At 40.7% G+C, this 144,179-nt stretch overlaps 1 protein-coding gene and 1 pseudogene across 11 annotated transcripts; both read right to left on the bottom strand.

Moving 5' to 3' along the window:
* Window positions 1-28,940: 28,940 nt before the first annotated feature.
* On the bottom strand, window positions 28,941-29,495 carry LOC123847100 (cytochrome c oxidase subunit 4 isoform 1, mitochondrial-like; annotated as a pseudogene).
* Window positions 29,496-73,503: 44,008 nt separating this feature from the next.
* On the bottom strand, window positions 73,504-143,879 carry HECTD2 (HECT domain E3 ubiquitin protein ligase 2). Of its 11 annotated transcripts, none has more exons than XM_045878404.3 (21): window positions 143,626-143,875; window positions 123,416-123,545; window positions 107,227-107,365; window positions 106,421-106,523; window positions 105,868-105,957; window positions 103,881-103,945; window positions 99,937-99,982; window positions 98,119-98,228; window positions 96,278-96,426; window positions 95,390-95,513; window positions 92,909-93,005; window positions 89,704-89,811; window positions 88,731-88,863; window positions 87,499-87,587; window positions 83,935-84,093; window positions 80,660-80,734; window positions 79,949-80,036; window positions 79,757-79,863; window positions 78,345-78,460; window positions 77,051-77,194; window positions 73,504-74,117 (listed from the first exon to the last, which is right to left on the bottom strand). In XM_045878404.3, exons 1-21 carry the CDS (start codon window positions 143,761-143,763, stop codon window positions 73,997-73,999), a joined length of 2,331 nt encoding a protein of 776 aa, XP_045734360.1. In that variant the 5' UTR covers window positions 143,764-143,875; the 3' UTR covers window positions 73,504-73,996. The 11 variants fall into 11 exon arrangements, 8 of the variants coding, with proteins under 8 accessions (XP_045734360.1, XP_064451080.1, XP_064451082.1 ...); XM_064595010.1 differs by having other exon boundaries at window positions 89,725-89,811; XM_064595011.1 differs by lacking the exon at window positions 73,504-74,117 and adding an exon at window positions 74,127-74,522 and having other exon boundaries at window positions 143,626-143,876.
* Window positions 143,880-144,179: the final 300 nt, after the last annotated feature.

Raw genomic sequence — 144,179 nt, 5'->3', positions numbered from 1 at the left:
AGAGGGAGGAAGGTCAGAGGGAGAAGCAGACTCCCTGCCGAGCAGGGAGCCTGATATGGGACTCGATCCCAGGACTCCAGGATCATGACCTGAGCCGAAGGCAGTCGCTTAACCAGCTGAGCCACCCAGGCGCCCCCTATTATATAATTCTGAAGAATTTGCCCCTTTAGGTCAATGTTACTGGTGTTTGAATTAATCTCACAGTGCCTTAAATACAGACGGATTCAACTTAGTTTCATGCCTTTTTGATCCGGATTTTTTGAGAAGCCACAGTATTGTTGAAACATGTGCTACATTTTCAACTTAAATACATGATTTATCTTCTGTGCTTTGGAGGTAACAGTACCACTTTGTACAAGTAACAGTCCTTAGGATCATAAATAACTACTTGTGCTCATTGTGGCCCCAAAGTAGAATGAGTCAAGATGGGTAAACCCAAAGTATGCGGTTTGACAGCCTTTTTGTCATTTATTAATCAAGGGGAGGTTGGCTTCTTCCTGTGGGCTGCAGCTCATTCTCCAGCTTCTGTGGGGGAGGGGATGGGTGGTGATGACCGAGAGCTGCAGATGATCATCACATCTAACTGCTACTGCGTGCTGTGTTTTAGGCACTGGAGGCCCTAGGGATTCACAAGTGAGCAGGACCAGGTACATTTCAGTAGAGGTCCCAGAAATAAATCCACACATATATGGCTAAATGATCTCTGACAATGAAACCAAGAATACATAATGGAGAGAGGATAGTCACTTTAATAAATGGTGCTGGAAACCTGGATATCCACACGCATAAGAATGAAATTGCACCCTTATCTTACACTGTACACAAAAGTTAATTCTAAATGGATTAAGGACTTAAATGTAAGACCTGAAACCATAAAACTCCCAGAATAACATAGGAAAAAAGCTCCTTAACGTTGGTTTTAGCGATTTTTTGGATATGGCACCAAAAACACAGGTAACAAAAGCAAAAATAAACAGGTGGGACTACATCGAACTAAAAAGCTTCTGCAAAGCAAAGGAAACAAAATGAAAAGGCAATCTATGGAATGGGATAAAATACCATTGCAAACCATTTATCTGACAAGAAGTTAATATCCAAAAAATATAAGGAATTCATACAACTCAATAGCAAAATGGAAAAAACCCAAAAAACACCCCCAAAAACCTGATTTTAAAATGGGTAGAAATTTTTTCCAAAGAAGACCTACAAACTGCCAACAGTGCTATGAAAAGATGTTTAACATCATTAATCATTAGGGAAATGCAAATCAAAAACACAATGTGATATCATCTCATACCTGTCAGGATGGCTGTCATCAAAAAGATAAGAAACAAGTGTCGGCAAGGGTGCTGAGAAAAGGGAACGCTTGCACACTGTTGGTGAGAATGTAAATTGGCATAGCCACTACGGAAAACAATACAGGGATTCCTCAAAAAATTAAAAATAGAACTATCATACGATTCAGCAATTCTACTTCTGGGTATATAGCTAAAGGAAATGAAATCCTGTCTTGAATAGATTTCTGCACACCCAGAAATGTTTATTGCATGTTTACTGCAACATTATTCACAATAGTCAAACACAGAAAAAACCTGTTGGTGGATGAATGGATAAAGGAAGTGTGGCATATATACACAATGGAATATTATTCAGCCATAGAAAAGAAGAACATCCTCCATTCATGACAATGTGGATGAATCCAGAGGATATCTTACTTTAAGATTCCACAGATTCTTAAAAAGCTGATCTCATAGAACCAGAGAGCGGAACGGTGGTTGCCTGGGGTTGGGGGGGAGGGCAAGGGAAATGGGGAGATGTTGGTCAAAAGATACAAACTTTCAGTTATAAGATGAGTAAGTTCTGGGGATCTTATGTACAGTAGAGTGACTATAGTTAATAACACTGATTTTACTGTATACTTGAAATTTTCTAAGAGAATAGGTCTTAAGTATTTTTGCCACACACAAAAACATGGTAACTCTGTAAGGTGAAAGATGTATTAATTAACTTGACTGTGGTAATTATTTCACAATGTATACATATGTCAAATCATCATGTTGCACATTCTAAAAAAAAAAAAGAACTATGTACAGTTCTTGCCTTCAAAAGTCTCACAGAATCGCACATTGATCGGACATGCTCTCGTGGTTAACTGTTTAATTATAAGCTGGCATTAAATGTCGTGAGGGAAAGCAATTGGAGAGTTCCGATGGAACTCAGTCTGGGAGTTCTGGAAAGCTGATGACACTCATCAAGTGAAACCAGGTGACCGGGTAAAAGGGGGGAGTGATAGTGTTGGAATGCTCCGAGCAGAGGGAACAGCATGGATACAAGAGTATACTTGGCTACATGGAAACTCCAACATGGTTACAGAACAACCTTCTTATGCATGGAAGGCACCCAATTTATAATTCCCATCAAACTCTTACTGTATCATTCAAAGACCATTTTAAAAGTTGCCTCTTTATGAAGCTTTTTTCAAAGCCTATAGTCAGATTGAATTAGTCCATGCTTGAGCTTCTATTATACGTGTGATATAACACTATGAAGACTCTACTTTGAATCCGAGAGGCAGTACACGGCTATGGACTCAGGCTTTCTGAATTCAAATCCTGACTCATCTATTTATTTTCTGTGTGACCTTAGAAAAGTTGTTTAACATCTCTGCATTTCAGTTTTGCCATTTGAGAAATGGAAACAGTAATAGTACCTTGCTCACAGTTTGATGGGAGGATTGGGAGAGTTAAGACAAGCAAAGTGCCTAGTTCAGTGCCTGGCACACAAGGAAACCTCATCAATGAAACCTATTCTTGTTTGTTAGTTCTGAGCATGTCTGTTTCCTTATTAGTTTTGCCCAAGGGCTCAGAGCTGCCTAGAATCTAATCAGGAACTCTACCCATTTCTCCTAACACCTAACATATCTCTTAACATTCCACTGTTCATCCTGGAATTTCAGGCTGCCTTCAATCACAGTGCCTCTTGAACTTTATGTATATTTGGGTAACTGAGGAATGTAGTTAAAATGCAGATTCTGATTCATGGGTCAGTGGTGGGGCGTGACCATCTGCATTTCTAATAAGTTCCTGGTGATGCCCATACAGCTAGTCTGTGGACCACACCTGAGTAGTGGGGCTCTATACCAACTTCAGTGAGCTCTCTGAGGCTACCTGAGTCTGGGGGAGAGACAGAGCCCATGGAAGGAGAAGGGACTCAGTCTACAACACCTGCACCTGGCCACTGAACATCATTATCTGCTTCCCTTAGTCAGGCCTGCTGCCTGACCTGCTGCAGTGACCCTTGCTGTGGCTATGACCCATTCTGGCCTCAGAGCAGCAGTGAATAAAGGCTCTGCAGTCCTCAGGGAAACATCCAGTAAGCCAATACCACCACACTGTGGGACACTGAAAACAGGCACGTTCAAGACTTCACATTTATCTTTGTACTGCTTTCTCAATGCACTTTTCAGTTGGTGCTTTCATTTTATTATCAATATCATCACACATATAGGCAGGTAGAGATGGTTAACCTCTATTTTTCTCCTGAGATGATGAAATGGTACCATCTCCTGGCCCAACGCTCTAGGCTAGATGACAAAAAGGAATATGCCCTGCTATGGAAGCTGGTGGACTTGAGTTGAAGTTCCTGTTCAACCCTGTACTAGCTGAGTGACCTTAGGTAAGTAACCTCAGCTCTGTGAGCCTCAGTTTCTGTATCTGTAATAACTACCTTGAATGTCTGACGTAAGGATTATATGTATTAACGTGGCTCAGTGTCTGTCATCTAGCAGGTACTTAAAATGTGGTGGTGACTTTTTGGTATTACTGTAGTAGCCATGCCTTGGGGTGCTACCCATTCATAGCACCTTGCTCTGGTGCTGCTTCTATCTACAGCCCTTAGTGAGGTGCCTGGGTTTGTGCTATGTGGTCCACCACCCAGTTGTAGCTAACTGGGTGAAGGAAGGTTGCTTGACCCAGAATGGGCTCACATTCCTCCAGGAATTTGAAACTGGAACATTGAGGAACTCAGCCATTGAGCCATGGGGAACTGAGTTGAAAGGCCATGTAGTCTTGGGGACTGAGGCAACCAGGATGACTACTGTGTACGCTGAGGTAGTGGCAGAGGAAGCCCTTTAATGGAGAGAAAGGAGGAAGTACGCACAGGCACAGGGTAGTAGAGACAGATCACACAGCCCTTGAAGACAGACCTACAGTTCTGAATATCTTCCTGGTTCCTATGGAGGCAGGTAGATTCTTTTCTGCCTTTGGATTCCATGGGATCTATATCCTTATAAGTCCTCCTCTCTTCTCCTGAGCTGGCTTGAGTGTGCATCTGTTCCTTATCACAAGATGAATGATGAGAACTAAATGGATAAGAAATGGAAGTTCTGAGAGGTACAATAAGTAGGTGAGTCCAGACACCCAGTCCAGGGCTCATTCTACTGCTTTCTGCTGCCTTATAATCCTCCCTATCTAGCAAGGACTGTTATTACAGCCATGATTCCCTTGTCTCGCCTGTTAACTGGGAGCCTGAGGTGGGCTGGGGAAGGATGATGTGGCCTGTCACAGAAGATGTGGTGTTAACCCTGCCCTGACACTTTCCCTTGCTGACTTCTGCTTCTCCTCCATGTTCCATGCAGCTGCTTTCCCAGGCTCAGCTCAGAGTACTGAAAGTGCCTCTGGTGTCTTCCTCCTTGAGGTGGGCACCAGCTCTCAGTGGCCTCCCTGTCTCTATTTCTCTAAAGGAGAGAAGTTACTGGGTTAGTGGAGCTGGATCCCAGGGGATCTGGTTCAACTTGACTCTTACTCAATGAAATCATCTGTAGTAGAAGTCAGGTTTCTCTGACCTTTCAGTGCTGTGGACCAAAGCAGATAACCTGGGACCTGAATGTAAAGAAAAATCTAGAGAAGTCCTAGGGTATCTCTCTCTCTCAAGTGTTCCAGAGATGGCTGGTCTGAACTTAAAACTCACTGTGAGCATCACAGGGGCTGGAGTGTCGAGGGAGTCCGGTAGCACCTCAGAGGTGCTTGACTGTCACGTGGGCCAGAATGTTGAACACCCCATGTGGATTGGCTAGAACTGTGCTTCCCAAGTTTGAGTACATTGAAGGCTGCCTACATCAAAATCACAGAGGTGCTTGTTAACACACAAATCACTGAATTTCTTTCTAATTCAGGATGTCTAGGATGAGGCTTGGGAAGCTGTAATTTCAACAAGTACCAGACGGTTCTGATCATCAGCCACGATGGAAATTACCCTCAGGTAGAGGGCCTTGTTGATGTCAGCCTGAATCTTTGAAAAGGTCCTGCAGCAAACACCACACATGAAAACTTCTGTAGTCCAATCTCTCACCATCATAAATAGATGTTGTGGTTGAATTATGTTCCTCCCAAATTCATGAAGTTCTAACCCCCAGGACCTCAGAATGTGACCTCACTTGGAAATAGGACTGTTGTAATTAGTTAAGATGAGGTCATAGCGGAGAAGGGCAAGTCCCTAATCCAATATGACCGGTGTCCTTACTAAGAGGTGAAATATGGATACAGACACATATAGAGGGAAGATGATGTGAAGACATACAGGGAGAAAGCCATGTGAATTATGCTGTCATGAGCCAAAGAACACCTGGGGCTACCAGAAGCTGGAAGAGGCAGGGAAAGATCTTTTTTCTACTGGCTTAAGAGGGAGCTTGGCCCTGACAACATCTTGGTTTCAGACTTCTAGCCCCAGAACTGTGTAACAATAGATTTTCATGGTTCTAAGCCCCGCCCCCAGTTTGTGATACGTTATTACGGTAGCCCTTGGAAATTAATACAGAATGCTTTTAACTTTTTAGTTTTTAAGGTCAGTTGCTCTCCATTCCTCTAAGTTGCTCTATCTTGGGTGTGAAATGAAGATTCAATAAGGTCAGGGTGTAGCCTATGTGGCTAGGGTGGGGTGAGGTGTTTAGAGGGCAGAAAATCTTCATTCCTGTGAGGAATGTGATAGTGCCCCATGAAGTCAGAGAGAAGGCTTAATGTAGAGAAGGCAGGTTGCCTCTCTTCTTTTATTCCCCTGATGAATCTGACCAGACATTTCAGCAGCCAAGCAGCTATTCACAATTGCCAATTCTGTGAATGTGGAGTTTGTGATTGTAGGTAGGAGAGGTGTGCTGACATTTGGATCCTACTGGCTGTGTGGGTTTAGATAAGTTGTCCAATCCCAGAGTCCTCACATGTTAGAGTGCACCAGAATCACCTGCAGTTGAAATTCACTGCTGGTTGCCCCCAGTTTCTGATTCAGTAGGTCAGGGATGGAGCCTTCGAGAATGCTCATTTCTAACAAGTTCCCAGGTGATATCAATGTTGCTGGTCCAGGGACCACACTGAGAGCTGCTAATCTAGTTTCTCTAAGCCTCTGTTTTCCCATCAGTAAAATGGGGTTCATGATGTTCCTAAATTATAGAGTTCTTATGAAGATTAGGTGAGGTAATGGCCATAAAGTGTGTAGCACATTGCTATGTGGAGAGCTCAGTACATTTTAGTGATCATCTGCTCTTACTAACACAAACTGAAGCCCTCTTCTGTGCTTAGCTTGCTAAGTCACTCCAAGATGTTTCAGAGGCAGGAAACACTCAAAGGCAATTCTGGGTGGGATGCAGAGTAACATCATGTCCTCTTGGGAGTTTTCAGAGAAGGAAACTATCCTCTTGAAACTAAGGGACACTTATTGCTACGCTGAGGTTGCAGCTTCCACCTGTGCGAGCAGATGAGCCCTAGATGAGGCCTTTGGTAGAGGTGGGATTAGGAGAGGAGAAGGGCTGGGTCTCACCCTCAGGCTCATCGAGCACAGAGCCCTGTGTTGAGGAGGTTGCGAGCACTACACTGCCCAGGCCTGCAGCTAGGGAGCCTCTGCTATTCTATGCAGGGCACTGGCCATCCATTCGGAAAACATTCCATGGTCTGTGCCCTTTCCCACACTCCCAGCTAAGCAGTGATTGTCTTGGTGTTCAAGCGTCAAGTGTTGGAGCTTTTCAGAAGCCACTGTATATGTTTGCCCTGCGTCTCCTCCAGTTTGGGGCCAAGCACAGAGAAATGGACTGTTAATGGGTTGGCCTTCCTAACTCAATATGACATCCTGGCACTGAGTCTTCTCATTAGCTTGGTTCTTGGGATTCTAGCTTCAGGAGCAAGACAGTTTATGTCGATATAAATAATGCTTTGTCTCTGGGATTCTGGCCCCATCAGAGGCCTGGGGGCTCTCGTTAGAAGCTGCTGGCTTATTGCTAAGGTGCTTGGAGCTTATCCAAATTCACATTTCCTAGGATGGTGGAGAATAGTTAATGATTACAAAGCTCTGAAAATGTATATGCTGGTTTCGTTCCAACACCATTTAAAAGCACTTCATTACCAAAAGCGGGATATTTCTGGTTTTGTTTGACTTTTGCAGTAGTCAGACTTTGAGGGTAAAATTGGAGTCCTTTTTTCATGTGTGTATTGGTGAAAACTTCCCCTTTCAGTATAGTAGTGAGCTCTTCTTGAGTACCTACTATGTGCAAAGTGGCAATATGAGGAACATTAGGAAAAGTAAGACTTGTCCAATAGTTGAAGTGGAGGTACCAGGTGAAGAGGTTGTGATGTAAAGGTACAGAGAAAGGTGGCTGACATCAGAGAAGTATTTCTTTGAAGCTAAATTGTCTCTGAATTACTGTCCCCTTCTCCCCCCAAATCCTAGTTTGGCTGCACATGCAGATTCACCATGTAAGTTAATGGAAAAACTCATTTCTTTTCTTGTCTGCATATGTGTGGTCTTTTCCTATCCAGTATTTCCACCTGAACAGGTTTTAGCTGAATATTTATTTATTGTCTCTTTCACTAGAATGTTTAATTCTCGTGGGTAGGGATCTTCTCGAACTAGTCTATCTTGGCAGCCAAACTGAAAAGGCCAAAATGAAATCACGAGGGCAGTTATATAACATATTATTCACCAAATCCAAGCATACTAGAACTTAAGTATACACTTTGAAGCTAAACAATTGGTTTAGTATACATAAAATCAGGGCCATTTTATAGTTCTATACCTTGAAGTCAACTCATAATTTACCACCCTCTTCCCTATTTTATAAGATAATGCTAGCTAGAAACAGCTTTTTAAAAACCAGGCTTAATAAAGCTAAACATGGTATTTACCATACAATCCAACAATTGTGCTCCTAGGAACTTACCCAAATGACCTGAAAACTTATGTCCACATAAAAAGCTGCACACAAATATCTATAGCAGCTTTACTTATTAGATCCCCAAATTGGAAGCAACCATGATGTCCTTCAATAAATGAATAGATAAACAAACTGTGGCATATCCATACAATGGAAAATTATTCAGGATTAAAAAGAAATGCATTATCAAGGCATAAAAAGACATAAAGGAAACTTAAATACATATTACTAGTGAAAGAAGCCATATGAAAAGGCTACCCAGTGTATAATTTCAACTATATGACATTCTGGAAAAGGCAAAACAGTAAAAGATCACTGGCTGCCAGGAGTTATGGGGGAAGGAAAGAAGGGTGAAAAGGCAGAGCACAGGGGCTTTTTAGGGTGGTGTACTATTCTGTATAACACTGTAATAGTGGATACAAAACATGCTATTTGTCAAAACCCATAGAACCATCTATATAACACACACTATTGTAAACTATGGACTTTAATTAATAATTAATAATCATGCATCAATATTGTATGACAAATTGTAACAGATGTGCCACACAATGCAAAATGTTAAAAATAGGGGAAAGTGTGTATGTGGTGGGGGAGGGGAGGGACTGTATAGGAACTCTGGACTTTCTATTCAGTTTTTCTGTAAACCCAAAACTACTCAATGAAATAGTCTATTAAAAAAACCCAGCTAATGAAATTAATCAAATAATTTATTCACCTATTTTTTTGACATTTACTGAGCACCTAGTATATGTCAATTACCTTGGTCATCACATGGCCACAGGTGTGAGGTTGTCTAGTGGTACTTCTTCAGAGAGGGAGTTTCAATTATAGTATTTAAAGAAACTCAGTTCTCTAAAAGGTTGAGATAGATAATGGCAAGTGTCAGTAAAGCACCGAAGGGTGTTATGAAAGAGGTCCCTACTTCTGAGGATGAAATCAAAGACCATGAGTCCTTTTTATAATCCACACCCCAAAGGATAATAATATCCAGAGCTCAGGAACTTTTGCATGTGAAAAGTGTAAATGGAAAAACTCTCTGCTAATGTTAGGTATTATTATTATAGTAATAATAATATTCAGGAAGAAATTATGGAGTGGAACTCAGGCTCAAGAAACAATACATTCATTCATATTTTTTTTTTAAATTAATTTATTTGACACAGAGAGAGAGACAGCATGAGAGGGGACACAAGCAGGGGGAGTGGGAGAGGGAGAAGCAGGCTTCCGGCTGAGCAGGGAGCCCAATGTGGGGCTCAATCCCAGGACCCTGGGATCATGACCTGAGCTGAAGGCAGTCGCTTAACCAACTGAGCCACCCAGGCACCCCCATTCATTTTTTTAAATTAAAAATAAGACAGCTTGAGCACCCTTTCCCCCACTCCTCAGGCAGAGGAGAAATTCAACATCAGTCATTAGTGGGGCTCCTCCCCTCCCCTCCATTGGATTGTGTAAGATCCCTGGCTCCAGGAAAATGTGAGAGGCTCTGGGCTGTAACTCCTGGTAGCTCCATTGTTGCATGGCACTTTTGCTTCCCTGTGCTGGTGTGTGGTGCTATGATCTTCTGCTATTTACCCAAGACTGCCTCTTGGAAGGCTTCCAACTGTCCTGGCCTTGCTCTCCCTTGCAAACGTTAAGCCTTCCATTGACTACAGGCTTGGCCACAGGGGCCGTCCTCACAGCTCAAGGCCACTGTGCTTAGTGTCCAACCTCCAGAGGCCTCTGGCAGTCATCCCCCATCCGAGGTCAAGCTTCTGTGGGACACTACATGGGAGCAGGGTCCATGTCCCTGCCTCTCAGATACTCCTCACCCCTCTGCCCAAAGTTCTCCTCCCTCCAGGAACTCTACCTGCCTTTGTACCCTGAATCAGCATTTTCTATATCTCAACAGGGCTAAGCTTTCTTTTCTTTTTTTTTTTTTTAAAGATTTTATTTATTTATTCATGAGAGACAGAGACACAGAGAGAGAGGCAGAGGGAGAAGCAGGCTCCCAAGGAGCAGGAAGCCCGATGCGGGACTCGATCCCAGGACCCTGAGATCATGACCTGAGCCGAAGGCAGACGCTTAACCATCTGAGCCACCCAGGCGCCCAGGGCTAAGCTTTCAAAAACAAAGGCTGCTAAATTCTCCCTTGGTGCAAGAAAACCTCAGATCTCCTGGAGAACAGGGATGTGGCCAGGGGTTGGGGGGCTGATGGGTGGGGGAGACAATAAGGAAAAAAAAGCTTTTCTTTCCTTCCTGAAGAGCCTCCATCATACACTTCCCAGTAGGGCTCTCCTGCTATGCGATAATTGCTAGTGGTAAGGAATTTATTTTAAAAACAAAACCACTCACTGAATTCTACTCCTGAAGCCAATATTGCACTGTATGTTAATTAACTAAAATTTAAATAAAAAATTTAAAAACAAAGCAAAGCAAAACCAAAAAACCACTTTCCATGAGCCCAATATTAGGTCACGTCAGACCTCAGGCTCTGGGTCCTGGGCTTCAGAAGATGTCTCACCATATCAGGCATCCATCAATAGTGAAGTCTCATCAACCTGGGGATAATTCCAGTCAGCACAAAAGGTTAAAGGCTTATCCAGTCAAAATTCCCCATGACTCTGCATTAGGGAAGTAATCCATTGCAGGATTTTCAAGTAGTCTGTCACAGAGCTTTTACTCTCCAGTACTTGGACATATAACTCATTCTTTGGACAAACACCAGATGAATTGGTTAGAGTACATCTAGAGGTGAGAATGTATAAGGAATACTTACCTTTAAACACAACAATCACCTTAGTGTCATTTGATGCTCTTGCTAAGAGAGGCTTGAGGGGATCTACTCTTCTGCAGGATAGCGGATCTCCCACCTCACATTCACTCAGGGTAGTGATTATGGAGTACAATGACTGGTGCAGACGTCACTGTTTTGATTGCTCTCTTTCTTCTTCCCTCTCTCCTCTCTCTGTCTCCACCTCCACTCTCCCAAATGCATTTAGTTGGCTTTGGATGTGAAGGGACTCTACTGTGCTATAAATACCTGCTGGCTCTGTGCCAGGCCCTGGGCAGTCAAACAATCCTCACCCTGTCAGTCTGCTTCCTGGTCTCTCTAAATTTTCCATTGGTTCTCTTTGTAGCCTGCCATCTTGGATTGTTCCTTGGTGGCTCTTGCTGTGTTTTGATCCCTAAACTTAACTATATACCTTTTATTCAATCTAGATTGGGTCTGTGATCAGTTATGCCTTTGGGTAACCTGACTTTGGCCCAGGCCCTGTCTGGAGCCAGGCTGTTTCCAGGCTGGTAATGGTAGCTGGAAGGCTCCCACTCTGCAGTAATGTAACAGGAATTCTGTCTATTCCAGTCTCCTGGGCCCATTCTCACTGGTCTTTTTAGAGGCTGAAACTTCCATATACTTCCTGCAAGTTCCTGCCTCAGCCCTTCATTGCTGAGCACAGTTCCTGCAGTCCTTTCTCAGTGATCTTCCTAGAGTCACAAGCAGTAAACCCTATGGTGTGATGCTTATTGCCTCTTCTAAGCTGGGAGCAGTGTGAAAAAAAACAACAACTTTGCATCAAGACAGTTAGAATATTGGCTCTGCCTCTATGTGACCTAGCACAAATTCTTTAGCCTCTCTGAGCATCTCTTAAGCCCCACTGTAAGATGGAGTTGCATTCTGAACCCTGCTGCTATGGGATTGCATTACTTCGCTGAAGTAAAACCCACAGTTTTCTCCCTTACAAAATGAAGGTAATAATAGCTATCCCTTAGGATTACTGGGAGAGGAAGAAGGAAAGGATATAAGGTGGTCAGCACAGTGCCTGGCTCAAATCTCTCATCTGATACTGGTACACATCTCTTTCCTCTCAGATCATAAAGACCTTGTAGGCAGGCCCACATCAGTCACTCCTGGCCCTGTGCTGGCATGAAGAGGAGCCTCATCAACTAGTGACAGAAAAACAAATAATTCTTCTTTCCTGGGTTCTCAGGAGACCTGGTTTGAAGGCTGTACCATTAAGGTTCCACAGCAATTTAAAAGATAAACAACTCCAGAACAGGTTCCTACAGTATTAAATAGGGCAAACTTTCAAATCGGTCGTGATGGAAAAAAAAAAAAAACCTCAACTGTGTTATATAAAGGCAGGCTCATAGAACTTGATTCACATAGGAAAAAAATCTGGAAAATTATACCAGGGATTTCAAACTGAAGGCAAATAAATTTGTAGTAAAAATATTACACATGATTTGTTAAAAACAATTTTTAAACAAAAGAGTTTTATTTTATTTTACACATTTATTTATTTTAGAGAGAGAGAGAGAGAGAGCACTGGGGGGAAGGGCAGAGGGAAAGGGAGAGAGAGTTTTAAGCAGACTCCACGCTGAGCAAGGAGCCCAGTGCCGGGCTTGATCTCATGACCCTGAGATGGTGACCTGAGCCAAAACGAAGAGTCCGATGCTTAAGCAACTGCGCCACCGAGGCGCCCCTAAACAAAAGTGTTTTAAATAAAAACACCGTGATCATAGAATCCCTATAAATGTCACTCTGGGTCTCAGTTTCCCTTTGAGACCTGGATTAGATTCATGGGGCCTCACAGCTTTTGATAAGACATTTAGATTTTTCCCAAAATACAGGAAGAAGCTATTGGTATTTTAAGTAGGAGTAGGCCATGATCTGATTTACATTTTTTAAAGCCCAGACTTTTTCTCACTTTTCTCATTACCCTCTGGTCATTCTCCATCCGGCCTTTTGTGCTTTATCTCTTGTCAACTTCTCTTTCTACAGTTACCTCCCCTCCGGCTCCATCCCACAGCAATCACTCCTTCTTCTGAGCTCATGGCATTTGCTGGGATCTTAATCACACTCTGTCCCATGACATGGCATGCTATTATTATCTTCTGCATGTTAATTAATTCAACAAGCATGTATTGAACAGCTGCTGCATGTCAGGCACTGTGGTAAGTCTTAGAGACACAGAGATGATTAGAACAGGTTCTCTGCTCCCAAGTAGCCTGGAGTCGGGATGGGGGGCGGGGAGAGCTATATAAACAAATCACTAGAGGCCTTGTGGTAAGCCTAGTGATAAGTACAGCAGGGTTTTTATGAGATCCAAGATAAGGGGTCCCTAACCAATGGGGAGGGGAGACTAGTTGGAGTTAGGGGAAACTTTCTGGATGGGCGGAGGTTGGGTCAGACTCTCCAAGGCTGACTGGGAGTGAGGGGAAAAGGGGTGGGGTGCAGAGGGGTCAGGGTCAGTAAAGGCATGGGGGCAGAAACAGAATGGTGAGATACTGCAAACAGTTCATTCTTGATAACATTTAGTGGGAGACTGAGAAGAACAGGAGATGAGGCTAGAAAAACAGGAACAAAATACAGCACAAAACAAACAATACAACACCCAGGATGCCTATATTCTACTGGAAGGAATTCTTGGAGCTGAATTGGGAAAAAGTCCCAGAGTGGGACATAGGAAGCCAGAGGTGGTCTTCATTTCTTTGTTCATTAAAATACCACACGGGGGATACTGCAGTGAGCAAAACTGACCAGGTCTCTGCTGTCAAGGAGTCTATGGAAGACTAGCTGGTGGTCAGCTCAACAATACAGTGTGATAAATACTAGGTGCTGTGGGAGCCCTTAGGGAAGAGCTGTGACCCAGCCTCAGGGCCCAAGGAAGGCTTCCTAGAGGCAGTGTCCTCTGGTCAGTTGGGCTTCATGGGGCTGAAGGGGTATGGTGTGAGACAGGTATGTGCAGAAAGGGATCGCCGTGGCCCACCTTTCCTCTGAACCCCCCTAGCCTCCTAGGCTCAAGAAACCAAGGCACAGGCCCAGATTGGAGCAAGGGGATGGAAAGTGGGCTTAGGAAACCTGCAGAGAAATCCCGGCTGTTCTGTGGTCTTCCAGCCGTCTCCTGGAACATGGGCCTGTTTTGCAAACACAGCAAGCTAGGCCAAATATGTGGGGTTTAGCCCTGGCTTGGCCAACCCAGCCCATTACACAAATAGCAGGAGATTTTTTTTCCCTTTTTCTTTCTAAACGAAATCTTCTCTGGGTGCATAATTTATACAACTCCAACAAACTGAAGTTTGGCTTTCTTCCCAAGAAAGAAAAACATCTCCTTAGATTTTCCACACACCCTCCCCATCCTACTGGCCACATGCCAAGACTTCCCAGCAAGGCTGGGGCAGGCCTGCTGCCTCCCTGGAGAAGGGCAGGGATGTACCACCGCTGTGCGGGCCACAGGGGCAGTACTTTCAGGGGTAGCTGCAGTGGTGGTGCAGGCGGGTGTTCTGTACAGGAGTGGGAGGCTGGGAAGCAGGTGTGTGGTCACGGGTGGGCAGGAAGCTGCACAGACAGCAGCACCATTGGGAATTGCACTGGGACCAGTGGACCTAGGAGTAGCTCGTCCGTGTTTACAAAGCACCTTCTCATCTCGTCTGAGTCTCCCAGCAAGTACATGAGGACAGTAGGACACACGTAATTACTATTCCCATGTAACTGATGAATTGCTAAGAGAATCGAACAGGCAACTTAAAATTAGCCTGACCCAAGTTAGAATCCCACCTCTGCCACTGAGTGTCTTCAGGCAGGTTGCAAAACTTCTTGCAGCCTTGTCTATGAGAGATAATGCTAGCACTTTCCCCAAGGGGTTGTGCGGAGGGTTAAATGAGATCCCATATGTGAGGAGCCCACTCCATGCCTGGCCCCTAGCAGATGCTCCCTGGTTCCCGTATAATGGCTGGAGAGATTTCCTGATGTGGGCACTGCTGGGCCTGGACCCAGGTGTTTGGACTCCCAGCCAGCCCTTCATGTAGCCTCAGTCCCCCATGTGCCCACCAGGCCAGTCTGTCCCCACGTAGAGGCTGCACGCTCTGTGAGGCTGCCCGTACATTGCTGGCTCTGAGATCTTGGCTGATAGCTGTGCGCTCCTTAAGTCCAAGTGCCTGCCATGCTCTGTGGGAGCAAGCAGCTCTAGAAACTGCATAGCTGGTGAAACTTAAGCTTCGGAACATGAACCCTAGCCCACAATCTGCCTGTTTCCTCTTATAGTCAAGGGCAAGCATCCAAATCCCCTGTCATTTATCATTGTCACTGCTGCTCAGAAAGGTCAGTGTGCATTCTTCTCGGTTGCCTCCAGCCCCTTGGCTTGGAGCAGTGATTCCGACTTAGAGGCACTGAGCCTCGCATGCAGTAGGCACTTATGTTTGCAGAGGAGTCATCAGGTCATGCCCCCTATGTAGACTGGCTGGAGGTCCATGCCTTCACAGCCTACATGAAAAGAGCATTTCCTCATCTGGGCTAGCTCAGTGGCTCCTGTGTATACACCCAGATTGTTTTCCCAGTGCATACTTCACAACTATTATAACCATTCCCTCTTCTTGGCAGCCTCTTCCTCCATGGCTGGTTCCTTCTCACTCAATTCTTAGCCTAAGTGTGGCTTCCTCAGGGGCCTTGTCTGACTATCCCAGTGGAAGTGGTCCCCCTCTACCCCACCCAAGGCACTGTCTATCTCATCACTGTTCATTATTTTTTTCATGGTACTCTTCACTGTCTGAAGTTATTTATTGATTGTTTTTGTGACTAGAACAGAAGGTCCATGAGAGCAGGACTTAGTCTGTCTTGGTCTTGTGGTATCCCAAGTGCTTGGCAATAGAGCAGGAGTTCAATAGTTACTTGTTTTGTTTTTAAAGATTTTATTTATTTGGGAGAGAGAGAGTGTGTGCATGAGCAGTGGGGGGAGCAGAGGAGAGGGAGACGCAGACTCCCCGCTGAGCAGGGAGCCCAATGTGGGATTCGATCCCAGGACTCTGAGATCATGACCTGAGCGGAAGGCAGACACTTAACCAACTGAGCCACCCAGGTGCCCCTCAACAGTGCTTGTCTAATGGGTAAATGAAGCAAGCTTAAGATCACGGGGTCCGATGTCTTCATTTTGCAGAGGAGAAAACCGAAGCCCAGAAGGGTTAAGATGCCCAGTGTCAATTCACTTGTGCCAGACACCCCTGCCAGAGCTTTTTCTCCAGTAGCTTCTTCCTCAATTCTCAAGGGTCTTTGGAACTAACATGTGTTAATGGTCTGCCTTTCTATTTAGGAAGAAGGACTATTTCCTCTCTCTGATGAGTTATAGCACCAAAAATATCTGATGTGCACTCTCATGAGCTAAAGGACAGTTTGCTCCCTTGGGCTGAAAATGGAAAACACACAGATGCACATATAAACACTCTGAAAATAAATTAAAATGGGCTAACACGTGGGTAAGGAATGATCATATAAAATGATGTCATCTTGTTAGGTGTCAGCTATCCAGGGAAACACCATAACTGGGTCATATCTATGGATGGCAGAGGAGAAATTTTCCCCTTTAGATTCTGAAGGAAGAATACGGGGGCCCAGGAAGAGTCAGTGTGGAGTCGTGGGCTGGGCAGCCTCCTCATAGAATAATCTGAGGGTTAAGCCTGAAGAGGTGTGTGAAGGATCCAGCAGAATACCTGCTCAGTCAGGGGTAGTTCTGTCACCATCCCCAAAGATGGATCATTCTAGCTGAGCACTCACTCACTTCCGTGTTTCACTGACTCCCACTGGTTTTCTCATATTTATCCCATGGGAGATGACTCATACCAAGTAGCAAAACGAACCAGCATGCTAGCTCTGGTAAAAGGTTATGTAGAGCGGTAAGGAGCTAATAATAATTGTTATAACAGCCACTGCCTCACTTATTTTACATGTTCCATGTCCCAGGCCATGTGCTAAGGGCTCAGATGTAATTACCTCATTCAACTGTATAAGGTTGGAACTATTTTTGTCCTGCTTAACACACAGGGAAGCAACCACTCGATCCTATTTTTATTCCTATTTTACAAGTGACAAAATGAAATTTGGAGAGGTCAAGAGGTTTGCCCAAGGTTCCTCAGCTGGTGAGGGAACACAGCCAGAATTTCAGCTGTGGCTTATGGTCTGAATGCAAATGTGGTATAAAGTAAAGCACCAAAAGTGACAGAATGATCCAGGAGGCTGGAACTGATGGCTAAAGTAAATTAGAGCGGGTAGGTTTTTGGTGGCTGGCAGTTGCCCACATTGTCTCTAGCTCTTTGCTTTTGATAACTGACTGTAACAAATATGTACTCATAATTAACAGGGTGTATTGGTATAAATTAAAGGGAGTGGGCCTTAAGAGAAGACACTTGGGAAAGTATAAATTACTGTCAGGGCCATGATGATCCTATGAAGTAAAGTTCCAAGCACTGAGTATTCTGTGCTCTCAGCACACTGCCTTGCATCTAAAAGACAGGGACTGCATTGTTTTTATCTTTCATCAAATGAAAAAGTGTATATAAAAGATCCCGGTTTAGACCACGCCCAGGACCTGGCACAAAGTAGGCACTTAATTACAAAATACTCACGTCTGTACCTTTATTTCCCAATACCTCCCACAATGCTTGGCATATAGTAGATGCTAAACATATATTAGCAGTTTGTTATTTTTTGACTAGTAAGCACTTATTATTTAATAAAAGCTAATATTTATTGGGGTTCCATGCTAAGCATTTTCAGGCAATATCACTTCTGCCCATTACACTTACTTAGTGAAGTATAGTTAACATCTCTGTTTAACAATGGGAATTCCTTTAACTGAAGAGAAAACAGACTTCCAGAGATTAAATACCTCCCCCAAGGACACTAAGCTATCAAGCAGGGAAGTGGCAGAGCCAGGGGTTTGAATAAATGGGTTCTCAGAATCTCTTCCCCAGATTCCTATCCAACCAAGGAGGATGGTGTCTGTCACTCTCTAAGTGATCTGTGGGCCATGGCTTGAAGCTTGACACTTGTTAGAAATATTATTTCTTTAAAAAAATTCATACCATTTTTGCTTTCTAACATGTCCACAGTTAATTTAATCTAAGAGAATGTTTTAAATCACTGACCAGTTTCATTACCTAACTCACCCTCTCCCCCAATCTTCACATTACCTGGTGCTTCAGAAAGATGCATCATGATTTGTTTTGTGACTTCGCATTCACCTGGCAGACCATAGCATGCCTCTGAGAGTATACATGCTCCAGGTTGAGCAGGAAGCTAGAGGAATCTGGTAAGCTTCCTGGGAGAAGTGTTGTGCAGTAGAATTTAACTGACTGGCAGAGGGAAAACTAGGACCTGGGTTTTACAGCTCTTCTTCCATCTGTCCCCAACCCCCTACCCCTAAATCCTTTCTCATTTTATCCCCTAGCAGAGCAGAGTGGAGATCAAACACAGAGTTGAGAATATAGCAGATCCTCAGTGGCAAATAAATGAATGAATGACTGGGCGGATGGGTGAGGTCTGGTTAGTGATGGGCATCAGCATCCCCTTGGAAAGGCCAATGGCCTGAGAGAGACTAAGGAGGGCTTTTATATTATAAAGGGGCTCCCTGGAGAAGGAGGCTGCAGCCAAGGACACCACAGCCTTAACACTTCCATGAGTCCTTTCTAGACCTTCTTAGGCTATTATTGATACTGCTGTGATCCCTAAATGTCAGTCAGTTTGGGAGCATCTTCTACCACCAGCAACAGGCACTCACAATCAACTGGGTGGATAACTGGGAGGCCCTAGAGATCTTCTAGTCATTCTTCCCATTTTACAGGTAAGAACTCTGAGGCACAGAGAGGGAAAATGAATGACCCACGGTCACATGGTTTGACAGAACAGTTATTCACTGCATATCCAACATATCCATTTCCTGCTCCTTGTTCCTTCAGAGCAGAACTCCAGTTTTGTTTGATATTGGGCAGTCATGGTGGTAGGGAAGACCTTATCTACCCCTCTCCGTTCCCAGAGAATGATTCTTGATTAGTTTGAGCCAACCACAACAATTCTACCCTTTCTGCCAGTGTCTGGTTTGGGGATGAGCCCTGATACAACACTAACCAATATAACATGAAGGGAAACTTGTTGGTAGGGGCTTTTGGGAAAGTTTTCCTTCATCTTAAGGAGCCATGACAGTGAAGGCTACAATCTTAGTCTCTATGGCTTTGGAGTTTGTTGGATGAAGACAGAATGCCTGGAGTAATTGCAGCCAAGAAGGGTCATGCTGAAGACAAATGCCAATACACTGTGGATGGCAAAGTGGATGGTATAAAGAGCCCAAGCTCTTCAATTATGGCATTGCTGAGTCAATGGATTAGCCAGCCCTAAAACTCCTCTACCTCTGGACTTCTCGTCAATTGAGGTAACAAAATGTCCTTATTGTTTAAAATAGTTGACTTGGGTTTTCTGTTATCTGTTTCCCAAAGCATCTACATGGCCAGGTAAGATCAGATTCCCAATGCAGTGTTTAGATGGCTTCTTGGAATGGCTGGAGTGATCCCTGTGACTACCAGGAGGTAATAGCAGAGTAAAGAAGTGTTTGGGATTGTCAGTGGAGTAGCAGCTGGACTGAGCTCCTACAGAAAACTGGGGGCTCCAAGGAAGATCTCACAGGCAGGCCTTGAATCCTGTAATCAGTAGGATTAAGGTTGGATTCATAAAACAAAATAATAGCTTCCACCCCCAAGGTGTTATTCTCTCCATAATACTTGTGGTGGCACTTCCATGAAGTCATCAGGGACTCAAACTCCCTCCGCATCTCTGATCGATCATTCTTAGGGTGTAGCTCTCACCCATATGTCAAAGATGGATGTTAGAGACCCACCATCTAAATCCCAGACAGACAAACAGAGCAGGAAAAAGTGTTATTCTCCTCCTTTTAAAGGATGAAACAGAATTTTATTGTTCTTTGTACTGCTCTTCCTCATTTCTTCTCTCTTCTTCTCTCTCTCTCTCTTTCCAAATACCAACACTCAGGCTCAAAGTAGATTTTAGGCCCAATTATATTTCAAATTTAGTCTTCTGATATACAAATGCTCAAAAAATATTTGTTTCTGATGATAATGGGAACATGTGACCCCCTTTGCAGCTTAGCTTTTAGGGCAGGGGTCACCATCCCTAATGAACTACAGGACCAGGGAGGAAATAATGGGAATGGAAAAAGTACTTTAGTGTAAAGAAAATGAATGGTAACAACTGTCATGAAATGGAGAACACAACCCCCTTGAAAGGAGCATTGTTATCCAGTTCCAGTAGATTGTTGTCAGGTAGGAATACAAGTTTCATGTTGCCAACTCTTTCATTATTCACTAGAGCTGGAAAAAAATCTGTATTTTAATCTTAAATATGATTTTAAAATATTAGGTCAATATTGTGTCTTTGTTGGGTTTAAGAGCACCTTGAGGTCAAATTTTGTAGACAATTAATTCTGCAGAATATGGAATATAATGGGAACTCAATATTTGTTGAATGGATCAGTTCAAAATTTTCCAATTACTTCCTCCTAGAAGACCGAATGGAACATCTAGTCAACTGGTTAAAGACAAAGGCATGTATGTCTTTGTCATGTATATGTCAATTGTTGCAGTGTTTTATTTCTCTCTCTCAAAACAGAATCTAATCACCTCTAAGGCAGAGACTGTCTCCATCACACCAGACTCTTCCTCTTAAAGGAGAGTTCCCCAAAACTCTACATAACACTTCCACTTATATCTCATTAGATAGAACATAGTTATCTTGCTGGGAATGTAGGAAATTAAATCTTTTAGCTAAGTGAAATTGTTTGGTTAAAAACTGGAGTTCTTTTACTAATGAAGAACGGGGAAAGGATACTGGGAAGTTACTAGCAGTCCCTTCCATGCAACCCTGAAGAGAAAACTAAGGGCCAATGCAGTTAACTGAATTCCATAAATAATATTTATTTATTATAGGATTACAGGATGTATTATATTATATGTATTATAGGATGTCCAAGCTAGAAGTCATCATAAAAGCTTCTTGTCCAACTCACTCATTTTATAGTTAGGACATGTGAGGACCAGACTAAGGAAGGAATATACCTGGGGTCATATGATAAAAGATGCAGTCCTTATACTGTCTTATACCCAAGGTCTCCACCAACTCTTATTAATGTCCAAATCCCAGTATTCAGCCCTCATTGATTCCTCCTTGCCAGTAATGCACCCAGGCTCCTTCACCTTACCACCATCCTCAGAACTCAGTATAACCTCATCATCTTTCCTAGTCAAGTTTCCTCTACTGTTTTTCTCAGTACCTCCAGCAAAGGATGGCTCCTAGTTTTCATCATAGGGAGGAATAATACTGGTTGGTAGAGGCTTCCAGAGATGGTCTCCCAGGGACAATTTTGAGGGCTCAGTGAGAAAGATTACTGGGATTGATTAATAAGGTCACAGTGGTTGCTGCTCACGAAATGGAGACTCTTGGCGCAAAAGTTTGTTATGAGGCCTGGTTTCTTTTCCTTTAGGGGTGAGGAAAAAGCCTTCTTCATGGACATATTAATAAGGTGTCTGGCACTCATAGGTGACATCCATGTTCCTACAAGCTGGGTGAACCTCCTGCCACATTGTAGCCATCTGGGAGGAGAGTGGGCAGTGGTGTGACTTCTCACATATCAGAAGCTCAAGGCCATCCATCACCCCATGCAGACTGCAACAGGCCACCGGGGCAGGCCCGTCTGATTCTGTCTTGCATCAGAAAGATAACTCTTATCATCACTCCACAAAGTGAGCATGTAAAAATAGACAGGATTAGGTTGTAATCAGTGCCCTGGAATTACCAAGGCAGTGAGGTTCTAGTAACAGTTCTGTCACAGGTCAGATCCTAAATATATCTTCCCCACAGTGACAGGAGTGTCAGGGAGCACACCCAGCCGCATGATCCTTCCCAATCACAAGGGAGGAACCCCAGCCACTCTCCTCTCAGCATCTATTCCTGAACCAGTCCATGGTCCAGACTAAAAATAGATTCCCTGTGTCCTGGCCAAATGTCCTACTTGTGGTCTCCCGATAGGACACCACGTGTCAAGCATGTGAGCAGCTGTGGAGCAAGTGGCAGGACTCCTGGGTATTCGTGTAAGAATTCTTTGGATCAGGGAGGGAGCACATCTTCTACCTGTCTCATGGATGGTAGGAAAGGGAGGAAGCCCAAGGCTGGAGGGGAAAAGCGGGGGAGTGCTCCCTCCCTCCCCACAAATCCACCACATGTGCCAATCTGATTCACTCCTAAGCAAATCCATGGCTAATGACTTGTATTTGGTCAGATGTGCCCATTCTTTCCCTAACACTTCATTTCTTTGAATAGTGTACATCTATTAGCCAGCTCAGTTAAATTTTTAATTATGCAAATATTACATTAATATACTCCTGTTGTAAAAACCTTTAAATACAGAAGTTGGTTGAGAAAAAAATGAAAATTTCCCTTTTCCCTTATCTATTTCTTTTTATTTAAAAAAATTAAAAAAAATTTTAGTTTTTAAGATTTTATTTATTTATCAGAGAGAGAGAGACAGAGGCAGGCAGAGGGAGAAGCAGGCTCCTTGCTGAGCAAGAAGCCCGATGTGGGACTCGATCCCAGGGTCCTGGGATCTTGACCTGCTAAGCCACCCAGGTGTCCCTTCCCTTATCTCTTTCTAATTCTATCTCTGTCCCCAGAAGTAGCTGTGATCAACAATTTGATATGTATCTTCCATACTCTATGTACACAAATCACACCAAAACACCTGCAACGCGCATGCATGCGTGCATGCACGCGCACACACACACACACACAAAATATAGTATAGTATAAGAGGTTACAAGTAATCACTCTAAGATTGTTTGGGTTCCAATAGCTATATGTCCCTGGGCAAATTACTTTGCTTCTCTGTGCCTTGGTTTCTTCCTCTGTAAAATAAGGATAATATTGGTCTCTACTTCATAGGGTTGTTGTGAAGATTAAATGTTGGTACTTATAAAACAGTGACTAATGCAGAGTAAGAGCCTGAGTCTTACTACATATGCAAATAAGGAGGTCATATTAGTTATCCATTGTTGCATAACAACTCACACCAAAATTTAGTGGCTTACGTAGCAAGCATTTATTATCTGTGGGTCAGGAATTCAGGAGCAGCTTAACTGGGTGGTTCTAACTCAGGGTCTCTCATATGGTTGGATGTTGGCAGGGGCTGCAACCATCTGAAGACTTGACTGGATGTGTAGAACCTTATTCCAAGATGGCTCACTCATATGGCTGTCAGCAGGAGGCTTAATTTCTTGCCACATGGATACTGCCACACACTGCTTAAGTGTCCTTGCGACATAGCAGCTAACTTCCACCAGAGTGAGCAATCTAAGAGAGAGTGCGTGAGGAGGAAATCACAGCATTTTTATAACTTTGTTCTGAAATTGCATACTACTACTTCTGCTTCATTCTATTTATTAGAAGTGAATCACTATATATAGCCCACACTCCAGGGGAGAGGGATCGAAAGCAGTTGTGACAATTTATGGACATATTTTACAACCACCACAAAGCTTATTCTAGACATACATGGTATTATGCTCTATGTGTTGTCTTGCAATTTGCTTTTTTTTTTTTTTTTTTATTCATTTGAGACAGAGATACAGAGAGAGAGCATGAGCAGGGGGAGAGGCAGAGGGAGAGGGAGAAGCGGGCTTCCTGCTGAGCCAGGAGCCCGATGTGGGGCTCGATCCCAGGACCCTGGGATCATGACCTGAGCCGAAGGCAGACGCTTAACCATCTGAACCACCCAGGCACCCCATGCAATTTGCTTTTTATCATTTAACAAACACCTTAGAGCTCTTTCCCTGTTAGCACATGCAGAATTACATCAATCTCTTTAATTGCCAAATGGTATTTCATACTTTCTTTAGCCATTCTCAGTTTGGTGGGCATTTAGGCATATTTTTCTTTCTTTGCAGAAAGCAAGAGCCTAAGTAAGGAAGGGGCACTTCTTAGAGATCCACAGTCCAAAGAAAAGTTTAGGGGTGCCTGGGTGGCTCAGTCGTTTAAGTGGCCAACTCGATTTCAGCTCAGGTCATGATCTCAGGGTTGTCTCATGGAGATAGAACCCCACCTTAGGCTTCGAGTTGGGCTTGGAGCCTGCTTAAGATTCTCTCTCCCTCTGTGCCCACCCCACCCACCCTCCCCAAAAAAACAAAGAAAAGTTTATAAGTATCTAATTCCAAGAAGTTAGCAGTGGTAGAGGGAGCAAAGAGACCTCTAGATTCCAAATGACCAGACAGATTATAATCTCAGGACGTATCAACAATTGTTCACATAAGAACACTAACATACAACATTGTCACCACTGAGTCCAGAGCAGCTGCTGCTGCCTCTGGCGCTGGCTCTACATTCCCTCCTAAGTGAGGCATGCCTGGAATCACAGGGTATGTCTTCAGCCTGATGTGTAGCTGGGATAGCCAAGTGTTCATAGCACTAGACATTAAACTCCAACGGGGTCTCTTCATACTGGTTTGAATCTTACTCATTGTGACAGACAGTTTTAGCCAGCTATCTGCCATTCCTCCCTTCTCCCCACAATACCATGATTTTGTTTAGCTCTTCTGATTACCCTGGTTTTGTTGAGGATGGCAATGGCCTAGTTTCAGAGGTTGAATCTGATTAGTCAAAGTCATTCACTGTAATTCCATTCACCAGATACTTATATTTCCAGCCTCCCTTACAGTGAGGGCTGGTTCATTTAACCATTTTGAGCAATGGAATCTAAGTAAAAAATCAGTTGAGGAACTTCTTGGAAAGACTTTGCATTTTGAATGAAATCATCAGCCATGGCTAGCAATACTCTCTTTTGCCTTAAACATAGATACAATATCTGGAGCTCTGGCAACCACTTTGAGACATGTGACAGACAAAATTAAAAAGCCACCATGCTGAAGATTTGGGGTAGAAAACAGGAAATATACAGAGAATTTGATGATATTGTTGAGCTGCTGAAACAACTATGGATTATCTACCCACAGACTTTTTGTTATGGAGAAAAATAACTCTACTTTTTAAAAAGGTCCTCCTTGTTGGTTTTCTGTTACTTGCAGCTGAAAACATTCCTGATGCATTTCCTGCTTCTCTCTAATCTATAAGTTCAGGGACTCTGTCTAATATGCTTCCATGGACTCACCAGTGCCTTTGGGAGACACCTCTTTCCTGATACCCACACAGTCCCCGCATTTCTGGCTCAGGAGAAGGCTAGGGGTTCCCTAGACAGGCAGATGGGTTCATGATACCTAGGCGACTGCAGAAATGTCCCTCTGCTATATAATGTCCTTCAGTTCAGTTTCATCACTGGCAAAAATAAGACACCAAATCACTCTATAAAAGCTGAGAAATAAAATTTCTTTTCATCTTTTTCTAACTAAATACTCTTGGGTAGGGCCAGAGTGCACGTCTTATATTAAATTCTGCTCATCAGCAAACAGTGTTCTAGCAGGGGAGAGACCAGGGAAAGCCTCCCACTAGTGATAGCCAAATCAGGGAATGCTGGCTGGTACATTATCCAGGCGGAAGAGAACTCTCTCCTAGAATGTGAAGTGGTTCTTTAGTAAAGTGGAGAGGAAAGTATTTTAAGAGTTTCAAAACTGTTGACATAAGAAGAGACTGAATTTAAAAAAAGGCATCTTGAGTTTGTTGAATGTAATCTGACTCCTGTAGACAATTCTAGAACCAACTTCAGGCCATGTATGGGGGGTAAAACAAGGGCTGAATTAGCCTATAGTCATCAAGCTTTTGATAAATATAACTGGGACTGGTAGTAGCTTAATTTTCTAGTGTGTTATAGTAGAGTTCACAAACCTAAATAGAATCCAGCTTCCAGCTCCTACTCTGTGACTCTGGGCCAGTTACTTTCCCCAAGCTTTGGTTTCCTCCTTCATAATACTCCCGACCTCAAAGGGTTTTTATGAAGATTTAAATAAAATTCTTATGGGCAAATAGCTGGCACATATTATTACTACTGCTACTTCCTCTATTATCACTACCAGTATTACCACTAATTACCATCACCGTCACCATCACTACTATTTGCAAAAGAAAAGACAAAGCAGGCTTTGCATCACTGTTAGTTCTGTTCTAGATGGAAGTGTTTATTTTTTTTAAGATTCTATTTATTTGAGAGAGAGAGAAAAAAAAAACACGAGTGGGGGAGGGGCAGAGGGCTCTCCCTACTGAGCGCAGAGTCCTATGCTGGTGTGGGAAGCGCACCCAGGGCCAGATGCAGGGCCCCACCCTGGGGCTTGATCACAAGACCCTGAGATCATGACTTGAGCCAAAGTCAGACACTGAACCAACTGAGCCACCCAGGCACCCCTAGGCCGAGGTATTTAAAATAAAGAAGACAAACCTACCTTTCAATGAATGAAGAGGGAAGATCACAGAATCAAATTCCTCTACCCTGTTGAAACAAATCACCTTCCTTTGGGTTTTAGAAGGACCATCTGGCAGGTGAATTGTCCTTGCTGCTTTTAGTCAAAGAGACAGGAGAACTGCCATCTGCATGCCCCCAGCCTAGCTTTGAAATAGTGTTTTGGCAGCCTTTCAGGAAGCAAGCCACCAACTTCTGCCTTTTTGTTTGCGGGGCTGTGAGTTTCCATTTCAGTCCTCGGGGAAGAAGTTATGATTTCCTCCCTAGGACCCCCTCTCCCTGAGTCCCTGAATGCAAAAGATAGCTCTCCTTACCCCCTGCAGACACTGCGGGGGTGGGGGGGCAGGGTAATTATTTAAAGTCTGCTCTCCCTCAGCCAGAGGGAGCTTTCTCCACTGATGAATACAATGATGATAAAAACAGTGCTTCTATTTTGTTAGGAATGGTATATCTTTCTTTCAAAAAAACAAAACAAAACTTTTTCCTTTTGAAAATTGTAATGCACTTGCACTATGGAAAATGCAGATAAGCAAAATGAGGAACCATAAAACTGCCCATAATCAGAGTGTATCAGTATTGACAAACAACATGCATGCTTTCAGTCTTTTACCTGTGCATATTTATACACTTTATTTTCAAATTGGAATCTAATCATATGTTTTCATTAATCAGTGAGAAATCAACAGCGTTCCACATCTTGCAATACCTGTTTTTAGCACTGTTTGTTTCCATGGAATTCGATTATGTGGGTACCATAATTTACTATTTATTTTTGGTTTATTATTTAACCAATTCCCTGTTGCTGGGCATTTAAGTTGTTTACAATTTTTCACTATTATTAACAATGCTATAGTTATTAACAGCCTTCTTACTCATTCATAATTTTCTCCCTGGGGTCTATGCCTAGCAGATGATTTGCTGGGAGGGCTTTGCACATTTTCAAGGTTTTAAAAATTCATATTACCAAATGGCATTCCCCAAAAGGCCCTGTCAGTCTGCAGTGGGTGTGGCAGCACCTCATACTTTCCAAGGTGCTTTCTCAGCAGATCCTCATACAGCCCTGTATGATAGGGCAGATGTGACTGTACACATTTTGGAAGCTGAGAGAGCTCAAGTGCAAAGAGGTTACAAAAAAGTACCCCCAGGTAAATGAATGAAGTGAGCTGCCACAGAGAGATCTGTGTTTGATAAAACAAATTCTGAAGGACACTTAACAAAGTGACTATGATAACTGCTCTGAAGCTCTTTTTGAAAGTAATTAGAGGGACAACTGGGGACAATTGTCTAAGTGTTTGGCCATAAAACCATGTCACCAGCATATAGGAGAGCGCTTACCTTTCTGTTTTCTGTCCTCAGAGCAGGCACTTGGAGAGTCAGGAGTTCAGCTCAATCCAAGATTCCAGAACGGTTAAGTGACTTGGCAAAGACCACTCAGTGAGTTAGTGGCCAAGTCAGGACTGGAAGCCAGGTCTCCCCACTCCTGGATGACTGCTTTTTGTGACAATGTCCTTCTCTGAGACAGCTGGGCTGTCACCATTGACAATGTCGCTCAAGCTTTTACAGTTTTATAGACTAGAGCAAAGACCTGGGGATCTTGTTGAAAAGGCAAATTCTGATCCAGTGGTCTGAGACAGGGCCTAAGGTTCTGCTTTTCTACCAAATTCCCAGCTGATGTCTAGGGTCCAGACCACTCTGAGTCATAAGCAGCTAGAGAACGGCTCAGATAAAGACAAAGCAAATGACCCAGATAAAGACCGGGCTGATTGACAAATAGCAGATCATTTAAATGTCAGTGACCGGTAAGGGAGTTTCTGGTATTTATGAGTCTTAAAATAAAGGTCTTGTCCTTTTTCCATCAGAAACACTATGACAGGAGACCAAGTCAACACGCCAAAGAAAGGCCTGGGGCTGTGATGGCCCAGTGATGTTCAGACACACCCATCAAGAGCACAGTAAGTCCCTTTGTTGTGAGGAAGCAGCAGCGGCAAACCAGCCAGAATAAAAGCCACTTTGTTTAACATTCCAGAGGCCTTCCCAGTGTCTCCCAGAGTCCTCATTAACTACCTGGAGAATTACCAACTTCTCGAATTCTCGGATGGGATGAGTGCCTCCTTCCATTGCCTTTCACCAAACCTTATGACACCTGGATGACGGAAAGGCTGCACTTGATGAGGAGAGAAGAGGAAACACAGACTGGGCACAGAAACAGAAGAGCTTTGGCTTGTGAGATTTCAAAATCACGCAGGCATGGCTTACCCTCTTGCAAGTAGAGGCAAAAGATGTCAGCGTTATTGGCAGTCCTAGGCACAGAGCTTTGGGATTGCAATAATAACGGGTTTCAAGGCACGGGGCGTAGGCGAGGGAGGGCCTTTTGGTTGCGTGGAGGGGTGAGGGGCTGTGTCCAGCCTGGGCCAACCACGGGGCCAGAGAAGGAGGACTGTGAATGCTGGCTGTTTCTCTATTTTTTCTTCCACAGAAACTGCTCACATATTAACATTGCTACTGCAACACAACCGTTTCCAGTAAATACGCTGAGCTCACGGAGGTGGCAGAACAAGGCGAGGCTCAGATGCGGGAGGGTTCTTATTTCTTCTATTTGTTCTGTCGTGGTCCCACTTGGCTGAGAAGCCCTGGATCGGCCTGACCTTCTTGTCGAGCATCCCCTGGGCCCTGCCTGGCCACCCACTCCTCTTCAAAGGTGTGCGGGAAGGGGCCCGGACACACAGTGCTTCTCCCGCCCTCAGCACCGTCGCGGGACACCCCGGAAGAACATGGCGGCGCCCACCACCGTCTTGCACTTGCGCGCGCTCCTGTTCATGTCAGCAAAGCTCTCGCTGAACTTAATGCGGCACAAATCAACGTTTTTCAGCAGTGGAGAGGCTGCTCCCGGGGGCCTCCTCCTTTTCTTTCAAGGCCTTGCGGCTGGCAGAGAAAATCCTGACGTGGGTCGCATCAGGCAAGCGCTCGTCGCACCGGTCGACATAACCGGGCAGAGCACTGTCTCCACTCTTCACATTTCCATGTGCTCGCACACACACGGAGGTGGAAAGGGCTCGCTCGCCAGTTAGGCTAAAGACCCTGGTCACCAACATCCCGGCCGCTGCGCCGGGAGCGGCCACCCAAGCCGCCTTCTTCGTCCCCTGTGCGCAGCCGCAACCGGAAGAGCGCTGTTTCTTTAGACTTGGAACCAGGAAGTGCTGGCATTAAAACTAGAGTAACAGGATCACGGGGAAGCATCTCGGAGATGACAAACTAATAGCACTTAAGTCATGTTCCCTGGAGTTCTAAAGATTCTATGTGAACATGTTTCAAGGACTGATGTTTCCTGTGAGGTATAATGGGATGTGGGGCTGGTCCTTCCCCCTCATTTTAGCATCACTTTGTATCTGTTTTATACACTGGGATTCTGAATATTATTTATTTTGTAGAGGGTTGTGTACTTAAAAATTGTTCTTATTTAACTTCCTCATTTGACAGGAAAGGAAGGTGACTCTCTGAGACTTAAAGCCAGTTCATGACATAACACTATGGTCTTCACCCCCACCCCACTCCCTCACTGTGGTGGTGCCCTGTTACTGTAAATCAAACGGGACTCAGAAAACCTGGCTGGATTCTTTTCTCTCTGAGAGGCGCATTTATTTTTCTCCAGTTCCCAAAACCCAAACTAGGACCCAGATTTATGATATTTCATGTACACCATGGTCTGGAAATAGGACTGACCTAAGTTGTGGTGGACAGGGTTGTCTGTGTGGTGTGATACCTTCCCATCTAACTGGAATTCCCACCATGGGTTGGGCCAGCAGTTTTCAAATGAACTCAGGTGTCAGTGCACCTGTGGAACATCAGAAATTATTGACTTACTTAATTCCATCAGACAAACGAGAAGCCACTCTGCCAGCAGAAAAGCCAGCTGGTAAAGCACACATAATAACTTTGTAATCACACACACTGCGTTAGTCATTAAGACTAGTCACACATATTTTGGTTCTCCTGGGCACATGGTGAGCTTGCACTTCCCGCATTTTCTTTCATAGGCATTGCCATATAACATGGTGTGGTGAGAGAAATGTGAATGGAAGCTTTTAAAGTCAGTGCATGATGCTTCTAATGCCCTTCCCTATAGTACAGTCTTCGTGGAAGTCTATGTTGAGATGGAGCCCTTGTTCATCAGTCACAAGAGTTGCTATGATAAGTTGAGCTCTTTTGCAACATACATCAAATGTGGTATGAACAAGAAATACATCTTTGTCTGTTTAAGCCATTAATAGTTTGGAGTTTTGTTACCATAGCAAAACCTAGCCAATTCTAACGGACACATTCATTAAAAATAAAGTAATAAGCTGTTAAATGGAGCACTGCTGATTTCCTCCTAACTTGTCTGTTAATTCACTTGTTCATCTCCAACTTTAGAGATCCACTACCTAATAGCCACGTGATTGAAAAATTCATATTAAAAAGATTTAAAACTATGGGAAAAATTATACTAAATGAATAATAACTATGTGATCTGATGAAAGCTTATGAATTACCTTACGTGCATTAAAAAAGACCACAAAGGCAGCAAACAAATAATGACAAAATCATGATATTTAATGCATCTTAAATTAGTATCAATGGCATCTGAACCATTAATTTCCATTTCTCATCCCTTATTCAAGAGGACTTCTTCAGGATTACTCTTCTTAACATGCTAAGAGATTTTTTTTCCTGAATCTGGATCTCTATTTCAGGCTCTATGCCTTTCTGATTTAATGACAAAAAGTAGTTGCCATTCATTTCCCCTTGTCCTGCTATGGTACCAGATAACTAAAATAATTTGGATTTCTGAGACTGAAATTATTTTGTGCAATCCATATTTAATTTTGCTCTCAAGCTCTCTTATAGGTATATACTCCTAAGCTCTGCTCATGCCAATGTCACATCAGCTTTTATGTGGCTTTCAAATGATTTGGTACCCATTTTGGTTCCAATTTCACATAACTGTGTGGCTCTAAATAACTTACTCAGCCTTTAAGTCCTAATTCCTAATTGCTGAAAGAGAGAGGATCTCATTGGATCAACTTGAGCCAGGTGTTTACTCTCAAAACAATCAGTTGTAGGCAGAAGAGGATCATGTGGTACATAGGGCTCCCTTTTCCTAGCTATAAGGAAGAAGGAATCCCAGAGAGGAGAATGAAGGACATTAAGGGCCTCTTTAGCACAGAGAAACGGGTATGCTTAGCAGGAAATGCTTGTGGTTACAACAACAACAAAACATTTATAGAAACAAATTGCATATTCTAGAATTCCATGTGAGGGTCTGGAAGAGGTTATTGTTTCATTTCTTACCTGTTTATTTTGTTGACTACTAGCATTCACTAGTGGAAAGCAACAGTGAGTGCCAAAAATATAAAATTTCCCAGAGAACTTTAAGTAAAATTTTTATCCACCAATTTATATTTTGTATAAATTAGGAAAATCTCCTTAAACATTTTTATTTTAGTGGTCTAACACTTTGAGTTGGCTTGTAGGATATTGTAGAAGCACTGAGTCAGACAATAAAAGCAAGAGCATTATTTTCATAAGCCTCAAGTGGTCATGAGGGTAGGGACAAAGCAGAAGTTCCGATCCTTTTCTGTCCATAGAGTCATTAGGGGACCTTAAAAACAATGTAATATCCTCACATACACACCCCAGAATGACAACCCAAGAAAACTGATGATACCAAGTTTGGGTGAAGATGTGGAATAACTGAAACTCTCACACAGTTCAGGTAGGAGATATAAATTGCTATAGTCACTTGAAGTAATTGTTTCACAGTGTCTATTAAAGCTGAACATAGGTATACCCAAATGACCCAGCAATTCCATTCCTAAGTATACACTCAAAAGAAATGCTTGCATATGTTCACTAAAAGATACATGCTAGAACATACACGATTTATAATATACTTAAACTGGAAACTACCCAAATGTCCATCAGTAGTAGAATGGATCACAAATTGTGGTATATATACACAATGAAATACTGTTCTGCAATGGGAATGAATAAACTATAACCATAGCAAACAATATGGATGAATCTTAAAAGCATAATTCTGAGCAAAAGAAGTGAGACATAAAAGAGGACGTTCTATGTTTTCATTTACATAAAATACAAAAACAGGCAAAAGCAACCTATGTTTTGGAAATCAGGAAAGCAGTTATCTTTGGTGGGAGCTTTAGGTGCTGGAGATCTTCTGTTTCTTGGTCTGGGCTCATGGGTGTCTGTGAAAATTCATTAATATCTACATTTATAATCTATTCACTTTTACGTATATATGTTACATTTGGATAAAAAGTCTTTTTAAAAAATCAGTGATGCTTGGACCCCACTCTAGACTGATTCTGACTTTCTGGAGGTGGAGACTGAGTACAGCATTTTACAAAGCCCTCCGGGCAATCTTCATTTATAGTCAGGGGTGTGAGCTACTTATTGGTCTGAGAACTGGGAAACCTGGAGTTTGATTCTGGCCTTGGGTAAATCATTCTCCTGCTCTGGGCCTTGGTTACCAAGTGACTTAGCAGGTGACTGTAGGTCCCTTCCAGACCTGTTGATCCTAAGGTATTAGCATGACTCTGTTAATCCAATAGATTAGTTGACATAATAGGTTCTGAGGGGGATATAATGGAAAATAGATTTGGTGTGGAGGCACATGCCAGGATTGTGCTCCAGCTATTTATTGGCCCAGCACAATAGTGTGTACAAGGGTGGGTGGTATCCAGATGAAGACGTATAGAGGACATGGGAACCTACCTTAGTCTCTTTCACAACTTTACCTGTAGATGGAACCAAGTAGAATTTAAAATTTTTTTTTTTAATTTCAGTATAGTTAACATAGTGTTATATTAGTTTCAGGTGTACAATCCCAAGTGGAAATTGAATTTACTTTTTTCAGTTTGATCTCATCATCTCTTTGGAATAGGCTATGAATAGTCTGGGAAATAAAGTTGCAAAAAATATCAACACTTGATGGAATCCTATAAGTCATTTGGTTTAGTAGTTTGCAACCATTTAAATATAAACTGTCCCCCCGACCCAAAAAATAAGCTCTCCCCCACTGTTTTTCAAATTAAATTTATGCAGAATCCAAAATTATACCCAAATAACAAAAATGAATGGGTTCCTAGGGAGTTAAAATGTTCATTTTTTTTTTAGTGAACAATATTTCATTTCTTGAGGAACAACTTACATGATCCAACTTTCTAATTTTATAATTGGGTGAACGGTATCCAAACAAGAGAAATGACTTGTCCTAAGTCACACATTAATTAGGGACAGAGCCAGAGCCAATCCTGTCTCCTGATGTAGTGATTCTTTTGCGCATTCAGCAAGCATCTGCTGAGCATCTACATGTGCCAAGTACTGTGCCGGGCTTGTGAGATCTGATGGTGAACAAGCATGGGATTGCCAGTCCTCCATCTGGGCATTGTTGCTGAGGTCTAAGCTGGTGTCTGTCACCTTCATCTCTGATTATTCCAGGAGTAGGGTCTGGCTCTTCACAGTCACCCTTGGGATGGCACTCATGGCACTTGGAAAAACAGGACTCTAAAGAGGCTCTCCTCTCTGAGGATGCTTTGGGGGTGGTTCAAGATGGGCTTGTCTGCAGGTGTTAATGTGTGGGAGTGGTGCCACTCCAGTTTGCCCATCACTGACAGGTGTTGCGTAGGCTGGGAACTGATGCCAAGAAATGGCTGTGCCTTGGAAGACTGACCATCAGCTGACTGTCCAAGGAATGCCTACAGTAGACTAGTGACCCATTACTTTAGTTGGGCCACTGATCTTGGCTGAGGACAGGACCCTCTCTGTTCTAGAAGGAGCTCTGGTTCAAGAACCTGTGTTACAAGTAAAGATTCATGAGAAATGAGGGACTATGACTTAGGGTCTGTATTGCCAGATCTCCCACCATAGCATTTTTTATACCGTATGTTACAAAGCCCCTGGTACTTCTAGCAGGCCTCCCAGGGCCACTGGAGCAGGGGCAGGGGGATACATGGAAGGTCTTGGTATCCATGGCTCAGTGGATCTTTGCCACCGGTTCCCTCCAAACTGCTCATATTTCTCTAGTTTAAACATTGAGATTCTGTATGAGATTTTATTCTAATAAAGATTTCTGTGACTAAAAATGTTTGACAACCACTGCCCTACCCAAAAGCTTTCCTGATGACCAGTGAGAATCAGTCTATTATTATTGTTTTATCTTCATGAATACAATCTCACAACCTTTCTAGATTATGTGTTGGGAGAGTCTGCCTTACATAAAAAATTAAGTCTTTGTGTGGCAGTTTAAGTCTGTTCTAAACATCTCTATAATCTTGGAAGTGGAAGGTGGGGACTAGCTGATGGCCAGAGCAGCCGTAGACATGGCCATAGTATGTCTTCCCTGGCAGCAGCCTGCCTTCCCACCCTTTACTGCTACCCTGTCGTAGCTCCTTATCCTGGGCTCTCAGGCTCCTCCCTCTTCCTACCATATCTTGACTAACCAGTCACCTGCCTTATTGCTGCAGGGTGTTGCTGAGAGATGTCTTTGCTTATTTCTGGGAAACTGTAACCACATCAACAGGTTGAAATACAAATATGGTCACATTTCAATCTCTTTTTTTTCCCAGTTTGTTGCTATAGCTCCTCTTCTCTTAGGAGCAAAAAGACTGATATCCGCGTTTGAAGCTTATCTCCTTCAGAATTAGCCAAAAATCACAAGTGGCTATCAATACTATTTCCAAATCTAGACAGAGTACTGGAATGCTCTATCATTCCAATAGTGTCACTATTTTGATTATGGCATTCCATCCCTCACTGTCTGAGGACATTTGTCTAACGATGCAGAGAGCTGTGAGTGATCACAGCATGGTTGTGACCCAGGATTGTGGTTTTCAGCTCTCTCATGTGCTCAGTGGGTGCTTCCAAGGCATGATACTGGTCAGGGTGATTGGGGTCCAAGGACCCTGTGCCCTGTGTCCTCACCCTGGGCCACACCAGTTGCCTTAACTTTGTGTTAAACTCAGGACCCCAGTCTAGGGCTTTTACCTTGGGGCAAGTTCCTTCTGGGCCATTAGTGTCCTTTCCTGTGAGCTGGGCCACAGTCAGGGCTAATTGCTTCTACCCTTCTGCTCTGGGAAGAGAAGTGTGGTTGTGGTCCCTTCCCTTCCAGAAGGGCTCCTTTGCAAATAGCTTCTCATCTTCTCCTGGCTCCACTGCTCTGGGGATCTACATACAGAGGTGCAGGGAGGGGGCAGCCTTGACCAGACCACAGGAAAGATTCCCCCTTCCTCCCCTTTCCCGGACAAGGGGTCACTCAAGTGATTTTTCCCATTAAGACAAAAGTCTGCTCCAAGGTGACTAACCATCTCCACCTCTGGACACAGAAAGGCTGGCATTGCATAATTTCCTTCAGCAGTCACCCCTTTATAAATAATGCATTAACAGCGACTCAGTATGTCACACCCCGGGGCATTCATATGTTAGACAATTTGCGTTTTCTTAAACAGGTTCAGAGCTTTCCTGTTTTTAGGCCTGTGCTCTACTTCTTCCTTCTCTCTCTTCCAGAAATGTTTTCTCCTCAATCTCTCTCTCTTTTTTTAAAAGATTTTATTTATTTATTTGACAGAGAGTGTGACAGCACAAACAGGGGGAGCAGCAGAGGGAGAAGCAGGCTCCCTCCCAGGACCCTGGGATCATGACCTGAGCTGAAGGCAGACACTTAACTGATTGAGCCACCCAGGCGCCCCTCTCCTCAATCTCTATGCATAAATGCTGCCCATCCTTCAGACCCACTCAGAAACCCTGTCCAGACCCACTCAGCTTTTCCTGGATACCTAAATTGAAGGCCACAAAACAACCAATTCTTCCTCTTCCTGCCCTTTGCTTTTGCCTCATTGACTGCACTCCCGTGGCCTCCCTGACTTTCAAGCCAGGTGGCTCCATAAGGGTGGAGCCTTGTGGCCTGAATCCTGGCTCACCACGTTTTGGCTATGTGGTCTTAGGAAATGTACTTAATCTTTCTGATTCTTATCTGTAAAATGAGGATGATGATAGTTCTTTCTTCATGGAGTTATTGTGATAACCATGGATAAACCATGCCTGGTACATAGAAAGTTATTCATTCAGTAAATATTTATTGTGGGGCTACTACGTGCTGGGTCCTGAGAATGTCATGGTGCACAGACCACATTCCTGCCTTCCTGGAGCTTACCTTTTAGTGGGAAAGAAACACAAGAAACAAACCAATTAATAACAGCAAGACCTGTCCTATATTAAGCAGTTTCTATATGCCAGTCATTGCTCTAGGTATTTTCATTAATTATTCTCTTTTGTCCTCACAAAAACACTCTGCACTCCATACAATTATTATCTACCAACAGACAGGAAATGGAAGCTCGGGGAGTTTCTAATTTGCCCAAATTTGCCCCGAATCATACAGCTAGAAAGTGGTGAAGCTAGGACTGGAGCCCAGAGAGTAAGACTTCAAAGCCTGTCCTTGTTAGGAAAAAAATAAAGCCAGGAGGGAGGAAAGAGAGTGAAGGTGTGTGTATAGGGGGCAAGGGAGGTGCGTAAGGACTCTTGAGAAAGGGACACTGAGCTGGGGAAGGTCAGGAGAGGTAGGGGGAAGGGCAAATACAGAAACTCTGAGGCAGGAACAAGCTAGTCTTGTGTGGACTGGCAAGATGGCCAGTCTAGTCAGACCTAGTGACTGAGGGGGGGGGTGCGCAAGGTGAGGTTGAGGAGCTATTAATATTGATGATTTTATCTGCTATCAGTTTCCAGCCTTTGTAATTACAGTTCTTGTGTCTCCTGGTAGCCTGTGAGGCAGAGACAGTGTGTCTTGTTCATATTTGTATATGCCCACAGGGCCCAGCTCTATGCCTTATTAAATGATACACATTTAATATTTTGTTGTTATTGAATTAGATTTTCAGTCTAATTGGGAAAACATAGGCTCTGCCAAAAATGTGAACTGGCTTTGCATCCTGACCCAGCCACTTCCTAGCATCCATGGGCAGCTCACTCTCTCTCTGAATCTGTTTTCTCATTTGCCACATGCAGAGAGGTCACATTTCCTTTATGGAATTTTTTGCAGGATTAAGAGATAGAATGTAAGTAAATCAGCTGGTGCATGGTAGATATTCAATAATTCCTACTTCTTAACCCTTTCCCTTCTCCTAATACTCTGTTCTCTTATCCTTAGAAACATCTCCCAATCACCCTCTAAGAAAAAAAATTTTTTAATTCCTTGAATGCCTTAGAAAACTGGCCTATTCTATACCCCAGATGATGTCCATGGGCAAAATGGCCCCTTCCTATTGTCTGAGCTCTATGGAAGCTTGAGGCATAACCCTGGATCGACTTGTCCTGGCCAATCCTTGCTCCAAATGTTCCTGGGGGGGGATCGCCTTGACAACAAGCTAAGATTTCAGAACCGTGCATTGCCTTGAAGCTCACCCAAGTGGGGTCTAACTCTCAGCCCACTGATGCCATCCAATCGGGGATCGCACGGGCATCGATGGGACCTACCACTTAGTGGAGAGCCAGACTGCAGCTGGGACTGGGGCCAAGTGTGCAGTGTGACTACCTTCTCTTTGCCAGCAAGGCCTTTTAGGAGGCCTTGTGGTCCTTCCTGTAGATGAATGATTCTTATCTTAGCTTGTGGTTAGTTCCTGGATGACACCCTCAAATGGGAGGCTACCTTTTTATTGTTGGTCACATCCAGCCCCCCAAGGAACTGGAGCCTTTTCCTTCTCTTGCCTGTGACCTAGGACCCAAAACTTGATTCCTTGTTCCTCCTTCTGCCTTAAACTTGTTTTGTGAATCATCTGAAGCATATGACCCTTCCAGAGCTAAATTTGACTCCCCTGCTAGGAATTTCAGGGCATATGTGATATGTAAGAAAGCAATTTACTTGGGGCGCCTGGGTGGCTCAGTCATTAAGCTTCGTCCTAGATCATGATCTCAGGGTCCTGGGATTGAGCCCTGCATCGGGCTCCCTGCTCTGCGGGAAGCCTGCTTCTTCCTCTCCCACTCCCCCTGCTTGTGTTCCCTCTCTCGCTGTGTCTCCCTCTGTCAGATAAATAAAATCTTTAGAAAGAAAAAAAAAGAAAGAAAGCAATTTACAGGTGGGCTCTAAAGTCTCGGAGTCCAGTGTAGCCTGGCTATATGCGTTCCAATGATTGCCTGGGCTGTTCAGTAAGTTTGCTCAGCCCCAGCTTTTAGTGCAATCTCCTCCTTTCTGGCTGGACCTCAAGTCCCGCTCTTCTGCAGCCACTAGCTGCTATTAGTTCCTTCTCTTGGATTCCACACTCACTCAGAAACCTGTAATGTTTCCTTGACCTGGGCCCCCGAGCCTGGGGAAGGTTTTATCAATGTCCATCACCTCCCTCAACTTCAAATGGTTATCTTTTTTGTAGGCAGGTAGGCACTTAGTCTGAGGCCTTCCTTTTCCTTTCCCTTTTCCTTCCCCTTCACTGATTCTTATCTTATCAATATAAAGAAGAATTTATATTTACAAAACAACTCTATGTACATTAGGATTATTGTTAGTCTCAACTAAAACAAAGAAGGTCCAAAAAGTTGATTGAAACTGACTACTCATCAGGCCATATGGCAGTTGCCCTATAAACATTTGTATATTTGTTTTCAAATATATTGAATTCATTTGAATCGAATTAGTTTTTGATGAATCTACCAGGTTGTATGCTTTTCAGAAACCCAACCGAATGCTAAGATGCTTTCTGCCTTATCACTCACAAATACTTCTGTAGGAGGGTAGGAGATCCTTTTTCACAGTCCTTTCAAATGGGGCAGGTGCTGATGGGCTGGGGGGTAGAAGAGGTAATAGTCATGATCATGGGAAGGCAGAAGCTGGGCGGCAATCTTATTGAAGCTGCAACCTTATAATCCATCAGATTAACTGTAACAGAGTGAGGAGGCCTTCTGGTATTACAGCTTTGGCAACCATCACAATGACCAACATAGCCCAATATAGAATCCACGTGCTCAGTAGGTTCTGGAGGCAGAGGCTGTGGCCCATTTAATTTTGCAACACCAGTGCCTGGGCCTGGTACATCATTGGTACTCAGTCAATATTTGTTCAATAAATGAATAAATCAAGATATGGACTATATATAAGCACTATAAGAATTTTAGAAGAAAGATATTTTACCCTTTCTCAGGGCTTTGAAGGATGAGACATGAGATGGTTGTATAATACATTACGAGGTAGAGAGCAACCTAGAAAAACAACTGAGAAACTACAAGCATACCTCTGAAAAGATGGACAGAGCTGTTCAGCTTAGGGCCTGAAGAGTCACAAATGGTGTCTCTTTGTTAAGCAAATATAAGCAGACACCTCTTGGCCTGGGAGAAAGGTATACTGGAGACTTGTTTAGTGGCTTTTCCCTCTTGTTTGTAGCACTCTGAAGAAGGTTGGGTCAATTTGCATACAAGGCCCTTCTGAGAAGGGAAAGGACAGGAGCAGAGTTTGGAAGTGAGAGGAATCTGATGGGCATGGACCAGGATGGTCAGGACTTTGAACTGACTAGCAGAATATCACTCCAGAGAGTGACTTACCCTGAGGAAAAGAGGAGTCTGGCTTTGTGACTTGGGCTTTACATGGCTTAATGATGGCTGTGGAAGTCACTGGAATAAAGCCCTGAGGGCATGGCTCAGCAGATAGCTGTGATTTTAAGAGCTATAACCAGCAACCTGGATTAGGACCTGAAGCAGGGCATAACCACAGGGCAGACAAGTATCCCAAGATGGTGCAGGGCAATCCTTAACTGCTTGAGGCAACAAGAAGTGAACAGATTTCTTTTCTTTTCTTTTTTCCTCTCCTTTCCTTTTCTTTCCCCCTTTCTCTTCTCTTCTCTTCTCCCCTCCCCTCTTCTTTCCCTTTCTTTCCTTTCCTTTCCTTTCCTTTTTAAAAATATTTATTTATTTGAGTGGGGGGTAGAGAAGAGGCAGAGGGAGGGAGAGAGAGAATCTTAAGCAGACTCTGTGCTGAGCCCAGAGCCCAATGCGGGGCTCAATCTCATGACCTTGAGATTATGACCTGAACCAAAACCAAAAGTCGGAGGCTTAACTGACTGCGCACTACCCAGGCACCCCCAGATTAGATTTTCTAGTTGGTGTTTTATTTGTACTTAAAAAGCCCCTGGTATGCTTGTACAAATTTTAGGAGAACATAGAGAGGGAAATACAATTCTAATAGGAGGTCTAATAAGACCTCCAGGGGATTCATTGGAAAAAAAAAAAGAGTGACTATGTATATATTCCAAGCTAATAAAGTAGGTCACACCATTTACAGGTTGAGAAGCAGAGGATGTTTGTTAGGTGGGAGGCACCAAATGAGCAAAGGTGTGGAAATGGAAACAAGGCCCGGAGTGTGAACATTGTTCCTAGGAGGTCATGGCATGTAGATCCAGGAAGTCATTCTGATGATACCATGAGGGATAGGTGGGAGCGGGGGCAGAAGGCTGGATGCAGGGATGCTAGCTGGAGGCTTGCGTCCAGGGGAAGGCTATCTGATGCCTTGAGGACAGACTGTGTCTTCTTCATCATGGATCCCTAGCAGAGTGTCTGACACATAATAGATGTTCAAAAAGGTTTGTTGAATTCAATAACAGGAATGTTGTCACATGGTGGGAAGCAATCTCTAGGTGTCATGCAGAGTTCCTGAAGTTAGGAGACCCAGATTCCAAGTTCTGGTACTACTGTGCAGCTCACTTCACCTTGTTGGAATTTGAGTTTCCTTAGGTATGAAGATAATTTGTTGAGCATTAGTCAAGTACCGCATATGGTGCTAAGTCTCAAAGAAGAACAACAAGGAGCTCCTGTCTTTGAAGAGCTCATGATTTAATTGGGAAGATAAATGTGGAAGCAAATAACTTATTACTGTGTGGAGTGTGCTTTCATTGAGGGATGAACGAAGTGTGGTTCCAGAACGATCGTTAGGGATTCCAGAATGAACCCTAACATTTAATGAGCACTTACTGTGTGTCAGGCACGGTTAAGAACACTTTCAGGTATTGGCTTATCTAATTCTAAAAACAACCCTGTGAGGTAGGTACTTACGTGACCCCCATTTTCTGGAAAGGGAATTGAGGCACAGGGTTTGAGCAACTTGCCCAAGTTTCCAATAGTTAGTAAGAAGCAGAGCCAGGACTCAGTCTGATTGCTCTTAAACCAGTCTGAGGATGGATTGTGAGAATGGAGGTTGAGGTTCACTGAAGGATGTGATGTTGGAATAGTGCTTGAGAACTAAGTGGGCACTTGATGGATGGGAAAGGGGCTACTAACAGAGGGAATGGAACCTACAAAAGCACAGGAGTCCGAAAGAGCACCTTGTTTGCTGGAAGAGGAGAATGGTGGGCTCAGAATGCTACATGAGAGAATTTGAACTCTCTCTAGGAAAGCTTTCTAGCATTTCCCAAAGTATGGAGGAGCCCAAGTTCTGAGGACATTATAGGTGTATATTAGTAAGAGTCCCTGGGTAGCTCAGTCAGTTAAGCATCTGCCTTCGGCTCAGGTCATGATCCCGGGGTCCTGGGATTCAGCCCCGCATCCAGCCCCATGTCCAGCCCCGAGTCGAGCCCTGTGTGGAGCTCCCTGCTCAGTGGGGAGCCTGGTTTTCCCTCTCCCTCTGCCCCCTGCTCCTGCTCTCTCTCAAATAAATAAAATCTTTTTTAAAAAATAGGCATATATCAGTTAAGATTCTCCAGAGAAACAGAACCAACAGGAGATGTGTGTGTGTGTGTGTATCTGTATAAAGATATTCATTAAAAGGAATTGGAGGTAACATAAGAATAAAAAAAAAAAAAGGAATTGGTGGCTGAGAAGTTCCGAGACGTGCGGTCAGCTAGCTAGAGAACCAGAAGAGTGGCTGAAAGACCCAAGAAGAGTTGATGTTTCAGTACGAGTCTTCACTTTTACTCGGCCTTTTCATGCTACTCAGGTCTTCAGTGAATTGGATGAGTTTACCCACGTCGGGTGGGGCAATCTGCCTTACTCAGTCTCCCAATTCAGAGGTTAATCTCATCTAGGAACGCCCTCACAGACACACCCAGAATAATGTTTCACCAAATTTCTGGGGACCCTGTGGACCAGTCAAGTTGACACTTCAAATTAACCAACACAGGTTGTTAAGTGTAAAGGAGTCTGTGGTTGTAGTGAACACTGTCGGCTGCCTACCCTTTCTCCTCAGCCTTCCTACTAGAGCTCCAGTTTTGTTCAGCAATATATTTCTGCTCCATACGGCTACGTGCTTCAGGGAAGCTGACCCATCTCCAGCCTGAAAGGAATCAATCTGAAGGAAATGCCATGCCTTCTGCCAGTGACTGATTCAGGAGTGGCTACGGGACCTGATTCTGGCCAGGGTCCTTGCCGAGAAGTTTCTTCTCACGAAGAAGTGGTCTTTCCTCTTTCTCTCCCATGTCTCAGGCCTGAGTGTGATGCCTGGAACGGCCATCTCACGATGGGTCTCACGAGGAAGCGGTAACGGAGAGTGCCAGAATAGAACAACATGAGGAAAAATCTCCCAAGCTGGTTTACCTGCCCAACGTCTGTTTTGTGAAGTGTCAACTTCCTTATTGTTCATCCTAGTTTTGAGTCCGAATTTCTGTCACTTGCACCTGTATCCTACCTGTTAGAATCATGAGATAAGACTGGAGGCTTGGCTTAAACCAAGTATATGAGGTTTTCTTTATTCTGGGACTTCTCAGTGCAACAGGCTTTATTATGTGGGCGGGCATCACCAATATCCAAGAGTAGCTGGTGATGGGCAGCATCTCCCAAACAAGCATGACCGTGCAAACCTGCGTGGAGAAGGATCCTGTGAGCCTGATCTTCTACAGAAACACTAGGCGATGGGGAAACTTGTGGGACTTCAAGCAGGCAGATGATAGCTCAGTAAACCCACCTTTCACTCTCCAACCACACCAAGGATTATGTCTCCTAGGCTCATAAAATTTAAGGAAACTCAGAAGTAGCTCTTCAGAAAAAGGTGACAAGCTGTGACTTAACTCTACTAACTCATCTCTTAGTCTCCTTCTGGTTCTCAAATTCAGTGGGGCTTGTATGATTTGGTACATTCATCTCTGAGCTTTGAACAAAATTTCCCTTCTTTTTTTAGTCACTTGCCAACATCTGTGAATGAAGTTGAAGTTGGCGAGATATATATACACACACATGTCTTTGACCCATCTTTTTCTGGAGTTAGTTATTTTAAAAAGCCAGTTGAATGAATCCTTGCTCAGTGGGTCTCTAACATTCAAGTTTTACTCAGATTCTGACTACATATTTTATTTCTCTGTTTTTTTGTTTTTTGTCCACCAGCCTCAGGGAAATGTTAGAATGTTATCTGTTAGTGACGGGGTGGCCATAATGGCATAAAATAGAAGAAACTTCTGCATCACAGATGGAAAAAATTGCTTCTGCGGCTTTTCTTGATCTATGTTAAATTCAACATGGTTTTCAAACTGAAACCACTTTGGCCCCAAAAAGCAGAAAGAAAAGAGGAAGAGGAAACTGAGGCAGAGTTCTACATGAAGTGACTGGACCCCGTACGGTATTGAAGAACTGTGTAACTTTTGGTGGGCCAGTTATCCTCAGTTCCCCTCTCCGTGCCGTGGAGCGCTGTCGATGCGAACCAGGGGATGTGGCAAGTGGCAGAGTCCCTGTGAGGATGAGGTGAGTGTCGCCGGCATTCTCCGCCCTCACGGTGCGCGCCGCAGGCTGTCTGGTAGGTGGTGACTTGTGACCCGGAGGCCATGGAAAGAGATACTTGCTCTGTCACAATCTCTCCTCTGTTAGAAGAGAAGCCCCATCCCTACCCCAAAGCCCAAACCTCAAAGAGCTCCCCTAGGAATTCCTCTTTCATTCTTGGAGGACCATGCTGCTCAGCCTGGGTCTCTCACTGATCCTGGGTTGCCCAATTTAGAAGTCCTTTATTTCTCTGCTGACTGAGGCCGAATCAATATGGGAGTTGCTTTAAAAAGCCCAGCTAGGGTCAGGAAGACCAGACGAGTGGACTTTCATTGCAGGGCAAGGATTGCATGTTTCCTCTGACCGGGTCATTATCGGTTATGGGACGAAGAGGAAGGCTGACCGCCAATCAACAAAGTGAAATTAAAAATTAACATGCTCCTGTTTGCTCAACTATAATCTTTGAATCAGTCAATACCCAGAGGCTGTGCCAGTTGCCTGATTTGAGGGTGGCCACAGATTCTGCTCAGAGACCAGCCCAGATGAATAGTTAAGGCTGAGACCAGTTAGGCAGGAAGGGCATTTCCTGCCCAGGGAGGAGGTGGCGGGGCTTTGCCCAGGCCTAGGAAATTCTAGTCTCTTCTGGCCTCCAGGGCAGCTTCCCTGCCAGCCTCCCTCAGCAGGCCCAACCTCTGCCCTGGCCTCCCCGGCAACCTCTCAGGGGCCCTCAGTCCTGAGGGTGCAGGAAGCAGAGCCCCAGGGAAGGACCATGTAAGAGGGAGCTCCTAGCACAGAGCGAGAAGCAAGACTCACTGACCAAACCCAGTATTTGTGCTGGAAGGGCCTTAGGAACATCAACGCCGACACTTCATTTTATGGAAGAGGAAACAGAGGCCCAGACAGGGTATAGGCTTGCCTGAGGTCACACAGCAGGTTAATGTCAGGGCTGTGGTGAGAACCCAGGTTCTGATCCGTAGGCTTGCGGGTCTCTTGCTGCTCCAGGACACCCCTAGCTTCTCGCTGGGCCCTGCCAGTTTCCTCTCTCCCCTCCCATCCCACAGCAGCCCCCGGATGTGTTTGCCTGGCCCTGAGCATGGTCCACGCTCCCAGGATCAAGTTTTTACCTCTGGAAGTCCGGTGGGGGCTGGAGAGATGCAAGAGCAGCCTGCTCTCTGATGCTCAGGCTGGGCCAGGTGGAACGCCTTTAACCACCTGCTAGAGTCAAGCCAGTGAGGTCTGCAAAGTGGTTGTGAGGGGAAACCACACAGCAGTGACCTCATATTTGGTTCAGTATCAGCATCGGCGGGCGGTGGCGGGGGGGGGGGGTCCCCTGCTCAGCGGGGAGTCTGCTTCTCCCTCTCCCTCTGCCGCTCTCCCTGCTTGGGCTCTCTCTCTCTCTCTTAAATGAATAAATAAAATCCTTTTAAAAAATAAATAAAAACCTTGTAATTATAAAATTATTTGAGAGAGGGAGAGAGCATTGGGGGGAGGGGCAGAGGGAGAGAGACAAGCAGACTCCCCACTGAGCAGGGAGCCCCATGCGGGGCTCGATCCCAGGACCCCGGGACCATGACCTGAGCCGAAGGCAGACACTTAACGACTGAGCCCCCCAGGTGCCCCTTTACTTGAAACTTCTGACATAAACCTTACCTGCCTGCAGGTGTGGGCTGTCCCGGAAGTCCTTGCTTAACTGGATGGCCCTAAATAAATCACAGACGGGAGAGGCTGGGGGAGAGGCTGCCTCCTTGCAGCCAAGACCACCGGCGGTTTAAAGGCTTCCTGGGAAAATCCACATCCTCTCGCACAGTGTCTGTGGGACACCTCCAGTGTCAGAGTGCTGTGTGACGTAGGAAATGGTTTCCTTGGAAGGATGGCTGCACAAAGGCGAGGGAGCGCTGAGAAGGCTCAGCCTCTGGAGGTCCGCAGGGCTTCCCAAGCACCAGGATTTAGTAGTTGAGTTGACTGTGGCTCAGTGAAGCAGTGAAAGCTGGTTTCCTGCTGACCTGGGCTTTCAAATTCCCATCTGAAGCTGCAAGAGTGCATTTTTACCAACTAGGGGTGAGAATGACTTTTTCCTAATATTGGGTGGGTTACTGTGCCTGAGTGGATGTGTGCGTGCGTACGTGCGTGCTTGCTCGCGCTCACACACACTTAAGAGGGGGCAGCCCTGCCCCCTCGAGGACGCATGCCAAGACTGGCCTAGGGTGTGCGGGCTGACCTGGCCACAGCCCTCTGAGCACGCGGTCCCTTTGCAATAGAAGCCAGCCTTTCTAGGATGCGATTCCTTCCTGCTCTCAAGGCCACTACATCCCCTCTCCCCACAAGCTGGTTGGCAGCAGCCTGGGGAGTTTTGAGAGAAGAAGGGGCTTCCTGTGCCATTGGACCTTCTCCTTTGGACAGGTTCCTTCTCCTTTGGGCAGGCTGGTGGGAGCAATAGGCAGAGGTGTTCTGACATCTTCCTGATCTTCTGGGTCCAGCAAGTGAGGGGGTCTGTCCTCTAAGAATTGGGGGCATAGCTGGGGGGAACTTTTCCCCCCAGAAGCCAGAAAGTTGGAAGAGGAGAGAGAGAAAGAGAAGGGGGTTGGGGAGGAAAAAGGGAAGGAAGGGGGGAGTACCATCCTGGATCCTCAGTGAACAGTCCCTTAGAGGGATTTCCAAAACCCCAGGAGGGATCTTGCCAAGCCATTTCCTAACCAACACAAGGTGTCAGTGTGAGGCTTAACGCAGATGGGCAGCAGCTGTGTGTGTCCTCAAGCCTGTGCAAAGGGAAATTTTGGTCTCCCCGTCTCTGCGTCTATTCTCTGTGCTTAATCCTGGAGCTCTGCCATTTTGGCCTTCATTTGTGCTCCTCCAATCTGCTCATCTTCTTAGTTCTGGATGCCTCTGCCCTCTCTAGCTTCCAAAACTTGGGCCTCCGTTTCTGGGGGACTGGGGGTCTCCTAGTGATTCTCCTTGTCTCCAGTTCTCCCTGCATACCTCGGCTGGGCCACTGCCACACGGCTACCCAAGAGCTTGTGCCATATAATGAGACAGTAATGAGGCATTAATGGTAAATGAAGATAGGACGTCTGGTGACATAGGAGAAGAGAACGGAGGCCTCCATGGGGAGGTCCCAGAGAAGGAGTAGAGGCAGAGAGAAGAGAAAGACTATATCCCTGGACTATAGATAAACTGGGCTCTTTTCTGTGTCACTCGGTCTCAGACCATAGCAGGTTATGGGCTTTCTCCAGAGACAAGGGGGCTTAGTTGGGAAACAAGTGAATGTAGTTATCACTGTGTGACCTCTGACTTGTTACTAGGGAAGGTGGTCAGTTTCGTGTGGGATGCCTGGGATCTGTCCTTCTGGTCAGACTTCATTTGGTCCTACTCCTTTGAGGCCTTTTGAGGATACCGCATAGCCCAAGATTATTGGCTAAGGGATGAGTGAGTCAGAGCAGCCACAAACCCACTCAGATTAACTTAAGCAAAAAAGAGGAATTTATTGGCTTATGTAACTGAAAGGTCCAGAGCAGCAAGTAACGTTAGATACACTGGATTAAGGGGCTAACCAGGGTTGGTTTATCTTTATCTCTTTGCTCATCTCATCTCTCTAAGGCTTCATTCCTCTGACTGGCTCTCCCTACATCACTGTCAGGAAAACTGCTGGTACTCCTGCCAAAAGTGGATCCAGCCAGGAGGAAAACAATCAGACAAACCCGAATTCAGGAATATTCTACAAAACAACTGGCCTGTATATTTTTTTAAATGCCAATGTCATGAAAAACAAAGAAAGGCTAAGAGTCTCATTTTCATTCATGAAAACTAAATGCAATGTACCATTCTGGATCCTCAATTAGGTCTTGGGTGGGGAAAAAGTTGTTATAAAGGAATTTACTGTATATTAGATAGTGGTATTCGTTCAATGTTAAATTTCCTGAATTTGATCATTGTATTATGGCTACATAAAAGAATATTCTTGTTCTTAAGAGATAAATGTAAAGTATTCAGGGATAAAGAATCATGATGTCTGTAACTTTCTCTCAAATCGTTCAGTAACAATTACAAGCACGACCACAATAAAACTATAATATCACAGAATAAAGGAGAATAGAAGAGAACAAAACAGAATAGGACAGAAAAGAGTGTGTGAAGAAGGGAAAAGAGGAAAGGAATGATAAAGCAAATATAGCAAAGTGTTAATCTTGGTGAAGGGCATAGTAAGTTCATATTACTATTCTTGCTATTTTTCTGTAAGTTTGGATTTTTTTGAAAATATAAATTAAAGCAAATTTTTAAAAAGTTTTGATGGCAGACTTCTATCTCTCAGAGTCCTTGTATCAATCTCATGGAAGAGTCTAAGCAATTAGCCTGGACCATATGCTCATTTCATTGAGATGAGTGTCAGACACTGTGATTGATAGCCTCACTGGGGAGCTTATGAAATGGGGAGAGATTCCTCAAAGGATTCAAAGGAAAAAATATGGGAGACTGTGTTGGACACACAGAAATAAGAACCAACACATCCATCCCAATCCTCTCTCTAGCTCCCGGTCTCCCAGATCTTCTGCTGGTTTCCCAGTGTCCACACACTGGCTGGCCCATCTTCTCAGACCATCCTTCCCTCCAAAATGGCATTGGAGGCAGATACCTCTCAACAAATTGCCCCACACTTGGGACTTTTGGGGATTTCTCTCTCCTCTCATGATACTCCTTTGGATCTCATTCTTCTTGGTCCTACTTTCTCTTAGTTTGTGGATGAAGGAACCTGTGTTTATGTGAACGTGTGAAGGGTTATCTGTGTGCTCTTACCCTCAGCTTATAGATTCACATTTTGATTGGTCCTTAATCCAGGCAAGAGATGCCAATGACAGGAATTTCAAGCACAGAAGTCGGTCCAAAGAGATAAGTGCTTTTGGGTGAGTGGGCCTCTGGCTTCTTTTGCACCCCACTGTGTTGGTGGCTTTATCCTTGATCTCAGGCCAGGGTTTCTGACGGGGGCTGACTGCTATTCCTCTCAGTTCATGGAAGCCAGGGCAGCCAAAAGGAGCCAGGTTAACATCATTTCATTTCCCAAAGGCAATTTTGACAATTGATTTGTTCCCAAGCAGTAAAGCACAGTTAGCAAGGAAGTTGCTGGAATTCAATCAATGTAGTCTTGGCATGGATACCTCTGCATTTAGCCTTCTTGAAAACAAAGAAAGATTTAGGGAACCCATCTACTGAGGGCAAAACTAGTAAGAAGAAACAAAGAGAACTCATTCATTCATCATATATTTATTCTCTCATTTACTCATTTATGAAAGGCTGAATAGCATAGTGATAAAAGTCAGCCCCCATCAACGTTCTAAAGGTTGTACTATTGTCTGCTCAACTCCAGGGGGAGCTATTCCCAGGGACCATATGTGGTGGCAGCCCTAGGTCAAGGGCACTTGCACTGGGATTGCATGGCTTGGTTTCAAATCTGTCTCCACCACCTCCTTGATTCTTCACATCTCTGATTTAGTGACCTTAATGTAAAGGTGAGGATGCTCTCTTCCTTGTAGGGTCATTAAATGAGAGAATAGAGATTAAATGAGTGAATTTGTCTTCAGTCCCCTGAACAGTTTAAATAGCATTGCAATGATGTGTTCCTAAAAGGTTGGTAGAATATTCTTGGGAAGTTGTCTGGATCTGGGGCTTCTCTCTCTCTCTCTCTCTCTCTCTGTGTGTGTGTGTGTTCCTGGATATTTAAAGGCAAATACCAGACAGCATATTATTTCACCCATAAATACTGTATGTGCCTGTAACAGAAAAGGACTAAAACAGAAACCAGGCAAGATCACCCCACCCATATACAGTGTCATTATCATCTCATAGGTGATAATTCCTAATATCCAGTTCACATGAACATTTCTCTGTCTCAATGACTTTTTCCTTCTCATATCCAAAATGTGTTCATTAGGATGGGTCCCCACTCATTCTGATGCGGGGTGCTTTTAGTGCTGCTTCTACCCCAGGGAACACCCTTCCTTGCTTTCCCCCCCGCAACCTGGCAGAGAGAGAGACTCTCCTGTTCATTACTCCATCTCCAGCCCCTGACGGTGTCTGGCCCAAATACTCAGTGAATAATGACAAATTCAGTTGAACATTTAAGAGGATGCTTCTGGTGCCATGGACATTGGTGATAATGGAAAATTCCCAATAACTCCGAAGTGGAATCATCATTCTTTTAAGAAAATCAACAATGCTGCATTGTGTTCATATGCAGGTACCAGGATTTTGCTATTTCAAAGGGGAAAAGGAAAAAAAAATGCATCCGAAGCTGCCCAGCTGGTGCTTACAGAAACACTGCTCTGCGATGTTTCTTTCTTCACCCAGGAGGGAATATTTTTAAAGCCACGATTCCAGAATTATACAGTTGCATGCGAAATGCCTCGGCTCCTGCTGATGAAGTGATTTCTACAGAGGACTGGCTGCCTTCCAAGAGAAGGAAGGGCTCCTGAGATGCTTCTGAAAAAGATGAAAGAATTTCCAAAATAGCAGCTTAATGTTGTACCACATATGGGATTCTCCAATTCACAGCTGGGTGGAAACCATTTCCGGCTTCAAGCCACTTGACTTACTGTCTCCGTGGCTGTAAGCACCCAGCGCTTTATTTATCTCTGGTTACCAGGGAGTTTCTCTTTCCTTTTTCCTCCCCCAGTCCCTCCTTCCTGTTGTGTATTTCCAGTTGTGTGAAGCTAGCACTTGTCTAAGTGTCCATGTAAAATATAAGCTCCATGGAGATGGTACCACATTTATGCTCTGTCCCTTTGATCCTGCAAAGAGCTGTATCTTAATATGTATTGTTGAATAAATGAGCCTCCAATCTAAAGGTTGAATGCCAGTCAAAAAGACATACAGGAGAGAATCACTTATCAATATAAAAGAGAATATTGATACCAACCTAAACCCTCAATTAAATGGGTTCAACCGTGCCCATATTACACACACTCCCTGCATAACACACTACCCCCAAACTTAACTGGATTTAAAACAACAACCATTTTTATTATGCTCACAGATTCTTTGGGTCAGGAATTTAGACAGGGCACAAAGGGGATGGCTTGTCTCTGCTCTATGACATCTGGAACCTCCACCGAGAAGACTAGAAGGCTAGGGGTGAGTGCAAAGGTGGGGGCCAAAGTCACCTGGAGGTTCCTTTACTCCCATGTCTGGTGCCTTCCTCGGCTGCTATGACTTGAAGACCAGGACTACTGACCAGAGCGCCTACATGTGGCCGCTCCATGTGACTTGGGCTCCATCACAGCATGGCAGCCTTGGGGCAGTTGGAATTCTTATGTAGCTGGGAGTATTCCAAGGGGCAAAGGTAGAAGATGCATCACTTTGTATGACTCAGCCCCAGAAGTCAAACAGTGTTACTTCCTGTCCTATTCCAATGGTCAGAGCAGTCACAAGGCTTTGTGATTGAGATTTCAGGGGAAATTTGCTGTCTCTTAATGGCAGCATGGCAAGGTTGCATTGTAGAAGGGAAAGTGGGACAGGAATATTTTTGCAGCCATCTTTGCAAAATACGATCTGGCATACTCCCTCCAGCTTCACCGGCTGGTAGGTGGGTAACCCACTTCCAGGCACTGGTGTTGCCAGAAGGACTGGCAGTCAAGGTAATCTCACGCTCATGCTGCATCTTTGTTGGGACTTACTTTTTTCATTTCAAGAATAAGCCCCTCTATTTATCTTCTGAATCCTGATTGATTTTTGGCTTCAGAAATGATTTTTTTAGATGCAAATAGACAAGATAAAACCAACATTTCCTACCTGTGTTAGTTATGAAGCTATTAATAAGTGTTAGTTGGGAAAAAAGGACTCCAAGTTTGGAAAAAGTTTTATAAATGATTTTTCTCTTAGAAATTAATCCACATTGCAGAGAAAGGGGAACCCTCTTACACGGTTGGTAGGAATGCAAACTGGTTCAGCCACTCTGGAAAACAGTATGGAGGTTCCTCAAAAAGTTAAAAATAGAGCTACCCTATGACCCAGCAATTGCACTACTAGGTATTTATCCAAAGGATACAAACATAGTGATTCGAAGGGGCACATGCACCCCAATGTTTATAGCAGCAATGTCCACAATACCCAAAATATGGAAAGGGCACAGATGTCCATCAACAGATGAACGGGTAAAGATGTGGTATATATACACAATGGAATATTACTCAGCCATCAAAAAGAATGAAGTCTTGCCATTGGCAACGATGTGGATGGAACTAGAGGGTATTATGCTAAACGAAATAAGTCAGTCAGAGAAAGACAAATACCATATGATTTCACTCATAGGTGGAATTTAAGAAACGAAACAGATGAACATAGGGGAAGGGAAGGAAAAATAAAATAAGATGAAAACTGAGAGGGAGGCAAACCATAAAAGACACTGAACTCTAGGAAGCAAACAGGGTTGCTGGAGGGGCGGTGGGTGGGGAGATGGGGTAACTGGGTGATAGGCATTAAGGAGGGCACTTGATGTAATGAGCACTGGGTGTTATATGCAACTGATGATCACTAAATTCTACCTCTGAAACTAATTAAAAAAAGAAATTAATCCACAGAATTATAAGAAAGACTGAGAAGTCCTGCAACAACAAAAACCTTTTAAATCTTATTTAATTTGGGCACCTAGTAGGTGGTCAGCATAGTGTTAATTTCTATCTCATGTGATCATTGATGGAATGAAGCTTTCTAGGCCTTGATTTTTTCATCTATAAGGTGGTAATTTGAATATCTCCTTTACAATAATGCCCGCATGTAAAAGATGTCCAATAAATGGCAACTATTATTTATTATTATTAAGCTTCTCTAGCCTCCTTTTCCAGCAAATCACTTGTCCCCTTATTCTTTTCTATGTCTGTGAAGACATGAACAGAAAACTGCAGTTTCCACCTCAGTAACCTCCCCTCCCCCCACCTCCCTGTCAACTCTCCCCATGTGTCCCTTGACCCAGACATAAGAAACCCAGTCCATCCCTTCTATGGAACCACTTGCCAGGGCTGAGGCAAGAGTGGCAAAATTTGCCGCTCTTCTTAGAAAAAATTACCTTTGGGAAGTCTCACCAAGTAACTGACCATTAGGTAGAAGGCATATTAGTGATAAGAAATTGTGGAGTGGAAGATACCTAATCCCATCTGCTTTACCATCTCTACCCCTCATCCCCTAGCCAGTGAAATACTTTCCTTTCCCCTTGCTTTCCAGGGCAGGCTTTGCAACAGCCCTAATGTTCTATCACATACCATCATATTCAGCCCCATCAAGGGGGCATTGGCTTTCCCAGGAAACAAAAGCATGTCCATTCCCCAAACCACGTAGGCTTCAGTTTTGTGCTTCAATAATCAGGGAGAGAGCCGAATGTGCCAGAAGCCAGCGGGGTTAAGAGGAAGGTCAGTCAGGCACTGGAGGAGCTGACCCTGGAGCCTCAGGCTGGGACCTCCACATTTATGTTTGAGGGGTGGGACCAGTGGGGCAGGGGAAATAGCAAGGAAACCTGTTCAACTTTGCCACTTCCTGGCTGTGTGACCTGGGGCAAGTCACTTGCCCTTTTGGGGCCCCAGTTTTCCTCAACTTAAAATAGTGCTGGGGCAGAATTCTGATACACAGATGGTGTCTTTATGCAATGTGAATTGAAGACTTGAACATAAGACCTGAAACCATAAAATTCCTAGAAGAAAACACAGGCAGTAAGCTCCTTGACATAGGCCTTGGTGAGGATTTTTTAAAACTGGCACCAAAAAGCAAAAGGAACGAAAGCAAAAATAAACAAGTGGGACTACATCAAACTAAAAAGCTTCTGTACAGCAAAAGGAAACCATCAAAAAAGTGAAAGGCAACCTACTGAATGGTAGGGAGAAAATATTTGCAAATCATATATCTGATAAGGGTTAATATCCAAAATATATAAAGACCTCACACAACTCAAAAAAAACCAACCCTCATAATACAACTCACTAGCGAAAAAACAATCCAACTAAAAAATGAACAGAAGATCTGAACAGACATTTTTCCAAAGAAGACATACAAATGGCCAACGGATAAATGAAAGATGCTCAACATCATTAATCATCAGGGAAATACAAATCAAAACTACAGTGAGGTACCACCTCACACCTGTCGGAATGACAAGTATCAAAAAGACAAGAGATAATAAATGCTGGCGAAGATGTGGAGAAGACGGAACCCTCATGCACTGTTGGTGGGAATACAAATTGGTGCAGCCACTGTAGAAAAGAGTATGGAGATTCCTCAAAAATTCCAAAATCTACTGTAAAATCCAGCAACTCCACTTCCGGGTATTTATCTGAGGAAAACAAAAACACTAATTTGGAAAGATGTCGGTGTCATGTTTGTTGCAGTATTATTTATAATAGCCAAGATATGGAGACAATCTAAGTGCCCACTGATGGATGACTGGACAAAGAAATCATGGTGTATATACACATCATGGAATATTATTCATCCACGAGAAAGAAGGAAACCTTGCCACTTGACAACATGACAACATGGATGGACCTTGAGGGCATTATGCTAAGTGAAATAGGTCAGACAGAGAAAGACAAATGTCATATGATTTTACTTACATGTGGAATCAAATTAAGAGGCAAAAAATAAGTTCCTAGATGCAGAAAATAGATTGGTGGCTGTACTAGGTGGGGAGCAGGGGTGGGAAAAAGGGTAAGCTTTTTTTTTTTAGTTTAAATAAATTGAGTTATAAAGTTTAAAAAGATTGTTTTCCCACTATACTACTTCAAAAGTAAAATTGATTTTTTTCTAAGCAAAAAAATTATCAAACAAAAATGTGCTGGGCAGTGTGGTGGTTTAGTAGGAAAATTGCAAAAGTGGGAACTGGGAGACTGAAATCCTGTTCCCATCTCGTGACCTTGGGTAAGTTGCTTCCCTTGTTTGGGCCTCAACTTTCTCCATTTGTAAAATAAGAAAGTTGAATTAGATTATCTTGAAGGTCTAGTGGTCCCCAGGGATGGCTGTCCATTCCCCAAGCCACCAACATATATCAACCCACAGCAGGGTGCTTCCATGCACCCGAAGTTTGAAGAGAATCCCCCTCCAGATCGCTGACAATTAGAAAACCTAGAGCGGCTGCTGGAGGTCCATTTCCTCCTAACCTGCTGAGACACCCTGGCTGCATCAGACTCATAGACAGTCATGAGGAGTGAGTGTGAGAGTGTGTAGCAAAGATGTTGCATGATCTGGACAGACATTGTTTACTATTGTGTTGTCATAACAGTTCAGAGAATAGATCAAAGTCCAACCTGCCTCATCTTCAGAATAACTGAACTGAGGAGTGGGTGGACTGTTGACAATACCATTGACTACTTCAAGCTGAACTTGTACACCGTCTATCAGGAAGAAAGTTTCAGACAAACAGATTAGAATTCATGGATGGAGGAAGGACCAACAGGCAGGGTGTTGAAATCCATTGAGCAAACAGGTGTTTCCACAAAGCCTTGGTGACTCTGTGGTCTCTTGGTGAAAGGACTCATTCATCAGAAGCTTGTGGTTGTGGCTACTCTCTGTGTGGCCCCTGAGAGACCCTCACCCCTGTCCCCACTATAGGCCATTGGGATTTGGGCCAATGAGGGATGTGTACCAGTCAGCCCAGTCTGCGTGAGTCTGGAAACTGTGAAAGCAGCCAGCATCTATTAAGTGCTTAATAAATGCCAGGCCCTGCACTAATTGTCTTACAGGCTTGTTCTATTTAGTCCCCCAGTGGTCCTCTGAGTTGGGTCCTATTATCATTCCCATTTTATAGATAAGGAAACTGAAGTTCAGGTAGACCACATACTTTTGCAGGATTTGAACCCAGGTCTTCTGATTGCACAGTCCATGACCTAAACTGCTACAGCTTTTGGCCTCAGATAGTTTCCTCCTCCTTGGAAATAATGTGTACCAAACATGCACAAGGCAGCAAGCACCAAGTACACAATCTTCAATAGCCTTCAATAGCCTGGTGAGATGAATATTATTATCCCCATTTTCCAGGTGACACTGGTCTCAGAGACGTTAACGTCCAAAGTCCCACAGCAGGAAGTAGAGGTATTACATCTGGTCTGCTCAGCCTGAGTCCTTGTTCTTCATCCTTCTCCTCTCCTGACCCTCCCCGAGCCATCCCAGATCTACTCACTTAGAACTGATGGCTCCTTTCTTGGGATTCCGTGGCTCTTTGAGGATTCTTTCCTACAGCACACACCACCTCATGGTGACCTTTATGGGACTAGGGCACATAGATCCCATCTCTCTACCAGGTGGAGAGCTTAGCAAGGGTGGGGCTGGTGTCTTATTTCATCTCTGTGTTTTCTGTGCCCGACAGAGAACAAAGCAGAGAAGGCAGTCCAGAGCTGCATTACAGAGAACCTTAGCTGTAGAGTCCTTGGGTGGAATTTTGGGGGCTGAGACTAGCTGGAAGTATCCTGGGATCTTATGGGTAAAGGCTAGTAAATTGAGACAAAGGTCTTTTTGTGGGGGATAGGGGATGGGGATCCTAATGCTTTGGAGATTAAATGCCTGGACAAAGATTTTGCCTTGAAGGCTCCAGAGGAGATGCCTCAGAATTCTGAGTTGGAGCAGATGCTCCAGTCCTCCCAAAGATTTTGGGAGGAATTCCGAGACACTCATCACTCCCATGTTCTTGTTGGACTGCTCCTTCAGAGATGCCAGAAAGACCATCCCATCACCCCCCTGTCCACACAGTGTTTCATCAGTGCCCTGCCGTGGCTTGGTTACAGGCAATAGGCAGGGCGACTGGGAGACAGGAAGGGCAGCCTCCATCTCCACCACGTGCCTCAGGGCTGGGCCACACCACATGGAGGAGCCTAAATGTAAACTCTAGGGTCAGGAATGATGCAACCGCAAGCGTTGTTGCAAGTTGACATGGCTGTCAGAGCTCCAAGAAACCCTGAAAAGAGGAAGAGCCGCCCAGGGGAGCCAAGGTGGAGCCTGGAGGGCCCAGCCAGGAATGTGTTTGGTGTGGGGCAGGACGTCCTCTGCTCCCCCTGGACTCTTCCCGCAGCTGTGCCCTGAGGAGGCCAGATTGGATGGATGACTTTTTCTACCTAGGGTTTTGGAAGGCCTGAGGTTCTTACAGAGGCCTTGGGGGAATTGCATGACAGAAACCAGGTGGCCAGAGCCCTGAGTCCCTTGGGGCCAATGTCAAACAAAGTAGCTCCTCTCTTAGCTGATTTCCGTGCTTGATTCTCTGGGCTCCCTCCTCTCTTCTCACCACCTTTCTCTGCTCCTACCCTGAGCCCTGACCTGTTTCAACTCCTTCCATAGCCCACCGCTAGACGGGAAATTATCAGGCCTTGGGGAGGGAAGGAAGGTGCTGTGATGAGCCATTTCACTCCTTGGAGTGGAGGAGGGAGGGAAGACTGCCAAGGTGGTTGGGGCACCGCAGGTCCATCTGCCTTTTCTTGCTTTCTGGCACACTCTGGATAGTGAAACTGAAATCTGATGTGCCCTCTCCTGAGCGACTCAGAGCTCTGGGGCCCTATATGCCGTAAGAGCATCCATTTCCTTTGCAATCTTGCATTCAAAGCTCCTGATGGGATGGCAGTGTTCCTCCCTAGCTGGCCTCCGAGTTCTGATCCAGCTTAGAAGATTTCTGGTTCTGTGGCCTTGTCTTCCCTTGTAGTCAGGCTATGATACTGTCCATAGTGAGGAGGCAAGATAGAAGCAGGTCTTCAGCAAATCAACCTTCAGTGGTACACAGTGACTTCCTCATAGTCCCTAGGCATCTGGACACAGGAACTCAGAAGGAACAGGATGCCTCCATCAGAAGATAGAGCTTCCTGATGTCTGAGATCTGGTCTCACATCCTCCCTACCCTCCAAAACTTGCCATCCTGGATAGAATTCTAGGTGGAAGACCTAAGGTAGGATACTCTTGGCTTCCAAATACAGGCTTATAAGCAGCGGAGGGGAGGCAAGAGGGTGCTCCTTGCCCAAGGCCTCCTCCCAAGGACTACCCCACTGACACAGAGAATAGCTGGTGGTCTTTCCCCACTGGTGAATCCTGGACAGTTGGGACTGATGAGAATGACTCTAGAAGGCTCCAGAGGAGATGCCTCAGAATTCTGAGTTGGAGCAGATGCTCCAGTCCTTATTCATCCCACCCCCATAGAACAAAGCTCATGTTTCCAGCTTTCAAGGGAAAGTGACTATGTAGTAGCTGGATCTACATGGTGCAGCACCAGGATCCTACTTCCTTGGAGATGAAGCTCAGTGACTTTCTGGGGTCAGGCTTTGCTCATGGGTAGTGACACACTGGAGGTGTCAAACAGAAGCAGCTCTGCCCTGTTCACCAATGCTATGTGTCCCCAGCATCTTCCACCTTATGCCTTGTCCTGACTGGGGGAGAGTATTGTGGCCCCACAAATAGCCGCGAAGAGTCTGGTAAGAAAACACCAAGCAGCATTTCTAGGCCGGCTGCCAGCTGGGCCCCCTTTCTTCACGGACTCCTGCCTACTGCTGAGTCTTGGGACAAATGCTGCTATATCCTGGGACCTCCTGTCCTCACCCTCTGGGTGGATCTCAGGCTTTTCTGCCTGTGAATCTTCCAGCTCACCTGATGCTTGGTGGGTGATGTAAACATCCCCAGTGATTTTCAAAAGCTGCCCCCATTTGTCTGCATTGTTATTCTCACTGGCCAGAGCCATTCTGGAGTCCATGAGTCATATTGTAGCCAGTTCACTCAAGAAAACGGCCTTGAAAAACTATACATTTAAGGAGCCAAAGGCTATCTAGGAAATTGTCAGTCAAGACTGCCGAGTTAACACAGATGGTGCTGCTTTGCTGCAGGAGCAGCCCAGCCCCTCCCGCCCACCACCCAACCTTCCATCCATTTGCAACATGCGCATCTCTGGGCTGTTTGGGTGACCAGTGCTTCCAGTCATTCCCCATGGGCACCAGTGTCCCAGCGCAAGGTGAAGGGGGCGGGAGGGGAGCCATTACCGCATATGTGGGCCCTGCCAGCTCTCCAGAACCCAGGTTGGAATCCCAGGAAGGCCCATGTTCAGGTACTGACCAGGAGGCAGTCAAGGGGCAAGAACAAGGCTTCCAGAAACCCAGAGACCCTGCTTGAATCCCAGCACTGCTGCTTACTAGCTGGTGACCTAATTCTGGGCCTCAGGGTATGAGGGGCTGGCCTGCAGTGACTTCAGGGCCTCTCTTCTCTCAACAGCCTAGGATTCTGTCCTGAGGAGTGGGAAATGGCCTATTTTGTCTGAGTACACGGAGTGTTTTTCAAAGTAAACAAACTCTGGTTACTAATTACCTGACCTACATTCCGTGTGACTGCAATGGTGGGGGACACATCTCAAATTTCTAAAGAGGAATTGGAAAGGAGATAATAGGAAGCACCCAGAGGTGAGACCTAAGGTTCTCATTGACTGGGCAGAATCCTGAAGTTTTGGTTCATGCTATTCTCCAGCAAAACCTACATTTTAGAAAAGCCCCTTAGTCTTTAAACACAAACAAGCACTGTCCTATTTTCTCCTAGTTATAAAAAATAATGAGAATTTATTATATATATTAGTGTATTATATATAATATTATATATATATACACATATACACAATAGAACATTCTTGAAATTATAACTTAGAAAGTGAAAATCTGGAATCCTATAGCTGCTTCCTCCCTGTGGCCCCTGGTCCCTAAGATAACACAGTTAATAGTTTGGTGTATATACTTGTAGGTATTTCTTTGTAGAAACCAAATACAAGTCTACTATTTTATGGAAATAAAATTAACATGCTGCTCTGAAGGTCGCTTTTCACACTTAACCACATATTTTGGACATCAGTCCATGTTAGTACAAGAAGAGGCCTTCTTAATGCTTTGGGGGCTTCAGAAAAAGGAGGAAACCATGAAGTATATAAAGCTTGTTTTCTTTCATTTTCAATATTATTTCTGCTGTATTTAAGAACAGCAGAATATCTAAAATTAGTTTTCAAATACCTTAGATATTTAGTTAAGTAAAAAAACCATCATAAGAAGGATACTTGGATTGCTGCAGGAAATCAGTGAATAAATGAAAAAGACCCGCTTTACCATTCTGACCATTCCTTATTCTTATGTCCATTTTGTCTTCAGTTGGACTGGTTGAGCAATGGAAAGCTTTCTGTGGTAGCAGAACAATGGCCCCCAAGGATGTCCATGTCTTAATCCCGGGAACTTGTGAATATGTTGTCTTAGGTGGAGTGGGACTTTGCAGCTGTGACTAAGTTAAGGATCTTGAGATGCGGAGATTACCCTGGATCATCTAGGGGGGCTCAATGTAATCACAGGGGCCTTTATAAATGAAAGGAGGCAGAAGCGTCAGAGTGAGGGATTAGACGATACAACACTGCTGGCTTTGAGGATGAAGGAGGTGGTCACAAGCCACGGAATGCTGGCAGTCTGTAGAAGCTTGAAAAGGCAAGGAAACAGACTCTCCCCTAGAGCCTCCAGAAGAAATGCAGGCCTTCTGACACCTTGATTATAGCTTGATAAGACCCATTTCACACTTCTGATTTCCAGAACTATAAGAAAATAAATCTGCATTGTTTTAAGCCTCTAAGCCTGTGGTAACTTGTTATAGCATCCATAAGAAACTAATACACCTTCATTCATTCGTCGTGCATGCTGAGATGCATGTGGTCTCCCTTGGATTCAAACACAAAACATTGTGTCTGAAATCATGACACATCTGTGGTTCTAGATGACCAGGAAATAACCAAGTACTCAGTATAACATGGCCCTCAGGTAAGCCAGAGTCATTTTGTGGAAATCATTTTTGGTTATCAAAATCAGAAAGAAAAATGACAAAGGAGAGCCCATTGGCCTAGAGGAGGATTTGCATAGAGCCTGGAGGTCTACAAATCCAAGGTTTAAAAAGCCACCAGAGAGGTAGGTAGACTTGATATTCTCTCCCCATTTAATGGTTGCATCATGAAGGCCTTGCAAGGTTACTTGCTCAAGGTCACAGAGCAGGTGAGGACCTGAACAGGGCTGAGATGGTCTCTTCCTCTCAGTTCTGTGATGGTTTCTTTTCTCTTTAAAGGGAACACCAGGCTTAGGGTACCACTGAGGGGTAACAGGAGGAGGAAGGGTGGACCCAGGTTTGCCCATCCCGCCAGGCCCTCCTTTGCAACCTTACCACTCTTACCCACCTTGGCTGGCAGCCTGCCAGATTCCCTGCTCGGGGAGGTGGGTACCTGATGCTGGTTTCCCGTGGTTCCAGATGACTAGGAGTTAACCCAGGCAGCCTCCCTGGCTAGCCAGGACTTGTGTTTGGCTTGAATTTCCCAATGTTCTCATGTGACAGATTAAAGAGGAGAGCTTGGCAGCTGTGTCCTCAGCTGTGACCAGCACAGACAACTTCCCAACTTTTCCTTTGACCATTGGAACCTCAGAAATGCCAGCAAAAGAGAAAAGTAGGTCATTTGGTATAAAGTGGGGGATTTATATCTAGGTTTCCAGATTTCTCTCTTGGACCTAGAAAGTGATCATAGGCCCTCAGCAGCTTGGAGGTCAAGGCTGATAGGCCCACACATAAACTAGGGCAGTTGTGTAATTCAGAGGGCATTTTCATCTGCACCCTTTTCTTTAATAAATCACTCCTAATGTTGGATAAGCTGGGCTCCTGATGGGGCTGTTCATATTCTCAAAGACGTCCAGTTCAGCAGGAAAAGCTGGAGACGGAAGCCACATTGATCAGGCACTTCCTGCTCAGGTACTTTATAGCCATTATTGCCAGGGCTAGGTTCCTGTGCCCACCACCCCGCTCCCCTCACGGTTGTAGCAGGTGGAGTAAGCATACGTGGTTAAATGGAGATGAGACTATCTATCTACTGTGCCGTCTAACTCCTGGGTGCAGGCCGCTCGTGGGGTTGGAGAGCACGTGGAGAACTTGCCCGACTGCTGGCTGTCCGCACAGCCTGCTTTCCCCTCGTCTTGGGCCGAGAGCTGGCTCACATTTTGCAGACTCTCTTGCACTTAGGTGTGGCCACGTACGGCAGGCGGGACTCCAGGCACGCCTCTCAGGAAGGGCCTGCGGCCCACGGGCGGGGAGCGTAGTTGGTAGATAGTCTTCAGCTGTCAGCTCCCTCAGGGTCACGGTAACCTACAGAGAGCCACCTCCCCCAGTGTTGCACCCTTCCCAGGACCCGCCTGACTGCCTGAGGCATGACAGAGAGGCCTGGCCATTCTGACGCAGAGAGGATAATCCTGACAGACAATATTCACCCCAAAGCTCCCCACCGGGTTGGCCATTGCATTGTCTGATTGTGCTCTGGCTTCTCCCTCTGCCCAGTTCTGCTTCTCCCCTTTTCCTTTCGTAGGCACTGCTTTCCAACGACTTCCGTGTACCCCTGGACTTCAATGGCAGCGCCAGCTTCTTCAGAATCCAGCCTGTGACTCTGTGTCACTGAGTTCTCCCCAAAGCAGTGTGAGCAGACGCAGTGCGTGCTGTTTTTAGGCCTGGCCCATGAAAATCTTCTGGGTGGACCTGCCATGCTTTCTCCTTCAGCCCCCTGGGTACAGACATCAGTGATGCCCTAGGGGCTGGTGGAGCCACAAGGTGGAAATGGCCTGTGCATGATGACAGGGACAGCCGCCCAGCTGACCTGAATATCCTCCCAGAACTGTTAAGTGAGTGAGAAACTAACTTCTACTCTACAAAGCCACGAGTTTGGGGCATCTATCTGTTACTCTAGCTGATCTTGGCTGACTTATCTCTCCTCCGCTCCTACTTCTCCAGATCCGAATGGAGGAGCTAGAGAATGGTGGGTCTCACGGGCGTGGCCGTTGACTGAGGAGACTGGAAGCTCCAGTGCCCACTGTGGCGAGGCCAGAGAGCCCCAGAGCACTAGAGAGCAGAACAGGGCCCAGGGCAGCTGTTCTGTGTATTAGAGAGCCACGCTCCAGCGAAACACGGCCCAGGGGGACGGGGCTCTCATCAATCAAAAAGCAGCTGCTCTCCCCTGGGGGCAACAGGCAGAGAGGGAGAGAAAGCAAGTCCTCCTTCTAACACCCCCTGAGCGGACACAAGCATCAGAGGCCTTTTGCGTGTGTGTTTGTGTGTACAGCATGTGTCAGGGTTGGTATGCAGGAAAAGAAGCAGGATTTCCCCAACAATAGAGTGATTCAACTGTTCCTGTAATTCAAAGTAGCTAGGGGATAGGGGACAGATGATAGGTGGAGAGGTAGATGATAGGTGGTATACAGACAGATATTAGATGGATAATGAATAGATACAGTAGATAGATGATGATAGGCAGGTAAGTAGGTAGATAGGTAGGAAATTGAGGCCCAGAGGCGTTGAGGTATGTCTCCATAGTCCCGTAACTAGTATGGAATAGAGGAGGATTCAAATCCAGGTCTAGTCTGACTCAGAGGTGGGACTTAACACCCGGCTCCATATCCTTTTCTCTGCTGAGGATGGCAAATAACATGTCTTATTTGCCCCATACACAGGGTTTCACTTGCCCATAAAACGGTGTTTGCTTTTGTTTTGTTTTGTTTTAAGGTTTTATTATTTATTTGACAAAGAGAGAGAGACAGCCCGAGCAGGGGCAGGTGGCAGGCAGAGGCAGAGGGAGAAGCAGGCTCCCCTCAGAGCAGGGAGCCCTATGTGGGACTCGATCCCAGGACCCCAGGATCATGACCTGAGCTGAAGGCAGTTGCTTAACCAACTGAGCCACCCAGGTACCCTGGTTTTGTTTTCTTACTTTCTTACTTGTACCTTGCATTTTGTAATCTAGGAGTTTCTTGTTTGGTTGGTTAAGATGGGCATTTAAAAGGCTGCATTCCCTAAATTCTTGCATGCTCAAAAATGTTTATTGTGGGGCATCTGGGTGGCTCAGTCAGTTAAGCATCCGACCCTTGATCTCAGCTCAGGTCTTGATCTCAGGGCCGTGAGTTTAAGCCCCGCATTGGGCTCCACGCTGGGCATGGAGCCTACTTAAAAAAAAGTGTTTCTTCCTTTTTTGTTCAAAGAATAACTTGGATGTCTACACGATTTCTTAGTAACACTCTCTCAGAACTTTTTTCTTATTCCTTTAAAAAAAAATTATTTATTTGAGAGAGAGACAGGGAGGGCACAAGCGGGGGGAGGGGCAGAAGGAGAGGGAGAAGCGGACTCCGTGCCGAGTGGGGAGCCCAACGAGGGGCTCCATCCCAGGAGCCCGGGATCATGACCTGAGCAGAAGTCAGACACTTAACCGACTGAGGCACCCGAGCGCCCCTCAGAACTCGTTATGGCTTTCCAACAGGTGTGCGTGCTGTTTGGGAGGATTATGGCATATCTGAAGGACAGGCATAGGTGCTAAGTTGATTAAATTGGGTTGAACAATGGAAAGCCTCCAACCTGCTGCCATGTTTTGACCTCATGTTGTGGGCAACAGAGAGCCATTGAGGGTTTCTGAGCAATGTGGTGGTGGTAGCGTGGACATAGATGGATTGGGGAAGAAAGAGGCCACAGAAAGACCAGATTGGAGCCCACAACGTGAGTAAGTAGTCAAGGCCTAGACCAGTAAACATACACTGTGGAGACAGAATTGATGGGGTTCGGCAACCGCTTGGACAAGGGAGACCTGGGGTGACCAGGTAGGTGGTGTCATTTTTAAAACCAGAGAGAAAAAGTGGAGGAGGAAGAGAGAGATGAAGGACAATGGGAGGATGAGAGGAGAAGGGGAGGATCTGAGGTCTGAGATCTAAGTGGCCACGTTTTGGAGGAGTAGTCAGGACCCTGAGGGGGGCAGTTGGGCCGCTGCTGAGATTTGGGAGCAGAGTTCAGAGGAGAGCTTAGGGTGAGGGACAGAGCAGAACAGGAAGGAGTCCCGGGTGTGATGAGTATGTCCAATACAGTTTCTTTCTCCTTAGCCATGTTTCTGGAGGGCGCTGTGAGAACAGCCTCTGACATCTGTCCCATCGACACTGTTTTCTTCCAGATAGTGACGGTGATGGACTTGCAGCCCCTGCTGAGCAGGATGAACGTGGGCTCCGTGACACATCCCGCTACTTGCAACAGTTTCTCCTTTCTAATCTGGTGTGGTTTCCCCCCTTTCCTGATTAATATTTGCCAAAAGCTTATTGATTTTATCAGCCTCTTTAAGGGAACTGCTTTTGGGTTAATGTCTCAATTATACTGTTTTTATGCTTTTTAATTTATTTATCGATGCTTTTATATTTTTCTCTTTATTTTTCTTTGTTCCCTGCCCCCTCACTGAAATTTTATTTGTCGAATTAATGAATTTATCTTTTTTAAAAAATATTTTATTTATTTATTTGAAAGAGAGACAGCAAGAGCGAGAGACGGAACACAAGCAGGGGGAGTGGGAGAGGGAGAAGCAGACCTCCCGCAGAGCGGGGAGCCCGATGCGGGGCTCGATCCCAGGACCCTGGGATCATGACCTGAGCCGAAGGCAGACGCCTAACGGCTGAGTCACCCAGGCGCCCCTAATGAATTTATCTTTTGGCAACAAAAATATTTAGAGCTGTAAGTTTCCCCAGAAATACTCTTTGTCTATATTCCAGGTGATCAGATGTATAGTGTTTCACTATCATGGTTTCCTAAGGCATTATTATAGACAAAATATCTTTCTTGACCCAGAGGAAATTATTATTCTGTACTATATTTTAAAATTCCAAGAATATTTGTCTTTTTTTTTTTTAAGACAAAAGGGAGGCGAATAAAGAAATCATCTAAGGTTACACAGCCACTAAGTGTCAGGTTTAGGATGAGAACACAGATTGACTGACTCCTGGGCCAATCAATGAGAAAATATTTTGTCCACTTCTAGCAGCATAGTTTAAGCTTAGGCGTTTCTGAAAAGACTCACTGGTTTGGGGAAGCATTTGAAATGGGAAATCATGATGTTTAGAGTCAGACAGACATGAGCAAAAGTGGGCAGAAGTCTAGACTTCTCTGAGTTTCAATTTTCTTATCAATTTTATACTGTTGTTGTAAAGATTAAATGAAATGTGAAATGGTGTACATAAAATGTCTCATACACCATAGGTGATCAATCAATATACATCTTTTTGTATAGATGCTTAGAGTATTGGATAACTGGTTTAAAAAATTAAGTTTTTTCCTTATTACAAAGTGTTCATTGCAAAGAAATTAAACACACACAAGCAAAAAGACAAAAGTAAAATCATGCATAATCACAGTGATAACTACTATTAACAAAGTGCAATAAAATCTTTCAGAACATACACACACACATATATACATTTACGTACACACACAGCCACACACACACACATACACATTCACAAATATACATTCACACATAACCAAAATTTGGATTATACCACAGAATTATTTTGCAAGCATTTTGTTTCCCTTTCACAGTTAACGTACGATGACTGCCACTGCTCATTGATTTTGTTTCGTTTGGTGAATGAGCCACTTGGTAATTGGAGGCAGGCAAGCTCAGGCTCCATGTAGTTTGGAGTGGAAAGGTAGGCTCAGGCTGATGGGAGCATGGTGGTAGGTGGGGGTTCGGAAGGTGTTTCCCCAAGGCTGACACAGTGGAGTCTTGACAGCCGGGGTGTGAACTGGTTTGTGTGAGTCAGGACAATAGGCTATGATTAACGATGAACTACTTAACCCAGACAGGGTAAGTAGTTCTCTGGTTCACTCCACTGATGGGATGACTCTTCCACCTGCCCAGTCAAGTCAAGTCAGGTAGGATTTTATCTGAGTTTACTGACCCAGCACTGTGCTAGGTGCTAGGTGGGGACACAGGAAATAACTTCTGTTCTCAAGCTGCTGATACCCATCTATCGAATCACACACCAGTTTGAAAACACTAAGTGCCACCCGAGAAATGAAGATAGATAGGTAGGATGGTGTGAAAAAGAGTGTGATTTGCCTTCCAGCTAGCTTTTTTGTTTGGGGCTAGTAATGGTTCAGGGCAAGGTTTGGCAGGGGAGAGAAAGTTCTAGTCTGGGAGGCTATGGACGGCAGGAGATGTGAGCTGATTTGGGGTAGAGCCCAGGGAGGAGTTGGTTGGTGGGAGAGGGGCCACTGAAGAGGACCTCAGAAACACTAGGCTGAGCAGGGGTGGGACTGAGAAGGGGCATTCAGTAAAGGAGCTATCCTCTTGGAAGTTGGTGTTGGGGAAAATGCAAAATAGAAGCGGAACCCATGTTAGGCTCTGGAGTTGGAAGGTGGTCAGGTCAGCACCAGATATACCTTAGACACTTGATAGCAAGGCACATGAGAAGAACAGAATTTTATAAAGATTAACTGAGGAGCCTTCAGATAAATGGGGGAAGAGTAAGTCTACAGTCAGGGAGGCCAATTAGTTATTAAGGGTTGAGTGACTAAACCAAGGAGGAGGCTGTAGGAATGGAGTAGAAAGAAGGGTCAAATCGGAGAAACATCATAAAGGTGAAGCTTGCTGATAGGAAGTTGAAGAGAAGGAAAATTTGAAATGAGACCACCATTTACAAGCCAAGTCAATCAGGAGAGTAAGATTGCCAGTGACAGAGACAAGTAAGGAAGGCCTATTGAGAGGTGGCCTACATGAGTGGAAACATAGCACAAGACTGCGCTCCTTGAGAAATTCTACTGAAATAATTCTAGATTTTTTCTATTGTGATTTGCGTGTGTCTGTGTGTGTGTGGGTATGTGTGGGTATGTGTGCACATGGAAAAAACCAAGTTGTGTTGCTGGAAAACCCAGCCGCTAAACTCAATGGGGATTAATGCTCCTATTGTCTGTCTACCCATGGGTTCAGTTATAATATCTAAATGGCATGAAAACATTGACTTGTATAATTGCTGTGAAAATCCTGGATGTGTTTCCTTGTTATAATACACATACACATTTTAGGATTTTATTTATTTATTTATTTGAGAGAGAGAATGAGATAGAGCGAGAGAGCATGAGAAGGGGGAGGGTCAGAGGGAGAAGCAGACTCCCCGCCGAGCAGGGAGCCTGATGCGGGACTTGATCCTGGGACTCCAGGATCATGACCTGAGCCGAAGGCAGTCGCTTAACCAACTGAGCCACCCAGGCGCCCCAAGGACACTTATCTTTTTTTTTTTTTTAAGATTTTTATTTATTTATTTGAGAGAGAGAATGAGAGAGAGCACATGAGAGGGGGGAGGGTCAGAGGGAGAAGCAGACTCCCTGCCGAGCAGGGAGCCTGACATGGGACTCGATCCTGGGACTCCGGGATCATGACCTGAGCCGAAGGCAGCCGCCCAACCAACTGAGCCACCCAGGCGCCTCATACACATACACATTTTAGTGCTTCAAAAGTATTCAGAATCACATCTGCTTCTTATGTTTGTAAAGAATAAACACGTGGTGTATGGAGCTAAACATCAGCCTCTAGCTGATATAATAGTCACTTCCTAAAAAAGTGTTAAATTATTGGGGCACCTGAGTGGCTCAGTCGGTTAAGCATGTGACTCTTGATCTCAGCTCAGGTCTTTATGTTGGGGTCCTGAGTTCAAGCCCTGTGTTGGGCTCCACGCTGAGCATGGAGCCTACTTAAAAAAAAAAAAAGTATTAAGTTTATAAATTAATAAGCCTTGGTGCAAATAATCTACAGGAAACCATATATTTCGAAGTTTCACAAATTGGATGAGGTAAAAAGAACCAAGGGCCATGCTTACATAGGCTAGGCTGAAATGGAAGAGGCCATTGACTACAATAGAATTTTATAAATTTTGGAACATATCTACAAAAATCTTAAAATATAAATGTCCAAGATTGAGAGCAAGGGAAATTATCAGTTATAGGAAACGAGGAAGAAATGAAAAGCTGAAAGCAGTAAGCAGGATTAGGTGACTCATGGGGGTGATGAGACCTGTAAGGAATTTCAGTGAACATGAGTTCAGCAGACATGCCTCAGGCCTCTTCATAAAGCCTAGAGTTTAAAAGGGTTGCTATAGGAATGCCTGAGTAGCTCAGTCAGTTAAGCATCTGACTTCGGCTCAGGTCGTGATCCCAGGGTCCTGGGATCGAGTCCCACATCAGGCTCCCTGCTCGGTGGGGAGTCTGCTTCTCCCTCAGTCTGCTACTCCCCCTGCTTGTGCGCTGTCTCTCCAACAAATAAATAAAATCTTTAAAAAAAATAAAAAGGTTGCTATGTCTATGAAAAGGGGATAGAAAAATTCTACTCATAAACCCACTACAGGTGAGGGGGTCCACATTTACACAAGTGGAAAAGAAGTCCAAGAAGTTAATATAAAAATTGGTGTGGGGGGCGCCTGGGTGGCTCAGATGGTTAAGCGTCTGCCTTCAGCTCAGGTCATGATCTCAGGGTCCTGGGATCGAGTCCCGCATCGGGCTCTCTGCTCCTTGGGAGCCTGCTTCTCCCTCTGCCTCTCTGTCTCTCATGAATAAATAAATAAAATCTTAAAAAAAAAAAATTGGTGTGGGAAACCTGGAGGGCCTTGGCTGAGAACAACATGGAACTACTCTGCTAGGGCATTTGCACGATTCAGAACCTGAAAGTAAACAGAACATGCAAAAATACAAAATCACAAATCACACAAGGAAACAAATCACTATGAGATCCAGCAGATGAAGAAATACAAGCATTAGGGGCACCTGAGTGGCTCAGTCGTTGAGCGTCTGCCTTCGGCTCAGGTCATGATCCCAGGGTCCTGGGATCGAGTCCTGAACTGGGCTCCCTGCTCCTCAGGGAGCCTGCTTCTCCCACCGCCTCTGCCTCTCTCTCTCTGTCTCTCATGAATAAATAAATGAAACCTTAAAAAAATTTAAATCTTTATAAAAAAAGAGAGAAATACAAGAATTAGTACTTCAAGAACTGAAGAATAGAACCATCTAAAAGAGAGTATCAAAGAGGGGAACTTCTTACACTGTTGGTGGGAATGCAAGCTGGTGCGGCCACTCTGGAAAAACAGTATGGAGGTTCCTCGAAAAGTTGAAGATAGAGCTACCCTATGGCCCAGCAATTGCACTACTATTTACCGCAAAGATACAAATGTGGGGACCCGAAGGGGCACCTGCACTCCAATGTTTATAGCAGCAAGGTCCACAATAGCCAAACTGTGGCAAGAGCCGAGATGTCCATCGACAGATGAATGGATAAGGAAGAGGTGGTGTATATGTAAAATGGAATACTACTCAGCCATCAAAAAATGAGATCTTGCCATTTGCAGTGATGTGGATGGAACTAGAGGGTATTATGCTAAGTGAAATAAGTCATTTACAGAAAGACAATTATCATATGATCTCACTCATGTGGAATTTAAGAAACAAGGCAGAGGATCATAGGGGAAGGGAGGGAAAAATAAAGACGAAATCAGAGAGAGAGAAAAACTGTAAGAGACTTAGTCAACTGAGGGTTGCTGGGGGGGTGGTGGGATAAGGGGATGACGGGCATTAAAGAGGGCATGTAATGTAATGAGCACTGGGTATTATACAAGACTGATGAATCACTGACCTCTACCTCTGAAACGAATAATACATTATATGTTAATTAATTGAATTTAAATTAAAAAATAGAATACAGAGAAATTGATGCAAAAAAACCAAAAAACAAAAAACAAACCCTTGCCTAGTGAGACATCTACAAGGAGAAATTCTAAAGCACTGTTTCTAGAATAAGAAATATTCTCCTAACACAATTTTAATGCCTCAGAAGCACTTTGTGTTCTTTACCTGTGGTTGTCCCCAGTGTCTGATAGGCAAAAACCTCCAGAAGGCTGCAGAAGCCGTGGTTTTATGACGTCATCACATTAGCACCATGCTGCCTCTTGCACCTATCATGTTGTTTACCATATGCCACATGTGTGCTTTACACACATCGACTCATTTAATCCTCCTACAAGCCCACCTACGAGATGGGGAGCTTTGTTTCCATTTACAAATTATTTTCATGTGGTAATTGAGGCCGGGGGAGAGTAAGTAACTGGCCTAACACAACTAGTGAAGAGCAAACCCAAACCCAGGCAGTCTGGTTCCAAAGCGCTGTTCGTAACCACCACACCGGACCAAAGGCTGTGTGGCCATCTGGGTGAATTGATCGTGTATTTGCCACTGGGAAAACCCACCCTGGTCTTCCTTCCTCCCTCCCAGCTGCCTATCTTCCATGAATCAGTCAGCTCTCTTCTTCCATGAATCACTCATGACATTCTCCCCTACATTCTCATAATCTCCTCTTTCTTTTCCTTAAGCATAGGAGATGTGGGCAAGGGGAGGAAGGCCAAACTAATGGTTTCGGGGAAGAATACTTAAGATCTGAAGTTGGCCAATGAAATGTCATACTTGGTTCCTTTCTGGGTGGCCTCCATGACGTTCTAACGTTCATTTGACAGAACGGTCTGTGACCATCCAGACACTGGATAGACATTACTTCATACAGAAAATAATGTGAAAGAAGTTGATTTTATCTGGTGTCAACATCAACACGTATCTTTTGAAGCTCTATGTATTAGCAATTTTCCTAAGCACTAGTTTAAGAGACGGTGTAATGAAGAGAACAGTTTGCTTTTATAAGATATTTTTAACTTATGGTTTTAATTAATTGCCTAATGTTAAAAAATTGAGCTGAAGCCTGACTGATTATATAACTTTAATATTTGAAAAATTTTATCCAGAAATGAACTTAATACAATACAGATTTGTACAAAAAAGACAGACTGTTAAAAACTTTTGATCATACAGACAAAAATATGATTAAGCAAAGATTTAAAAAGGACAGGACATTTTGTAAATACTGATAAATACTGCACAATGCTTTAATTTACTGTGGCAGATATAAAAATCAAGACTTCCTTAACAGATTATATTAAAAGAAGCAACTACATGAATTTTCTAGCTATTTAAATTAATGAAATAGGACAGTAGTGGTTTTTTTTTTTTTTTTTAGAAAATGAGGTATTATTACACTGTAAACCAAAACCAACATAAATAAATAAAGGCAATGTGTAATTAAGTGACAAATGGTTACAAATTTCAACTTAATAACAACAGACAACAATAATTTTCTAGTTCCTTATGGACTTTGTCATGTAAAAATTTGGCTTGCTTGTGTACTTATTTAAAAGTGACAGAGCTATCGATAAACAAGCACATCATTAAACATGCAGACCAAGCCAACACAATTTTTCCGTCTCTACCAAATAAAAACTCTGTTTATTTAAAACACTTAAATCTGATTTCTTATACGTGATTCTTTTGTGCTTATTAGTAAGTAGTAACCTACGTTCTAGTCCAAGCAGTCTAACAGAGAAGCAGTTTTATTCGCAGATGGATAAGAACCAGAGCAAACAAAACAAAACCAACATGCCTTTAACTCTCTTAGGCTTTTCCAAGATTTTTAAGAAGAAAAATCCTTTACATAGTACACCCAATGGAAAAGCAGAGTCACTTCCTTCGCAAGGGGAACAGTAAACGAAGGAATTCCTAGTCCTCAAAGATTCGCGAATTGGCCCCAGCCCTACAGGAGAACGAGTTGATTCGTTCCTCCACCCGAAAACAATTCTGCTGGTTGAGTGTAGGAAGCATGGCAATAAGAAAACAGTGTAACTAGGAAAAAACCGGGGGACAGTATTATTTGCCTGTGAACCATATGCTGGTACTAAATGCTGGCTTCATTATTATTGCAAATGTATCTTCAGAGTTTCCTGAAGGAAAGCTATCAAAGTATAATAAAGAAGTCTCGATTGTGAAATATTTGTAACATGCCAATAAAACTGCTTCATTTGCTGTAAATAAAAAGAAAACCATTTACAGTCTGACTTAAAATGTAGTTTCTTTTTACATGCTACTTATTGAGAAACTCCAAAAAGGGTACTTTTGAATTTACTACATTCAGAATCCAGTGAAATACAAACATTTTGGCCGAAATGTTGAACTTTATTTTTACACCAAGCTATATCATTTTGACACAGATGTTATTATTGTAGTCACTTTTGTCAAATATCTTACCCTAGCCTTTCCCCAAAATTAGTGCTTCAGTACAACGGGTAATCAAAAAATATTAGAAATAAGCCTTGTACGTCAATCAAATTATATATAAAAACAGTTCTTTTGTGCTTGTAATTGACTTAATTTATCAACAGTTAGTTAGATCTGATTTCCCCTCTAATGCTCTGACCCTTAAGAAGAAATGATCATTATACAAATATTACAGAATACTCAAAGTAACTAGCTTACTGCCAATGTGCATGCAGACTAACATTACTTTAAAGAACAGAACCTCGAATCCAATTGGTCTGAAAATAGTTAACACTCTTGTACAATCATCTTTATTGATTTGTAAAAGCTGTATACACATCTAAAACCCTGAATTTACTCTGTAAAAATAAATCTTTTAGCAATAAATGGCACTATCAAAATCCCATTATTCTCAGGCTAATATGTAGTTATTTACATGCTTTTCAGCAACAGTTGAAAAGAATCTTATAGGACCAAAGCCAGTATATCAAAAAGAAACAAACCCTGTGAACAGCATTTATGCTGTTGTTGTTTACCTCTATATGAAAATATGGCTACATGCCTTGCACGAACGAGAACGGAGCTGTGTGTGCCACCGGGCCCCACCGGGCGCCACTATGCGGTCAGCGCGTTCTTCACTGCGCTTTGCTTTCCCAGTGGAGCACCTGTGAGAAACGACCTATGGAGACTCATAAAGTGCTATAAAAAGGAAGGGCCGGACCCACACCTGTCTCTGCCATCTGGGCTTCTCCTCAAGCAATTTCTGTGTTCTTAGAAAATCATGCCTCCCCCACTGAACATATTCCGTATTTGATTTAAAAAAAAATCAGTATTTTAAAGTTGGTGAGCTTTGTCAAGGTGCTGGGAGACAGAGACATGAAAAGGTTAAAGGCACAATAAGAGGGAAGTGAATGCTACATATAAAATGTATTTCAAGTCTTCTAGGTTACTCAAGTCCAAAACCTTCTGAATTTGAAATTCCAATGATCAATTTCTGTTTTAGGTCCTTTTTGCTCTTGTAGGGGGGAAGGCAAAGTTGATTGAAGCAGGTGTGGGCCACAGGCAACCTAGGGGAAAAATTTTTTTTTTAGCGATACCAAGTCTCACAATACACACTGGACCAGCGCAAAGCTACGATCAAACATGGCCGACTCAAATCTAGTTCGCTGTGCCGAGAGGCAACTCCTTAATTCCTTCACTGAATAGATACTTACAGAGCACCCACTATGTAATGGCACCGTTGTTCTAGACACGGGGGCTGGGTTTACAGACCAGACGGCCAATGTCCCTGTGCTCTTGTGAAACTTGCATCCCAGAGGCTTTACTGTTGGAGGCAGATCTGAATTTGAATGCTGGTTCCCCAACTTACTGGCCGTGGGATCTTGTTCGAGTGGCTTCATGTCTCCACGTCTCAGTGTCCTTGTCACCACAGGGCAAACTATCCAAGTGGGTTGTTTAAAAGATTTAAAGAGCTATGCGCATAAAACACGCGGCAGAATAGTGGATAATACAACTGTTATTATTTGTCTTGACTGTCCAAAAATAATAAAAAGAACATTCCTGGATACTTGACGCCCGTGCTTTCAGCGCTGCTGCCCTCAGGCACACGCGGCATCCATCCTCTGCACCTTCTGGACCAGCCCCAGCTTCTCCCTGATGACACTGTCTATCTGCACTCTAGATTGCTACCCTTTTCCTAGGCCCTTCCTTCATCCTGCAGACGTTAGGACCTTTGCAGCATCAAAACAGCCATTGGAGAAGTCAGTGAATAAAAATGGGGAATGTGCCAGAGAAAAGAACATTTTCAAACAAGTTTGTAGGATTAAAAACTAAACTTTGACAGCCCTGTTTTAAAAGATTTAAAATTATTACAATCAGTTTGCATTTATTGAGTGCTTGGTCTACGACAAGCATTGTGCTAAGTGTTTTTATATGCAGTGTTTAATTTAAGCCTCAAAGCAACTTAAAAAGTGGTTTTTGTTATCCTCATTTTACTGATGAGGGAAACTAAACATGGGAACATACAGGTTAAGTAATCTGTTCAACGCCATAGAGCTGGTGAAGTTGTAGACCCATTAATCAAACCCAGATCAGCCTTACCTCACACCAATACTGTTACCATGTAAAAATTTAACATTCTTATTTAACAAAAATCTAGTGGATCTACAATGGTGATGTACACATCTTTGATGGACAACTATATTTAATCTATGTGAATGTCCTACTGCAAATCCTAGAGTTGTAGAAGATTCATGCCTAAATGTGCTTACGAAATAATCTCTGAAATAACAATAGGAAAAGTTTAGGTGTAATAATCACTTTTGTCTTAAATTACATTACTCACATTATCCTTTTTATTATTTATTTATTTATTTATTTACTTATTTTTAAGGTAGACTCCACGTGTGATATCACTTTTGTATTAAATTACATTACTCACATTATCCTTTTATTTATTTATTTATTTATTTACTTATTTACTTACTTACTTATTTTTAAGGTAGGCTCCACGCTGGGTATGGAGCCAAATGAGGGGCTTGAACTCACGACACTGAGGTCAAGACCTGAGCCAAAATCAAGAGTTGGGCGTTTAACCAACTTAGCCACTAAGGCACCCCTCAGGTTACTCTTTTTAAATTGACAATATTTTTGTTTGTCAATATTTTGAAAAACTAATTTCTGTTAAGTAAATAAGCGTATAACCTTAAAAAAAGCTTCTTTTGAATTTTTTTTCATTTTAGGTCTTTCAATGTAAATCTTATTTAGACATTTCTTAATTATATATATACATATATAAATATTTGTTATATATATGGCCTCTGCCTTGAGGGGCTAAATGACTAAGATAAAGGTGCAAGATGCTAAGTGACATAGGATTTCTATAAAATATTTGAGAAGTGAATCAAAGGAATGATGATTTTTGGCTTTACGGAGGAAGTTGATGGGAAACTGGGTCTTTAAGGAGGGGTAGAACTTTCTTGAGTGGAGATACAGCAAGTGAATGTCATGTACTGAAAGAACCACTTAAAGTATGAAAGAGGAAAGGAAAAAATGTGTCTAAGGAATAGCAAAATAGCCTGCTGACTAAAGCATGACAAGAAAGGAAAACTGCTATGTAATCTTGGGGAGAGGACTGTAGAGCTTTATTGGACAGGCTCTAGAGTCTAGAACTTAAACTGAAGGAGAGCAGTAATAAAGCTATTATGGCCCAAGGAAATACCATAAGCAAAGCAGTTTTAAGGAAAATGAATTTAATAAGATAAAATAATTAAAAAGGGAAGAATCTGAGCAAGTAGACCAGGAAGAAGGCTATTTCAATAAGCTAGGAATGAGGCTAAAAACAACTACACCAGGGTGGTGGCCGTGGGAAAGGAAAGGACAGAGTCCAGGTCTAAAATGAAAGGAAGAGCTGACAAAGCTCAGGGAATATACTGGGTGGGAGAAAACTAGGATTCTAATAAAAGCAGCGTCTACTCAAATCAGCTCTAGAAATTATAAGGTGTTTGGGAAAACAAGTAGATCAGCATCAACCCATCAATAATATTAGAAAACAAAGCCATCATTCAAAGCCATCATTATTACTTTCATATGCAAAGCACACTAGATTAAAAAAAAAAAGGACTACTAACTAGAGGATTTCTTGTACTAACTAAAATACAAGCCAAAAAACTCACCTTAATATTTTTAATAAAAAACACCTTTAAATAAGAATGAACATTATACAATGTACAACTAAAAGCCAGCTAGATTCTAAAAGAGACTACAAAGCAGTTGACTTAGCAAAGTAAAAAGTTGACAGAAAGGAATTATTGGTATTGGTAAGTCTCAAAAATGAATAGAGAACTTTAATGCATACTCTCTCTCATTTCAAGGTTGTATTTACTCCCAAGATTTTTTTCCTACAAAAATGACTTCTGATTGAAAGAATCCTCTAATTCCAAACATATTATTATTAGCAAAACCTACAGATTAAAAATAAAATTACAATCTGGAAATTTACCAGTTAGTAGAAGTTTCATTCTTTGAGATTTTAAAGTTCAAGTCAGCCATTCCTCCTACAGGTACTCTGTCACTTCCTGTAGTAAAATGTAGCAACTTCTTTTGAAGATCAAGAGGAAATCCAAGCACAACATCCCAAAAATATCTAAAGAACACCAAAGGAAATTTATATAAAATGTCTTGTCAAAAATCCTGCAGATCAGAATAAAGTAATATAAAGTAAGCTCTAAGGAAAAAAACTTCCCTTAAACATACATAATAGCCCTTCATGTGAAGTTAAGGAACGACAAGCTTCTATATATGAATTAGATTTTTGACTAACATTATTATGAAAGTAACATTTTTTTTTTTTTAAAAGTAGGCTCCATGCCCAGCATGGAGCCCAATGCGGGGCTTGAGCTTACGACCCTGAGATCAAGACCTGAGCTGAAATCAAGAGTCAGACACTTAACCAACTGAGCCACCCAGGCACCCCAAAAGTAACATCTTTATAGAATTATAAAAGTAGTCCAACAGTAGATAGTACAAAAGCCATTCTTCTCCTCTATAATTTACAAGCCTTATTTTTTTTCAGCACAATGCTAGTAAAATGCTATTTATTTAGTATAGCATCCCTGAAATTCTAGAACCTGTCATTTTTTTTTTTTTTTTTAAGATTTTATTTTATGTATTTGACGGAGAGAGGAGACAGCGAGAGAGGGAACACAAGCAGGGGGAGTGGGAGAGGGAGAAGCAGGCTTCCCGCTGGGCAGGGAGCCTGATGTGGGGCTCGATCCCAGGACCCTGGGATCATGATCTGAGCCGAAGGCAGACGCTTAACGACTGAGCCACCCAGGCACCCCCCAAGTCATTTTTTAAACAAGTAAAATCTTGGGGCACCTGGATGGCTCAGTAGGGTAAGTATCTGACTCTTGATTTTGGCTCAGGTCATGATCTCAGGGTCATGAGATCGAGCCCCATGTTGGGCTCTGCGCTGGGTGAGGAGCCTGCTTAAGGTTCTCTCTCTACCACTGCCCCACCCCAGCTCACACGCTCTCTCTCTAAAAAAAGATTTAAAAACGAATCTCTATACTCTTGTATAAACTTATTTATATCATTTTCTCCCAAGGGGACTGCTAAGTGATTTCATATTTAATATTCTCACATTACTTTCTAAAGATAAAATAAGGCAGTGTGGGACTCTACAATATTTCAGCTAACTTACTTGATTCAAAGATTATAAATGATACAAATAAGTTACACTCTCTTTCATCCCCTCTCCGGCAAGCTGACTCTCAGAAGTAGAATGTGCTAACCTTATAGTTAAGTCTGTTTTTGCGTAGCCATCATACTGAGTACTTCTCTGCAGAGCATGCATGTCCAGTTCGGGACTTCCACAGACCAGAATTTCAACCTCTTCTGGACGAAGCAGCTGCCAATAATTATTTTCCAAAAATGATAATAAAAAGTGAGGATTAAAAAAATGAAATTGGAACTATCTTCACTGAATCAAATTACAAAACATATGACTTCTTTATAGTAAACCAAGCCATTTTTATTAAGGAAAAATCTCCATTTTTAGTTTTCTCCTGAGGTTAAGATATTTTTGCTCCTGAAAATTTATAAATCTTGTCAAACTATGAGGCTCTTCCCTTTGCAAATAGTAATGAGCAGTTTGCCAGAAAAACAAGCAGATGACTAAGCATGAATTCAAATGACAACTCTTCCCCACCCCCTCAGGCCTGCTTGAAACTCTCTTAGCTTATTCCAGCCTCCTTCCAATAGACCACATGCCTCCTAGGGGCACTGTAGAGTTTGGGTACTTGGTTATAGTCTGCCTCGTGTAGTTCACTGGTTTTTTCACCTACATAAGTTGTCCCTCACCTAAAGAGATTAAAACTTAAGAACAGAGACCATGCTGTGCCATTTAATTCTTATTTTCCCTCCCTCCATCCCCACAAGTAGCAGCGTGTCACAGACAAAACCCAGTTAGAGCTCAATGTAAGTGCTCCTTTTTCAAAGGCGCTTCTAACAACAAAAACGTGACAGAGGTTACCTTAAAACCAGTTCTCTCCTGTAACAATAACTCAGATGGAAGACCAAGACCTTCCTCCAAACGCACATACTAAAACTGAGGGGAGATGCCCGTGGCATGACTAGCGCCCCCTGCGTAGCTGGCGGAGAGCAGGGCTTCTTGAGAAGACTCTCACTGACTTCTATCTGCCATGGTGTGCTAAATGGCACTGACCCACCTTCACCTGGCTAAGGCATGTCAGACCAACCAGAGTTCATCCTGACTTTGAGGACACACTACTTCCTATGGGTAAAAGGTAACTCAGAGTTGCAGCAGGAAGCAGTTATAAATATGTTCTTCAATCAGAAGTTGTGGCTTCGGCCCTGGGGCTTACATGTTAACTCTGTTTTCTGTGCTTTGTCCCTCAGTATTGAGAACTTGAGCCGATGGGATCTCTTCATCTACTCTTCAGGAAAATTCTTAAAGCCCCGAAAGACATAGTGTAAGACAGAGCTCAAGGAAAGAAAAAGGGAGTTGACTGGGCTTTTCTCCCGTTACGGAATTAAGGCTGAAACGAGAAAGCCCTTTTTACTTCTAGCTCTACCTTTAAAAAGTAAAAAGTATTTCCTATTTTAGAAGCTTATCTATTTAAGGACTTACCTGTCACTATCAAAGTATTACAACATCGAAAGCATCATTTAGCTTTAAACTCACCATCAGGGCATCTGAAGCACACACACTGTGAAATCCGTAATAAAATGCAGCAAATTGCTTATAGATGGATTTGTTGAGGAGAAAGTCAACATAAAGCTGCACATATTCTGGAAGGCAATTTTACATCCATCAGACAGTAAAAGTAAATGATAAATATTCATGCATTTCAATTAAGAAATGGTGTCTACCTACCTTTCCTATTTTGATTGGTAACTGGAATTTTATCACCACCTGGCTTTAAATTGTAGGATTTAATTATTCCAAATTCTTCTTGAAAAACCTGTTGGGAGATTCCAACACAAGATATCTATTGGTATGGTTAATATAATAATAGGCTTCCAGGAACAGGTTCATAAAAATTTAAGAACACGCCCCCCCCCCCCCCCAACTGCAGGGACTTAACCCTCTCCGTAGAGCACAGCTGAACACCTTACTGCTGTTCATCGACTTATGTGGCCGTTTAGGTAACACTCAGGTCTTTGGAGCTCTGTGGATTACTCTGACTTCCATCTCCCAATTACTGTTAGGGGAGAGGAAATGAGACCATTTTGGTCTGATCCATTAGTTTCTGCTCCTAACTTCTTGTACTGAAGCTACAGGAGAGGCTTATTTTTTAGAAGCTGAAAAGCTCTGAGAAGGTGGCTGAATTAAGTCAATATGCCAGGTGCCTAGCAGAGTACCTGCACCCTTGGGGAGTTTCTTTAGGCACTTTCCTTGACTGGTCCTCTACACGTGTCTGCTGTATTGTCTCTGCATTATCAGGTTAAGAACCTTTATGATAAGGGATGGTGTGTGTTGATTAATCCTCGTTCCTCTTTTCTAATGATAGATATTGAATAACAAATGGCATTTTTCATATATGAAATACCTGGTTAACGGAAAGCTATTTGCCCTTAACGGTACCTGGAATGTCGAATAGAAATCTTCTTCAACATTGCCTTCATAGGATAGGAGTTCACTTAACCCATGGGCCAACTCCTGTAAAAAGAAATCTGTTACCTGTGTTTTTAATCAAACAATATTACCTAAAATAGTTAAGCAGATCTACCATAGTGAACTCATGTGAGATAGAGTAGATATACTCTTTCAGATTTTGAACTAAAGATAATATTTGGGATATATTTTTCCAGGGCACAAAATGTTTGTTAATGATTTCTACCACGTGAAAGGCTCGGAAAAACTCGGGAAGTCATGGAAGAGGAAAACATCCAGTTCACATGACAGAGGCATAACTCGAATCTGTTCTTATGCAGTGAGTGAAGAGCACAGTCTCCATCATAATTCACTGCTATCAGCAACATTACTATTTATGAATTCGTAGTATTTTTCAACGTATATTCTTAAAAAATCTGCTGTCTTAGGATTCATCTTTTAAGCATCAAAACACAGTTCATACATGCCACATGGTTTCTACATTTCGGTTACAGTGCCCTTCTCTTCCCCCCAGAGTTGGGAACAGCAGAAGTAGTATTTTCCTATAACTCATGATATCCGTGAACAAAGATTTACAAACAGAAAAACTGACCCAATATCTAAAGATATTTTTCAGGTTTTATGAACAAAATTAAAGTTTTAATTTATTTTTAACTATTAGAGGAAAAGGTAAACAACAGCACAGAATGATCTTAAATACATAATACATTTTCCATTCTGTTAAAATCAGAAATTTTTATACAAATCTAGGCTGGCATAGATATGGCATGACTGTCATCATTTGCTTCAATTATTAATAAAAATCATGAATGCTGAAAATCATAATTGGGAGTTTGCAATTTTTAAGAACTCCAGAGACTACCAGGTGAACCCAGGGGAAAGGACTTACCATCATCTTTCAGAGATGAAATTTTTAATGACAAAATACAAAGTCAATAGGTTATGAAGTTATGTATTCAGATCCGTTTTATTTGGGATTATAGGCCCTTTATTTCCAGACTTTGTATTTTCAAACCCCTATTTTTGTGGAGAATTATTTTTTGTTTACCTATATTGTCAATCTTAGACTCTTAAATATAATATGCTATTTCTAAAATACTATTAATTACCTGTATAAACTTTTTAGGATTTTGTAAACCTATAATTAGATAAAGAGTGTGTGAATATACTGAATACTGTTTTTACACACCATTTGAATACCCTTCCTGGCCCTATTTAATACAACATATTTGGGAGTGACTTAAGCAGAAGAGATATCACAGTTGCTGATTCAAGGATATGCTCGAGTCTCCTCTGTTCTGAACTAAAACCCTCAAGAGTAATTTTCACAAAGTTAAGGTTGGGAAGATTTCTTATTGTTGCCGCAGGACAATCCTGGTGGTTTGTCTAAGGAAACAGTGGAATATTACTGCATTTATTAGCACCACGCTGTAGGAATCTTGATTCATTATTAAAGGGCCAACATAAGAATATGAAATTAGCACAGTGAAAACTTCAGCTCCATAATATAAAATAATATTTCAGTGTAGTCATTCATAAAATCTCCATTATTAACCAAAAAAAAGCTGGCTCTAAATGAGTCAAATTTGAATAGTTTTAATCATAAAATTAGGCAATTTATTGGCAAAAACTAGTAATAAAATTAGAAAATTGGTAAAAAACTTGACAGAAACTTAGTATGTGCAATTAAAAAAATTACAAAAATCTAAAATGAGATGGTACTCAGAAATTAGTCTATTCCCAACATTTTACAGGTAAGAAAATTAAGTGAATAATCCAGAGTCATAGCTGGTGTGCTGCAGATACAAGACTATAGAAGGGAGAACTTTGTTGTCGTCGTTGTTTTTTAAAGATTTTATTTATTATTTGAGAGAGAGTGAGAGCACGAGCCAGGGGACAGTGGGAGAGGGAGAAGCAGGCTTCCCGCCGAGCAGGGAGCCCGATGCGGGGCTCGATCCCAGGACGCTGGGATCACAACCTGAGCCGAAGGCAGGTGCTTAACCAACTGAGCCACCAGGCACCCCAAACTTTCAGTTTCTTAATCAGAGTCCACTCTATTAACTTGTGCACTCTCACATCATACTATTTTTCTAACTATTAAGTCATTTTTGTTTTGTTTTGTTTTTGTTTCTTTTTGAGAGAGTGTGCATGCTCCAGTGGGGGGGGGGGGGCACCTGGAGGCAGAGGGAGAGAGAGAATCTTAAGCCGGTTCCACATCCAGCACAGAGCCCCACTCGGAGCTCGATCTCATGACCCTGAGATCATGACCTGAGCCAAAGTCAAGGGTTGGATGCCCAACCGACTGAGCCACTGAGGCGCCCCACTATTAAGTCTTACAAAAATGTGGATTTATGCCCTTAATTGAAAATATCCTAAACCCAACTTCCAAAAATGTGTCTGATATCAACCCCCTGGGGAGTATGAAGAGTAGTTTTCTAACCAAACATGTTCTGGAGAGATTTCTCAACTTCCACAGGAAGGCAACTCCTACACCAAACTCCCTGGATCATTAAAACACAGGGATATTTAGATAGGAATACTTAGCAACAGAGATTCTCCACATCTAGGCTATTTGCTAAAGATATTACCAAGAATTTTCTGCTGACCAACAGTTATCAAAACTCAGCTGTAAAAAATAATATTATTATAGGGGATTATCAGAAGGGTATGTATAGTATCTCCTCCTCTACTAAATTTTAATCTTTGATTAAATTTGATGATGAGAAATCTAATTTCTGAACAGAGGAATGTTATAAGAGGCAGTACCATGAAATTCATTTGTTATATTTATTTTGGAGATGTTTTTGCAGACACTGTTACTGATATAGCACAGTATCATCTTAATAAGAATCCACAGAAGTAATCAAGTACCAAGGGCTTTATTATCTCATATAATTGCTCCGTATATAAGTTTTGTTATCCCACTGATCACATAAGGAAACTAGAGCTATAAAGGTTAAACAACTTAGCCAAGTTCACTGAGCTAGTAAGTGGCAGAGCCTGGATTCTAATCTCTATCTCTCTCATTTCAAAGCCTGTTCTGCTATGCTGTAAGAGCTTAGGAGTGCAGCAAAGTGGGTGATCTCTCTCTAGGAGGAAGGAGAAAGCTAGATGAAGAAGGAGATGGGTAGCATAGGTAGAGGGAAACTATATTTAAAAATAAGAATAGCATTAGGAGAAAGACTTCAGGTGGAAGAGAGATGATTTAGCATTAAGGAATAAGATGCTAATAACTTTATACTTACAGGCATAATTTGACACAAGTCGTCAGTGGTCACACTGCAGATGCCTACTGGTATATTTTGATCATTAGGAATGATGGGAGGGCTCAATAATTTCTTGTAACAGCAGGGGGGGAAACGAATATCCAAGGTAATGCTGTTATAAACAGCTAGTCCCATAAGCTATGCATACTGAATGTTAAGCATTAACATAAAATCCATGACAACAAATGAGTTTTGAATTATGCATCAGTCTATTTCTTACATACTTCTTTCAGACCTAACACTGATTTTAATTAATCCCACATACTTCTTTTTCTTTATTTTCCCTTTATTTTACAGAATATAATTCCTTGATTACCAAAAGTCATGTGAAAAGGGGGGCGGGGTCGGTTGATAGTATTTGATGATTTCCCCAGGAAAATTTATCTAAGATCACAACAGACAGCAATTTCAGACATTTCATAAATTATTTGACATACAAGAAAACACTTTCTAAATTTATTCTAAATTTAAATGATGTTGGTGATTTTATAATTAGAAGGAGCAATTTTTTCAGAACCCAATGCAGAATACACTACTAATTTTGGTTATCATTTTAACTATTTTAAAACTAAGTACAGACTATGTAAAGAGAGCTGAACCGAATAAACATATGGACACGGACAATTACACACACATACACGCAGATGTACGCACACGCTACTGATAGGCTAACAAGACAAATACTCTCCTACAGAAATACTTGAAAGGCTTTTATTACTTGGAGTGTACCCAAAGTGTTGAGGTTAAAAACTACAGATGTTATATATATATAAACGCTGCCCAATTACATTTTATTTATTACTTATATGGCAGAATGTAACTTATCCATTTGCTGAAAGAGGGGTTTTAAATGTCATATTTCAGCTGTCAAATAAAGAGTATTATATCAAGTTATTAAAGAAGTCATTAATTTTATAGGCTCAAAAGGAAATCTAAACATATGGGCTGGATAAATTACTGAAAATAATTTTTAAAAATTGGAAGACAACGAGTATTTCAATTTGCCAAGGCAGAATGAAAGTTAATAGTAATTTAAGGAATAGATATATTATTTTATAGGTAACTGTATCAACAGAGACTGAGCATTGTATTCTAGAGAGAGATACTGAAAATGAGATCTCATATACTTCCATACTTGTGATAATAGCAACAACGATAGTGACCATAATACTATGATGGTTACCATTTATGATCATCTACCACAGGGACAAGTTCTAAGCATTTTTCATTAAAACTTAAAAAAAAAAATTATAACCCTAAAGGCAGGTTCTTAGCAGATGAGGAAGTAGCCCCGTAAGATTTGCCACAGGGCAGTTTCATATGCAGACTACAGTGTTTCATTTCACACTAAGTCAGCCCATGCTGGTTGAAGCAAGGACGAGACGAGGATGGGGAAATTCCGCTGGACCACTGAGGCATCAGGTGGTGCAAACAGGGTAGATTTTAAAAACCCTGTTTCAATGGCCCTTTTGGTGAAAGCATTTCTAGTTTAAAAAAAATTGTTATATTACGGCTCTTCATGCAATCTTCAAAACATTTTATAATTATTATTACAGGTTTCACTATATAACATTTCTTGTAAACTCCGAAGCCTTACTATATTTAAAACTGAAGTATTAGGAATGCAATGCTGGCTGGACTACTAGAACAACAAATCTCTGGTCCTGAAACTTAAAGTGAAAATATGTACAGAACCAACTATATTTTCTCAATATAGAATGTGTGTTCTCAATTTTTACTTCTCACCTTTGTTAGATCTATCACCTACTTACATGATCATAATCCATTATCATGTCACATTTTTCCTATATATTTCCTATACATTATCATGCTTTCTGGGCATCAATCTCACTTTTTACAGTATTTTTGTGAGTGTGCATGTGAGATAAATACACATAATAATGAGATAGTAGTGGCTATAATCATTTAAGTTTAGATTTAATTAATTAACTGGAAATATGCAGCATATGTAAATATTCTTAATGTGCTCACTCTTTTGGGTAATGATTCAATAGAAACTAGTGCCTACTGCAAAAGAAGCCAATTAGTAAACTTATGATTTTATGGATAGCACCATTCTAAAAATGTGATTTAAGCTAAATAAGATCTAATACTGCATTATAAATATTAGAAAGTCAAAATATCATCCAAATCTAAGCTGTGATAAGAATGTAAAGTATGACAAACATATATATCAGGGAATTCAAATAGCTCGTAGTGTAGTGAGAAGTATTGGTGACTCAGGCCTTCAATGAAACTGAAACATTCAACAAATGATTACTGTAGATAACACTATAAATATAGACGTCTAAGAACTGACGAGCACTCCAGATTGTGGAACTTGGTGCTCTGGACCTTTGGACATGACGACATATATAAAATTTCAAAGTAGTTCACCATCTTAATGTGCAGTTTTCTCCCTGCTAACTTTTCTTCCATCCACTTTCCCAATCTTAACATACATTCCTCAGGATTTATTTCAACAAATGCAACTGAACATTCCAAGCCCTAAGATCACTCCTGATTCCTTTGCTCAAGGTGTCCTCTGTAACTCAGGGTGCCCTCTGCTTCAATCAAGAGGCCTGCACACTTCTCTGTAACAAGCCCAGGACAATGCAGCCTGGTTTCTAGCCATTCTCCTAAGTCTGTGTCCTACTCTCTCCAGCCCTGTGCTAATCAGATAGAACTGTTCCATTTTTAAACCTCTACCTTGTCTGGGAAGAATACACTGACTCTTTTCCTTCTCAGAACTCCTTAGCACTTAATGTCAAAGAGTCATGAATCAGATGACCTTGAATTGGTGGTCATCTGCCCAGCTAGATGGTAAACATTTTAAAGCTGGATATTTTCCCCTCTTTTAACATAGGTATCTCCAGTGCTTGCTCATTTATTTACTCTTCCCTCCTTTCTTCCACAGACAATTATATTTCTTAAAATTAAAAAAGTTAATGTGGCAGGTATCTTTTCCAATCCCCTACCCAATGCAGGAATGTCATCTCCACTACACCTGATAGGGATCAGAGGATGGCACAGGGATTTATATAATTTTAAAAACACTATACAATAATGCCATATACTTTCAATATTCCCATTCCATTCAGTTTTTAATTTGTGTGGACGTTTCCAGAGTTAAGGGCATATTAAAGACCTAGATTTAATTTCCACAATTTCAATTTATTAAACTAAGCAAAATAAGCACAAAGTAAAAGAACAGAAAAATAGCTCATTAAGAATGGAAAATATACTTTAGTTTTAAAAATGTCCTAATTTTCTGATAAATTAGATAATATATGAAATAGGAAATAACTGTTTTTATTTTGAGATCTTTTCAGAGAAAAATATAAAAAATTCATAATTCCTTTTAATTAATTAAGTCTGGTGACATACAGCTGTGATACTGCAAATAATTGAAAATCTATTAGTAATTTTGACAAGAATGTTAAATCTGAATAAAAGGCTTAATGTGAACAGCTTTCCGAAATTCAGATAAAATTTAAAATCTCTAGTGTACTAGCACCTCCTAGTGGAACGTTTAAAGGATACAATTCCAACCAATCGGAATTCAGAATAGTTATCACATTTAAAACTGCTAAACCAATGGCAGTGTGAATCCTTGTGATATGTAAACATGCCTGAAAAAAAGAAACATAATTTCATTAGCATGACTGATTAAAAAAAATCAAAGTACTAAAAATGTACATAATATCTCACCTATTAGAAGCAAGACATTTCAGCAATAGTTCCATTACAGACCATCTTTCATGTTAAAATATATAAAATATATGCACAATGATGTGTAAGAGCATTTTACTGTTTATTGGCATCCTGAACCAAGGGCATAAATGGGTTAAAAAGAGAAAACTAAATCAGTTGATTTTCTTTTATAAAAACGATAGTTTTATAAGTTATGATCAAAATTAATTTTGAGGATTATCTGGAGATTTTAATTCATCCATGTCATCTCTATTTTCCATTGCCAGAAAGAGGTTATATATACATATATACAAAACAAAGAGTAAGAAAAACACTTAAAACTCTCTTTGAAGAAAAATCTTTTATAGACACTAAGGATTATATAGGTGTTTTCTCTAAATAAGATAAAATTTAAATTTCAAAGCTTACTTTTGTCTTAAAAATTAATTAATGAATTCTTATTTATCAAAATGGCTCAAAATCTAGTGAAAGAGGCTTCAAATATTAGTGTAGAGCAAACTACAGTCTTGTTTTTATTTTTTATTTTTATTTATTTATTTATTTATTTATTTTTTAAAGATTTTATTTATTTATTTGACAGAGAGAGACACAGCGAGAGAGAGAACACCAGCAGGGGGAGTGGGAGAGGGAGAAGCAGTCTTCCCGCCGAGCAGGAAGCCGGATGCGGGGCTCGATCCTAGGACCCTGGGATCATGACCTGAGCCGAAGGCAGACGCTTAACGACTGAGCCACCCAGGCGCCCTTACAGTCTTGTTTTTAAATTCTGAATGTTCTTTATTTCAATGACAAATTTTTATGCATTTAGTTTATTCAGGAAAGATGAGGATGCTGCCTTGCAAATATATACTTTCAGTCTTTATTGTGTAGGATTCCCAGTAAGATAATGAACATTTCAATCATTAGTTTGCTCACTTTTAAAAATGTAAATAACAATCCTTAAATTACTCAACATTTATGGTTGACAAAAAAATCTATAAAGTCATAGGGTAGGTTAAAAATAAGAGTGCCTACTTAATCTAACAATTATAAAGAAACACTGTTCATAAAAACTGAATACTCACCATAATCTGGATGAAAAATTTGGCGAATTAGAAGAAGGAACCATTCTTTAGTCAAGCCACCCATGTCCAAACCAGCTTCCCCTACAAATGTAACTTTCAGCTTCTTTTTTAAGTCTGCTCTTTTCCGGGTTAACTATTTGAAAAAATTATATGGTAGAGAAGAACAAAGGGCAGTAAAAAGGAAATTAACTTTTTTTAATTCTGGGAAATGCATTAGGCAATCTTTATCTTTATTTACAATGTCACAAAACTCACTCCATCCATTCATCCAATAATTTGTTAGTTACTGTGTGAATTAAACATTATTATGTTTGTTGTAGAGATCAAGAGAAAGAATTAGAGGGTCAAGTACCTTGCCCAAAGTTCCTGTCTCCTGGTATCATATTGCCTCCAAGATTTTAATTTAGCAGGTTATATCATAAAATATTTCATTTCCTTTTAACTTTCCTTCCTGATTTTAAAAATCACATAATGAAATTAGCCATTATCTTATAATAGCCACATGAAGATCTGGCTGAAGCACTGTACATACATGAAGCTCCGTACAAACAAAGTAGGTTTGGGCCTGAGTACACTCAATATCCCCTGGAGGTCAGACCTCTAATTCTAAAGATGAGTAATCTCAGGCCTGGAGAAGTTAAAATGACTTGTTACATACCCAACAAGAAACAAAGGTGGGTCCAGAATCTAAGTTACATATTCAGAAACACAAATTGCTCACTTAAGTGTTCTACATAAAATCCTTTTCTGGGGAGTTAACAACAAACCATTAATAAACATATAAATAATGAACATAAGGCTTATTATGTGAATACACAACTGATTTTAATGATGGTACCAGAGTATGAGGAAGCACACTTACTGGCATACAAAAATGAAAAACAGATTACTAAGACTTTAGTAATACACCATATTGTAGAATTTATTTAAAGCTTTAATCAATTAGTACCATTTTGGAATAAATGATCTATACCTCATCAAGCGAATCACTAACCAGATGTGTCCGTCTTACTTTCATATTTAGAAATAACATGTTCATATCAGGTCTCTGTCTTCGAGATACTTTATCCACCAGACTTTGCTATTTAAAAAAGAAAGCAAACATTTGTACTTTTACTTAAACTATAATTTCATTTAAAACATTTTAGCACTGTAGTAAAAATCACTTATATCCTTCTCTATGCCATCTCTCATATAAATATTTTCATAAACTCAATTATACAAATTATTATTATATATTAATTGTATATATCTTTTCATTTTGAAGCAATGGTAACCAAAGGGGGGTTCAAAATATAGGACCAAAAATAATTCACCTTCTATAGTAAAGAATGTTGCATTACAGTTTCCATATGTCTCATCTCTCAAATAGCAACGCTATTTGTTTAGTAAGTATAAACATAAAATGGGAACATTTGAAATGAGGTATATACTATTGATGATGAACCTGGCTTAAGCTTTTTAGATACTGAATTTACTGGAAAAGCACAGTTAATCTACTTTTAGAAAGTAATCTGTCAACATTTATCAGAAACATTAACAATGTTAATACCCTTTGTCCCAATAATTCCACTTCTGGGAATTCTAAACACAAAAAATATGCAGTGAAAAAAAAATATGCTCATCACAGCACTACCTATAAAAGCAAAACTTTAGAAATATATAATATATGTATCTATCTAATGTAATATAATACAACTATTAAAATGGATGGTTATAATTATGTAAATAACATGGAAAATATTTAAGAAAGGTACAAGTGAAAAAAGCAGGGAACAAAAGTGTGTATACAAAATTGTTTCAACTCTATTGCCTTTTAAAGATAATATAGAGAAGAAATATCAACAGAAAATTTACTAAAATATTAACAGTTTGTGTATGTTATGTTTGGGTAATGGAAATGTCTGGGTAATGGAAATAGGGGTAATTTAAAAAAATCTATGGTTTTTCAAAATATAAGTAATGAGTATGTAAAAAACACATTAAAAATACCTATTAGAAATAGTTAAGTATCATAGGAAGTCTACATGCTTGTACAATTTATAGAATTTAATTTAATTAAATAATTCTTATCAGACTACTTCATCTTCTTTGGTAGGAAAGAAAAATTATTGTAGACTAGAGATGACACTTCAGACATTTTAAATAATGCAGTGAAGTGCTTTAGTAGATAAAATTTTAATACTACAAATCTGTATAAGGCTATGTCCATGATTTTGTAGATTACTATAATAAAACAGTCTAATTCAGAGCACTTCATTTCTCTAATTTAAAGGCTTTTATTAGTTTTGCTTTTTTTCTTCTTCTCTGGGTTCTCCCACTGATGCTCAGATAGATCTCTATTCCTGGGATGGTATCCTACGTTACGGGCCTATTATCCTACCCTTTCCTATGTTATGTTCATAGTCTAGCTCCTGGAAAGCCACCACACTGGAAATATCCAGCAAACAAATTTATACTAAGATGCTAATGGTAGACAAGGCTTAGTGGTTACTCTTCCCATCAGGAATATTGAATAGAAAATGCTTCGAAGGAAAGAAGTAATCCCTAGAAGGTAGAATTTAGATCCAGTCTGATGAGGAAGTTCTTTTTGGTTGGGGAATCTCTTTTGCAACTTCAGATACCATATAAGTTCTTGTTTACATTAACTACCTGTAAGGCTGTTTGTCCTTGTGTCAATAGAATCACCAGCCATTAATTCTAAGTGGTGTGGCTGTTTACAAGTTAAAATGTTGGGAAACACCCATAAGAACAGATAATGCCACTTAACTCTTCAATCTCTCCTCACTTGTGTCCATGCTCGGTGGAAGACAGCCTGTGACAGAGCCTACAGCTGCCACTCTCCTTTTAATTAGAAGAAAATTCCATAAAAGGAGATATTTGATGTTTTAGGTGTAAGTGACATGGCAGAAAACTGCTCAGAGGAACGGAGATAAACTTCTAGCTCTTCAGATTTTCTTTTTTTTACAAATATAAAAAAGTCATAGCCCAAAGTAAAAAAGTACTAAAAAGGCACATGAAATTGCATAGATGCAGCTAACAGAAACTGCCAAATGACTAGCTGTATAGACTAATCTTTGAGCCAATATCTACCCGAGATTAAGTAATAATTCTGATGCCAAATATACCTGTTTAAATTTACTTTTCAGGGGGGTAGAGTGGCTTTGGAACTCCCTTGGTACACACAGGCAATAACGTTTCTTCTAATATTCTCATAGTCAGTGTGAGCTGGCTCTGGGATGTCACCAGTCACTCAACTCTTTTGTCCTGCTCTGTGATAGAAAAAAATACTCACCTTCTGGGAACTGAATTACCGAAGAATAAACATTTCTTATTTTTTAAAGCATTTTAAAGTATTATAATTTATACTTTAGGAATGTTTTTATATTCTTGGACAAGACATGGAAATCATTTCTTTTTATTTTGAGGATCTCTTTAAGACTACTGCCAACCTTCCCTCTAATTTTTAAAGTAGTGAGTGTCCCGAAAGCAGATACTCAAAATATATGGGCATTGAAATGTATAGTCTAGAGCTCTAATAAAAGAAAAACTGCTCACTCAGTCCATCTCTCTTAGATAGCATACGTAAGTTTTCCTGTGCTGGGCTGAGACATGTAAGGACAGGCCCAGAGATAAACTTCATCCTGCTGGGTGGTCTGCCTACAGCCAGTCTGGCTGCTACCCCAGTTTCTATAGGTCTCCATGCCTTTTGGTTTCCTAAGAATCCATAAAACATCTTTCACCTCTCCTGGACATATTTCTCAGTTTCCCAAGGTTGTACATCTCCTAATTTTTGGGTTGTTCCTGTTTGATTTTCATAAAGCCTAGAACATGCGGCAGCAGTTTGAGCGGTATGCTCGCTGTAATATCCGCCAGTGCTCTGCTGGCCACCGTGGAGCTGGAATATGGTATCCATGGCATGATGTCCAACAAGTTCCCAGTACTTTGGTCTGTGAGAGGTATTGAATCTTCCGGCTCTATTTATAATATGATGAGGGGTATCTCTTTCCTGTATCATGAACAGGTTTAAGCACTTTTGGAGGGAGTTATAAAATGAATTTTTACTTTTAACATTTCCTGATTATGCTAGAACAATTCACAAGACATTTGATTTATTTATTAAATTATTTACTATATTGATTATAGTCAGCATAAATATGTTTTTGTAGCTGGCTTACCCTTGCGATGCTTATCATCTGTTGTTCTGAGTCTCTTTGAATAATGATTTTTTTTGCAGCTATAGAAATAACGAATGGGTACTGACAGAAGGAAAACCTGCTCAACAAGTGAAAACAGAAAAAGCAAAATGGTGTATTTTTAGCAAAATTATACTAAGGGAATATCTAAGGTACCCCTCCTAACAATATAAAACATTACTTTTGTATTGTGTTTTACCATTTACAAAATGACTTTATGTGCATCACTTCTTTTAATCCCCACAGCCTTGTGAAGTCCATATCATTACTAGATGTGCTGTGTGCTCACTCTCTAGAGGAAGCTACATCTAACATTCTGAAATGTACTAACCACGTATGTGGTTTACACAACTCATTTCAGTTTATGTACAGTCACCTGTAGATCATTACCTGTGAAAATATGGCCAACGCCAGAACCCGGAGGCAGAAGTACTCACAAAGGAGGATGAGGACAGAAAGTTCATGTGCAGAAATTATAAAAATCCATTATTACATGGATATTTCTCGTGTGCAAGCTTCAGAAATGAGGAAATCTAGCAATGACTACAGTAGTAAAAAGCAAAGTAATAAATTTAAGATCCATAAAATAAAAGTATGCTGCTGCTGGTATTGCGTTTAATGGTGTAATAGTATGAAATGGTATGTATTTGTAAAGACACGACATAATGATCAAAGGTCAAGAAAATAACTAACTTCCTCCCTTCAGAGCTGATCCCGTGTTACATAAAAAAGCCACAAACTACCCAGAGAAAAATGCATTTAGAGAGAACTAGTAGGTGACAGTGACACTTCAGGAGGCCGACTCCAGCGGAAGTGGCTGCAATGACTCCATCAGTTACAGCTGGAATCCATCCAACTATAGTCAAGCACTGGGTGTGAAGAAGGCATGAGGATGAAACCGGAGACTACGGCCCTAGTGCGAACCACAAATAAAACAGCTTTCTCCAGAACGCAATTGTTAAGAAAAGTTGTTCAGTACTAATGTGTAATGGTTTTGAATCACTAAGTGCTAACTAAAAATTTGGAAATGAAAGAAGTGCAGTGAGCTTCGTAGAGTATATCTTGGTCTTACTATGTATTTTAAAACTGTGTGGCTCAACCCTTCCCTAGTCATGCACAGAAAAAGGATACCACGTGTGTGACACACTGAAATAAACAGACGTGGCTGCTCACTGCCAGAGGTGACTTGCCCTCGGGCTCCAGGTCCCCCTCAGTCCAGGCTGGCTTCCCCCAAACTGAAAGGATCACAGGATCAAGCCCTCTGTAGCTCCTTCTCGGAACACTGGTGCCGTGGCACAGTGGTTAGAAGAGCTCTGTATCAAAAGATGTCACTGAACTATGCACAGTAACTCTTGGAGTTGTTTTGTGGTTTTGTCTACAACACTGTAATCATATGAAGGTTGGAGAAAAAAGTGTCTTTGTAAAATAAATACACTTTGTCAAGAAAATACCCATCCGACAGAACCAAGTCCCCAGAAACAATTCTTGTTTAGTTCTGAGTGCTCAGATGTGGACTGAGATATGTCCAGAAGGCCAGTCTATGGTTTTGGGCCAATTGTGACAGAAAGGGTCCCTGGCAGATTGAACCAATTTATAAACTAATCTGGGGTTTTGAGGTTACTTATATCCCTACCATATCTCTTAAGTCTCCTTTAGAACAGACACACTCTCTAAGATATCACATGGTCTGGGAAAAAGTTACGTTTGGCATAGTCATGCTGGTTTAATCCAAACTGTGAGTGTGGATATAGGTGCAGCATATTAAAGAGTTTGGTCAGGTGTTTTGAAAACCTATTACACTATTGTAGTAAATAATTTGTGGTGAAGCCCTTTCGCTGTAACTCCCATTCTTTTTATATTGTGGATAAGGGACAACCACCTTTTCTACAGAATGAAGGAGAAAAGGAGTGAACTGTACGTGTGTATGTGCGCATGTGTGTGACGACTGTTTTACAACAGGCATTGGCAAACTATGGCCCATGGGACAAATACGGTCTACCACCTGTGTACAGAAAGTTTTCTGGGACACAGACACACCTGTGTATTTACATATTGTCTAACGCTGTTTTTGTGTTACAGAGGTATACCAGAGTTCGTAAAGTCCAAAGAGTCAACAATATTTACCATCTAGTACTTTACAGAGAAAGTTTGTGACCCCTGGACTGGATGACAGCATAAAAAAGAAGAAGATATAAGAAACTTGCATACTAAGATACAACTTTGCCCTTCTTGAAAAGATGTTGTTAATCAAACCAAAACCAAATTAACATGTACATAAATTCAAAATGTAAGAAAAAGAAAATGCTTTAAGAAATATAATGATGTTTCAGGGCTGGATATCTAAACTATAAGTTTATATATAAAGATATGTGCATACTTAAATTTATACAAATTTAACATCCAGTCATTATTTTGAATAGTATTTCATTTAGGTAAGTAATCAAAATGAGCTTCTGATTGTACCTGTGAGAGTTTCCAAAGCTCTGCCAGGTGTGGTATTCTTCCATGAGATCAATGTGATCCAATGTTGAATTATAGAAATCAGTATAAGGAATAAGGGGAGGATGAACCAAACTGTTTGCAGTATCTGTAAAGATAAATTCTAACAATGATCTTTTCTAACATGTGCATGATTCATTCTAATAAGAACATTTTCATGCTCACCAGATAGACTTTATCTAGAAATTCCTATTTTAAGCCAACCGTAGCTCCTAATTAAAAAAGTAGTTTTAAAATTGTGGTTCAGGGGACACCTGGGTGGCTCAGTGGGTTAAGTGTCTGCCTTCGGCTCAAGTCATGATCTCAGGGTCTTCGGATTAAGCTTGCAACCCAGGCTCTCTGCTCAGTGGGGGAGTCTGCTTCTCTCTCTGCCCCTTCCCCTACTTGTGCTCACTCTCTCTCTCTCAAATAAAGAAATAAAATCTTTTAAAAAAATTGTGGTTCAGATGCAGCCAATCATTTCTTGCTTTTATAAAACAGCTTGTGGTGGGGATTAGAACAGTATAGTAAAGGGAGTACACAGGTGAGCCCCTCTTTACACTACTTTTCCATCAGTGTGTTCTCTCCTAGGAGTTCTTGGGAATCAACACAAGTGCCTGTTTCTTAAGGGTCTCTACTTAGCAGGTCACATGCAGCAGATGGCCAGAATACAGAATACTGCCCAATAAAATGCATAAAGCTTTTTCATGCTATACATTAAATGTGAAATCCATTATCAAAACAGGAAAAAATCACAACTCTTCACTTCAAAGGAAGGTTTTAAAATTTAAGAATGCCTCTACAGTACTTTGAGATCCTTACAGAAATGTCCCTAATATTTAACAAAAGAGAAGACAGAGTAATAAAACCTACTAAGTAAAGCCAACACTTTGGATGCTGATGGGATCCACCAGGAACACTTTGTTATAGGTGGAAATTCTTCAGGCTTTGCAGGAAACAGGCGCAAAGAAATAAACTGCAGCAATCTCTCTACCAACTGTTTGAACCTCTTCTGGGATAATCTGGTAAAGATTTTGAAATAATTCCAATCAAATCACATTTTCTATTTTGGCTATATGTTAGCTATCAAAGTGTATCCTGTACACATAAAATTTGAGAATATCCCCCCAAATTCTATTTCTTAAGTTGCCAAATATTTGAAAAGATGCAAATCTTACCTGGAGTATTGTTTCTTAAATAAGAAATAAACACCAAAATTACTATAACGTTAGCATTAGGCATTTCATTTTTAAGGCTTTCAATATTCAGTCAATCCTTGTTACTTAGACTCAGTATTTGCAAATTTGCCTACTTCCTAAAATTTAATTGTAACCCCAAAATCAATATTAGTGGATCTTTCAGTCACGGTCATTTGCAGATGTGCAGAATGGCAAAAAATGTGAGTTGCCAGATGTGCATATTCCCAGCTGAGGTCGAACAAAGAAACACTCTGCCTTCTTGTTTTAGCTCCCATACTGTAAATGAGTATTCTTTACAGTTTAGTGTCATATTTTCCACATTTTTGTGCTTTTTAATTAGTAATTCTGGTGTTTTAAAATGGTTCCCAAAATGTAGTGCTAAAGTTCTGTCTAGTGTTCCTAAAGCACAAGAGGAATGTGAGGTACCTTATGGAGAATAAACTTGTGTTAGATAAAATTTCTTCAGACATTAGTCATAGTGCTGTTGGTCGCAAGTTCAATGCTAATGAATCAATAACTTCTATTAAATAAGATGTCTTTACATGCAATGCAGTAAAAATAAGATCATGTACTTATCGGTTGATGTGGATGCTAGACCAGCAGCTCATAGGAACCTAACCCTGTTATGTCCTGTAGGATCAATGATTCAGTATTTGTTAATTCAGTGTTAGCAGTGACTTTATAGAACATAAATACCATGAATAATGAGAGCCGATTTTATTTAAAATTAATTCTGAAAATATTTTGCCTCTAACATTTTATCAATCATGGAGAAAAGTCATTGTTTATGTGAGTATAGCTCTATGAAAAAACAGACTGTATTTTTTATAAATTCATGTTGATGGCTAATCTATATTTTATGATGACGTTATTAGGTAAGGAAAAGGCACTATGTAATGGTGAGACTGACTGATATCAAGACTGATTGAAAAGGCACTATGTAGGGCGCCTGGGTGGCTCAGTTGGTTAAGCGACTGCCTTCGGCTCAGGTCATGATCCTGGAGTCCCGGGATCGAGTCCCGCATCGGGCTCCCTGCTCGGCAGGGAGTCTGCTTCTCCCTCTGACCCTCCTCCCTCTCATGCTCTCTGTCTCAAATAAATGAACAAAATCTTAAAAAAAAAAAAAAAAGAAAAGGCACTATGTAAGTAATGGTGAGACTGATAGGAAATAAAAAGACACAAATTGAAATAGTATCTGAGAAAATCCGGTCACCATCTTGAGCTATACGAAAACCACTGACAGGCAGGTGCTGTGTAGTAAGCGAAAGCAGTGGATAGAAACCTCAATAACAGTTTGCACCAGCAAAATGGTTACTTGCTTTAAAAACAGATTTTTAATTACCCTCTCTGTGGTACTGAGGTATATGTTTATAATCGGCTTTGAAGTACTGTTAATTAGGAGATCATTTCTAAAGACCTGAAAACATTTAAATATATTTTATTATAAAATCACTAATATCAAACTTGAAACTGTACGATTATAAGAGTTCTTATTAATATGACAGAGTGATTTACTTTTTAAGCCAGTGAACCAGGAAATGATGATCAGCTTCCACTAAGGCAGCTATCTGTCGCAGCAAGTGAGCATAGATGACATACGTAGATGTATTACTGAATTGAGGATTCTGAAAAAGATATGACAGATAATTGTGTTAAAATTTTGTTAACGTGTGAAAGGAAAGACACTAAGCTTAATGAACTAAGTGGTACATTAGGAAACTAAATTTGAGATTATGAAATACTGGGTGAAATCCTATAAAACAATAATCTGTTTAATTATTTAATTAACAGAAATTTCGATTTTGGCTGTATAGCAGAAAGAGCATGAGCTTTGAAATTAAGACAAATCTGGGTCTGAGGACTGATTCTATCACTTAGGCGTGTTCCTTAAACTTTGATTCTCAATTTCCTCATCTTTAAAATAGGAATGATAATAGCTATCTTACTTGTTCTAAGTAGTAAAAAAGAAAATGTATGTAAGGCTCCTAGCTCTGTGCCAATCACTATCATCCAATTAAACGAAAAACCTGGTTCTTCCTTGATTAAAAAAAAAAAAAGAATGCTAGAAAAATGAAGTAAAAGCTGGTTGTGAAACTTCTGCCACTGTGAGATGAATTAGGTGCATGTCTCACAAAGAACAAGGAGAGAGCCACATCACAGCTTCGGACAACTTTCGAATGTCAAAGGGACACCGAAGTAGTTGCTCGAAGCCTCTAGTTACATCTCTACAACCTAAACTCTTATCACAATGTGCATTTCAGAACTTCATGGAAAAAAATAGTATCATTGAAAAATAAACTGAAATTGTGGGAACTAAGAGAGCACCATGTATTTTTCACAAAACTGACTTCCTGGCAAGGACAAATTCACAATCAGAGAGTGCCTCCTGCTGAGAGCCACCCCAAGTGGTGCTCGTGAGAAGGTACCATGGGCAGAGCTTACTGCTGACTAACAGTCTCACTCCCAAAATCTGAACCTCGGTTGTCATTTCTCTAGCTTTTACTATCTACATACATTTCCTCCCTTTCTTCTAGTTTTGCTTTTGTCCTTCCTACCCTCTACTTTCCCTTCTTATATCTTTCAACTACCTCTTGTCTACTTAACTTCTTTTTCCCACTTTTACTTTTTTCCTTTCTCCCCCTTCTTTTATTCCTACTGTCCATATTTCCTTTTATTGGACATAATATTTAACTAAACACTGTATCTTATTTAACATAATTTTTCTTACCTTTAAATGAGATAATAATATACACAAACACCTTTTGTAAATTGTAAAGACTAATACAAAAGCAGTATGCTAGCTATGTAATAACATACTTCTTTCTCAAAAAAATAATACAAACTAAAAATTGCTTTTCATTTGTCTGGACCTTATTTTTTTGTATCTACGAATCTGTCTCTCTCAAGAGGAAAAAGTTCATCACCTTTGCTTTAGCAAACATAAGCAATCACCTTGATTTTTCCATTAGAATTCTAATGGAAGCATTTATTAAAAATACCTAGAGAAGTTAGAAACCTACTAGTTGGGAAATAAAAGAAAGTTCTGCAGCCCATTAAAGCTAGTTATAAGGGGTTGACTGGAGGAAGAAAAGGTGCTTCCATTCTGCTTGTTCCTGAATACCACAGCAGAAAGGCAAGAACTACATTAAAATTTTAATCCCAAAGATAATTTAGCTTCCCATTGTTTGTTATAACTTTAGTGCTCTGGTTACACTATAATCAAAAAATATCAATAATGTTGCACAAAATAATACTTAGTACTTGATATCATTTCCCTTAACACATGCATAGACTGAGATTTGAATTAGACAACTTCAGTTCTTGCTTTCTTACCTGTAAAAGTATAAAATATGCTCTAAGATCATCTTTTGTTCGTGGACTGTAAAAGAAATAAGCATAATTGATTACAGATTAGTATTTAATCTTATAGCATCTAACAAAAAATGATTAGTACATGTTTTTGTGAGAACTGCATTGGTAAAAGCCAAAAATGAGACTTCAGTTAGTATGTATGATTACTGAGACAGTAACAGATTCATAATATGCTGGGAATATAGGTTCTTCTGTGCTTACTCTTGGCTGGTTCTGAAGACACCTAAAAGATGAATTAAGTAGGGGTGCCTGGGTGGCTCAGTTGGTTAAGCATCCGACTCTTGATTTCAGCTCAGGTCAGAATCTCAGGGTTGTGAGATAGAGCCCTGTGTCAGGCTCCGCACTCAGCATGGGGTCTGAGATTCTCTCTCTGTCCCTCCCCCTACTTGTGCTCTCACACGCTTTCTCTCTCTCAGATAAATAAAGAAAATCTTAAAAGAGAAAGGTAAATTAAGTAGGCTATAACATTTTATGAGGTAAATATCATGACTAACTTGGGAAAGAGTTAAGAGCCTGATGAATAATCAACAATTTTAGAATACTTATATTTTTGTTTTAATAAAGGATAGTTGATATCTCATGTAAGAATACTGATGCTCTGAGGAAAGAAAATACGCTGTGTTTATATATCTATTTCTGAAGTGATAGATATAGAAATATCTGCAAATCAAATCACATGGTAAATTCATCTAGTATGTTTCTAATTAAATTGGAAATTAAATTAATATTTGAATACCTCTGAGATGTAACTAATTTGTAATTTTTTTCCATGTTAATCTGGATTTTCACATTGTCAAATTTGACCAAGAGTTTTTGTTATTCCCAAAGCTGATGAGTGTTTCTTTCTCACCCTCTCAGATTCTATTGAATACACTCTCAAAGATACTCTAAAGTAACTTCTTGAATTAAAAATGATTCACCTATAAGATTACCAGATTCAATTCATGATCCTTGACTGGGTCCAAAACCCAGATATTAAAGAACACTTTTGAGACAACTGGGGAAATTTAAATGTGGACCGCATTTTAGAGAGTACTATTAGAAAAACATTAAATTTGTTTGGTGTGATACAGTGTTATGGTTATGTAGGAAAAGGTTATTAAGAAATACATGCTGAAGTAATTAGAGGTTAAGTGTCATGATGTCTTCATTTACTAAAAAAAATAATTATGCACACACTCATGCACAGGGAGAGAAAGCAAAAAGCAAATGAGGGATAAAATTAACAACTGGTGAATCTAGGTGAAAGGTATATGAGTTTTCATTGTCTTTAACTTTTCTGTGGTTTGAAATTTTTCAAAACTAAATGCTGGGGGAAAAAAGGTTCATCTCCCAGTATCTCCTTGAATTTCCTTTAAGAAAATAAAATGACCAAATAGGGGCGCCTGGGTGGCTCAGTCGTTAAGCGTCTGCCTTCAGCTCAGGTCATGATCCCGGGGTCCTGGGATCGAGCTCCACGTCCGGCTCCCTGCTCAGCGGGAAGGCTGCTTCTCCCTCTCTCACTTCCCCTGCTTGTGTTCCCTCTCTCACTGTGTCTCTCTCTGTCCTATAAAGAAATAAATAAAATCTTTAAAAAAAAAAAAAGAAAATGACCAAATGATTACTTTTCTGTTATAATTACAAAACAAATCTGAAAACATAAACCACTGTCCCAAATGTACTAAATGACCTTTACAAAATGTAAAGCTACATAGTCTGAAATATAAATATATAACATACGTGTTAAAATTTGAAATATGTATACACATGTGTATACAGAAATGTTTAGTAACATTTCTTTGTGGAAGAATTATCTTGACTGAATAATAATTTAAATTGTTTACAAGGTTTCTAAACTATTTCTGTCTATAATAGTCTACATAATTGTCAGACTATTTTCTGAATGGGACTACTGTTATGTTTTAGAAATTACATTTGAAAATATTTTATTTATTTATTTAGTTTTAAGATTTTATTTATGAGAGACAGAGACAGAGAGAGACAGAGCACAAGCAGGGGGAGAAGCAGAGGGAGAGGGAGAAGCAGACTGCCTATTGAGCAGGGAAGCCCAACACAGGGCTTTATTCCAGGATCATGACCTGAGCTGGAGGTGCCCCAATTTGAAAATATTTTAAAACACTCAGGGCAATTCATAAATATTGAAATTCCTGGTGATAGGCGAGCCCTATTTTTCCATTTTATAGCAATACCATGACAATTTCCAAATTCCTGTCCCATGTACTAGTATTTTAATGCAGTACACAGTTCTGGGCATTGAAGTTGTGGTTGAGATCACAGGCTCTTTGCCAGACTGCCTAGGTTCTAATCCTGACTCAGGCACTTACTGTGTTAACTTGGGCAACTTCTTTAACTTTTCTGTAAATTAGTTTCCTCCACTGTGAAATGAAAGTAATCATATTAACTATTTCATAAAATTGCAGTGAAGATTCAATGAAAAATACATGGAAGATTGTTAGAAAGGTGCCTAGCCCATAATAAACAGTCTGTAAACTTTAGATCTTGTTGTTGTTATAAAAAATCCAAAATAAAACAAGACTTTTGGGTAAAGACCACATGCTCCTTTGATAGATAATCACATCGAATTATCATTTAATCTCTCTCAGGCACACTTCTGAGGAGCAGGGTTGGAAAGCAGTGAGAGTGTGCTTATGAGAGGGGACTCAGGCTGGGGCGGGGTCAGGCCACTGGGCTTCCACTTCTCTCAGGAGCTCTCCTACACTCTAAATCTCTCCATTTTCAGTGAAGCACTATGGGTTCAACCAAAACCATATAATTCAAGGAAAATGCAAATTTACTACCATAATGACAAATTAGGAAAAATGCTATTAAAAAATCACATCAAACTATACAGTATGGTTTCATTTGTTTCAAAAAGGTGACCAGAAAAAAGATGGCAAAATGTTAACATGTTTACTTTTTTTTTAATAATACTAGCAGTGCCTTTTCTACATTTATGTAATAACCATGAATTTCTTTGAAAATCAGAGCAATGTTATTAAAAAATATGGGGTACATTTAACATTTAATAATTTTTTTAAAGATTTATTTACTTATTTGAGAGAGAGAGAGAGAGCACACACATGAATGGGGAGTGGGCAGAGGGAGACAATCTCAAGCAGATCCTCACTGGGTGCGGAGCCCCGATGTGGGGCTGGATCCCAAGACTCAAGATCATGACCTGAGCCAAACCCAAAAGTCAGATGTTCAACAGACTGAGCCACCCAGGTGTCCCTTAACATTCAATAATTTTGATATTATTTTTAAATGGGGCTTAATATAAACACTTGAATTATAATTTAATGGTATTCCTTTGGCTTTAGTAGAAGCTATTATTTAAGTTATATGCTACTTAAATAATATCATTTTAAATACTATGGACTTTTCAAAGTATATTGTTGTGTTCTGCATATCCATTGGTATTCGAACATTATCAATTACATTGCCCATCATTCCTTATATAATGATTCAAGATTTAGTTCCAGGAAAAAAAATATTTCAGTAGCCAAACTTACATTTCCTTAGAAAAACTTTGCTCTAGCTACCAAGAAATCCAAAGCTAAATTTAATGTCCATTTAATTTAATTCTAGGTTACTGATGTAACTATGCATCCCATTTTTATACCACACATATATCTGTACATAACAAATTTTATATATAATTTTAAAGGATTCACAGATCCTGTGAAGCCCACATATAAACCCTCCTGAGAAGTCACAAAACTCAAGTTAAAAAGCTTTGTCGTAAGTGTTTTTGCTTTGTTATAAATGGTTTATAATTTCTTTCTGATCTCTGTTTTTAAAACAACTAAAATCTTTTCTGAGAGTAAAATATATGCATATACATTAAAGATGTATGGGATGTAGAAATTATCTATATTGATTAGCTAAATATTAGTTAAAATTACCCTTTCCATTCTCGTAATAGGCTGTTAATGATTCCCTTTAATACTGTCTTCTGAATGTCTTGAGGCTACAGGCAAAAGAAAATCATAAAATAATTAGGATTAGGTACTTAGGTGACTTTTATATGTTATTTATATTTACAGATCTGTTTCAATAGTTAAAATCAGACTTGATGACCGAGGACTGCTTACGGTAGTATGATTTTCACATCTGAGAGTGCTAGAGCACCAATGACATAAGATTACAACGAGAATGCTCCCTGGGATGTGCCGTGGCACAGCAAACTGCACAAACGTATATGGTGGCCCTTTGATGACCAACATCGGTTTTATATAACTGAAAAAATTTTCAGTTTCCCTGGATTGGCAGGATAAAATCATGAACACGAGTCCAAGATTAGCATGTTTAACAATATAAAATGACTGCATATATTTAAATATATTTATTACTACCAGTAAAAAGTTATAATTAGCAGGTAGATCCACAATTCATTATTAAGAGCAATGAAATTATGTTCAATAAAAAAATAAGATTTTTTTTCATTACTGGATTTGGAAAAGGCAGAAAAGGCATAAAATAACATTCCTATACAGTTTAAGAATTCAAATACTAAAAAAAAAATCTTATTTCCATTTTAGAGAGTTTCCCCTTGTGTTGTAGATTTAATTTTTTAGTGTCTATAAGACACTGACATCACTCCAAGTCAAAAGAGGTCAGACAAACGTCCTAGAAGTGGAACATTTTGGGTCACAGTATATGTATATGTATATGTATATGCTTAGTGTTAGTAAATAATGCCAAGCAATTTTCCAAAATGGTTGTACTAGTTTCATACCTCATCAGGGTATGAAAGTTCCAGTTGCTGCACAATATTGCCAATTCAGTACTTAAAAAAATTTTACTCATTTTGAACGGATGTGTAATGTTATTTACATTTCTCACATGACAATACATAATAATAATGTACCTTTTCATGTATTTAATAGTAAAATACTGAGATTAGGAATAAGACAAAGATGTTTGCTATTACTTCTTTTATTCAAAATTTTACAAGAGGTCCTAGCCAGTGCAATAAGGCAAATACTTACATCTATCCATCCATACATGCAAGATAAAAGGACTGAAGAGGTGAAGTCTCATTTTTCACAAATGACAGGACTGTCCATACAGGAAATCCAAATAAATTTATTGATGCACTATTCGAATTAATGAGTGAATTTGGTATGGTAAATAAAGATAAATATATGAAAGTATTTTTTTTAATTTTATTTTATTACATTATGTTAATCACCATACATTACATCATTAGTTTTTGATGTAGTGTTCCACGATTCATTGTTTGCGCATAGCGAAAGTATTACAATTCCATCAAAAAAAATCAAGTACTAGAACTAAATGTAACAAGATATGTGTAAGACATTTATCCAGAAAACTACAAAGTATCACCAAGAAAAACTAAAGAAGATCTAAGTAATTGGAGGGATATACCATGCTCATGGATTAAAAAAAAATGTCCACTCCTCACAAATTCAATTATAGCACTGTGGTTCTCAAAATGTGGTCCCTGGGAACTTGTTAGAAACACAAATGCTTGAGCTCTACCCCAGAACTACTGAATCTGAAACTCTGTATTTTAAGAAGCCCTTCCTGTGATTCTGATACATAGTAAAATTTGAGAACCACTATAGATTCAGTGCAATGCCAATACAATCAAATAGTTTATCTCTTTTCTCTGGCTAAGTGAAGCATGATTTTATTTCAGCAAGCCTTCCTAAAGAAGGACTGGACATAAAAGTATTTTCTGCTTAATTCTCATTTAATTAAAAAAATATAAAAAATACCTAACTTTCTGAGAATTTCAACTAAATTTACTGTACAATTATATAATTATGTTACAAGGTGATTATTACAATATTTGTGTGGCTGCTTTTGAAATACAAAAGAGACAAAGAATTATACTGTTTGCATCTGTTCATAAATAATACTTACAGTATTAAGTAAGGCATCATATACAGCATTCACAAATTTAGCGTTAATCCCAGAGTCTTCAATGGTATTAAAGGAGGCGGTGGCATCTTTCTGCAAATTCAATTAATGAATTAAGTGTATATAACATTTAAGGACTGTTCTTAGTAATTTTGAACCATAACTATTCCTTCATAATTTCTAATATTTTTTAGTAGGATGATGAAAAAGAACTTTTGGGCAAAGTTGCTAGAAATAAAAATGAATGTATAAGAATTATTTTAATCACTTTTTAATATTTATTTTTTATTATCATGTTCAATTAGCCAGTATAATCACTTTGTTTTTTAAAACTGAAAGAATGGAGTCAAACATCATCATTAGTACAAATGTAAACAATCTTTATGATATCACTTAAGTAATATTTATTTGTGATATGTATACTTTCTGAAATTAATATGTATATATGTTTACACAGCTGCTTAAGTCAATATTAGGTAGAAAAAGAGCTAAGTTATTGTATCTTTTTTGGAAAATTTAAAACTAAAAGTGAAAAATGTGTTTTCTGTGTTATTACCTTAAATGCAGCATTTAGTTCTGGGAAAGAATCAAATGTTGTTAGATAAAAATCATGTACTGCTTTCCAATCTCCTGATGACTTAACTTTTTCCATATCTTCCCTAAAATGAAAACAAACATTAACTATAACAGATAGAAATATTATTCAGATAAAATAGCATTATTTCTTTAAAAATAAATGTCACCAAACATGTAATTTGAAATATTGAAGCTGAATACAATATGTTCCAATTATATAAATACAGTTTATGAACTTATAATTCTTAAATGGATCATGATATTTATTCAGCTTTCCATTTACTTGCTTTTTAGAAAGGTCATTCTTGACATGCTCCTCACAATTAACACTTTCTTTCCTTTACTTCATAGCTAAACTTGAGAAATTTTGTTTACTTTCTCTGTCTACTTTCTCATTATCACTTAGTCCTTCAATATTCATTGGATTATTTTCAGTAGTGACATAGCTTTTATGGTTTATGTGTCACATAGCAGATGAAATAATATTTTTTAAAAAGGAAACATTTTATTATTTTATCACCATCTTTATCTCCTTTTGTCTGTTTTAACTCATATTCTCTTATTTAGTGTTGTTTCTTTTGTTGCAACATTACCTACCCCTTATCTGTTATTTATACATTTGTTTTCACATTCAACTTGAGACATCTAGTCTTTTGTGTCTTCACTCTTGACCAATGCCTTACAATGAGCCACAAGTTCAATTTCTCACACAAAAATATTAAATTATGTAGAGTACTGGCATTAGATGACTATACGTCTACATATTAACAGTGAGCTGAAACTTACTGAAAGTCTTTCATAGTTTTGGACTGGTTAGGAAGGACAGATTCTGAAAGAACTGGGGCCTTCATTTCAGATGGTAATGCATCTATAGAAACACGCTGTTTTTGTCTAACATCAAGGCAAATTGGTGGTAGGTCTCTCACTGTGAAGTATAAAAAAAGCATTCAATGTAATTAATAGTAAAAATTTTCCAAATTATAAAATGTCAGGCTAACTCAACATGAGCAGAAAACAAGTGAATTATTTTGTATTGCATTCACCTTGGGATCATATAACAGAAATCCTACCACAGTAAAGGGCATCTCCTGAAGTCTCTATTGCCACCAGTCCCTCCCAACCCCAACTTCACCCACAACAGATATTAGGCCATATCTTAAATTAAAAGTTATCCACAGATAAGATATAAATAAAGTTTATTTCCTTTGTTCCTTTCCCGAAAGTTGTCTTCCAAGAAGTATTTCAGTGAGGCTCAATGTTTTTAGTGTTTATTACCTTTTTGAATATATGTAAACCATTTATTTACATCCTCTGTAATTCTTTATTATAGTTTTAGCTTTTTAAAAAAATCAATTTGCACGACATTTTTCTGTTTTTTTCTTTGCAAATATTTGCCCATTCACTGTTTGCCTTTTTGTTGCATTTCATAATCTTTTAATCGTAAAACAAAACAAATACAGAAAAATCTCACAAAAGGAATGGACGGCTTAATGAGTTGTTATAAGATAAACACCTCTGAAACCATTAACCCGTTGAGGAATAGAGTCTTATCAAGTCCCTCCTTGCTCCAATTACCCAGATGTTAGACTTCCTATTTCAATTTTAATTTCTTTTTCAGCTCTTTTTCATTTCTTTTTAAATTTTAAACATTTCCTTCTTTTCATCTTCTAGTTCTCTTAAGGCATTATCTGGTATGTATGTTTGCTTTTGTGTTCCTTCTGTTTTATTTCTAAAATTTTAAAAAATATTTCTAATTGTTTCCTGTAAGTCTAGTTTTATCACTATATAATGTCCCCCTCTCTCTCCAGTAACTTAAGTCTACTTTATCTGATATTAATATAGCCACTACTATATATCTTTTCCCATCCTTTTACTTTCAACCTGCCTATATTGTTATATTTGAATTGAGTTTCTTATAGACAGCATACAGTTAGGTCATGTTTTTAATCTACCCTACCAATCTCTTTTAATTGATGTATTTTAGACCATTTACATTTAATGTAATTGTTGATCTATTAGGGCTTAAGTTTGTCATTTTTATTTTATTTTTTTAATATTTTTTAAGTTTTTCCTATCTTCTTGTGGGTTACTTGAACATTTTTTAGAATTCTATTTGCTCTAAATATTATGTTATATACACAAAACTTATCAGAGTCTACTGGTGTTATCATTTTACCAGTTGGAGTGAAGTGTAGAAATTGTACCTTTTATATCTCTTCCTGTTCTCGGTTTATGATTATCTTATCCTATAGGTAAGGTGTTGTGTTTCTCTGGCTGCTTTTCAGAGGTCTTTAGTTTTCATAGGTTAAATTATCATATGTCTTGACATAGATTTCTTTGGGTTTATCCTGTATGTGGTTTGCTCAGTTTCTTGAACCTTTAGGTTTATATCTCTTGCCAAATATAGGAAGCTTTCAGTCATTTCTGAGTACTTTTTCAGCCTACCCTCTTTCTCCTGTCCTTCCAAGACACCAATGACAAGAAGGTATCCTCTTTTGTTACAGTCCCATAGGTCTCTGAGATAATTCACGTTTTCTTTCTAGTCTATTTTCTGTCTATTGCTCAGACTGGGTAATTTCTATTGTTCTATATTCCAGCTCATTTATTCCTGTCTCCTCCATTCTGCTGTTGAGCCATCTACTAAGCATTTTATTTTGGTCATTGTATTTTCTCAAAATTGTTAATACTTCCAAACCAACCAAACAGGTGAATATTTTATATACTCTAAATTCTACAAGGTGAAATGTACATATGTAGAATTTAATTCTACTCTTATGTAATCAGGATATATTTTCAACTAAGCAAACATAGCTATTATCTAATCATCACGGTAGGAACATAGCTATAAGGTCTTTCCTTCCTTATCCACTCACCCAATCAAATATCTATTCTTGGATCTATAACTTCAATAAACTAAGATAAATTTCATTAGTGTTAGGGTATATTTTACAATAAAATATCTTTCATATTAGAAGTTACTACAGAGATGCCAATTTCTTATAATTAAAAGCAATGATTTTTGACCTTTACTGTATATCAGAATCACATGAAGAGCTTGTTAAAACACAGATTACTAGACCTTTCCCCAGAGTTTGTGATTCAGTAGGTCTGGGGTGGGGCCCAAGAATTTGTATTTCTAACATGTTACCAGATGATGCTGATGCTGCCAGTCTGAGGGTCACACTGAGAAACACTGTTTGGTATTAGGAGAGAACAATGGTGCTGACAGTACAAAACATTAAATGTCTTTAATTCACTTCTATAACTGATTTTTATACCCTTTATTAAATACGGAAATATCCAATTTCTAGTAATTTTTACTTTAGGCACGTATTGGACAGAGGTTCAATTCATTAGCAAGTAAAATTAGGTACTTCTACAAATGATTTCTTATGTTTGGAAATCTTTATTAGTAAGAAAGAAATGGGCATCTCAGCAGCAAACAAACAGTCTCCTCTCTCCAACACTAGTCTTGTTACTAGTGAGGCTCCTCTACAGTTTCTCTTCCTCTTCACCAGGCTTACCCTTTCCTATCCCTTCCCACACACCTTTCCCAACCTGGCTATAAACACCCACTATTAGATACACACAGACTCATTCAAATATAAATTAACTTATTCACTCACAGAGCATATATACACATTTTTATACCCACTCATTTTTATTAATACCATGCTGAGGTGGAAGAAGAGTGAAATTTTAGTTAGTAAGAGAACTGCATTTTGGCAAAGCCTGAGAGTGGGAAGATCTTATATAAGAGAAATAGTAATGCTAAGGCCAAGAGGATTATAGGGTGAAATTAGAACCAGAGGCCCAGACAGGATTTATTTTTAGGTCACAAGGTAACTCAGACTGAAGAATAATACAGAATGTTAACGTACTATGTAAATGGAACTTGAGTCAGAAAGAAAGGCAGATCGTTTGCTCACATTAGTGAATGAAAGCCAAACTACAGAATGTGACATTCAGCTATTAAGAAAGGAAGAACAACAGCTCACAGCTGCTCTCCTGTCCCTAAATACCAAGGCATTGTTTCCAGAGACAGGCTTTCAGTCTGTTCTCACAGATGGTTATTAAAATCTAATTCAAACGAGAAAATCAATAAATGTGGTGATGAGAGATTAATTAAATCTCAAACTGATATTATAAATAGAACAGGCAATTCTTTGTTCTATCACATGCAGGTTTTTCTGCAATATAGAATACCATAAATACAAAATATATTTATCAGTGAAAACCTGTCATTTTGGTTTCATTCAGCCAATACTTGGGAACACTGAGTGCTAAATTGATAAGCAGTAATCATTTCCCTTGCTTTTAATATAGTGCTGCCAATTTTGGTTGGTCGCTTAGAAACATTAAGTAAAACACTTGAAGCCAGTGCAAGAAGAATAAGAGCTCTGGTGGGGGCTGGAAGTATACTGAAAAAAACGTGAAGATCATAATACAACTATGTATAATGGTGTGAGATTATCAGCCAAATTTTGCCAGCTCACTCACTGTTTTCAAGAGCTATCATAAGCTGACTCTGGTTGGAAACTAGTAATATGTGGTTTTCCACAACTGTAGCCACCAAAATTAAGACTGACATTTTAAATTGGCGACATGATTGGGACGCTGAAGGCTGTTCCTGGCCATGGAGCACAGATGGCAACGAGAGCATCAGAGGTAAACAAGAGTCTCTATGGAGGTTGGGTGTTCAGTAGGAGGACCCTGGGCCTGTTCCTTGTCCCTCTATTGCTAGAAAGGAATTACTGTTTTAAAAGATTTGCTGCTGGTGACACACTGGTGCAAAATGCTATACTCTAAGCTTTATCCCAAAAAATTTGTAATTAAGTAAATAATAAAGTAACAACAACAACAACAAAAAGCACCAGCCTTGAAAGTAAGGGACTTGGTCCTGTTGTTGGCTCAGTTACTAACTTTCATAACCTTAGACATGTCACTGAAACTCCTTAGGCCTTAATTTTGCCATTATAAAATAAACGAAATTACCTATGTCAGCTGTTCCCAAGGTTCCAAAGAACTTCAAGGGCCACCTCATGGGACTGGCTCTGGTGGATGTGCTTATTCAGAGCAGCTCAGTTTTTCTCTGCCTAATATAATGATGCTCTAAGAAAAATTTTACTTTTCAAAAAAGTGTTTTGCTATGAAAATAAAAAATAACAACAGGTTTGAAAACCACTAGTTTAATAATTTCTAACTTCCACCTCTACAACTATTTAAGAACAAAATGGATAGGACTTATAAACCAATCAAAAGAGTTAAAGACAATTCTTTGTTAGAGTGAACTATATGAGGACATCTAATAGAGAAACTGAAGCAGCATGGACACTTAACATGCATATGTCATCTAAACACCTGATTTTAGTTACGACTTGTGTTCTACAACAGGGTATAAGAAAAAGTTCTAAAAAAAGAGTTTTCAAAAGATCTGGGTTCTCTTTTGGGATTTTACATTCAAAAGATGTGGTCATTTTAAAATAAGTCCATAAATTCTTTTATATTCCTTCATGAAAAGATGGAGTCTAACTTTTCTCCCTTGGAATGTGGGCCAGCCTTAGTGGGTCCCCACTAATGAGAAAATGTGACAGAGAGATGCTGTAGGTTTTGTAGGTTACAAAAGGCAATACAATTTCTGCTTGGCTGTCTCTTTTTGGGGTGCTCGACCTTGGAGTCCAGTCGCCATGCTGTGAGGAAGCCAAGCAGTCCATGAAAAGGCCAGGGGCAAGTGTTTCAGCCAAGCCTTCAAGGGATTCCAATATTGTGGAAACCAAAACAAATAAACAAGAGCAACCTGGAAGAGTCAGGAATCATGCAGGGAGGGAAAAAATGTAAAAACCTATCACTAGCCTTTCACCGGAACCACCATCTTCCAGTAATTTGCCAAAACCATCAACTCATAGGGAAAGGGGAAAGGCACCCACTATATGTTCTCTAGGCCTTTTAGAGAACATGGCCTTTGGCCACATAGATGCCAATCTACAAGAAAGGTGATATTGTCACCATCAAAGGAACGGGCACTGTTCAAAAAGGAATGCCCCACAGATGTTACGATGGCAAAATTGGAAGAGTCTACAGTATTACCCAGCTTGCTGTTGGCATTGTTGTAAACAAGCATGGTAAAGGCAAGATTCTTGCCAAGAGACTTAATGTAGGTATTGAGCATATTAAGCACTCAAAGAGCCGTGCTTGAAGCTCATGAAGGAAAATGATCAGAGAAAGAAGGAAGCTGAAGAGAAAGGTACTTGGGTCCAACTGAAGTGCCAGCCTGCTCCACCCAGCAAAGCACATTTTGTAAGAACCAATGGAAAGGAGCCTGAGCTGCTGGAACCCATTCCCTATGAATTCATGGCATGATAAGCATAAAACAACAACAACAACAACAACAACCCAAAAAACCCTCAAGATTAAAATATATGCATACATACATACATAAAAATAAAAACCTATCACTAATTTACTTAGAGGGATAAAAGTACAACCAGGAAATAAGAGGGTTCTATAAAGAAGAAATATTCAGAGAGGGAAAAAAGAATTCTTGTTCATTAAAAGCATATTAGCAGAAACAAAATACTTAGTAGAAGTGTTTTGAGGAAATGCCCTAAAATATATAGCAGAAGGATAAAGAAATGGAAAATAGAAGTGAAAAAAAAAAAAAAAGAAAACTAGGAGTTCAGAAGGTCTGGCTTTTGAATAATAGGGGACCCAGAAAGAAAGAAGCAGCAGATGGGAGGAAATCATCAATAAAAATTTCTAGAAAACTTCTTGGAATTCAAGGACATGAACTACTAGAGGAAAAGGGCCTACCAAACATGTAGCAAAAGGGATGAAACTAGACCCACACCAAGCACAGCTCTGTGCAATTTCAGACACTCCGAGACAAACAGATGATTCTACAAGCTTCTAGAGAGACAGATACCTTATACAAAGGACAGGAAGGTGAGAGATGTATTCTGCACACACTAGAACAGAGTGCCCTAAGAGTGAGTAATTTTGATGCCTGCCATCACCAAGATCCTGACTACCTCTGTACTCTTTTTTTGTAACTGAAGATAGAAGGAATAGGTGAGCCCAGCCCAGACTGTTATCTGTACTTTGGCTTGTCTTGCCAGTGGGGTGATGAAACCCCTGTTCTCCATTTCTTGCTGTGCTATCTGAATCAGCTGAGGGCACTCAGTTCACCTCACTGCTTTAACCTGGGGTACTCCTGACAGCTGGAGAGGTCGTATTTCTGCCAGACATCTAATACACAGATAGTCCAACAAATCACAGCTCTGTCAGATATGCCAATAGTTGTCCTTTGTTTCCCAGGATTCACTCATGACCTTGCTCACTTCTCCAGAAAGGACTCATACATTCTTGTGGAAGCTGAAGCCAGATCTGATTCAGAGACTATTCAGACTATCATCTCTTCACCTAATAGTGGCAATATTGTCCCTTACACATCCAAGGTTTGTGCTTGCTATTCTGTTTTTCAAAACTAAGCAGTGTGTGTGTGTGTGTGTGTGTGTGTATAATTAGAGATATAATTTACGTGGTATACTGTTTATAGGAACGTATAAAGACAACAAAACCATTTTGTAAAAAAATCAAGGGAATAGTAGTTACCTCTGGACAGAAAGGAAGGGCAATGCAACTGGGTGGGTTCACAGGAGCTTGTAATATTCTTTTTCTTAATTTTAGCACTAAGTTCATGTGCTTTCCTTTTATTATTACTAAAACCATATGCTACTGTTGATTACATTCTTCTGTATGTGTGATGTTTCAAAGTTTTAAAAATTTGTGCAGTTACCCATGAAATAAGAGTAATAGAAACTCCTGCCCATCACAATCCCTTCCCTACAACTTAGCTGCCCATAATATTATCACTCATATTTACTGAATTTCATAAGGCATGGAACTGAATGCTTTTAAATGCTTTTTTTCATTTATCCTTACAACCTTATGAGGTAGCTTCTTTATTATGCTATTTTACAGATGGAAAAACAAGCACAGAGAGGTTAAATAACTTTTCCAGGATCATAAATTACAGAGCCAGGATTCAAACCCATCCGGATAAGTTACACACCCATGTATTTCCCACTATTAAATAATGCCAAATCTTCTACCTGCATAAAAACAAGTAGCAAAACTGAACCCTAAATTTACATGGAAGTAGGACATGGTAAACTATGAAAGGTCAAAACAAAACTCAACAAGGATCAAACAAAATCAATGTTTGAAAATGAACCCTTTAAATCATAAAACTCTGGTGTAGAGGATATTTTACAACTCATAATGCCCCAATTCCTCATTCTATAAATGAGCAAATGAAGGCTCATGAGGGCGAAGTATAATGTCTAAGGTCACAATGACACTTACTGGTAGTAATTAACTCAAATATTCAGTTCTTATTTGATATCATAATTTACAGTTTGTGGGTACGAGGCAGGTAATAAATGAGCTACAAGGGGCACCTGGGTGGCTCAGTCATTAAGCATCTGCCTTCAGCTCAGGTCATGATACCCAGGGTCCTGGGATCGAGCCCTGCCTGCATCAGGCTCCCTGCTCCGCGGGAAGCCTGCTTCTCCCTCTCCCACTCCCCCTGCTTGTGTTCCTGCTCAACTGAAACAGGGAGACCAGAGTGGATTAGTCATAACAGGTGGTGTTAACATCATTGTCTATAGGGTGACTTTTCTAAACATTTGGCAAAAAATAAAATGGAAGGTGGGAGAGAGAAAGGAAAAAGAGGGGGAAAAAGAACTCTGACTCACAGGACTTTAGCCACCAGAGCCAAATATATTGCAATATATTCATTAGTTTTTGGAGATGTACTTTTTACTAAGTTCAATGATGTTTATGTTTGTAAAACTACAACCAAAAACACAGGTGAAATGTTCTTTTATGGGTCTAGTTATAAAAATATTCAAAAGTCCCTTTTCCAGAAGGTTACCTCTAGTGGAACAGATGTCTTAAGCTGGACATATCTTAGAGAATTTATTATGGAGATGGGTCTGACATTCCAACAGAGACCAGAAACCCAGAAAAACTGTCTCCTGTATATTTCCTCATTCAGTAAACTATTTACTGAGTAAACACTTTATGTGCCATATAGGCTGGATCCTGGAGATACACAGATGAATTATAAATTCAAGGAGAATGCAGATGCATTTACTCTCAGACTCAATAATCCCACTTCTCAGAATATCTCAGAAACACAAAAAGACGTATGTACAGATTCATTCACTGTGGCATTGTTTAGTAAAAGAATGGACACAACTCATTTCTTTTAATAGGATCTTACTAAATAAGTTATAGTACATCCTATACAGTGGAATACAATTATAAAAAAGAATAAGGGAGCTCTTTATGTACTGATATAGAAAAGTATCCAGGATATACTACCTAAAAACAAGGTGCATATACATATACAATGCATATGCAGTTACCTTTTCCTTTAGAAAAGGTGGGAAATGAGAATGTATATTTTATTTGCTTTCATTTACATAAAGAAACACAGGGAAGAATACAAGACAGCAGGGAAGAATGTAAAAACAGGATGTCAGAAACATCCTGTTTTTATAGTTTTTATTTTTTTTTTGAAACACACAAATGTGTCACCTACTCAAAAAATTAACTTCAATATAAAAAATAAAAAGAATAGCTCTTCCCCTCGCCAAAATAGAAGCTTAAGAATTTACTACAGACTAGTAAAGAGATAAGTAAACAAATAAATGCCGCAGGATATTCTAAGTTCTTGATAGATACACTTCTCCCCTAGGCACAGTTAGGAAAAGTCAAGTCCACGGTACTCACTCTGACCCAGGGAAGGATTTTGGAGATTTAGTCTAAAATCAGTTCATTCTCCACAGAAACCTGGAGATGGGGTCATTTGAGGCTTTGGAGATACTTATTCTAGGGTAAGATTCCTAAAGCAGCTATTTCAAGTCCTTGTCTCTCCCCAGATGGCAAGTCCTGCGCTGGGTTTCTTCTAACAGCTTGTTTCTCTGTCTGCCTCTAAAAGTTGCTCTTGGAGGAACTGTGAAAACTCTGTGATGCTTCATGGTGTAGAGATCATAGGACACCACCACACAAAGATCCAATCACCATTTGAGCTAAAGACCGCTTTGTTTGTCCCTGAGCTATTTCACAGTGGCAAAGATCATGGGACGCATTTCTCCAGAGTTAGGTAGAAGACTGTAGGGCTCACTATGTCCTATTAGGGCTCTTCTAGAGTAAACTCATGAAATGCACTGAGCTAGGAGAGGAACAGTGTCCTTGAGGTAAACGTTAGAGTTCCTGTCTACTCTTTTCTGAATTACCAAGAGTGCAAAGACATTATAAAAGAGATGGGGAGAAATTGCTTCATTTCTTTTAAAGATGTTCTGCGCTGTTTAAAGATGTTTCAAGGAAGTCTGACAGGGGGCATAATCACTTTAGAAGGAAGATACAAAAGAATAAGAGAACGTAGTGCTAATCCCCCTCCACCATTACTTACCATCTATATTGTTTCTCTGAAGATGTATCATCCCTAACAGCTGTTGTAGTAGGTAAAACTCCTACACTTCTCTGATCTCCAAAAGGACAGCCAACTCGACAGGCAGACCTAGTCATGTGATCTACAGGGAGGAAAGGCATCCCTCAGCTGTTAGGTAAACCCACGCTGGGCTTTTGCAGCTTCTCTAATACCACTTGAAGATCAGATGGGGAGACAAGCTGTTAGAGAATACCCAGCATAGGTCCTGCTACCAGAGAAGAGGGAGGAAACTGTAATAACTGCCAAGAATGATGCATCTTTGAGGAAACAATCTTACTGGCAAGTAAAAGAGGCTTCCCAAAAGATAAGGAATTATAAACATGCTTACATTGGGAAGACTTGACTAACTTCCCATTCAATAAAGGAATTCTTTCTGCAGCAGCCCTGACACATGAACTCCAAGTCACACCTGAATCCAGGTGGCATCCAGACAAAACAGCTAGGAGAAGTCAGCACTAGGAGTTCCAATAAAGTAAAAGAAGTCTGCTAAGAGGTCTATTCCCCTAGAGTGGTGTATACAAATACTCCAAGTTCAGGTTGGGGCTGAATCCAGATTCCATTAAGACTGGCACAGATGAGAGGGAAAAAGAGACAAGTGTGGGGGCTCAAACAGATGGACCATATTCAGAGTCAATGCATCCACCCAAGGAGGAGGCAGGTAGGTTGTGGGCCAACAAGTTGGTTTAAGACATCAGGATTTTAGTATAGACAGAATGGAATAAAGGAATCAGTGTGGAAGCAAAGGCTATTGAACTTGAACAAACAGTCCAAAGGAAAAAGGTTAGAGCTATTCATGACTTTCTTTTTGACTATCATTCTCCATAGCAGACATTTCAAAGTCCTTAAGATTCTCAACACTGTTGTGGGCTGAACTGTGTGTGTCTGTCACACAGATATGTTTGAAGATATTTTGAAGTCCTAAACCCTAAGACCTGTGAATGTGACCTTATTTGGAAAAAGGATCTTTTTTTTAAAAAAAAGATTTTATTTATTTATTTGACAGAGAAAGACACAGCGAGAGAGGGAACACAAGCAGGGGGAGTGGGAGAGGGAGAAGCAGGCTTCCCGCCGGGCAGGGAGCCCGATGCGGGGCTCAATCCCAGGACCCTGGGATCATGACCTGAGTCGAAGGCAGATGCTTAATGACTGAGCCTCCCAGGCACCCCCCCCCCTTTTTTTAAAGATTTTATTTATTTAGAAAAAGGGTCTTTGTAGATGCAAGCAAATTAAGATGAAGTCATACTGGATTAGGGTGGGCCCTAATTCAATGACTGGTATCCTTACAGGAAGAGGGAAATTTGGACACAGAAAGACATACAGGAAAGAATGCCATGTGAAGGCAGAGGCGAAGATTGGAGAGACGCATCTACAAGCCAAGAGACACCAAGGATTGCTGGTAATCACCAGAGGCTAGGACAGAGGCATGGAACAGATTCTAAGAACCTTCAAAAGGAACCAATTCCACCAATGCATGGATTTCAGACCTCTAGCCTCCAGAACCATGAGAGAATAAAATTCTGTTGTTTTAAGATATCAAGTTTATGTTCTATGTTGTAGCAGCGAGAGGAAACTAATATACCTTCCAAGGAGATTAGTGAATTCAAGGCGAGAAGAACTGAGTTTCCTACTTCCATTTCCTCTTCCTACTTCCTCTCTTCCCTCTAATTCCACAGTATGAGTAACAAGTGCTCTTCTAACCTTGCTGGAGCTGACATCTCAACCCCTATGCTTTGCATTTTTCCTTGATCCTATCCTCATACCACTTCTCTATTCTACTAGTTCATTTTATTATTCTATTTTCCTACTGCAACTTTAGTCTCTCCCTCTATATTAGATCCTTTCCCTTGACCACACTACTCTGCAAGACCCTGCTTTTCTTTCAGTTCAAGCTAATCTTCAGTTCAAGCTAGGCAGTCTACATTGCCCCTACATCCTCACCACTAATCTGCCCCTTAACTTTCTATAATTTGAATTCTCCTCATACCATCCTACTGAAACTGTTCTTTTAAAAGTCACCAATAAACACATTAAACAACAAATCCTTGGCATTGTCTCAGTGCTCATTCATCTTGTCCTCACTTAGCAATGACATCGTAGACCAAATCCTCTTCTTTAAATTTTCTTTTCCCTAGATTTCTCTTTTTCTTAAAGATTTATTTATTTATTTTAGAGAAAGAGAGTGCGCGCGTGTGAGTTGGGGAAGGGGCAGAGGGAGAGAATCTCAACTAGACTCCCCACTGAGCGTGGAGCCTGACGCAGGGCTCCATGTGGGGCTTGATCTCCTGACACACGAGATCATGACCTGAGCTGAAAACCAAGAGTTGGATGCTTAACTGACTGAACCATCCAGGCACCCCTCTTTTCCCCTGATTTCTAAGTCACAGCACGACACGGTTCTTTTCCCTCTTTCAGGACTTACTTTCTTTTCTTATACCAACTCTTCTTTTAATGAAGGCCTTATCCAAAACTACCCTTGGCTCTCTTCCTTTTTCTATGTCTGCCATTCATTAGCTATGTAAGTTCATGCAGGGCAAGTCACTTAAAACTCTGTGGCTTAAGTTTCCTTGACTTTGAAATGGGAAAAGAATTCCAACCTTCAGCTGCAATAAGGACTAAATGGATTCACATATGTATGGCAGTCAGAACCAGGAGTGGCACACAGAAAGCACGATATGGAGTTATTGTTGCAGCTGACGTTACTGCTTTGGCACATCCGCTCTGATAGCTACTTCCTCCGTCCTGGGTTCTCTCTTGTTTGACTCTATGCAATAAATACAGCTGACCCTTTAACAATGTGGGGGAAGGGGCGCCAACCCCTCGTGCAGTTGAAAATCCATGTATAACTTTTGACTCCCCCAAAACTTAACTACTAATAGCCTACTGTTGACTGGAAGCCTTCCTGATGACATAAACAGTTGGTTAACATGTATTTTGTATGTTATATGCATCATATACCATATTCTTAAAATAATAAGGTAGAAAAATAAAATGTTAAGAAAATCACAAGGAAAATACATTCACTGTACTGTACTATATTTATTGAAAAAAATCTGCACATGAATAGATCTATGCAGTTCAAACCTGTGTCATTCAAGAGTCAACTGGTCAACTGTACCTGTAAGACCCTCTGATGGACAGGTAACTGCCTGGGGCCTGCGGGGATTACAAAGGTATTTATTCCCTCATGGAACATACAGTCTAAGAGTTAATAGTATTCGAATGGTAACACATAAGACGGGGTTGACTGATAAGAGGTAATAACAAAAGAAAACCTAAATGGAAAGTCAAAGGAGGGAAGAACTATATCTGGTTGGAGAGAATCAGCAAAGGTTTAAGAAAGAAGTAGCTTTGAAGGACAGGATGTGTCAGATGGAAAAGGGGAGAGTGCATTCCAGGCAGTGGGAACAAACTGGCAAAATCTCTGAGGTAAGGTATGAGGCATCCAGGAGAATAGCTAAAATGTAGTTATATGTAGGAGAAAAGTGGGAGATCACGTTGAAAAGCTGTCATATTTTGAACGTCCTTGAGTGTCAAGGTAAAAATTTTTTATTTAATTTTGGAAGCATTAGGGAGTATGAAGATGATGTAATTAGAGTTGTATGATTAATGTGATATGATTAATCAGGCAAGAGAAACAAGTCAATCAGGAATTTCCTCTATCTGTCAGATAGAAGAACAAGGGTTTTGTCACAAAATGTGGATTGAATTTTGGTTCTGACACTTAGCAGTGACCTCAGCCAAGTCATTTACCCTCTCTGAGCCTGTTTCCATACTTATAAAATGGTGTGATAAACAGAAACTAAGACCGCCGGCATGAGTCTCAGCTTTCTGGTGTCCCATCAGGATTACATTGCATTACATGACAAAAGGGACTGTGCAGATATAAATAATTAATTGGCTCACCTTAAAATAGGGAGATTATCCAGGTACGCAAAACCTAATGACATGAGACTTCTACAAGCAAAGAGTTTTCTCCCACTGGTTGCAAAAGACAAAGTCAGAGAGACTGGAAACATGAAGGGGATTCAACAGAAGGGCTCCTGCTACCAGCCTTAAAACACAAAGCTACAATATTCCAAGAGGGTCTGTGAGCAGAGGTGGCAGACTGTGTAAGTGGTCTCTTTAGGAGCTGAGAGCAGCCCTGGCTGATAGTCAGCAGGGATTCTGCCAGCAACCTGAAGATGCTGGGAGGAGGATTCTTCCCCCAGAGCCCAGCCCAGCCAACACCTTGTAAGACCCTGAGCAGAAAACCCAGCCACACTCACCAAGACGTCTGACTCAAAGAGCCATCAGCTAATAAATGGGTGTTGCTTTTAAACCATTAGGTTTGTGGTAATTTGTTATACAGCAATAGAAAACTGATACAACAGGGATTCTAGTATCTATTCTATTTTATGTAATTGCTGCAAGGCTCAGATAAAGTAACGTATACACAAATAATACACGAATATAATTTACAGTTGTTATCTAGTTAGCATGTCTAAAATATATATAATTTCTCTCAATTCCTCTCCCCATCAAATAGGCTCATTTTCTTTATTCCTTTAATGGTACCACAATTGCAGCTTTGTTTTGTTTTGTTGGGGGTTGGGGGACTGACATGAAGGGCACTAGTACCTCCCTGGAGTGAGACTGAGGGGATAGAACGTGTGTGTGTATATGTGTGTACACTGAGTAAATAAATACAGGAGGAAAGAAGTTATCAAAGGCAAAGGTTGATAAATGAAATAAGGTAAATGCTAACCTGCAAAAGTTAGCACTAGCATGGAGTATCAGCCGAAAATCTGCGTGAGAAGAATTTATGCCACACACAGCTATGGACACAAGCAATTTACCAAAAACTATGTCCTTACACATTTCTAGGATTGTTCTGTGTTGTTTGGGTGCAGGGACATTTAAACCTTTGCAGATTTGTTTTGTTACAGGCCAGGGGAAATTAAAAGTATGCAAGTAATTGATGTTTCCTGTGACAAAACAATACAGAGTTGTACAGAGAAATAAAGCATATTTATAATATACACCCAATTCTACTCTCCTGAGGAAACCATTAAACCGATTGGTGGGCATCCTTCCATACCTCTTTATATGCTTAAAGAAGTATAAAACGTTTCCCTACTCTTAAAAACCTGGAGTCATATTCTACCTATTATGTGTAACTTGTGTTTTTTATTTTACAGTGTACTGTGGGCACTTCTCCTAGACACTTTATACACATATCACACTTTTCTTAATAGAGACATAGTACTCTAAGTCACCCCTTCATAAAAGTGCCAATTTTCACATTCCCTAGACAACATCACAGATATAAATCCTTTCATTCTCTGCAACCACAGAGGAAAATGTAAACTTTTTATTGTAATTTGTACTTCTTTAAAAACAAGTGAGATTGAGCATCCTTTCACATGTGTAGTTATTGCTCATATTTTTCCTCTTTTGATTAGTCTGTTCAGATCCTTTGCCTTTTCTTCATTGGAATGTTCATTTTATTGATTTATTAAAAGTCTTTATGATCAAGGATATGTTTTTCACAGACTATGTATGACATTTGTACATGTTTATACTTTATAACTTTAAAAAATTCCTACAGAAGTTTTAAATTTTCTTATATACTGAAACTTGTCAATTTTTTGTTTTATGGCTCTTGGCATTGTTATCATGCCAAGAGATTTTTTATATAAATAACCTCCTGTGTTTTCTTCTAGTACTTTTGTAGTTTAAAAAAATCTCAAGTTACTATTTTCAACAGGTTAGCCAGTCATCCTAATTCCATTTTTTGAATAACTGAATACCACTTATGTACTATATATTTTACTGATCTATTTGGCTGTCTTTGCGGCAGTACTGCAATTAAAATAGCTTTATAATATATGTACTACAGGGGAAGGGGCTCCCTCATTATTTTTGCTTGCATCTTCTTGGACACTGATTCTTATGGATCACATAGAGCATCATTTTAATATCTCCGCCCCAAAACTGCTGAAAAATGTATTAAATGTAGAGAGTAAACTGGGTATACCTGACATCTTGCTGTTTTTCCATCCCACAACCTTTTAGTCTTTTGATAAAGTCTTACAGTTTTCCTCATATGGGTTTAGCTCACTTTCTTTTAGGTTTATTTCTAAGTATTTCATTATTTTTCCATCAAGTCTTCTAATTGATTATTCCTCAAGTAAAGGAAATATACTGAATTTTCATATATTTGTATAGTGTCTGGCTGCCTAACCAAATTCTATTATTCATGAGCTTTGTATCTCATTCATACCTTACCCTAGGAAACAATCACCTAAAAATAACAATTTTGCTCCTTTCTGTAAATATTTATACAGCTTATTTCTTTTTCATATTGTATTAACTTCACCTATGAAAAAACTACTTTTTAATAGTTTGATAATATATTTTCAGCCAAAATACACAGACTATGTGTACTTTTAATAATCATCATTATTATTATTTTACCATTCTTGATGTTAGGGAAAGCAAGATGTGTAGGTGAACTTCTGTTTTCAGCGGCTTCTTTCTTCTGGTTAACAGTTGAAATAAAACTGCTAAAAGTGGAAATTTGGCCTTTGGATCCTCTGTCCAAACCCTAAAAACAGAAAAGTTAACATTGCAGCATGATTCCCACTAGCTATATTTAAACTATTTTATTGCAGAAATTCATAAACACTTAAACAGATTTTAACTTGATGATATATGATATACAGATAAAATATATAACACTGACTTACCTTTCCTAGGATCAAATTGTTTTAAATATAAAATGAGAATAGTTGTATCATACCTACAAAGTGATAAAGTTTGGAAATAGGGTATTAATAGTATCTTCCTTATAGGGTTACTGTGAGGTCTCACTGAAATAAGCATATAAAGTAACTGGCACAGCCCCTCGTATATTGTACATGCTCCACTCATGTTAACAGCTCTTTTAAATTTGTATTTATTTTTTTTAAGATTTATTTTATTTTATTTATTTGTCAGAAAGAGGCGAGCACAAGCAGAGGGAGCGACAGGCAGAGGGAGAAGGAGACTCCCCGCTGAGCAAGGAGCCTGATGTGGGACTCGATCCCAGGACCCAGAGATCATGACCCGAGCCGAAGGCAGACGCCCAACCGACTGAGCCACCCAGGCGTCCCTTAAATTTGTATTTAGATAACACTATTTTTACGAGCTCCACAAATATTATTTTCAATAGTTAACATAAATGTGATACTTCACATGTTGATTCATTGAAGGTTTTCTTGTCTTTTGATGCAACTTTAACCATTCAGGTAAAAAGATAAACCTTTTAGAGCTCATTTCTGTCTATGCACTGTGATTATACTTTGGGTGTACCAGGATTAAAAAAGATAATGCTAACATAATAAAGGCCATAGGTGAAAAACCCACAGCTAATATCATCCTAAATGGGGAAAAATTGAGAGATTTCCTCTACGGTCAGGAACAAGACAGGGATGTCCACTCTCACCACTGTTACTTACCATAGTACTGGAAGCCCTAGCCTCTGCTATCAGACAACACAAAGAAATAAAAGGCTTCCAAATCAGCAAAGAAGAAGTAAAACTTTCACTCTTTGCAGATGATAGGATACTAAACATAAAAAAACCTGAAAGACTCCACCAAAAAATTGGGTAGAGCTGAAAAATGAATTCAGTAATGTCGCAGGATACAGAATCAATGTACAGAAATCTGTTGCATTTCTATACATCAATAATGAAGCAGCAGAAAGAGAAATTAAGGAATTCCATTTACAACTGCACCAAAAATAATAAGCTACCTAGGCATAAACCTAACCAAAGATGTGAAAGCCTGTACTCTGAAAATTATAAAACACTAATGAAAGAAATTGAAGATGACACAAAGAAATGGAAAGATAGTCTATGCACATGGACTGGAAAAACAAATATTATTAAAATATCTATACTACCCAAAGCAATCTACATATTTAATGTAATCCCTATCAAAATATCAACAGCATTTAAAAATTTTTTTTTAATTTTTTATTTATTTTTATTATTATTTTTAAGATTTTATTTATTTATTTGACAAGAGAGAGACAGCGAGAGAGGGAACACAGCAGGGGAGTGGGAGAGGGAGAAGCAGGCTTCCTGCAGAGCAGGGAGCCCGATGTGGGGCTCGATCCCAGGACCCTGGGACCATGACCTGAGCTGAAGGCAGACGCTTAACCAACTGAGCCACCCAGGCGCCCCCAGCATTTTTTTAAAAGAGCTAGAACAAACAATCTTAAAATCTGTATGGAAACACAAAAGACCTTGAATACCCAAAGCAATCTTGAAAAAGCAAAGCAAAGCTGGAGGCATCACAATTCCAGACTTCAAGTTATATTACAAATCTGTAGTGATCAAGACAGTATGGTACTGGTACAAAAACAGACACATAGATCTATGGAATAGAATCGAGAATCCAGAAATGGACCCACAACTATATGGTCAACTAACTTTCGACAAAGAAGGAAAGAATATCCAATGGAAAAAAGACAGTCTCTTCAACAAATGATGTTGGGAAAATTGGACAGCCACATGCAGAAGAATGAAACTGGACCACTTGCTTACATCCTACACAAAAATAAATTCAAAATGGATGGAAGATCTAAATGTGAGACAGGAATCCATCAAAATCCTAGAGGAGAACACAGGCAGCAACCTCTTTGGCCTTGGCAGCAATTTCTTACTAGACACGTCTCAGGAGGCAAGGGAAACAAAAGCAAAAATGAACTAGTGGGACTTCAACAAGATTAAAAGCTTCTGCACAGCAAAGGAAAGAATCAACAAAACTAAAAGGCAAGCTATGGAATGGGAGAAGATATCTGCAAATGACATATGTGATAAAGGGTTAGTACCCAAATCTATAAAGAACTTACAAAACTCAACACCCCAAAAATGAATAGTCCAATTAAAAATGGGCAGAAGACATGAATAGACATTTTTCCAAAGAAGACATATAGATGGCCAACAGACACATGAAAAGATGCTCAACATCACTTATGAAGGAAATGCAAATCAAAACTACAATGAGATATCCCCTTATACCTCCAGAATGGCTAACAACAACACAAGAAACAACAGGTGTTGGCGAGGATGTGGAGAAAGGGGAACTCTCTTATACTGTTGGTGGGAATGCAAATTGGTGCAGCCACTCTGGAAAACAGTATGGAGATTCCTCAAAAAGTTAAAAATAGAACTACCCTATGATCCATCAGTTACACTACAAGGTATTTACCCAAAGAATACAAAAATACTAATTCAAAGGGATACATACACCTTTATGTTCAGAGCAGCATTATCTACAATAGCCAAATTATGGAAAGAGCTCAAATGTCCACTGACTGATGAATGGATAAAGAAGATGTGGCATAGATACACACTGGAATATTATTCAGCCATAAAAAAGAGTGAAATCTTGCCATTTTCAACAACGTGGATAGAGCTTGAGAGTATCATCCTAAGTGAAGTAAGTTAGTCAGAGAAAGACAAATATCATTTGATTTCACTCACATGTGGAATTTTGAAGCAAAACAAATGAACAAAGGGAAAGAGAGAGAGAGAGAGACTCTTAATTATAGAGAAAAAATTAATGGTTACCAGAAGGGAGATGGGTGAGGGGATGGGTTTGGGTTATATAGGTGATGGGGGAAGAAAAGATAATGCTAAGCATTTAGGGATCCACAGGCGCATGTAACAGTGCAATCTTCCTATAGCACAGAATCTATCCGTTAACACACATTCCACAAAATAATAACTGTAAAGTCCATAGTATGTAGTTCATCTGTATTTTATAATTATAAATAAAATATTACCAGGGCAATATTCAATTATGGAGCTACCTCAGGGTTTATTCTCAGCTCTAGCTCTTTCCAGCTTACTGATGCTTAATAGAATATAACTTCTTCCTTAATATTCACTCCCTTACTCTAAAGGTAATTTCTTTGCTTTCACAATAGTTTCTTTTTCCTCTCCTCCTTCCTAACCCACTGAACTGATTTCCATTTGCCTTTTCAGAATCAGCTCATATACCATATAGCAAAAACATTTACGATTACCAAGGATTGACTCTCTCACACTTCCTACTCTCTTGGGGGTGGGGGGCCACCTGATTCATTCTCATAGGGCCACAAGTAGAAATTTTGCTTGCGTACTGACTAGATTTAGGCTCAGTGAAGACTGATTAATACTTCTGTTAGGATTAGTCTACATGACCCAGCCTATTAGACATATTGCCTAACTAAAACAAAGTAATCTATTAGATGTAGGGTATGAATCTGGTTTCAGAATCATAAACACTATCATCTAGGGTCTTGTACAAAACCTACAACATAATGAGTGGTTCAACAAATGACTATTCCTGTGATAAAAGCAGAGTAAAACAAATCACTTATTGAGTACTTGCTATAGGCTTGATGCTATATTAAATACCTTAACATACAATTCTTATGAGATATGTATTTATATCCCACTTTATGAATAAGGAAATTGAAGTACCAAGCCCTGTGAACTTATATAATAAGTTCACAGAGCGGGTAAGTAGGAATTCAAACTCTGAATGACCCTCAAGTCTGTACCTTTAAACCACCATATATCAAAGTCTCTCAATATAGTAGCTATCACTTATTAAGAGTTTATCCTGTGACAGTAGGTATGTTACACATAACAGCTTGTTTCCACAACAATCCTTTGTGGCCATTATCTTCTCGACTTTTACAGATATATGCTGAATGAAATTCGGTAGCTTTAGGAGCAACTCAAGTAAGCAGAGGAAATTGACATAAGGAGAAAAACTAAGTGTATTTTAAGGAAATGATGTCCTAGCAACCTAGGAAAGACTCAATATTTTATTTTCCTACTTCTTCCTCTACGCTTTCTCCATAAAAGAAGGTCCCAAAGAACATTGCTTAGTTCACTTGTGGAATCTCTGAATAGTAAAAAATAACAAGTAACTGATTCAATCAACAAATCCATTCAGCAGCTATCAATTCTAATCTCTAATAGATTTATAATACAGATTCCTGAGGAGAGAGAAAACTGGAGAAAGAGATAAGACAGTGATATCCAATATTTTTTCTGGTAAATTACATAATTTGTATAATCTTGGTAAATTATAGCAATACACTCAAATTCACAGAACTAGTATGTTGATTAGGAAAATAAAATCAAAATAAACTATACATTTGAAAAAGTAAATCAATCTTACTATAAATATTAGGACACTTAAATAAAAATTTTATTAACTACTAGGGCCAAGTTTGCTTACTTGTATGTTTTGTTCTACAGAACATCTTAAATACTAGTGGGAACAAATTTGATCCACTATATATTTCGTTTATACATAGTAATTAATAAAAATAACCAATTTGTGAAATGAGATCAATGAATGGCCTCTTAGAAATGGAGCTATGCTGACTTAGCTTTAAATATCTTCAATAATTTAGTATACCAAGGGCGGTTTTTGTTTTTTTCACTGCTAACTGTCAAAGACAGTTAACTGTTATCTAAGACTGAGCAACAATAGGATTTAGGGAGTAGTGTGGTTGAAAGAGAATCGGAAAGGGAGAATGGCCCAGTGAGATGAGACTGGAAAGATAGGCAGGAACCATATCATGAAGCCCTCAAGCTATGGAATAGAGATGATGTGCTGGATGGAAGGCGAAAGGGAAAAATCACTGAGGACGTCTAAGCAGGGAGAGACATGATCATACCTGTATCTAGCAAAATTACTCTGTTAGCAGTGTAGGGAAGAGGCTAGAGGGAATAATACTAGAAGCTAAACCAGGCCTTGGAGGACCTTTATATCAGAAGAAATAAAGTCTGAACCAAGACGACAGGGAATGAAGAGTCATGGAAGGCTGGGCCAAAGCAATGGCAAAATGTAACAACTACTTCAGTTCCAAATGTGAAGCATAATGAGAATCACAGAACCCTTCCATAAATTACAAAATAAATAAATAACATAAAATGCTTTAGTTCAAAGTTCAGGAGAACAGGCATACTTTGACACCTCACCATAAACAAGAGCGTGTATGGTTTAAGAATATGTAAAAACTTGAAAATTCTAGACTGGGTTTTATAAGACTATGATTTTGTGAGTGACCAGAAAAGGAATCAATGCTTGCTAGGCAAAAGCATGTTTCTCATGCCAAAATAATGGATTTTTTCCTAACTGATAGGGTTATCATTATGCCACAGTTATGTAGTACTGTTAGGCAAAAATTAATATAAGGACAAAACTGTGGGAAACAGAGGCATACCTCCTTTTATTACTCTTTATTGCATTCTACAGATACAGCATTTTTACAAATTGAAGGTTTTGGAAACCCTGGATCAAGAGGTCTATCAGCACCACTTTTCCAAAGCATTTGCTTACTTTGTGTCTCTGTGTCACATTTTGATAATTCATGCAATATTTCAAACTTTTTCATCATTATTATTATGGTGATCTATAATCAGTGATCTTTGATGTTATTATTATAATTGTTTTGGGGCACGATAAATGTTTGTGTTCTGACTGCTTCATGGACCGGCTATTCTCCCATCTCTCTCCTCCATGGGTCTTCCTATTCCCTGAGACACAACAATATTGAAATGAGGCCAACTAATAACCCTACAATTGCCTCTAAGTATTTATGTGAAAGCAAGAATTGCATATCTCTCACTTTATATCAAAAGCTAGAAGTGATTCAGCTTAGGGAAGAAGATACGCTGATGTATGAAATAAGCTGAAAACTAGGCCTCTTGCACCAAACAGCCAAGTTGTGAATACAAAGGAAAAGTTCTTGAAGGAAATTAAAAGTGCTACTCCAGTGAACACACAAATGATAAGAAAACAAAACAGGCCTACTGCTGATATAGAGAAAGTTTTAGTGGTCTGGATAGAGGATCAAACCAGCCACAACATTTCCTTAAACCAAAACCTAATCCAGAGCAAGACCCTAACTCTCTGCAATTCTATGAAGGCTGGGAGAAGTGAGGAAGCTACAGAAAGCTGGAAGCCAGTAGAAGTTGCTTCCTGAGGTTTAATGGAAGAAGCCATCTCCATAACAAAAGTGCAAGGGAAGCAGCAAATGCTGATATAGAAGCTGTAGCAAGTTATCCAGAAGATTTAGCTAAGTTAACTCATGAAGGCGACTGCACTAAACAACAGGTTTTTTACTGCTATTTCAGACGAAATAGACTTCTATTGGAAGATGATTCATCTAAAACTTCCGAAGAAAGGAGAAGTAAATACCTGGTTTCAAAAAACAGGCTGATTCCCTTCTAGGGGCTAATGCAGCTGGTGATTCTAAGTTGAGGCCAATGCTTGTTGACCATTTCGAAAATTCTAGGGCCCTTACAAATTATGCTAGATCTACTCTGCCTGTGCTCTATAAATGGAATAATAAAGCCTGGGTGACAGCACATCTGTTTACAACATGGTTTACTGAGTGTTTTAAGCCCACTGTGGAGACCTATTGCTCAAAAAAAAAAAAAAAAAAAAGATGCCTTTCAAAATACTACTGCTCATTGACAATGCACCTGGTTACCCGGGAACTCTGATGGAGATGTACAATGAACTGAATGTTGTCTTCATGCCAGCTAACACAACATCCATTCTGCAGCTCGTGGATCAAGGAGTCACTTTGATTTCTTTTTTTTTTTTTTAAAGACTTTTTATTTATTTTTCAACAGAGGGAGAGAGACAGTGAGAGGGGGAACACAGCAGGGGGAGTGGGAGAGGGAGAAACAGGCTCCCCACTGAGCAGGGAGCCCGATGCGGGACTCGATCCCAGGACCCCGGGATCATGACCTGAGCCGAAGGCAGACGCTTAACGACTGAGCCACCCAGGCGTCCAGTCACTTTGATTTCTAAGTCATATTTAAAACATACATTTCATGAGGCTGTAGCTGCCCCAGATAGGAATTCCTCTGATGGACCTGGGCAATCTCAAATGAAAACTTCTGGAAAGGATTCACCATTCTACATGCCATTCAGAACATCTGTGACTCATGGGAAGAGGTCAAAATAGCAATATCCACAGGAGTTTGGAAGAAGTGGATTCCAACGCTCATGGATGACTTTAAGGGGTTCAAGACTGTGGAGGAAGTAACTGCTAATGTGGTAGAAACAGCAAGAGAACTACAATTAGAAGTGGAGTCTCAGATGTGCCTGAACTGCTGCAATCACATCATAAAACTTTAACAGATGAGGCGTTGCTCCTTATGGATGGGCAAAGAAAGTGGTTTCTTGAGATGGAATCTAGTTCTGGTGAAGACTGTTGAAATGTCAAGAGGATGTATATTAGTACATAAACTTAGTTGATAAAACAGAGGCAGGGTTTTAGATGATTGACTTCCATTTGGAAAGAAGTTCTACTGTGGGTAAAATGCTATCAAAAAACATCACATGCTGCAGAGAAATCATTTGTGAAAGGGAGAGTCAATTGATGCAACACGCTTCATTGTTTTATTTTAAGAAACAGTCACAGTCACCCCAACCTTCATCAGCCACCACCCTGATCAGTCAGCAGCTATTAACATCAAGGCGAGACCCTCCACCAGCAAAAAATTATGACTCACTGAATGCTCCGATGGTGGTCAGCATTTTTTAACAATAAAGTATTTTTAAGTTAAGGTATGTACATTGTTTTTTGGATATTATGCTTTTATACACTTAATAAGCTACAGTATAGTGTCAACATAATTTCATATGCAGTGGGAAATCAAAAAAATTTTTATTTGACTCACTTTATTGTGATATTGCTTTACTGCAGTGGTCTGAACTAAACCTGCAGTATCTCTGAGGTATGTATGATATGAGCTGACAAAGAAGATAAAGGATCAGTGGCCAAGGAGATATGAAATCCAAGAAAACGTGATGTGTTAAAAACGAAGGGAGGATCAACTTTCAAGAAAAAAAGTGGTCAATGATGTTAAACAATGGAGAGTGGTTAGGTCAAAAATGTGCCTACTTGAATGAACAACTGTGAAATCTTGGGGACACTGGAGACAACAGATTCAGGGGAATGGTGGTGGCAGAAATTATATGAACTGGACTAATGAATGAGTGGGAAGTTAGGAAGTGGAGGCAATGAGCAGGGATTGCTCTGTCCAGAAGCTTTACAGAAGGGGAGAAAGGCCAGTGGCTGGAAGGGTACAAAGGTTTGAGGGAAGATACACTGAGCATGTTTCATGGTTGTGAAATCCAATGTTTGCTTCTGTGGTTCTCAAAGCATTACTGCTATTCTTCGTGCAGGAACGGCCACAGATGGGAGCAGAGATAGGCGCTCAACCAAAGGGCAGCCATCTGTAGCCTGAGTGGCTACCCATTAGGTGGCCTGGCATAAAGGGCATTGATGCTTCGTAGTATGTACTCAGAAGGAGGTCTTTCCAGATTTTAGATGAAGGAATATGGAAAAGTGTGCCAGCCAAGAGTGAGAAGAGCAGAGGCACAGAGAGCAGCCAATCTCTGTTCCAGTTTGCTGTCTGCATATGTATCATTCCAATAAATCCTCCTTTTTCCTAAGGGAGGCATATATGGCCCAGCTTTCTGTTTCTTGTAATCAAAAAAACTTAAACATGGAAAAAAATCCTTGGTCTGCTAAGTCTCTTGTTTTAAGATAGCCATGTTCTTGATACTTTATACTTGAAATGACATGAAACAAATCACGGACAATTTCAGAGGCTGACGGTCAGCCTCTGAATTTTTTTTTTTTTAAGATTTTATTTATTTATTTGACAGAGAGAGAGATAGCGAGAACAGGCACACAAGCAGGGGGAGTGGGAGAGGGAGAAGCAGGCTTCCCGCCAAGCAGGGAGCCCGATGTGGGACTCGATCCCAGGACCCTGGGATCATGACCTGAGCCGAAGGCAGACGCTTAACGACTGAGCCACCCAGGCGCCCATGGTACACTACAGATTAATAAAAGCTAACTCACAAAATAGCCATTGCCCCACACTAGCTTGTACAAGAGAAATTTTACACATAACCTCATACTTTCACAAGAAAAACAGGGCAGCATATTGTACCATGGTAAACTAAAAATTAGAGAATCAACTCAAGAAGCTATTGGGTATTGACATCAAACATCAGACTAAATTAAGGGTTAGAGAACATTTCTTTATGAGTCTTCTAAGAATTGGATCTACCACAATTATTACACCTGGTTTCCTGAGGAGTTTTGAAAATGCAATCTAGGAGTCCTACAGCAGGAGAACACTAAGGATGAAGTTCTGGAATGTGGCCAGCCTATAAGCAGTGGGTTGGATGTGTTGAAGAATAGAGAGTAGCAGGATACCCAACCAGCTGTTACAGATTTAGGATAAGCACAAATAGGGAACACAGGGGGAAAAAAACATCAAGAACTCATTGAGGAAACAAACCTCAAAATATTTAAACCTGGCATAATAAATAATAGACTTAACTCTAGGCAGAGGCTACCATGGATTTAATAAACAGCAAAAAAAATTTATTTAGTAATTATATAACTAATCAAAGATCATATTTCACAAGTAGATAACATGGACCTCAATGGTCTCTTTGACTACTTATAATCACAAATAATTTCAAAAAATATAAATAAATACTTAGAGTATCTGCTCTGCTATTGTTAACATATAATACTGTCAACCTTATTTTAACTTTTTATACAAATTCCTGTTTTCAACCTCTACTGAGAAACAAACTACACTTAAGTTAAATTTCTGATTTTTTTTTATCATATATTTCATCAGGTGCTAATAAGAAGGATATTCGTGGTTTTCCATGATAGCTTTTGTACTTAATACCAAGTTCTATCATATTCAAGATTCCGGGAAAATTTACCTTGCTCATCCTCTATTCCCCAAAAGCTGCTGTAGAAGATAAAACATTTTTGTTCACATTCTAAACCAATCACTGATAAAAGAATAAAATGCTGGCTCTGTCCCATCATGAAACACTTTTAAAGCCATAATATCTCACTACCTTAGGGTCTTTGAATTAAAATATTTTAAATTGAATTCCTGTATCTACAAAATTCATTATTCATAACATATTTTAAACATATTTAACTAGTTTTGTGAACAAGCTGGGAAATGCTTGCGTTTTAAACTATATCAATGAAAATTAATATTACATTCTAGCTATTCAGGTCAATTGGAAGAAGTTTTACTTACTGAAGAGACAAACACTACAGATGGACTCTGCAAGAGCTCTGTGGTGAGGTCAGCTCTGGATGCAAAGCTGACACAGGGATCTAATCAACAGGACATGTTAAACTGTGTTCAGTACCTTCTATTTGAGAGGTACATATGTATTTTAGAAAGTGCTCCATACAAAAATAATGATTGGGCATTCTAAAATGTTCAATAACACTTGGTTAGTTGGAAAATACACTTTTGTAGAATACTTGTCATCAAAATGCCAAATAAAAAGCAAACAAAGGGGGCGCCTGGGTGGCTCAGTCGTTAAGCGTCTGCCTTCGGCTCAGGTCATGATCCCAGGGTCCTGGGATCGAGCCCCGCATCGGGCTCCCTGCTCCGCGGGGGGCCTGCTTCTCCCTCTCCCTCTCCTGCTGCTTGTGTTCCCTCTCTCGCTGTGTCTCTCTCTGTTAAATAAATTAAAAAAAATCTTAAAAAAACAAACAAACAAAGGAAATTCAACATATATTATAGTAGTGGTTTTCAAGCCTTCTGGTCTCAGGATCCCTTTACACTCTTAAAAATTGTTGCACGTTTCAATTCCTTTTAAGATAACAATAAACCCATTTATGGAAAATATATTTTCTCAAACAACAACAAAAAAGTCTTAGTGAGAAGAGCGGCATTTACATTTTTCAGATCTATTTTTTAACATCTGGTTTCACAGAAGACATTTGGATTCTTCTATCTGCTTCTGTGTTCAATTTGTTGCAATACCAAGTCATGTACCCTTCAGAAAACTGCACTCTACTCTCAGGAGAATGAGTGGGAATGAGACAAGACAAAACATCTCAGTATCATAAAAGTAGTTTTGACCTCATGGACCTCTATAAGGATGTGGAAGAGAAGAACACTTTGAGGACTGCTACAATAGGGATAAACAATAATTAAAACTAAGAATGGATTTAAGAAATCTTGGGAGGACAAGAGGATATCATCCAGATCTGCACTAATATGGCCATTTGCTGAAGGGGACTATGGAACACTTGAAATATGCTAATACAAACAGATATCTAGTAAGTGTAAAATATACAATTTGCAAAGACGTAGTATGAAAAAGAGTGAAGTAGTTTAGTTCAGCCAATGTCTATATTGATTACATACTGAAATGGTAAATTTCTGGATATGCTGGGCTAAATAAAATATATTATTAAAAGTAAGTTTACCTCTTTATTTTGATTCTTTTTGATGTGGCTATTAGAAAATTTTAAATTACATATGTGGTTCACATTATATTTCTCTTGGACAGAGCTGATCTAGACAGATGAAAACACATTTTCCTAAACTAGATCCAATACAGCACACAATCTTAGGAAAAAGAACAGAATTATTATTCTGATTCAGAACATCCGTACATCATTTTTGGAAGAAGGGATTTGTTGGAAAGGTAGTGAATTTAAATGTGGTATAAAATACTCTATAGACAAAGAATAAAAGATATCTGAATGAATAAAAACTGAGTGTCTTGCTTTGGTAATTTCTGATATATATATATGTATCAATACATATCTATATCGATACATACATCAATAAATATATCATAGCAATCTATACTTTGGGCCATATACCTCACTGAAATATATTTTTCAAATCCAAAAATAAATATTTCAACAAGAGCTCCTAATATAATGCATACTGCATGTATCATTCAGTATCAATGAGTCCAGAAACTACCTATAATGCCTAGAAAAACCACTTTACAAAGAGTGTCTTCCTGTGGTATTGAGCAAAGGCTACTGTGTCAAAAGACAGGTGAACAAATGTACATTTATATGTTTTAAGTTAAAATAAAAAACACTTAAGATAGTCTGCTTTACCAACACTTAAGATAGCCTGCTTTACCAACTTTTTATAGAAACTGACCTAAATTACCAGGTAGGGCCATATCAGATGAGAGGCCTCAACTGTGTTTAGTCTACAAAGGAGACTATTTTAGGCCCTGTTACTGGGTAAAGATACTTTGTTTTTCTTTTTTATATGTTTTTTCAGGGTTCCCTATTAGGATGCTGGGTTATAAAATCAGAAGCGCTAACTTTGCTTGACAGCCTTCTTTTAAGATGTGAAAGTTAGCTACCTGCAAGGTGTGAACTTCCCTCCCAAACTAAGTAGCACCAGTCCAAGTGGAATTGCTTTCTTTAAGTGATATAAGCCACCTCTTTTATTTATTTTTTTTTTAAAGATTTTTTTTTTATTTATTTGAGAGAGAGAGAATGAGAGACAGAGAGCATGAGAGGGAGGAGGGTCAGAGGGAGAAGCAGACTCCCTGCCGAGCAGGGAGCCCGATGCGGGACTCGATCCCGGGACTCCAGGATCATGACCTGAGCCGCAGGCAGTCACCCAACCAACTGAGCCACCCAGGCGCCCCAAGCCACCTCTTTTAAAGGAGACTAGGAAATAAGAGTGTGGATTCTGAAACAAAATTCTGACACCAAAAAAGTCACAATGCAATTAATCTTATAAATTACTGAAAACTAACCCTACTTAATATAAAAGAAATGTTATTCCTGAAACAGAAAATTCAGTGTTCACTCATCAGGAAGGCACGGTGGTATAGGAGATTTTACTCACTTATTTTACAACATAGGAAGAGAAAAAAAACTGCATCAATAGATTATTGTTACACAGTAAAATACTACTTGTAAAATGTATGATTTGATGCAATCACAATTCCTCAACCAGTTTGCTGTTCTTTAATAAAAACATGTGGATAAAAACCAAGTTAATTTGAAATAGAGCTTTCTTTAATGACTAGGCTCAGACTTCAGATAGACTTTTCAATTCAGTTGAATTAGTAAAATATCAATAATTTCTATTTTTAAAAGGCATATTCATCTACTACAATCATTCCCCAAAACATGTTTTTGATTGCTTAGCAAAATGTCACTAAGTTACAAATATCAACTTAGGAACAACTAATTCTTCATATAAGGCTTAGCAGTCTAACATTTTTGCAATGCAAGAAGGAATCCTTCACCCATAAACTCATACTAGAAACAAAACAAAACAAAACAAAAACAGGAGAAAAAGTAGGGAAATCAAAGCTTCCCAGAGCTTTCTCAGCTCCACCCACTTCCTCACTTGTCTTCTGTTGATCTTTCTCTACTCTCTCTTCCTCAACTCAAACTAAAAATAAGCAAGTTAATTTGCAAACACTATGCCAAAATAACCTGCTACTCTGGCAAGATAACACTAGCTGTACCCCTTTTTTGAAGCTATTCTTTTCCTCTTCAAAAAGAAATTCATATGGACCCTGGCATACACCAGCCCTGAAGAGTTCAGAGAATGCGTAACGTCCTTTCATTCAGTGTGTTTGTGTGTGTGCGCGTGCATATGTACACAAACATGGTAGGAAAGGAGAAGGAAGATGGGGTGGTACAGGACTGGAAGCTTGATATAGAAGATTATGAAGGAAAGTACCAAAGCCACAGGACAGAATTAGAAAGGTGGGCTGGCTTACAAACAGCTTTCCAGCTACAGATGTTGGTTTGCAAATAACAATAACAACAACAACAATAATATCATCATCCAACATTTATTGAGTGCTCACTTTGTCCAGGCTCTTTCCTAAATGCTTTATGTGTATTAATTTAGTCTTCTCACTTACCTTATGAGGAGGGTTCAGTATCATACCCTGTATGCACTTTTGGAGGTTCCCTGGTTCACAACTTACAATGACCACTTTTCTCCAATTGTTACATACAAATTCCTTGTGTCCTAACATCCTGAATTAGTTATGAATGACAGAATAAGCAGGCAGCAACATAATGGCTATGCAGTCAAAAAAAAACCTGACAAACAGACTTTACAACCCACTCAAAATTAGAGACACCCTGGACATGTATTTATATAGCTATCACCCCTCCTTTTTATGTCTCAAGACCCTCAGATTATTTTTCTTTAATGAGATTGCTTTATTTTACATAGAAAATTCATTCCTCCATACCATCATTAAAACTGACACTAGCAGATATCCTAAAACAGATTTTCTCCTTCATAATAGTTCCATCTCTGGTTAACAAAATTTTGAACAAACTTGTCACTAGACCACATCCTCTTTTCAAAAAAGAACAAATATTGCTATAGGTGCAGTTTCTCTGAACCACATTGCCCTGATCATAGATACAGTATACGGGAAGAGCATGGGTTTCTGAGCCAGAAACGTCTCAATTTTCAATGAAGCTCTGCTCCTTACTTGCCATTTTACCCTTTGGCAAGGAACAGGTAACCTCTCTGACTCATACTCCTTTTCTGTGAAATGAGAATACCTTCCTCACCATTGTAGTGGTTATTGTGATTGTTTTTGGTTGCAATCTGACTAAACAAGAGATACAGCGAAGATGCTTAGCATAGAGTATGTACTCAAATACTAGTTATTATTTATATTACTTATACATATTAAGCATATACAGATATGATGCATTTTTATAATATCTGTGGTTTATTAATTGCACCATAACCTTGACTCTTTCCTGTCTCACCTCTTGTTTAGAACACAATGGACAAAGGGCATAAGAGTCTCCATGTATAAGATTGTTCCAAACACCTAGATGGGCAGGGTTTATGTGAGTTCACACACACATGTTTATTTGGAATGCTATTGGCTGGATTGCCTTCTGATGTAAACATTTTTCTCTGAGACAACTTGTCTGAAAACTGCAGGATCCTTTTCTGTATCAATCTTCTTTTCCATTCTGCTGTCTAATAAGGTTTCACATCATGTGTGTTCTTCCATCCCTTCCCGTTAATCACATGGCTACCACCTGAGTGGATGCAACTGTTTATCTCGGGTACCAACTTCAAAGCTCCTTCTTTGCACTCTTCCTCCTCCTCCCCCCGGCTAATTACCGCTAATCACTACCATGGATTTCATTATGTCGCTCCTCTATTTAAGCAACTCCAGTGGCTTCCCACTAACCACAGGAAGAAAAAAAAAAAAAAAGTCCATACTTCTCTGCCTAGTGATCTGGCTCCAGCCCCCAGGCAATCTTACTTACCTCCCACAAGTTCCCAGCATGCTTCCACTGGGCTCACTGTATTACTCCCTAATGTTTTTCCTTAAGCCTTGTTCATGTTGTTTTCCCCACTGGATTACTTATCCCACTTTCTTTTGCCCATCCAGATCCTATCATCCTTCAATGGCCAGCCAGCTTAAATAATTACCTTTACTTCAAGGCCTTTCTTCACAGTTCTGCACACATTGATTTCCTTTCTCTGGTCTCCTATAGCGCAAATTGTTTCTATGGCTCATTGTGACTTACACATACTGCTTTGCTTTGTTATGTTTCCATGTGTTAGCCTTGCTTCCTCTGAGGCAGGAATTTTCTTTAAACCATGTTTTTGTGTTTTCTGTAGCATCGGGCCCAAAGCTAAACATAATAGATGTTCAATAACTGGTAGTTACATTTTGGCTAGTGGCTTCACCAAGCTCATTTATACACACCTGACACGATGTATATGAACTTCTCATTCTTGCTACTGACTTCCTGCCAAATCCTCTCCACAAACTTTATGCTTTCCCTCAAAACCCTCCCCTCAGCTTCCACCTACTTGACAAGTCTTCTGGCCTTCATTGTGGGCAAACTTCCCTTTGAAATCCTAAACTGATTTCCCCCACTTCCCTTCATCTCCCTGACTTAATTAAATCTAGCTCTTGCTTAAACCCATTTCATTCCTTGCTATCCTATCCTGTGGAGAACTTCCTCCCTTTTCCTGTTCACCTGATTTAAATGTTGAAGTAGACAGTCACACTCATCCTCACTTGCTACTATTATTTCTTCTTTTTTTAAAGATTTTATTTATTTATTTTATTTGAGAGAGAGAGACAGCACAAGTGCTTGCGTGAGCTGCGGGAGAGAGAGGGAGACAGAGAATCTCAAGCGGACTCCACACTGAGCGTAGAGCCCCACGCAGGGCTTGATCTCACAACCCTGAGATCATGACCTGAGCGGAAACCAAGAGTCGGACACTTAACCGACTGAGCCACTATTATTTCTGCTCTTCCTTTGACCATTTTCTTCTTCCCTACTCACCATTTTTTTTTCTAACTTCAGTATTGTATCAGCAACTAATTTACAATAGTCTCCTCCACTCCAATTTGTCAACCTCAGTAAATTCAATGTTCACACCAGCACCCCTTTGTATCCATGTCCTGTTTCCAACTCCTTAGTCTCCTCAACTCTGTGGACTTGTGTCACCTCTCCACAGCAGCAAGGCCAAACCATGCACCCTGATGGTTTTCTGAGGTCTCTATCTTGAGCCTCTTGAGCATCTCTAATTAGAACCACTTTAACCAACATTTCTATTCCCCCCACCACCCTTGATTTCTGCTGTGCCTCACTGACTTAATCCATAACTTTCACCAGTCCATTTCAAATGCTGCTCCATAAACCTGAAGAAATGTAGTTAAAACACAGATTTCATGGCACTCTTAATTTAGTACATAAAGCATGAATTTTCAATCTTAGCTATATCTGAGAATTTAAAAGTCTGAGTCCCATCCACAGAAATTGATTTAACTGGTTTGCAATTGAAATTGGACAATGATGGCTCTAAAAGTTCCCCAGGTGATTCTACGGTGCATCAAAATTTGAAAATCGGTGCTCTGAGGTGAGATCTGGGAATCAGGATTTTAACATGCTACCAGGGAAACTCTGGTCACTCAGGTTTGAGAAGACTGTGTTAGGCACTTCCTGGCTAGAACAGACTTCCTTCACACTTAGGTGGTCTTAGGATCAATCACTTTTAGGGCTGCTTTTTCCAGCACCCTCAATCCCACCCCTGCATTTTTTTTTTTTTAAAGATTTTGCTTATTTATTTGACAGAGAGAGACACAGTGAGAGAGTGAACACAAGCAGGGGGAGTGGGAGAGGGAGAAGCAGGCTTCCCACGGAGCAGGGAGCCCGATGTGGGGCTTGATCCCAGGACCCTGGGATCATGACCTGAGCTGAAGGCAGACGCTTAACGACTGAGCCACCCAGGCGCCACGGTCCCTGCATATTTCTTTACACTTCCAGGCTATAGTCCCAACTCTTCAAGCTTACTTAGGGTCATCATAACTTGGCCTTCTATTTATTCTAGGGAGCTGTCCCTCTAAATTATTTCCAAACTCCCATAAAAATGTAAAGAATGATTTTTGGAAAAAGCCAATAATGTAGGGTTACATTGAGTCATAAACTCAGTCTACATAGAACTGTTCACCTGGGGCAAAAAGAACCACTAAAGTGGCCCAAAGAAAAAGTTATTGATGGCAGTCAGGTTCCTAAGCAAACCTCCAGAAGCTTCATCTAACCCACAGTGGAGGCTGAAAAACAACCAAACAGGCCACAAACTGTCTTTCCCTGTCCTTCCACAGCAAGACCTTCCCCCACCTGCTGGTGAACTCAGATATCATCCCAGCTCTCCTGCCCTCTGGAGGACCAAACACGTATTTTCTTCAATTTTCTTTAATTCAAGGTTTTAAAAAAATTTATTGGAACTCTATTCTAGTTTGACTAGTAGTAAAAGTCCATAATCCTTTATTCACACTTCTGAAATCCTATAAACTATTAGAACTGAAAAGTTTTTGTAACTCATATGGTGACAAAACATGTACCTGACCTGAACTCTGACAATCCAACCTGATCTGAACTATTTATACTTGTCTGACTTTACCTCTCTTAGTGAGAACACACATACATTTCACTGCAGAGCTACTGACATGCTTGATTATGAAGAACTGGCCAGGACCTCACTGTGGATATTATATATGACATATGTACTGAATTGCCTTTCTAAAATCTGAAAAACTCTGGATTCCAAAACTCTAAACTCCAAGGGTTTCGGGAAACAGTCTGTAGACCTGGGTCCATACTATATTAATTTCTCCAAGTTTTTATTCTGAACCTTCAATTTTTCAGTTACACCGAGATAAATATGTTTTGGGAAGGGTGCTCACTTGAGGACCTAAACCCATTCATATAACTGTTTCTTATAAGCATATGCATTCATTGTTTTAAACAACTGATTTAGGAATGAACTTTTATTTATCTTTTTTAAAGATTTTATTTATTTATTTGACAGAGAGAGACACAGCATGAGAAGGAACACAAGCAGGGGGAGGGGGAGAGGGAGCAGCAGGCTTCCCGCGGAGCAGGGCTTGATCCCAGGACCCTGTAATCATGACCTGAGCCGTAGGCAGACGCTTAACGATTGAGCCACCCAGGAGCCCCGGAATGAACTTTTAAAACACTGTCTTTTTGCAAGTTAAGAACATCCTGGATAAACTCTGAAAGCCTAGGGTACCAACATAAGAACTGGGTCTGCAAGCAGTTGGGTGACAAATTCCTTCAAAGCATTTCCCAAAGTGATTCCTAACCGCACATAACTCCACTTTACCGCTCCACTGTAGCTATATTTTAATATGTGTGTCATTTTATTATTGTCCACACTTTGCTGCACTGATTTAATGATCAGAGACTGTTCTAACAATTTCCAGTTATCACAGTCCCTAGACATTTTTTAAAAACCTACAGAATCAAAACATTATTCCTAACACTTTAAAGAGTGAGCTATTTTAGTAACTTCTTAGTCATTTAAGAGGGAGGTTTTAAGAAATGAATTGCAAGTAGGAATAAAGAAAATGTATCATGTTCTCTAAACTTTTACTATTTTGTCAAGCACAGAGGCATGACAAGTCATGGCCTTTAAACGTACCAAAGCAAACTTTCAAAAAGTATTTAAATGTTATATCAAATAAAATTCTCAAAAATCAGAGATTAATTTGTGTGTGTGCGCTTCAAAGTAACCAGAGTCATAACCACCAGTAAAAACAGGGAGGGGGGGGGCTGTCCCATTACATCATCCGGCAATATGTAGTTTGAAGGCTTAGAGCGCTCTCCAAATAATCCTTAAGAAAATCCAGCTGGGAAATCATCCCTGTCAAGCTTAGATAACTTGAGTTTAAATAAAAGGTTAAAAAAGCTTCCCCACCTTACGTCACACGTCTGTACCATATGAAAAATAAAGCCATCACTGAGGCACCCAACTCCCACTATCCTGACAGCAACGGAAAGGTCACAATTAAGTGGAACTCGCCGCACAGCCTGTTCAATCCGAAGGCGGAAGGGAAAGAAAAGCGAAGAGAAGGGGGGAAATCTCCGCGTCCCAAAGGCAGGCAGGCACCTCCGTGGAAAACCCACTCCCCTCTGCCTGACACCTTGCCCTCACCCAACAGATGATAACGTCGACTCCAAGATGCCGGTCATTTCTTTAGAGAAGGTGGGCCCCCCAAACCAGACAATAACCGAGAACAGGCAGCGGACGCGGCCACCCCAACATTTCCCGATTGTGGAAGGTGCAGCTCAAGTGTTCGCGGCTGTCCGCCAGGCACACTTCCCCTTCCAGCCCGGGGAAGGACGGCCTGGGCGCATCTCCGCGGGAGGCCCCGGGGGTCACCGGGCGCCCCCTGCCTTCCCTCCCGACGCCCGCCGTCGGGGCGCCCCGCTGCCCCCGCCCGGCACCTACCGCAGCAGCTCCGGCGCCCGCCGACACGATGGGCGGCAGCTTCTCGCGCTCAGCCTCCTTCCCTTTCCTCTCGTCCGGAGCTGCCGCTGCCACCTCCGGAGGCGCGGCTGGCGAGGGCACCCGACCCGCTTCACTCATGTCGGGCCGGGCGGCGGGAGCGCGAGGCGGCGGCGGCGGCGGCGGCGGCGGCGGCGGGGGCCGGGCTGCTGCTGGGGTTGGCGCTGCTGCCGCCGCGGCCGCGAGAGGGCTCTGGGCCGCCGCTTCCAACCGCCGCCGCCGCGCCGCCCCCGCGCCCGCGCTCGGCCCCGCGCGAGCCCGGATGCCCCGCCCCGCCGTCGCCCCCGCGCGCGCCCGGCCCTCGGCCGCCGCTCCCCGCAGCCCCCGCCCGCCTCTCGCCTCGGCCGCCCCCGCCGCACTCCGCGCTCGCGGGTGGCGGGCCCGGGCGCCCGCCGCTGCCAGCCTCGCCGCCCCCGAGGTCTGGGAGCGGAGGCGCCGCGGCCGACGCCGGGCGGCCATGTTTGCCGACTGTCGCCAGACACGGCGAGGAGGGGTCT

Source organism: Mirounga angustirostris, unplaced genomic scaffold, assembly GCF_029215605.1.
Source record: "Mirounga angustirostris isolate CCGP_5_RB_7025 unplaced genomic scaffold, mMirAng1.0.hap1 SCAF_6, whole genome shotgun sequence".
Classification (NCBI taxonomy): Eukaryota; Metazoa; Chordata; class Mammalia; order Carnivora; family Phocidae; genus Mirounga; species Mirounga angustirostris.
Note: the sequence above shows the minus strand (reverse complement) of the source record. Positions and strands in the feature narration are given on the sequence as shown.

Excerpts from the sequence above, each read along its gene's own strand:
- HECTD2 (XM_045878404.3), bottom strand. The coding sequence starts at position 143,763 with ATGAGTGAAGCGGGTCGGGTGCCCTCGCCAGCCGCGCCTCCGGAGGTG. Across the intron at positions 84,094-87,498 it reads AATTCCGATTGGTTGGAATT|CTTATGGGACTAGCTGTTTA; the intron begins GTATCCTTTAAA and ends CAGTATGCATAG. Across the intron at positions 78,461-79,756 it reads GTGCTTCAGATGCCCTGATG|CTGCTTCGTCCAGAAGAGGT; the intron begins GTGAGTTTAAAG and ends AATTATTGGCAG.